This window comes from Vanellus vanellus, assembly GCF_965231255.1.
Source record: "Vanellus vanellus genome assembly, chromosome: 1".
In the NCBI taxonomy this organism is placed as follows: domain Eukaryota; kingdom Metazoa; phylum Chordata; class Aves; order Charadriiformes; family Charadriidae; genus Vanellus; species Vanellus vanellus.
The window spans coordinates 203,373,816-203,495,711 of NC_138905.1; the positions used below are offsets into that span (position 1 = coordinate 203,373,816).

At 44.9% G+C, this 121,896-nt stretch overlaps 1 protein-coding gene across 1 annotated transcript; it reads left to right on the forward strand.

Annotated features, from left to right (window-relative positions):
• Nucleotides 1-54,510: 54,510 nt before the first annotated feature.
• ARHGAP20 (Rho GTPase activating protein 20) lies at nt 54,511-116,549 on the forward strand (the record flags this gene model as incomplete). Its single annotated transcript, XM_082496237.1, has 15 exons — nt 54,511-54,609; nt 64,685-64,770; nt 85,427-85,597; nt 90,883-91,032; nt 92,935-92,976; nt 93,973-94,057; nt 96,940-97,017; nt 100,989-101,055; nt 103,035-103,217; nt 107,684-107,862; nt 110,461-110,622; nt 112,069-112,178; nt 113,115-113,304; nt 113,790-113,901; nt 115,489-116,549. The coding sequence occupies 15 exons, from the start codon at nt 54,511-54,513 to the stop codon at nt 116,547-116,549; spliced, it is 2,775 nt and encodes a 924-aa protein (XP_082352363.1).
• Nucleotides 116,550-121,896: the final 5,347 nt, after the last annotated feature.

Sequence of the window (121,896 nt, forward strand, 5' to 3'; positions counted from 1 at the left end):
TTTCCCCGTGGCTGGTGACTTGGGGCGAGCCCAGAGGTGGACATGCTCTCTACTGCCTCTGAGGATGCCATGGGTGAAAGGCGATGGGGCAGGATATCTTACAGGCACAGAGGTTCATTCTTCACAGGGTGACTCGGACTGTGGAAGATACTTGCACATATGTGTTTTAATTACAGCTGGTAAAGTCTCCTGCCTTTGAGTCACAGTGTTTGTGGCCAGTGCAATGGGGGCGATCCCAGTGTAACACTTCAAATCAGTTTCTACCAGGATTTAGTTCTGCTTTAACACCCAAAAAGGTAAATTTGTTGGTTTTTGTTTTTTTTTTTAATATTGAATCAAAATACGGTTCATAGTTACACAGACAGGTGCAGTTCTCTCGAGGATTAAAGCCATGCTAAAATGGGAGAGAAAGTTGGTGCCGGAAGTGACAGCTATGTCAATGTGAAACTGTGATTACAAAGATTGCTGGAGGTGGACTCAGAGTCTGAGCATAGTCTATCTGCTCCTTAAGAGTAACAATGGACACTCCTTCCCAGAAAGATAGGAACTAAATTCAAGACAGCTGACTTTTTCCCCACAGAAGTTCTCCCCTTGGCAAAGCAGAATGAATTAGAACCAAAATCCCACCATAATGGCCACCCTGCTGCTGTGCTGTGCCGCTGAATATATTGCAGCAGATTTCTCTGATGCCCACTAAGAGCATAAAGACATGATTATTTTCAGCAGAGCTGAATCCTTAATCAGAAAAAGAGAGCACAGTACAGTGGCTGTGGGCTTCATGAGATGGACAGAGCCAGAAACAGACTGGAAAAAGGCAAACATCACTCCCGTCTTCCTGAAGGGCAAGGAGGGGGCTTCAGGGGACTGCAGGCTGGTCAGCCTCGCCGCAGCTCCCAGGAAGGTTATGGAACAAATCCTCCTGGAAGCCATATGCAGCATGTGAAGGAGAAGAAGGTGATGGGGATCCAACCCCACTGGGCTTACCAAGAGTAAAGTGCGCATGACCGAACTGATTGCTTTCTATGGTGAGATCTCTGTGGTCAAGAGGGAGTTGTTGGAGATTTCAGAGAGATCTCAACAGTCCAGAGACATGGAGTGGCAGAACCCTCATAAAATTCAGTAAAGACAAATGCAAAATCCGTAGCTGGGAGGGAATAACCCTCAAATCAGGACGCACAGTGCAGGCTGGGGGTCCCCTGGCTGGAAAGCAGCTTTGCAGAGGAGGACCTGGGGATCTTGTGGACAAAAAGTTGAATGTGAGCCAGCAGTGTGCCCTTGCAGCAAAGAGGTCCAGTGACATCCTGGGCTGCATTAGGCAGAGCCTTGCCAGCAGATCGAGGGAAGTGATCCTTCCCCTCTGTTCAGTCCTGATGAGACACGTCTGGAGTGCTGGATCCTGTTCTGGGCTCCCCAGTACAAGAGAGACATGGACACAAATGAGTGAGTCCAGACGAGGCTACTAAGCTGGCAGGGGACTGGAGCACATGGTTGTGAAGAGATGCTAAGGGAGCTGGGCTTGTTCAGACATCAGAAGAGAAGCTTGAGGACCTAACTGCACCGTTAGCTTCCTAATAGATGTTACAGAGAAGATGGAGCTGGACATTTCTTGAAGGTGAACAGAGAAAGGCAAGAGGCAATGGAGACTAGTTGCTACACAGGTAATTTCTTCTGCATAAGGAGAAAATCTGAGTCAGGATGAAGATGAGAACAGGGGCCTAGAGAGGTAGTGACATCTCCATCCTTGGGGGGTTTAAAAACACATCTGAGCAACCTGCTGTAACTTTGAAGTGGACCTTGCTTTGAGTGGGTGGTGGTGAGCAAAGGTGAGAGTTCTTCCAGCAAAGGGGGAAAAAAAGTTTCCAGATTTTACCAGGAAGATACTATAGCAAATGGTTCCTATAGTTGAATAACTGGAGTGCTAATGATTTCACTGGTAATACTGTTTGTCTCCATCTTCTCAGCAATGCAGAAACTGTTAGGGGTTTGTTGTGATTCACTTGGCTAACATTGCCAGCAGAGTATAATGGTGTGACCATGTTACATGGAGCTTCCTGGTTAGCTGTCAAATCCTGCTTTGTTTTTAAGGCAAACCCCATTTCTTGGAAAACACATTCTTTGAATTACTTTTCTTTCCCCACCTGAGTGGGGTGACACAGATTCCTATGGAGTTTCACATGGTGTCTGTTGCCACTAATGGACAAAAATCAAATCAAAAACAGAAGGAAGGGCCATTTCTGCTTCGTATTTGGCTTCATCTCTGCTTCTCTCAGCCATTAGAATAACTAATGTATGCAGGAAGGATACATGCACCCAGTGCAGTGACTTCACACACGTCTGACACGATGAGGTTGCCAGATTTGCCCTTGCCTTCAGAGAGCGACTTGGCGACGCTGGCTTTGAAACCAGATCTTGAAAACACGGATCTAGCTCTCGTACAGCTTGAAGAATCCCATATTGCAGGGACGTTTTGTACTGATGTCAAGTCTGCTCAACATCAGAGCGGGGGCGTGAACGCAGCCGCGAAGCCTGTCGTTGCGAGCTGGGGATGTGTACCCAGAGCATGACGGAGAGCCGGGGAGCGAACCTCCTCCTCTGCTGCTGCAGCAACATTTCTCCGCCAACATGCGCTCAGCTGTCACCTGCCTGCCTCCTGCCCTCACCTCCAAAATCCAAACTGACAAATCACCAAAACTAAACATGTGCAGCCTGACTTGCTTGTATGGAAATAATTAAGCATCTGGATGAAGGAGTGCATTAACTCTCTGATGTCCGGCGGTGTCTGTAAGTTTGTCTCCTGCAGATGAGACTTTCCTGGGAACCCTTGGGCTGAGCACGGTGGTGCTGGGCTCTAACCCATAGGGCTGAACAGGAGCTCGACTCTGGACCATCAGTTAACCCAATGTATTCTTTTATTCCAGTAACAGCTAAACACAGATTTGTTTCCTATTGCACCCTGGACGAAGCAGGAGGGACAGCTAACTTTCAAGAAGGGCCAACTTAGCAAAGCTGAGAATATTTATGAGAAAAATTGACTGTAAGGAAAACTGACCCAGACAAATGTGAGCACTGTTTGGAAGTTAAGACCATGTTATTATGCGTCCTAAAACTGCCATCCCACAAACACATTAGACACCTGTAGAGGCAGGTTAAAAAAAGCAATGTGGTATAGAAAGGAAGAGAAAGAGAGAATAAATAAGGAATTATGGAAGTCAATCTGCCTAATTTAGACACCTGACTATAGGCAAAGAACACACAAAGCTTCCCTTGGCAAATCCTTGAATCAACCTATTTCTCACTGCTGACCCGGGGAGACACTTAGCCACCTTCTCCAGGAGGGTTTGTTCATTCACTGCGAACTTGGGGCCTCAGCTGGGAACCCAACTGGCTCTCACTGCTGGAAAACCAGTAAATGGTTAAGAGGAAGGTTATAGCAGTGAAGATAGAAGAAGAAAGGAGAATGACAAGAGGAGCAAAAGGAACCAGTGAAGAACTGGTGTCCAGTAAGGACAACAAGGAGGATGCCCTCCTGAGGCCCCTTCCCACCTGAGTGGCCCTGTCATCCTATGACCTTAAACTTAAAAATACTTTGAGGAGGACCTCAGCACAGTGCTAGACAACTGGAACACATGATCAATAACAACGCAGACAGGATGCGTGTGCTTAATAAACACTTCTCTGTTTCATTTAGATGATATTTAGCCTTGTGTAGTGAAAAGGCATTATTTTCTATCCAGCAGTAACTGAAAGACATGTTAAACAGTAACTGCTAGCCCATTAAAAATCCTTGATCACTATAGCTTATATCCAAAAGATTGTCTGAGGTGCACTGGCGCTGGGAGAGCAGATGTTACCCTTTAATAAATCTTGGACACTAGAGGAGGTTCCAGCATATGGCCAGAAGGATGAGGCTGTAGCAGTGTTTAAGAGAGGGAAATAAACACCCGGAATAAGACAGGTTTGCTAATACCACGTACCCCTTGCACGAAATGATGGAATACCTTCTTCCTCCCTGCAGCCTCCAGGCACACAGTAAGGAATACAGAAATAGCAAGGAAAACCACATAGACAAAATAATTCCTGTCCAACATCATTAGTCATATCAGTCACCATTCCGCAGTCCCAGGACTCAAAAAATCAGGAAATGACCTGAGGGGCTGCCTGTATCCCACAGCTGTGCTCCTGGGGCAGCTTCAGGAGCCTCTGCGTTACCGGGAGCCATCCCTTTACTCAGGAAAACAAGGGTGTTTTCTTTTAGGGCTATGTAATGGATCCAAGGGGATTCATAACTATGTCAATCCTTTTCTTCTAGGACACCACTTTAATTGAAGGCCATCACACAATATGACCCTAAAATAATGTTGATGTCGCTCCTGTTTGTTAACATGTATTATTCTGTACCAGTAGTACCACATTAGCTAAAATGGCTGAAGCTCAGTATTTTGGGGCACGTTCTTTCCTGGATGGCCCTGGTACCAAGTTCTTTCCAAATGGATATTTCATCGGTTGTTTCTTGACTGCTTTTGCATGTGTGCATTTTCTGTGTGTTTGTATATTTGGATCCTATTTTGTACTTTGGATCCATTTTTAGAATGTAAATATACTGTTTAATCCAAATATTTCCATATTCTCAACAGAGACATTTTAATAGTGATTTGAGCAATTTTCTCAAGAGAAAGAACAGTGTTGAGGCTGTTTTATGTTAAAGCTTTCAAACACAGTTGTTTAACTTCTTTTAAGTGTCAGAAATTTATTCTTTAAATAAAGGAGAGATACAAAACCCTAATGGGGACTAGACAAGTACTTAAGCGTACTGTTTAAATTTCACCTGTTTCCATTACGCATATTGCAAGGAATCCACACAGGCTCTCCAGTAGCTGTGGTTTATGTCTTGCGGTGCCACATATCGGTATGACACGGGCGCGAAGGCTCCAGATTGCAGAGGAGTTACCGTGATGTTTTCTAGAAGGATGATATGTCTTGTAAATGACGGCATGTACTTAAAGACCGCAACTGTGCATTTCAGATATCCTCAGCAGGCGGCCTGATAGCAGGCTGCTAACAAAATAAGAAGCAGAAAGTGCCTTCAAAGAAAATGTATTTGGGTCTGGCTGACCTCTGCACAGAAACAATTGTTGTTCCCTGCCGTGTTCTCTCTCTCCCAGGGCAGCAGCCTTCTCATGGGTTAGGGTAACTCAATGTCCTCCAGTTTGTAATGGGCCCTCGGATGTGCCTTCATGAGCTGCAGCAAGTAAGACCACAGCTTATGATGGGGACAGACTTTTCTGGACCTCATCAACATGCAATGCTTTCTCTCACGGCTGGGAGCAGTTCACAAGATCATTCTATGCACCATTCAGTCCTGAAAGCGGTGAGGTGTGGGACTGCTCTGGGGAGGCAGAGATACAAGATGAAAAAGCAGGTTTCCGGGGGCCTGCTGGGACACCACTGGGAATGGTTCCCACCCTGGCTGCCCCACCAACAGCAAAGAGAGGTAGGGAGGACATCTACCAAGGAAGTCTAAAGTGATTAAAAACCTAATTTTGGGTGTCCAAATTAAGTGCTTAAATGTAGGTGAGATGACTCTGGGCAACAGTATCCTTATTGCAAAACGCGGGGAGTTATCTATATTTTGCTAGCAGATGTAAAGAATGTTTTGACAATAAACCCCACAAAAAGTAACACTTCCCCGTACCACAGCTGAGGGCCAGAGCAGTGAGTTGGGCTGTCTGTAGGTCTTTGCTGGTCAGGGTTCCCATCTCCAGACTGAAAGGCTTTCACAGTCCTGACGACTTCCAGCTCATTTTGCACAGCACGTTAATTTAAGAGCACTTCTCATGCTTTTATTCTTGTTGAGAAATGTCATCCTTCACATGCAGCCCCATAGAGTTACCTTAAATCATTTTTGTTGTCATCAGCCTCAGCAGGCATATTAGAGATAGAGCTAATTCTCCTGTTTGTATACTACTTCTAGTTTTAATCTAGCCAATCTGCTGACATGATATGACATAGGGTATGGTTTTGTCCTTTTTCCCTTCTAGAAAGTCCCATAACACCAGGTAGCTATGTAGAAACTGCAATGAACGAAAAGGATGTTTATATGTCCTGACTCCGCAGCCACCCTGAGACATGCGTTAGCCTTTGAAGTTCCATGTACCATTTGATTTTGTATTTCCACATTATCAGTGAATTTTTTCTGGCTTTGGAAAAAAAGGTACCAATCCTGATTCCTGCTTGCATCCCACCACTGCCGGGGCCCGTGAGCAGGAGGCATGCAGGTCCCGGAGAAGGGGCCGACAGCTGCATATTCGCTGTACCACCGTCTGCTTGATACAGACCAAAACCTCTTGACTTCTGTAGCATGTTACAAACTCCTTCTCCCCCGTCCTGCCCCTTGAGAAGTCAAGAATGGGAAGCAGTGAGAGACCCTGATTTTTTTTTTCCTGTTTTTGTTTCAATCTGGCCAGTCCTGTCTGTGCTTGATAGGGTAATTTTAAAAACACAGTTCTGGCATTCTGGCAAACAGTAAATTTGCCAGAAGTTATGCATCCTTGTCATCCTGTAATTAAGCATAAAGTTAAACTGAATTCACTAGAGGGTTTCACTTTGAAAAATATTTTTCTGGTTAGGACTTCTGTAATCAGAGGGCAAGATGCCATGCCTCCTTCATCCTACAGCTCATTGCATTCCTCCAAAATACCTGAAGTCTATATTTAGTGCTCAGTGCAGCCTGAGAGATTTGAACCCTGCCCAAAGGCAACTGTCTGCAAAGTTTAAGGTAGGGGGCATTCAGGGGTGTCCCGAGATGGTGTGTTCGCTCTTGGTGTGGACCATATTTGACCAGCACCGGGAGTAGAAGACCAAAAGCCCATCTCTCCTCTGGGCACCCTGCTCCAGCATGGAGTTGTTCGGGAGCTCCGGGTCGGTGGGATGGGACACTCCCCTGACTTGGGTATCCTGTGGCCATGGCTCCTTGTGAGGGGTCGGAGCCCATCACTTCAGGCCGTAGTCTCGACTCCTGAAAGAGGGGCTGCCACGTTCTGCAAGGTGTTCATCTCTTCATCTCTCTGAACATGTTGTTTGCAGAGCTCTACCTTGCCTCTGCCAGCTGGCTGCACTGTAGAGGGGTTTCAGAGTTACCTCCCTGCAACCAAAATGTTACTCTTGAACATTCACTCGTCAGCCCAAACAGGAGAGGCAGAGGTAGGGGAAGATGCATCCCTAACTGGGGGGGGAAGGGCCGTACAAACACAAGCCGTGACGAGTGGAGGAACAGCACTGGTGGCCCTCAACCCCTCCATGATGGACAGGTGGCACCTCACTACTTGGCTTTAAAGACGTTTTCTCCTGCTTACACATGTGTCAGGGCTGCTTTATTTGAGTCCTGATGGCAGCCTGGGGGCAGGCAGTACCTCTGGCTCAGGGTGGGCTCCTGACAGCCTGTTTGGTACCTCCTGTACCTTATTTCTCTGCCCCCTCACCACTGCCCCATGCAGTTGAGCTGCCTGCAGAAAGCTGCACCAGGGGTGCAGAGCAGCCCCCAAGCAGCCACCGCTCGATGCCCTGCTCAACTGGGGTGCACAGGGAAAGCTGGCAGAGCTGTGCTTCGTTAGCACCATTCTCAGAGAAAAACTGCTCTCCATTCACCCGACAAGGTTTAATGGACAAAGCAATGACACCCGCGTGAAAAACAGCCACTGGGACTACAGCGAGGTAACCATGGCTGGCTGCAGCGAGTCACTTCCCACACCTGTGTGACGCCGCTGACTTTAATAGAGAGCCCTCTGATTTCAACTGTGTCCGTGGAACAAGAATCAGAGCTAATATGTCTTTTCGGTCTGCTCTGGGTGCAATCAGCGCTAGCTGCTGAAGTTGCTGCAGCTGAACCTCAGGCTGAGATGAACCTCAGCTTGGTGCTGGTGATGACCAGCAGTATCAGTTGATGTAGCTTTTTCTATGGAAGCTGGTTTTACCCCCTCCACTCCCTACCCTGTTCCAAAAATACTCAAGAAAATATAAAACCTCAGGCGTTGGAATGGCAGAAAAAGCTAGAAGCCAAAAAAAATAATAAATACCAGCTCTTCCGAGAGCTCTGGCTCACCCACAGCTGCCACCACCAAAAGAGCAGGCTTTAAACCAAACATCTTCAGCAAAACCCTCACACAGGACTGACCTAACCAAGTGGCATAAACCCCTAAGGAACCCGCCTAAAAGAAATGAAGCTCCAGCTCCAATAACCACATAAACTTTTCATAAGTAATTTAAAAAATATTCCCTTTCCTTGTTTTGTGAAGACGATGAGCTATAAAGCTGTCTGCTACAGTAATTAGTGAAAGATGGCCTATTATATTTTTGTCTGATATAAAATGACACACAGAAACAGGGTGGAGGTGATGAAGTCACCCACAGTTGGCCACAAACACGTCCCCCGTGTTGAATGAAGGAAGACTTGGGGATCCAGCAGCATCACTTGCCTGGACTCCATAGGGATGGGTGGTTGCCAACATGCCTAACAGTAAAAGAGCTCATTTCTCCCGTGCTATAACATAAACAGGAGTGCGCAGGGCTCTAGGAGCTGAGAAATTGTCCCAGACCACACATTTTCTGTGCGCTGGATGACCCATAAGCCACTTCAAGTGAAAACAAACACCAAGGTAGATGTGTTCTCACCAGAACACAGCCAAAGAAGGACGCACAGAATGCCAAGGAACAGCCCCATTTTGGTTATGATTTTTAGGTTTATTAAATCAGACAAGGTCCTACTACAGGCTCGCTTTGTTCCCGCAGCACCCTCGTCATGGGCATGTCATTAAAACTTCCCAAGCAAAGATAAAGCCTGATGCTGAGGAGCCCTTTTAGCATGTGTTTCATATAACCATATCCCTGGGAATGCCTCTCCCTTTAGATCAAAGTCCTGCCTTGACCCGTCGAGGTGAATAATGAGGGACAGGGAATTATTTTTAACTTTGCATCGGGAGCTGTAGGCGCATCCCAGGAGGGAGATGTGGGGCAGCAGTGGCACTGGTCTATAAAAGGAATGGCCGAAACAGCCTGGCCTTGAGCTCGTGGGGCTGGGGGCAGTGACCTGGCTCTGCAGGACGCCCCTCGCCCACTCCCCGGACAGGGACACCGCTGCGGGGAATGGGAAGGGGATGTTAATTTTTCAATGAGGGGTTGATGCAAGGCCAAAGTCAGAGGGCACTGGGGAGGTGATGTACATTGCACGCCGTGTGGACATGCTTCCCCCAGCGGAGGTGGTGGCATGGGGTCCCGGCTGCCCGGGAGGTCGGGAATCAACCACCCATGCAGCTGGTAGCTAGTGGTGACCTGCTCCTGGCACGGCAAAAACAGGGACCTAAAGCCAAACTTCCAGTTTTATATTTAAACATCTGAATACATGACACAGAAAAGCTCCTTTGGAGCTGCCTGTTACTCAGCATCCCAGAAAACCAGATTTAAGTGCTGTTAGTATGAATTATGAAATTAGTGTGAATTTAAGGGTCTAATTCTTGGCACCCAAGTTATGAAAATCTAAGTTTTCTGATCTAATCCATCATGGACAATTCTCCTTTTCAGCCTTTGCCAGCTTTCTTTCTCAGTGTGGCAACGTCTGAACAATGTCATATAGTTCATTTTAATTTGTGAGACACCTTGGGGGGGCCTAATCTTACTTGCTATTAATATGGAACTGAAATGCTAGGAGCATTTTTTAACCAAATATTATGAATAGGAAAAGAGAAAATGGGGAGTGAGGGAGAGAGCGAGTGGAAACATGGCATTTTTAACAAAGCAAAAGTGGAAAGAGTGGAGTATAAATAGTTTGTACTGTACTTATTATTGATTGGACAAATGAAATGAAATGCAGACCCACTTTCCAGGGACCCCACTGTGTGAGGCTGAGAGCACTTACAAGTACATGCGTTTCTCATCCCCTGACATCCTGGAGATTTGGGGATTGGTTGATTTACGGCCACTGACTCAAGATAATTCTCTTTCATGGGCTTTATTTCAGTAATACGGGTAGCACTAAATTCAGTCTAGTCATAAATTCTGTGCTGGTAATTCAGTTATAAGTGACGATGCTTTGTCAGCGCTGTCTGCACACCCTCCCCGGCGGGGCCGGGGCGGTCCCCACGCACACCCGCACCTCCAGCCTCGGCTGCCCTCTCCACCCTCCCTCCAACGCAAAAACAAGGGTCCTGGGGAGGCACACCGGCCCGCTGGAACAGGGAGGACACCGCTGGGCTCATGACTGAGCTGTGCTTTAATGGAGAAATGTTTAATTAAAATATTTTTCTCACTTAGCATGAGAAACGAGGTGCCTTAAGTGAGAGCGATGTCCTGAGCGTGGCCCTCCAGCTGCTCCTGCTGGAGCGGGAGACAGCAATTTAATTCCAAGGGATCTGGCTGTGGTACACGATGTACAAGGATATTAAGTGAATTAAAAACTGTTCTGCCTTTAGGAAAAGCTGCAACACCTTCCTTACCATACAAAGGGCACTCATCTAGCCCCAGATGGCAATTCTTCCAGTGCCCCATCACAACTATCGCTGTCTAAAATAATGACAAAGCAAGCGGCTATGGCCAAAAGAGGGATCCCAGGCAGAGAGCATATCCTGAAGATATGTCAAGGACTCCTTGAGGTCTGTCCAGCTTTCATGCTTAATTTCACATGGAAGACGCTCAGCTGTGACAGTGGTGGAGGGCAGCGGGAGGCAGGGAGGCAGTGATGCATTCAAGCAGCTTTGAAGGAAACAGCGATGTCAAATGGGACTAAGCAACAGGGGCTCCTTTAGATGCCCAGTCACTGACGAAGGTGTCTCATCTAACGCTGGCCGTCCAGAATGCACATCTCATGCCTTCTGCTCTGCTGTGGTGCTGCAGGGTCCCACACATCCTACCTGCCTGAGGCAGAGGGGAGTTGCTCTCAGGAGATGCCTTACTCCCTCTGGCACCAGATGGTGAGCTTGGAAATTTATCTTTAAATTTGTTGCCTTAACACTAATGAATTAATTAAAGTTACCTTTACTGAAGAGGCAGTTAACTTTTTGACAGTTCACATTAGATGAGAGAAAGCTCTCCCTTGCTGTGTTGAGCTCACATAAGGATACTGCGAACCCTAAAGAGTTAATATTTGCAGTAAGCTGAGAATGAGGAGTTCCAAGAGTACAATCACTGCAAAAGTTTTAAGCACAGTCATACAAAGGAACTGAGCCATAAATAGAGCGGCAGACTTTCCCATTTGTTGTTGGGGATAATCTTTCTTTTTGTCTTAAAAAAAATAAAAAAAGGAAAGACCAACACACAACAAATTTCTTCTCTTTGATGAGATGTGAGATTACATTCCTTTTAACTTCAAATTTTATGATATGCTGTCATGGCAAAGGGGTGATGAATCTTCTGTGTACAAACTATTCCCAGCTGTTGATAAAACCGTGATCACCAGCAGCTCGCCCTGCCTGAATGCTGTACACAGTCTCTGCAGCCACATTTAGACGAAAGGAGCTGCTGCTTTTGTCCAGCTCGCGAGGCCTGTTTTACTGATGGGCTTTGCTCGGGCACACAGAGAACTAGCCGAATTTAACCTAATTAACAGTTTTCTGGAGCTGAGTTGGGGTTCACCTACTTTTTAAGTCTTAATAGCTCACACTTAATAGTTGACACATTTTTTTGAACATTCTTCCTTCAGGTTTTTTCTCTGAAGTTGCACGAGTGCAGCCAAAGTTACGCTCTGCACCCCTCACTCCTGGTGACTGCTGTTTCCTGGGGTCACACAGGAGATGGGTTTTGTAGCCCTTTGTTTTATGCAACTGATGGAGAAGGAAGAGTGGGATGACCTTTTTCATCTCACTCCTCTGTTGTAGGGGCTTGGTGATGGAGCTGTGATGGGTGAAACAGAGCTGTGACACCCCTGGGGACAACGGGCAGTGCTGGCTGGTGGGTTTTCCAGGGTCTCGTGTGGAGAGAAACAGCATATTGCTGATACCCTACCAAAACTTGCACTTCTGTCTGCTCTCACGCAGAGCAGTGCCAAGAAACATCACAATTGCTTTGCATGGAAGAAGCTTCTCAGGCTGAAAGGGCCCCCGTGTCCACAGGGGACAGGACAAGAAGTTCTGAAGGCACCAGGAGCAGTTTGGGCTAGACGTGCAGGATCAGTTTCTAACAGCACAGGCAGTCAGCAGTGGAGAGGCTGCCTGGGGAGGCACTGGCTTGTCCATCGCTGGAAATTTTTAATTAAACAGGTCACCGGAATATATTGGTTGTTCTCCCAGGGCAGTGGGACAGACTAGCAGGGAGCAGAGACCACAGATGCCCAGAAAATCTATCTCCATAAAATACATCATGTGGTCCAGAAAACAATGTTTTTAGGGTTACTAATGCACCTTTGTTCTCCACTAAGACCATTGCAGCTGTGAGTGATAAGTATGTCGAGCTAAGTAAATGAGTGTGTTTGATTTTATTAAGAATTGCAGAACTGGGAGGGCAATGTGAGATGTAAAGGGCTGTAGTGTCTTCATTTTAACTCTTCCCTTAAATTGCACCAGAGCACATTTATGTTGTTAACAGAAAAAAAAAAAAAAAAAGGCCAAATTATTTACTGCTTTTTGAGTCTCTCTGCCAACAGCGACACCACATTTCTTTTCCACCCTTTTGGAGTGATATTGTCTTCACTTTTAGCTCTGAAGTTCTACCGGTCACAGCTATTTTTCCAGACTGTCCAGGTTTTTCACAGACGTCTACATGCAGGACACATGCATTTCAATGACTTGAGGCTTGCCTCCCAAGGAATAACTGCTGGCAATGTTTATTTTAAAGCAATAGAAGGTTGAAACTCTGCAAAACATATTAGGAGCTCAAGAAAGACTAATGCATAGGACTGCCATAAGCTGATTCCCCCATCAGTGAGAAACCAAAGCAGTCTATATGTTGAAATTTCTGCACTCATTTTTAAATACTTTTTGAGCAGCAATCATATTTGAAAAACACCTTTTGTTTGCAGTTCAGTAACAGAAACAAAGGTGCATGTGCTGCAAGTTGTGTATCCTGACCACCCTGTAGTGGACCTGACACCTCCATCGTTGGGTGCTGGAGATCTTTCACTACTCTGTTTTGATAAATGCTTTCTGACAGGGGAAATCTGAAATTGGTGTGTCAGAAATGTGTCCCCTGGGTCTCTTCTGAGGAACAGTGGCAGAGTGGGGAGTCCAAAGTGCATCTAAGTGATTGCTGCCTGCTGAAATTTGTTCAGAGCCTCTTGAGCCTGGAAAAGAGGTTAGACATGTCATGAGAACAAGCTGTTCAGTTCTTACCGAGCTTTTGGCCAGGTCAGTAATAATATAAAAAGTCTGTCATATGGTATGTAACCTTATCTAGTCAACCTGCCAAGGTGTGTGTGCTGTGCTTATCACCATGGTATTCCAGTGCTTTGGCTCAGAAAAGGAATTGTGGTGGTGTCACCAGGACAACCTCAGAGTGCAGGGCAGGATATATATGAAGAGACAATATCTTTTATTAGACCAACAGGCAGAGCTGAGAAAATGTGGACAGCCCATCCCTGGCTCAGAGCTGAAAGGGGGTTGGGGTCTTCCCATCTCTTCTCTTGGTTACATCCTCTGCTCTCATGGATACTTTCTTCTGACTGTCTGACAGATCAATATAGTCAGACTAAACCCAAAACAGTCATTCCGGATCTGCATCAGTTCCTTTTGTTATGGCAATCCTAAAGAAATCTCTGGTTTTCTCAAGGCTTGTTTTCTCCAACTACGTCCATCCGTCTAAAGAAGATATTAGCTCTCCCTTCATTTGCCTCAGTGGGAAAAGCCACTTCAGGCCAAACAGCAAATCAGCGCATAGGGAGGAATAGGAAATTAAAGTCACAATATACAGCAATATTCTATGCAGTGGCCAGACCTGGTACACTGTGATTTCGTCCCTGCCTCTACTTGCAGAGCTCTTGATGTTGGAGATAGCAGCGGGCAGCTCTTTATAACCTGGCAGAGGGTGATCTCACTGGTGTGTAAATTCGGGGTTTACTGGAGCCCTCAGTGCAGCCCAAGCAGAGTCCCACTGGGTTCATCAGCCCACGCTGCAGAAGTGGCTCCAGAGCATGTATGGGTCTGGAGCAAACCCTGCCGCGCACCCACACACTCCCAGGTGGGGAGCAGCCCTGCGTGGGCTCCGGGACGTGCCGGTGGTCTGGTGCCTTCCCGGAGGGTCGGGAAGGACACAGACGTCCCGTCCCGCCTGTCCCCGGGGGAGCTGGCTCCTCCTGTGGGCAGCAGTGACAGCTGAGTGTCTCCATGAGTCATCCCACCAAGCACCCAGATCCGTGGGAGCTTGCACTGGGAGTAATAGCTGGGTTTATTTCAGTAACGAGGTCGTGCAAGTAATTCCTCTAAGAATTCCTCTTCCTTTCTTCTTGTCAGTTTTCAGGGTGTTTATTTTTTCTCTCTCAGCTGTTTTTTAGACTTCACGTGCACAGTTTTTCTTACTGATTTGGACATGGATGCTGGGACGAGCTATTAGGAGATCAGCAGGAGCTTTCATTTTGATACAGCTGTATTCATATAAACGCAGTAACAAAACACAGCAGTGTAGTGCGCTGCAGTTACACCACTATGCAAAGTAGACACCTGTGCTAGTCTCTGCCAGCACAGCCATATCAGAGAGTCTTACCCCAGGCTGACGGAGCTGAGATACTAATGACAATTCATGTACAGCCTGGGCAGGCAGGGTGGTGCTTTCGCAAGGGTAGTTTATTTTATCTGGGCAGAACAGGTAGCAAAGGTGGGAGACAGTATAGATCCAGCATGTACACTGATAGCAGTGCACTAGCAGGGTGCTTTTTACAGCAGAAAGTGATCCCCTATTGAATGAATTAGGGCTACAAAGATGATTAGGGGATTAGAACATCTCTCTTATGAGGAAAGGCTGAGGCACTTGGGTCTTTTTAGTCAAGAGAAAAGAAGATTGAGAGGGGATCTTATTAATGCTTACAAATACTTAAAGGGAGGGTGTCAGGGGGATGGGAACAGTCTTTTTTCAGTGGTGCCCAGTGATAAGACAAGAGGAAACGGGCACAAACTTGAACACAGGAAGTTCCATCTTAACATGAGGAGGAACTTCTTCGCTTTGAGGGTGGCAGAGCACTGGCACAGGCTGCCCAGAGAGGTTGTGGAGTCTCCCACTCTGGAGACATTCAAAACCCACCTGGACACCATCCTGTGCAACCTGCTGTAGGTGACCCTGCTCTGGTGGGGCGGTTGGACTAGATGATCTCCAGAGGTCCCTTCCAACCCTGACCATTCTGTGATTCTGTGAATTTGCTTACAGCACTATGGAATCACAGTTCTTCCAGAAATAATGCCCTGAGCTCACACTCCCCAGGTGACATGATGGAGAAATGCCTGTGGCACTGTGCTAGCACCCATCGCCTGGGCAGCAGCATCCAGCCTAAAGTGTTTGGGAAGACCCAGCATGGCACAGACACCTCTGCAACCAGCAGAAGTTACTGGAAGGACTCTGATTCCTATGTAAATGCACATTAAATTTCGTACATGTGTGTATCTGATGGCAATACCTTTATTTACTGCAGGGGGTATTGCATGCCTTGCTGGTTCCTGTTGTTTCCCTTAGAGGTCTGAGTTCTGTTCATCAGTGTTTTAGGCCAGAAAAATGTTTGGTTTTCTGTTTTTTTTTTTTTTATCCAGTCTGTCTATTTCTTTAAGCATCTGTTTCCCAAATGTAGCCCTCTCATTCTGCACTGGGAACTGGCTCAAAACTGGGTAGGAGGTTTCATAGATAGATTACATCCAGGACTCTAATTTCATCAAATAGAGGTTTGAAGGTGTGAGCTGCCTCTAATCAAAGCAGTGTTTAGAGGAGATACGGCCAAATTCTGGTGGTGCCCTTATCTGGGAGAGGAAGGATGGCTCTGGTGCAGCTGTGGGAGCTGTGCAAGATGGGTTCATTTCCCTCTTGCACATGGGTTTTGCAGCCTTAGCAGAATGCTTTGCCTGTTTCCCCATCCCCACCAAACGCTGCTGGGTGGGTCTTAACATCACAACTCATTGCCCAGATACTGCAAGACTTCATTCATAATTGCTGGCAAAGTACTTGGAGCAGAATGTGCTCCAGGCATGCACGCATGTATCTTGATGTCGGCTGATGTTTTAGGCAGAGAACATAAACTGCACCACTCTTGGTACAACCCCCAGTGTACACGAAGTCCTCCCGCTTCCCCTTCCGTGGCGCTGCAGCCCGGCATGCCAAGACTCAATGCAATTCTTTATGGACTGCCAAAGAAGCAAATTATTATGCACTACAAAATGAAACTGGCATTTTAAATCTAAAACACATGACATCAGCATTACACGTGGAACCAGATACCACCAAATCACATGCCACCTCATAAATATTCAGGCTGGTGGGGCAAAAGAAATGAGAGGTAGATCGCCGGCCAACAATGCTCCCTGGGGTCCATTCCTTTGTAAAAGGCTTTTAAGCACTACAAGGAGTGTTCATACAGTCCACTTTGAATAACCCAGGAGGAGCTGACTCTCTAGTGCTTGCAGGTTTTCTTGGGAGGCTGTCAGAGGGGGCCTTTCTGCATCAGAGCACTGGGGTAGGGGTGTGGAGGAGACAAAGGCCACGAAGCCAGTGGCAGGAACAGAAGTAATATAAAGAGCAAAGTCATTTGAAATCCCGGAGGAGTGTGTTGCTGTTCAGCATCACACCCCTGACCTGCCGGTATGGGTGGAAGTGTGTGAAAGTGCCTCTTTGGTACACCGTCTCTAAAGCATCCTTCAGAGCACAGAGGGGCTGCTCAGCTTGTCCCAAAGAGGAACACCTGTGGTATGCGCTGGAGGAGGATGGGGCTTCACGTTTGCCTCGCCAAGGGCCCAGGAAACTCACGCGCAAGTTGGAAGTCGTGGTTTGGTTTCCTGGAATCAGCCCCCAGTGCAAAGCCTCCCTCCAAACCAACTTCTCGGTATTTGAAAGCTAACCTGAATAAAGTTAGCATTTGATTAAAATAAAGTTCACCGATTTGTCTTTCTTTTTGGTGGCATTGGACAAATTTTCATTTTCAGAGAAATAACTCATCCAGACTCCTAATTAGCTTGGTACATTAGAAATATGATTCTCCCATTATGTCTCTACAAAACCTCTGTGAGAAACTCTATTTAAATCACATTTACATAATTCTAAGAATAGACTATTCTGCTCTTAGTATCCATCCATCCTTAATTTATTGTGGGTTCACCAAATATTTGCCCTTTCTTTCTGAGTGTAAAAAGGATATGAATTCAGACGAGTCTTAAAGCGCTAAGCTTATGGAAGATTTGGAAAGCATACGTATTATAAGGCACTTAAAAACTGCTCCTCAGGGTGGTGTAGGGGGCTCTTCCAGCATTTCTGTAATAACCTGTATGGTGGAAGCAATATGCTGTAGTAATAATAACTGTTTCCTGATATTTATGCTTTACTTGTAGCGGACTGTTCCCCAAACTCAGAGAAGAGAAATAGAAATAGCAAAGCGCTCTGGAGAGAGGGGATGAATTAGGGTTCTCTTTACTCCTGCAAGATCCCTATCGATCCGTGGAAGGGCACGATCCCCCTCTGGCGCTCCTGGTCACCAAAGAGAGGTTACGGACAACGTGTGTGCGCCCACTGGAAAGGGGATGGGATGGGCAGGGTGCTGCAGCTGGGGGACCTCACTGCAGAGACCTGGCAGAGCTGTCACAGCCGTGGCACTCCCACACTGGTTTTGGCTCCAAAGGAGAAGGCAGGAAAGCTCTGAGGGAGCTTTCCAATGAAGGGAGCTGCGTGGCCTTTGCAGCCCAACATCCTCATGCCAGGTAGACAGTGTGTTTCCAACAGCTTGGACGCTCGATGGCGAGTGGAACTGGGCAAAACTGTGGTTCAAGCTAAGATTTAATGCCAGAAAAAATGTTTGATTCCACCTTGAACGACCACTGGCTAGAGGACAAGGAGTGGTGCTACCTGATTCTGTAGTGGTGGGCAGGAGACCCCTGTATGAAGGCAGGCTCTGCTTGGATAGGACCTTTATATGGGTTTGAGGGACATACTTATCCATAGAGTTAAATAAATAGCATACACAGCTGTATTGTGGGGCTGCAGGGGAAGCCAGGGTGGAGACAATCCTCCTGGCATTGTCCACAAACCAAGTTCCCCAGGGGTGTATCACCAGAAAGGGGTGTAGCACACAGCAGAAGAGGCTTCGGCTGGAAACACTGGAAGCATGAAGGGTGGCTGTGGTGGCCAAAAGGGGACTGCTGCTGGCCCTGGGCTCGGACATGCCACGCGTTTGCCGTCTCCGGCAAAGCCGCAGTCGGGAGAAGGTCGGATTTCATTTCACGTCTTAGAAACAGTAAATTTCCAACTGGAACGATTATCTGGAAAACGCGTCCTGCAAAGGGTCAAACACCAGAAGGCGGGGAACAAGAACCCGTTATTCATAATTTTTATGATATTTAGAGCCAGGGGGTGGCTGGGCGGCAGACCCGCTGTGTTTGGACAGCTGGGGCCAGCAGCACCCCGCAGGCGCCCCACACCCCTGGCCCCGGGAGCCTTCTGCCCCACCGCAATAGCCGCCTCTCCCTCTCCCTTGCTAAAAGTGTACACTCATTCATAATTAACAAAAATAAGGTGGTTAAGGTGCACAGCAACAAACGACAGAAAAGCAAGCAATAAACTCACTACTAGAAATCATAGCAAGGCAAAAAATGAAGCTCTTTTCATTTACGTTTTACCTTTCAGTTTACATGTAGTTGGCTTACAAGCACGGGAAGGGTCTCTGTCTTCTTCCCACCTCCTGATATCATTTTTGTAAAGAAAATGTTTTTCCCTCTGCTGCAACTGTGCAACAAACCTCTGAAGAGGGAGAGTGATTGTAAATACAAAGAGGCAATTAGAAGGCTGCCAAGAGATAGAGGGCTGTGTTAATGCAAAAACTGGGGGGGGGGGGGGGGAAATAGCAAAGAATAACAGAGACTTTTGCTTCTGCCTTGTTTTCATTTATACGGAGCTACGGTTTTATTTGCAGCAAGGGACAGTAAGTAATTTCCAGGCAGAGATGCAGTAATTTTTAAATTGACAGTGCCCTTGCGAGTACTCAATTGTATTTCTAATAAATACATTTAGTACAAATCAAGAGAATGGAGGTGAATCTTCTATAAATATGGCTTTTTGCTGTTGCCTCAGACCTCTGGCTTTCATCCTTTTCCCCGCAGAGTGAAGGACAGAGAGTTAGTGTCATATTTTCCCCTCTCCACTGGTAGAACAGACAGAAACTGAAAACGAAATTTTATTTAAACAAAAATACTAAATGGAATGGAATAATATATATTAAATTGCCATCACCTTTAACAACCACAGAGAGGATTACAGAGGTTAATAAGGACATATTTTAGAGTGCCTGCTTACCCTGAGCTCCACTCACAGTCAGACAGTGCAAATGTTGATTAATTTGAGTGGGAAGAGCATGGCATATTATGATTACAGACGATTAGAAGAAGCAACTGGAGAAATGCAAGAAACAACAAAATATATGCTGTGCCACGATGATTCTGTTTGCCCTACTCTTTTATTGCTCCCTCCTGCCAGCACTTTCCAGCTTGTATTTCTTAGGCCACCTCTATAAAGTTGCTTAACCGTGGTTTAGACCCTGGCTTTCTCTTTTTCCCTTCCTGTGGGCACCAGAGGCTGTTCAGTTCAGGTAGGCTGTGATTTATGGGGGCTTCCCAAGTTATCGCCTGCTTGCTCAGGCACCGAAGCTGACGAGATGCAGCTTGCCAGCCCTGGCTGCACCCGTGTTAAATTGCTGTAACCAAACATCGAGCGCATCTCAGCCCATCTCTGCTGAGGGGGAAAGAGGACATTTCATGGAATCACGGAATCACAGAATTTTCAGAGTTGGAAGGGACCTCTAGAGATCATCTAGTCCAACTCCCCTGCCAAAGCAGGATTGCCCAGAGCACATTACTCAGGACTGCATCCAGGCCGGTCTTGAAAATCTCCAGAGAAGGGGACTCCACAACCTCCCTGGGCAGCCTGTGCCAGTGCTCTGTCACCCTCACCGTAAAGAAGTTTTTTCTTGTGTTTGAATGGAACTTCCTGTGTTTTAACTTGTGCCCGTTGCCCCACATGCTGTCACTGGGAACCGCTGAAAAGAGTCTGGCTCCATCCTCCTTCAATCTACCCTTTAGATACTTATAAGCAACAATAAGGTCTCCCCTCAACCTTCTCTTCTCCAGGCTAAAGAGTCCCAGCAAGGACTGGTGAGAGAAGCCATGCCCCATGCTCATTCCTACAGGGGCAGCGTGAAGCCACCTGCAGTGTTCATACCAGGACACATAGCTCGTTGGGGAAGGGAAACACCAACCTGAGCTTGGATGATCCCCACCAGCATCACTGTGCTGAGGAGGCTGTTGGCAGCTCAAGCCAGGACCTGGCTAACCCTGCCCCCGGCTGGCCCAAGGGTGGGGTGAGGGACAAGGACGATGGTCTGGAAAATGTTCTCACTTGCAACAAGGGCAGCAAAGCTTGTGTGGCACTCAGGAAACATCTCTGCATTACCGATGGTGCTCAGGCAGCACACAACTGAAGGCTGGTGCCTGCACACTGTCACTGGGCAGGCTGGTAATTCGTTATCCCGAGTATAAACATCATTATAATGTAAAGGGACATCATCAGTCTACTCCTCCATACACACATACACATGCACACGGTCTCTGTTCAGTGAGGCTGTTTATTTCCAGTGATTTCTGAAACAGAGAGTGTCTCTGTGGAAATTCGATTGCAGGGTGAGGCTGTGGCTTCACACTATGGCTGAGCCAGTGCAACCTGATGATGAGAGGGACAGCCTGGTCCCCTGTCCCCATACCAGTCTGTTCCTTGCTGTGGGAGAGGGGAATGAGGAGGAGCAGAGAAGGAAGAACTGTTAAGCTATTAACAGCTGCCAGGTTTTCTATTTAAGCACATCCACAGCTTGGTAACACGGCATGGTGGGTGCTACTAGAAATAAAGTCCACATCTGTCTGTGGCAAAATTTACTGCAATACTTGTAATATTTCCATTTAGCAGTGGTGACATCACACATACATAGTATGGAAAATGTGCTTTTTTTCCTAAATTATTCCATTGCACATTGGTCCACAGAGTGCCTGATCAATTAACACCAGTGGGAGAAGACTGCAATTTTCACTAAGAACCTCCTTAGTTTTTAAGCTGCTACTAAGTTCTTAATTAAAAAAACACACAAATCTCTAGAAGCACATCTGATGTCAAATTGTCACTGCTCCAAGAGACCCACCTACCTCTGTTGAAGATTTAAATTGCTCAGATCTCCTCCAAGATTTGTTTTTTTTTCATAGGATCATAGAATAGGTCAGGTTGGAAAGGACCTTTAAAGGCCATCTAGTCCAACCCCCTTGCAATGAACAGGACATCCTCACCTAGATCAGGTTGCTCAAAGCCTTGTTCAACCTGACCTTGAATGGGGCATTTACAACCTCTCTGGTCTGTTTTTCATACAAGGTTTTCTTGTAGAGGATGACACAAGCACAGGGCGAGCCCTTCTCTGGACATCTCTGCCTGAAGTACAAGGGACTTCTTGCCTTTTTGTTGTCAGAACAATTGAAAGGAGTCTTAGTTTGAGGACGGGGATCCTAATTAGATCTTGATCTTCAGGATGGGTCACGCCCATTAGCCAGCTCCAGGAACTGGCCTTTCCTGTTCCTGCAGATTAATATACTAACAGGCACAATTCTTCTAAATTAAAGAATGTTTATTAGCTGTTTTTGACTGCTTTCTTTTAATAAAAAGGATTTTAAAAGGATAAGATATTGGTATTGTGGTGCTTTGCTATTGACTCCAGTAGGGAAAATGGAGTACCTGAGGTCTGGCAGTTTCAACAGGTGTTTTCCAGATGTAAATGCTTCTCAGAAGTGACGATGGCAATCGCCTGACTTACAAAATTTTTATCTTTCTTCATCGAGTGATGAGGTTGCTTGTCACCTTCATGTCTCAGTGCACCCGACACTGTCTGGATGAAAGCTTCACATTAGGATGGGCACAAGACAAATCTCAAAATGAACTCTAGAAATGCGTGATTCATCCCAAAATGTCTCATCAGTGAAATGAATGATGAGGAACCTCTGGCACAAAAGAGCTCTTTGAGCAGTGGCACGTTGCCTAGAAAGAGCACAATTTCCAAAACAGTCATGGATCTTAAAACTCCAGAGTGTTGGTGTTCCTCAGAGATGTTAAACTAATTATAAATATGATAGTCCTTGCTTCTTCTCTTGATTTAGCTTCAATGCTGACCTTCCCTTAAGAATAAGAGACCACGTGTACCAAGGGTGAACGTTTTAATTCAGAGTGCACTACCCAGGGAAGAGCCATGATTTTGAAATCCTATCATTTGGTTAATATTGCAGTAAATTATGAGGTAATATCCTTTGTTAATCACCAAAAAAAAAAAAATCAAAAGGAATTTAAACTTTTATGCTAATTTTCAAATCCCAGTTGGGTTGTGCTATTCAAAAAACAGCATGTTGCTTAGCTCCAGGGCTGGATGAAGACACTTGGGGAATGGCATGAGCTTTTTGGAGTTGGCTGCTGTGAGTGCTTTAAAACTTTCAAATTCAATTATCTGTAATTTTGGTAGCCAAGAAGCAGTCACACTTCAAATTATCATCATTTGTCTGAATCTGAAAGCACAACAAGCATCCTAGATATAACATAACTAATTTCCCCAAATTGTCACATTTTTTCTCAGAAAAGCCTTATCAATGACCATACCTGTTATTGAGCCGCAATCCTCAGTTCCAGAAATGAGTTCAAAGCATCATTATTTAGGCCTGTTTTGATAATAATTATTCACATTTTGGCAGTGGAACATTGTACCTTGTCAGGCCAATCACCCAGAGACTGATGCTGGCTGAACAAGTGGCCGTCCCAGACAGATGGGTTTCCCTCCTTGCAGCTTCCACTCCTGTGTCTAATAGTTGTTTCTGCAAATTGCATCCCCTCAAATTTCCATCCATCCCATGTCTCATCCTGGCCTATCAGAGGGTTCCTCATTTTCTGTGGCTTCTATTTTCTTCAATAGCTTCCCACGACCCACATCAAGGTTCATGATATAACTCTTCAAAGTTGCAGAAGAGACTGTGAGTGCTGGAGTAATCCTAATTATCTGTGAAAAAACAGGTCTTGGGCCTGAGGTGCCATGGGGACAAGTCAGACTGTTGGTTTATAGGATTATTTCAACAAATCAATCCACAATATTTAAATTAGGACTACTAAAGTGTCAAAGTATCTATTTTATACATTTGCTGATATGCAAAGCCATCTTTTCCTTAGTGAACCAGACCACCTCCACAGCCCCCAATGGGCATGAACCTGTCAAACAGACTTTGAACCTAAAATATTTTGAGGGAGACTGGTATAGTTGGTCAACTGCTAGAGACATGATGGAGCAAAAAGATCCCAAGAACTAGCCCAAATCAGCTATCTACCCAGTAAATTCATAGCCTTTTCCTTGCTGATTATGTTTGGTGACTGCTTTTGGTAAGTGGCACCCCTCCATGCCCGGCTGCCCAGCACATTGGGTGGCATGGGAAAGAAGGGGACCTGCCAGGTCACGATGGGGTCATTGGAAGAGAGACCTGTGTCTCCTTCTTGCCCAATTTCTTCTCTCCAAAGTAGGTGTCCAGAGACTGCCTTCACCTTGGGCCAGTACAGTACTGTCGGGGCTGCTTACGGCTGCAGAGCTACAATCATACCAATGTAGATGTGGTTTTGCTATCTTGTTCTTATTATACTGGTTTTGGCCGCTGGGTATTTGGGACTGCTGCAGAAGATAAGCGTTATGATCCTTTTTTATCTGAAGTAGCTCGCAATCTCTTAGCTTGTTGGCTGGCAGACTGCAAATCAGTTGAATATTCAGAGCTGAGTGGTCTTCACTCAGGCCAATGGCTGTTCTACGCATCCATGCACAGACGTCAGCTAGGTAGGATCATTTTTTGTATGTCCCATGACATTTATGACATACTTATGTCCTATGGCATTTTTGACATTTTCTTATGTCCCATGACTTGTATTTCTTTTGCTGTGGACAAGGCTGCTTAGCTCTCTCAGTCCGCGTTTCCCTCTGAATTGCCAGAGCACATGCAAGTAGCCTGACTATCAGAAAAGACGGATCACTGCAAAGTTGATGAATACAAGACATGAGTCAGACCAACTGATTTGATTTAGCCTGCTTATCGCAGTGACTCCTACTGTGGGGCTTACTTTAGATGTGACTCATGTTGTACCTGTACTTGCAAAAAGCCTTCCTTGAAAATATTTTGATAGGCCATCTCAAGTAATTGGCAGATTTCTGTTAATGCTGTATCCTGTGAGTGCCAGATGACCTTTCACAGAATCACAGAATCACAGAATTTTCAGAGTTGGAAGGGACCTCTAGAGATCATCTAGTCCAACTCCCCTGGTAAAGCAGGATTGCCTAGAGCACAAACACAGTTCAGAGCAGGTAGAGAGGAAAAAGAGAATTATGATTAATTTTGCCAGAGCTGAAATGCATGACACCGGCTGACACAAAACTACCGCTCTGCCTGACCAGCTCCACGTTGTGCTTCTCCTTATGAGGGCACCTGGAGCTATAGAAACACAGTCTTTCACAGGATGGGCGTTTTGGCAGTTAACAAATGCTTGATTAAGATGAGCTACTACATAATTAATTATAAGCCTCAAATTAAATGACTGGGGAATTGATTCAGGTCAGGAGCTGTGAAGCTAAATGAAAGTTATCAGGGTTATGAGCGCTGATCGACAGAGGAAACTGTTCAGCACAGGAAGCTGGAAATCAGCTTGGCGTGTGAGATCCGAACATAGCACTTCTCAAATCAGAATGGTTTCCAGGTGAACACAACTGAAATTTCAAAATGTGATGATGAAAGTGATCTGCAAACGATTATCACTGGCGTCCAGTGAACTGAGCTGCTGCACTGATGTCCCTGGAGCAATGCTGATCGGTGTTGCATCAAGATCTGATGCCCCGACCTTCAGTAATCTTCATCATCCTATTTCACACTCTCAGTTGGTGTTTCGCAGCTCCTTCAGCCTAATGAAACAATTGTAAGCTGTGAAAGGCTGACTGGAGGCAGCACACCCAAGGGGCACAGTGCAGGGCACGGCCACTGGCCATCCGCTTGCACTCCTTCTGGGCAGGTTCTTCTTTTGCAGGTGTCTGAATTTAATAAAGGAAAGCGGGACAATAGAATATCTGGTCTGATAGTTGGTAATCCGTTGGCCATCCAGAAAATGATGAGGAGTTGAAAGCAGTTCAATAAGCAGATCTTACCACACAGTGTGTCTGCATGGCTGGAAGATTATTTTTATTTTCCATAACCGTTTCCCTCAAGTGTCCCCAGCCTTCCAACATCTCAGTTGTTTAGGAATCATAACATGTGAGTTGCTAGGGTAACCAAAATCCGCCCGACCCCCTATATCCAGCTGCCTGGGAGACTCCATGTTCCAGGATGTGGATCAGTCCTGGAAAGAAACCTTGGCCAGATGTGGCATGGTTTCCCTGTCACAGGCTCCAGCAAGGTGCTCGCAGTGAGCTGAGAGCCGTGCACACAAATGGCTTGTGTCGCTAAGCAAAGAGGACACTTGCATTGTGGTTTCCGGCCAGAGTGAATCCATGGGACAGCAGTATTTAACATTTGTACTCCTCCACACCACAAAAAAGCATGCTGGCTCTTTCCAAACAGTCATGAGCCCACAGCATGAAGGGCTTGCTCTCCTGGGTAGCACTGCCACCTCGTCTTTTGCTTGGGTTGAGGGCTGGGGAGCACCTCTGCTACAGAGAAGACCAAGCAGGACCTGCCCAGCTTTCTGAAAAGCCTCCTGGGGAGCAGCTGATGCGTGCACCCCATCAGCTCAATCCACTGTAATTTCTGCAGGGTGCTGGCTTTGGGCACCGTTTCTTCTTAGTGTTTTTTAATCCCTTCAAATTTTGGAACCCATAAATGTGATTTTCAGTCTGGACTCTGGATGCTGTGCTAAGGACACATGCTCGATGTTGAACCAAACTATTGCAGCACTCATTGATTGGAGGGATTGATACTCTTGACAATATTTGTTAGCATTTCACTGTTTAAAATTACAAAAGTCTCTGCTACAGGCATTAGGAGATGTGTCCTTGGAGACAATGAAGATGAAACCAGGTACACCAACAAGCTGTGTACTACATAAGTAATCATACTCTGGAAGGGGACAGGAGACAACCTAGCAGATTTCCTCCCATGAGGTCACTTTCCTCTGGAAGTTTCATTGCAGCTCAGACAAACCTCACTGCACTGCTGCCTGGACCCTCTGCCTGCAGTGATTTCAATGGATGTGGAGTTTTGCCCATCCTCTTTGAGAGCTCTTCTGGGCCCAGCCTGGACATCCAGCTCTTTGTCCTGCCTCCATCATGGGTCCTGACCTCCATGCTGTCCTCCACATACTTTCCTGTTCCCACCAGGAAGCGTTAGCCTTGTTTGAGAGAAGGGGACAGAGATTCTGCATCATTTGCACAAGACACTGAAAAATCTCTCACGGTTAGGGAACTGAGTGCAGGGAAATCCTCAAGCACAACCTAAATCATTGGGCCCTTCTTCTTCTCTCAGCTTCTGGTCAGTGCTCAGAAGAGAGATTTTTGCAAACTCAGTAGGAAAAGGCATTAATCATCGGCTTCACTGACATCTCTAGAAGCTTTATTTAAGATTTCGTTGGAGCCATGAGCTTATGGAGCAAGATCCATAATAACCAGTACTTCCGCATATAATGGATCCTAAAGCATAGTTAGATGCATCATGTGCAGTCATTGCATAATTTTCTTAATTTATGTTGGATTTCTAAAGCACAGCTGGATTTGTGAAAAGAACATCCTACACAGTCCCTACCTAGGACGGTACAGTGCCAGGTGGCACTGCTGACGCTGCAGGACATCCGTGTAACCTAGTTAACCCAGACACAGATATCCCCCGATACATCACACACCATGTCAGACCCCTGCCTTATTATTCTGCCTCAAAACTATCGCTGTTTCATTACTGGCAGGTTGAATGCTCAAATTTGGCAGACAGTGGCTAGCCTTTTTTCCTGACAGATGCAAAACTAGTTGCACATGTCCTCTCCCCATAAAGCGTGGGCCGTCTTACGAATACAAGAGCAAGTAGATGAATTTTATCCCAGAAACACTTTTTTTTTTATTTTTAATCTCTGCAATCTTTCCTACTATGAACTACTAAACTATAAGGTAGAATGAATAGAAAGTTTAATTTTGGGAGCAGAGGACACGAGCTGCTCCCCTGGTGCTGGACTGGACGCCGGTGGTTTTCAGGACCCCTTTCCTGGTTGTTTTTCATGCATGTTTCGAGCTGTAAATTCTGATTTGGTGTTTGTTTGCTGGAAAGTTTCAGCCTGTCCCCTGAAGATACCGCAGCCAAAACCTTCTCCTCTCTCTGATTTTCAGAACCGATGTCATCCTGGTTCATCTTAATTAATCTGATTGCTTGTGCTGTGCTACTGCTTTCGCAGTTATGCCTATAACCGCTATTAGAAGTGTGATGAATCATTTGTCTTTTCCTGGAAATGTACTCGAATCTTCTGCAGAATTGTCTCCAGTCCATCTTCTCCCTTCCTGTCCAAAAAACGGCATATGTGTCTGCTGTGCTCCGTGGCTGGAAAGTGTTACTGAGTTCAGGACTGAGCTGCTCTGAGCAGAAATTCTCAGAGTTGTTATAACAAGATGTTCTTTTGAAAAATAATTGTTTCCCCCACTTCTTCCAAAAAGACATGCAGTGATAACAGGAAAAACATGAGCTCCTTGCTCTGGGTGTTCGTCCTGCAGGAGCATTTCAGCAAGGCAGGCGGAGGGCCCATTGCAGCAGGTATTGTATAAGCACGGCGCAGATGGTCCTAATCCAAAGTGCTTACAAGCTAATTGCCGTGTCTCTGTACTCATTAGCGTGTGGGCACTTTTCCCAGTCCGTGGCGCAGGGCTGTATGTACGTCTGGCCAGCTGATCCAGCTAACCACACTGGTACTTCTCTGCTCTGCTTTCTCATCGCAGCCGCTAGCAATGCTGGCCTCGAGCTGCCAACCTCCGGAGCTGTGTTCACAGCTCCTCCATCGCCCCAGCATCGCCTCCTGTGATGGAGGGACCCACGAAGCCGATGCACAGATCCTCACCATCCCTGACTTCTGCCGTGACGCTCGTCAAACGAGTCCTCCTGGGATCAGGGGGGCAGGTGGCCACGGGGATGGTCCCTGCTGCACTTGTTCGACCTGTTATCAACAGCAAGAGACACTTGAGAACTTACTAACAGCATGCAGACTGGCCAGGGCAATGGTCTCTCCTGCTACTGCCCCGGAAAACATGCACATTACTGTAAGCGATGGTAGCAGTAGATGATAAATGAGCATGTGTTTACCTAAAAAGACCACTTCTATGCCCATTTGAGATGGACAATAGGTTCCCAAGATTCGCTTTCCTTCCTTTTGTGGCTTCCTCCTGCCACAAGGGCTGCCCTGATTATCTCTTGTTTTTTCATACTTCTGATTTACTTTCTCAGAAAAATATCTGCAAGTAGTTAAATGGTGCTAATATATATCCACCAAGGGATGCTGTAAAGTTTTTAAATGGTGATTGGGTGTTTGGCAGGCAGAAGGCGAATTGCTCTGTCTTTCCATGATCTCACACATCACATAAGGGTGAACAAGGGATTTTCTAAAGTGCAAAGTCCCAGTGCTGCAAATGCTGGAGCCATACACTGAACAGCTCCTATTTTTATTGGAAATATTTCACTACAGTAAAAGAGGGTTGAAAACCAGAATACCATCCAGTTTCTCAGCCCCAGAGGTGGTATTCTCCAGGTCAGGGTTGAGTGGCTCTGAAGGATGCTGCGGTTGGGGAAGTTTGCTCTGCTGCACTGGGTGGATGAAATTCACCCCTGAATACAGGATTTAGATTAGCACCAAGGTCTTATATTTTCCCTTTTCACTGAGCTGTGTTCCACCCCGCAGAGACAGAAGGTATCACTCTTCAGTGCTTTCATTCCGGTACTTTAAGAAAAAAATATATGTAAATAATATATAGAAATAAGTAACCTCTCTGTGTTGCATAGACCAGAAAGATACTGCCACACAGATTGTCGTGTCCTTGCTGTTACCTGTGCTTCTGAGTATCACATGCACTCAAGCATCCCCAGGGGCAATAAGCAGGAAAATGCGATGTATGATGATCTTTCTCATGCTTTCTGGTTTTAGCTGCTTCCATGCAGAGTGATTTCTCTTCCTTTTTAACCTGCACTGAAATACACTAGCAAGGAGTCGGGGCAGAGTGGCTGTATTTCAGTGGTTGTGGCTGGAACAGCTTTATGTTGATGCTGAGCGTATGTTTATGTTAATCATAATGACACATAAGACTCATTCCTACAAGAAATCACATCTAAGTTAGTCCCATACATACAAAGCCAAGGGAATTACTCATCATCGTGCATAGGGTTAATCACAAACATATCTATGCAGAAGCAGGACCTTTGCCTGGCAGACTGCAGGGTGCGTTGCAGTTGCAGGCTGCATGGTGATGCTGCTCCAGGGCACCCCGTCCCTCTGTGGGCCCCACCGGAGCTCCTCCGATGTGGTTTTGCTGCACAGAGAGCAACCCGCTTCAAGAGCCTTTGTGAGGGCTTCACAACCGGCATCGCAGTAGAGTACTGCACCTGGAGAGGAATAACCCTGTGCATCAGTACAGGTTGGGGGCTGACCTCCTGGAGAGCAGCTCTGTGGAGAGGGACCTGGAAGTCCTGGTGGACAACGGGATGACAATGAGCAGGCAACGTGCCCTGGTGGCCAACAAGGCCAATGGCACCCGGGGTGCATCAAGAAGAGTGTGGTCAGCAGGTCGAAGGAAGTTATCCTCCCCCTCTACTCTGCCCTGTGGTGGGGCCACATCTGGAGTATTGTGTCCAGTTCTGGGCTCCCCAGTTCAAGGACAGGGAACTGCTGGAGAGGGTCCAGCAAAGGGCTAAAAAGATGATTGGGGGACTGGAGCATCTTTCTTACGAGGAAAGGCTGAGGGACTTGGGTCTTTTCAGTCGAGAGAAAAGAAGACTGAGGGGGGATCTTATCATTACTTATAAATACTTAAAGGGAGGGTGCCAGGTAGATGGGAACAGTCTTTTTTCAGTGGTGCCCAGTGATAAGACAAGAGGTAACGGGCACAAACTTGAACATAGGAAGTTCCATCTTAACATGAGGAGGAACTTCTTCGCTTTGAGGGTGGCAGAGCACTGGCACAGGCTGCCCAGAGAGATTGTGGAGTCTCCCACTCTGGAGGCATTCAAAACCCGCCTGGACGCCGTCCTGTGCAACCTGCTGTAGGTGACCCTGCTCTGGAAGGGGGGATCGGACTAGATGATCTCCAGAGGTCCCTTCCAACCCTGACCATTCTGTGATTCTGTGAGTGACAGCCCAGCCTGGCTGGTGTCCCACCGGTGAGGGCTCCCTCGCTGCCCAGGCCAAAGAAGAGCTTTCTACTGCTTCCAAAAAGCCCTGTCTCAGGAGCACACCAAGCAGCCCATTTCCTCCATCTTTATTATCCGCATGGAGTTACACCTGCTTCAACAATTGCTGAGCTGGAGCTGTAGAGAGTAGCAGCCTGGGCTGGAGAAGCATGCTGAGAAACCTTTGCTCGCTGCAGAGGGTGAGAAGGGGAAATGTTGGATCAGATGTTAATTTCTGAGGATTGCCTAAAAGTGATTTCTCAGGAGGGGAAAAAAAAAGAACTGGTTTTGTCTCTTCATTTTTTTGGAAGTGTAATCTGGTACATAATGTTCCAAGTTACCAGTGTCTCATATTGTGTGTGGCTTCATCCACTCTAAATATCATCTCTTTCTGCAGTCTGGCTTAACATACTCCTTTTAGATTATCTCATTTTGCTGTGTACAAATGCATCTGTGGCTTTACTCAGCATTACAAAGGAAATATCATGAAAATGGGTTATTCAAGCAAAAGCAACCAGAAACTAAAGTTTTTCTTTAGTGCCTAAACACAAAGTTCCCCGTAAGTACCTTTGGTACTAGAAAGTTGGTTTGTTCAAGTTAGATAATAAATGTGGGTCACGATTCATCAAGAGACATTCTCAACTTTTGGTGCATGGCTGTTCCTATAGATGTCTGGTGAAATACATCAGGCTGTGCCAAAACCCTATTGCAAACATCCAGAATTTGGGGCTAAGTGCCTCTTGTGCCCTTGTTACTTGAGTGTAAAATAAAGGAAACATAGACCACAGCTTTTAGCTTTGAAAATCGGTCACAGCGTAGATACCTTTAGCAGGCAGGATATAGAAAGCCTTGAAAGACTGGCTGCACAGCAGCTATAGTAGTCCCACACTATACAATCTGTAGTATCACCAACACATGCTGCCAAACCCCACGCTGCAGTGTTTCCAAGGAGATGTTACATCACGTTAGTATCTCGTAGGAGTTTGAAACCTGCTCCATCTGACATGTTATTTAATATTTCCATTAATAGGGCTTTGTGAAACTACCGATTTCTGGTCAAACTTCTCTCAGGTCAGAGACCAATAACCACCCTAGCACATAGATGGGAGTTTTGGTGTTTACATGTTAAAGGATGTCAAAAAAACCTGGGAGAAAGTGGAGAAGAGAGTTTCGAAATGCTTTGAGGTCAGAGAGGCAACTTGTAGTGAGAGTCCTGAGCCAACTCCTTGGCTTGTGAGGGGCAGGAATGAGAGCAGAGACTGTCAGAAAAATCAGGGAAACAAATTTGTTCTCTAAGAACTTTCCATCTAAAATGGAAATGCTTTGTGAAGGCAGCGCTTTGCTCATCATCCATTTTGGAGGGAAAATGGATAAAATGTTGGCTTTTGCTGTATGAAGTTCAGGTTTTTTTTTTCTCAACAGTGATATCACATTGAATAGTGATGAGCACAGAATATACAAGGAGTGTGCCCAGGGCAGGTTAGAGAAGCAAACTCCTCTCCTGAGCCCATGGGAGAGAGACGAGTGGAGCAGCAGTGCTCACCTTCACACTCTGAGATGCTTATTCATTTCCCGCTTGTTCTCATCCTCCATAAAATGTGACTGTGTCAGTAACAGTTTCACTAGTAAGGCAGTATTGAAATACTTACTTTGGCCTGGATTTTGACCCTGAACCCCTGTAGAACACCAATGAGCACTCAGAGCTCCTCTTATCCATTGTTACGTTACCCCGCTGGGGACCAGCCTGTCATACAAGAGGTAATCAGCTAAATTTGCAGCCACAGACATTTAATTTTAAAGCTTGTTAATTATAAGGATAATTAACATTTTTTTTTAATACAAGGTCAGGGAAACATCCGTCAGGGAAAGGCTGGATGTCTTACAGCCTGATTTCACACCTTCTGGTTCGGTCAGACAGCTGCAGCTGGCTCAGCTCTGGATGCAGCGCTCTGCCCCACCAGCTGTGCTGTGTGAGGCTGCTTCTGACAAGGAAGGTGGGAGGCTCTCCAGGTGGGAGAACGTAAAAAGCAAATATAATCTCACATTGTAAATGAGAGAGCCGAAACTCTTCCCATCCATGCCAGAACCACCCATGTGTCACCGCATTGAGTTTAATTTTACTCCTACTTCACACTGGAGAGCAGGACCGGGTCACGGACGATGACTGAAGAATTTGACTGCCTTTAGTAAAGCCTTTGGGCTGCACGCTTGTGTCTTCCAACCTCTCGAGAGGGTCTCGTGTGAATTACCATCACTCTCCAACGAGCGATGTAGGTCATACCTGATAAATTTGCTTACTGGATTAATGGACGAGGGGGAAACAGTAGGCACGGTTCATCCAGCTGTCAGGGGGGCATTTAATACCGCACTGCACGACAGATTGGTTTGCAAGGTCAGAAAGAATGGCATAGAATAGGCAGAAAAATACTGAAAGGGATTAAAAAATGGCTTAAGCGCAGAGAAAAGGCAATGTCGTTAACTGGGAAAATTTTAAGTGAGTTATCTTTATTATTGGACTGCTTTTTTTTTGCTGCCAGTCCCCGTGAAGAAGGTACTGGGAAAATAATGAAGGGGGAGAATGGTCTGTCCTGGGAAGACGGCAAAGGATACAAACACAGAGCTGAGGTGCCTTCATGCTGCTCCTCTCTGTGCTAAGGAACTGAGCACCAGTTTACATCAGATGCTTATTTGATCGAGAAAACAGAAGCCGGTGAGCAGAGGAGCCAGTCTGCTTCTGCAGGATCTCGGGGTCCTGCTCGCGCACGGGAACCCACAGAAGAACTGAGGTTTTCCCCTTCACTCACATCTTCTCCCCGGCCTTCCCTACTTTTTGAAAAAGATATTTAAGGCCTTGGTTTCAACTCACCCAATAAATAATTCTTCCTTCTTACTCTGCCCAAGGGTTTGTCTTTGCCACCTGTGTGGCCAGGTGGGCCGGGGCTGAAGTGCAGAACAGTTTGGGAAGACCCTACAGAATGACCCTACACAGCTCCACCTCCTCTGCTTTGTAAGAGTCTGAAAAATTGGTTATCATCTGTCACTTTGAACATACCCAGGCTCTAGCCCTATTCGAGGAGCTCTGAGACCTTCTTGGCTTGAGAAAAACCCCAGGCAAAAAGGTGAAAATGTGGGTTCCCTGCAGTGCCATCTTGCCTCGTTATTACCTTTCCTGACACCACTTTCAGATCAACTTCTGCATGAAATGATTAGGAGGCCTAACGTGGCTGAGACAACATTGCTTCTGGAAACTTAGGGCTTTTTTTCCTCTACTTCTTCCTGATTTTTAGATTTAACACATTTTCTTTTTTCAGCTATACGCAAAGTAACATTAAACTGTAATGAGAGAGAATAATTTAAAAAATAACTTAAAACAGCCAAGAGTTATAAAAATAACAAATCCTGTGGGTAGCATCCAAAAGCCTTTCTATCATGCTGACTGATTAGAAGGCTTATTTAATTGTCTGTATGCAAATTCTGTGTCACCAATTCCTGACGCTCAGAAATCTTGAGACTTTAAAATTAAAAGGTTCACATCACTTTTATTTGACTTTTGGCTGATTTGGGGACCTGTGGGCTCCATTGTTTCAATGTAAGGATTCTTTTGTTTCCTGAAAAGTTGAGGAAAAGATGCATTTTTAATTTTTAAAAGCAAGCTGAGATTCACTCATGTTCACTGGGTTTAAAGAACTGTGGTCTTAAAACATTGCAAGTGTTGGGCATGCCACAAAGGCTATAAGGAACTGTAGGAGTCAATAGTTTTCAAAATAAAGAAAATACATGTTTCGGTTTCAAAACCTCCTTTTTTCAGTATTAACACATTTCCAGCAGAAATTGGACTGACTGGCTCTCACTTGGTCAGCGGTGTAAGTGGACAGAGCCTGGTAGGAACAACAGCCCACACAACATGATTTGTCAAGGGCTGCATCCTGGAGGATTTAAAATCTTGATTTCACAGTCTCTTGAAAGGACTGGAAAGGGTCTCATTGCCCTTCGCTGATTCAGGTACACCCGTCACCACTTGTCATACACTCTGGGAAGTTGCCCCGTTTCTTTACAGTAGACTTTTAGGTATTCAAAGGGTGTTGCCATCTCCATCCCTGTCCACATGTCCCGTGAGCACTTCCTGCAAGCCTGGGCTGGACTCTGTAGGCTGCTATCCAGATGAGGCCAGGAGATGGACCCCAGGGAGAGCTGGGCTCCCCGGGGAAGACAACCCGAGGCACACGGTGCTGGCAAAGCTACAGCATGGGAGCCGATTCCCCACTGCAGCGCTGGCTCCTGGCGCAGAGGACTGAAGCTCTGTGTGGCCATTGCCTTCAGGGAAAGGGATTTCAGGAGCACCAGTGCTGCAGTGCACGCTTCCGGAGACCAGGTCTTCCCAGGGACGATATCTCAGGTATTAAGCAGAATTGGGAGCCGACTAGTTTACCTCCCCATTTTTTCCCCTGTAGCTGAAGACACGTGCGTTAGCCCGTGGTGAAGAGTGGTTTACAGAAGCAGTCCCGGTAGCAGTTAAATTGTCCATAGCCAAACTTTCTTTAAAAGTTCATCATCCCCATTTCAGAGGGTTTACTTAGGGCAGGGTCCTGCTTGACCAGACAGGCAGTGTCTGAAAGCTCAAGAGCTGTGTAAAAGTGACACAAGAGGGACAGAACTGTGTTATCAACTCTGGTATCAAACACGGCTGTGGCCTTAACTGAGTTTTGTGTATACCGGCATTGTTTAAAAACTGCGCGCAGTCCCGGCTCCCTTTCATGAAGAGCAGCCAGATGGACACCATAAATCAGTTGGACAACCCTGGGCCGAACTCTATGCTCACGCTGATTCAAACAGCTCCATTTAATGTCACAAATGGGATTTGTGCAAACGGAGCTCAGAGCAGAATTTGGCCTTTCATGTTTGTTTAGATTAAGAAATTTGGACAGTAAAAGCCCACTTATATTCTGGCTAGCAGGCTGGGTATTACAGCACTCGAATAGTGGGAAGCCCGGACAGATGGTTACATGAATCACAGCGAGGCAGGTCTGATTATCTTGATATTTTCCACATGATAAGGTGGAGGGACATGGTGCCATATGGTGGAATATGGCTGAGGGACCCTCGGCAGCTGGGCGGGATGCGAGTGCTTTCCAAGGCAAGTGGCAGAAGGAAACACCCGCTCCGGCGATGAGGGGGATGGATGGGGAAGGGGTGGCTTTCTGGGACAGCCAGCGATGCTGAGCCACCGGAGCAGGAGCGTCCCGCTGGGAGGATGGGAGAATGAAACGGGGCAGGTTGGTCAGGTCTGCCAGTGCAAAAGCACCTCAGGATGCAGGGAAGCAGGAGGGGGAAGGTAAATGTGTGAGGGTGAAGAAACAAGGAGGAAAGAGGTTTTGCAAAGAAAGAAAAAGAGGGAGAAGGGAAGCCAGCGGCTTCTGCAGGGCTGAGCATCTACAGAAAGTGCAAAGGGAACAGGAGAGCAGCGCTGCCAATGGGGAACCTCTGCTCTCTGTTTCGAAAAGGCTGCTGTTGTTTTGCTGGACGTCACAGTTATTTGTCACAGGTTACCCTGGAATAGAAACAGCCTATGGTTTGCTGCTCTGTGTTATCCCGAGAACGGCAGAAAAAAGGAAATTGCATAAAAGCAGTGGATTTCCACAGACATCTAAGAGCTGTTTTTCAAAGTGAACTCGTGCACAGAGATCACTTAGAGACACTTCAGTTTCATAGTCTGTTGACTGGGGTGGCTGGTCCAAGGCTTTGCATTTTGTGTGTAGAAAATCTATTTGCAGAATATCACATTTTTTTTTAAAAAAAAAGCGCTACTTACGAGCAAGGAAATTTACTCTTCTAAGGTAATCAGAGGATACAATGTGTTTATTCTTTTGAAGCCAAATGATAAGAGCTCTCCAGCAGACACTGCCCAGGGCCAGCGGTGCACCAGGGCACTGGGTACCAGTTGTGTGGAGAGCATCGAAAAGATGCCACAGTGCCAGAGCAGGCCCCAGAAATAGCTCTGCCCTTATAACGGCAGTGAATCCAGAGCACAGCGTTAAAAGACACATTCAGCAGTTAAAAAAGATTTGAGCAGCAACTCCTTGGTTAACCAAGGGAGCAAGGGGCTGGTCTCCAGGGCCTGGGAGACCAAAAGGGGCAGTGGGGGCATGTGGTGCAGAGAGATGTGCAGTGTGCATCGCAGCTTGACCAGCGTTTGCCAGAGAGAATGGTTTGGGTTTGTTTTGGTTTTGGTTTGTTTTTTTTTTTTTTTTTCAGGGGCTGTCAGGAAAATCTCACATGTTTAAATTGGGGAAGTGTTGTAGATGTTGCTTGGGTTTGGTCAGGGAAATGAGGAATGAGTTTTCTTTTGTTTGGGTTCTGTGGTTTGCTTGCTGAAGCCTATGGCTGTCTGCACATTTAGCAGACCTCAAAAACAGGGTTAGATACAACAGCAAGCAAGTGGAAAAGTACCGGGGAGAAAGCATGAGAGGGCTGTCTGGGAGATGCCAGGCGGGCCGGCTGGACGGCAGAGCGGGGGCACTGAAGCTCATGCCCTGCAGCGCTGCATCTGGCCGGGGACACGAACCCCACAGGACAGAGTGTGCGAGCCCCAGCGACGCTGTGTCGGTGGCCCTCCACCTCCAGCCCCTCCGGGAACCGCCGGCAACCAGCCCAACCTGGCAGGACAAATTAGAAAGGCAGCGTTGGAAACCACTTTGAAAGGGCAAAGTATCTATAAGTTGAGCTGTAAGGAAACAGCAGAGTAGGTGACTCCAGCTGGAAGTAATTGGGACCAACAGTTACAAACCAGGTGCCCAACTTCACACACTCATGTGTAACCTGGCATGCAGGTAGCTGCTCTGATTTGTTGTCACTAACTGATGTCCAGCAGCACAATTCCAGAGTGAAGTCATAATTTCCACCTTTATTACAACTGTAGGCCTCTCTGTAAAGGCTGCTGGGAGTACACGTGCAGACAGTGCAGTGACAATTATTAATATTTTCAGAGTGGAGTTACACGTTGCTATTTCATCCTAAGAATGAGAGAGGACTGTATCTTATTGCTGTAAACTCCTTACCCATAACAGGGCTGATTGCCTCCTGCACGCTGAGGAAACAGCAAACGTCTCCTTTTTTTGCCATTAGAAGATCAGATGGACAAATTGCACAACAGAGGAACTGGGCCCTTTGCATGGAGAAGTAGCTGCGTGCAGTGAGTGACGGCCTTTCGAGTCAGCAGATGTCTTTGTCAAGAAATATGGGGTACATTTGCAGGGATGTAAAAGTCCCAGCGCTTGGCTAGCCTCTTACCAGAGGTGGTCAACAAGAGAGGCCCAAGGGAATGGAAACCTTCTTATGCTCCCGAGGTGCGGCTCATGTCACAGCACGTGGCGTGAAAGGTAGGTATGATTAACCTTGGTTGTCAAAAAAGCAGGATTTAGGGTGAGAAAAGGGAATTGATATCAGATTTAGTGTCTGAGGCATTTCACAGAATGACTCTGGCAATTTGTTAGCCAGATCAACATGATTTCTTACTTAGAGAGGAAATGTTCATCTCTGCTCAACATGCCAATGTGAGGATGGATGTTAGCAGAGACAAGCAAAAGGACCGGTTTCCCTCATCTGGCCTCCTTTTGCAAACGTCTTCACTCTTTGTAGCTTATAGCTTCCCTCTTCCCATATAATTCAGAAATATCTCCAGATAAACCCTGAATTCAGAGGCCAAGCCCTGAAATCATGTGCCAGCAGTGACCCGGCACGTGGTAGAGCTGAGAACCGGTGGCTGGTCCTCTGCTGCTGCCATCGCCAGGAAAGGCGCAGTGAGGGGCAGAGGTCTCCTCCCTAATCTCCTCTGAGCTCAGGGACAGGCGTTCGAGGGATTTCAATGCTGTCCCAGCCGATGGGGTCTTCATGCGAACCAGCTACCTGGACGGGCTGCGCAAAGCTGAGCTCTGGGCAGCAGGACTGAAAAGATTCTACGATTCTATGATTCTATGATTTCTTGGAAAACGATGCGGACTTGCTGCTTTGCAGCACAACACCACGTGTGCTGTGAGCAAATGGCAATTACCCAGTTTCAAAGTAGAGGTCACTGTCATTACTGCCCGGGGACCCTCTCTGGCCACGAATGATGCAGTAAATAATAATGTCCATCCAGCCCATGAGTCCACCATGCAAAGCACAGCTTCCAAGGTTTGATTTTTAAGATGGTTACCCTTACCTGGGGACTGCAGTAGCCGTAGTGGGAGGAACATGCGAGGGCTTGCTGGGAGAGCGGGTTGGGAGCTTGCACACCGGGGCCATGCTGCTTCCTGGGCAGCCAGAGCCCTCAGCCCAAAACTGCGGGAGGAAACCGGAGCAGGCGCTGGGCAGGAAAGTAATGAAACCATCGTGGCAGGAGTCTGCACACGAATGTATATATATGTATGTAGATGCAGGGGGTGGAGGAAGGTGCAGAGCCAGAAATGCATACAAGCAAACTCCCCGGGACACACATAAGAGATTACAGTGCCTTTGATTTACCCTAAAGGAGATTTTCCTGCTACGTCACGGGGAAAAGAAACATGTTGTTACTGTTTTATGGCCATCAAGGTAAAACTTTGTCGATTTGCCACTATAGTGATCCAGAAAGCCTGAGCTGATACAGCGTGACACTGTGTTTTGACAGATGAAGAGAGGCGAGACGAGAAATGCATGAACACACGGTGGTAAGGACCAGTCACACCAAGAAAGCACAAGGGAAGTGGTCTCTTCTTTTCTCATGGTGGGAAGTGGGAAGCTCACCATGTACAAGCACACGCAGAGACGTCATGTGCGATCAGCTTGCCTGTGGATGACAACAACCATAAACAACTGGAAAATATGTATTTCTTTAGTCTTCCACACAAATACTGCCTATTTTCTCTTCCGCATTTGCATATTCATCCCATGTTCAATCACAATCCCATGTTCAACTCACAATTTCAACACATAGGAAAGACACTCCCCCTCAAGTATTAGACCCCACTGCCAAAATTCTTGGGTTTTACATATGAAGAGAGTCAATAATAATCACCTTCTCCAAATCAAATTTAAGCAGCAGAAAGCTTGTGGAAGGGGGCTGAATTTACTTTTTTATTTAAGACACAGTCTTTGCTAACAAAGGCAAGTTTCTAGAGTCCCATTTTTATAGAAATAGGTTTTTGTTTGTTACACTGTGAGATTATTTCCCCCAGCAGCGTGGGGGAGGGGCTGACCCACAGCATCCCTTGTCCGGGCTGTTCCTGCCCTGGTCTCTGGGGACGGGGACTGCAGAGTTGCTCGGAAGGGTGCAAAACGATGACTGAGACTCCTGACCATTGCCAACACTTGCGTGATACTTTACCAGAATACTTGACGTTTTGGTTTTTTCCTGATGATTAGCCAAGACAAGCCATCAGAAGGTGCATGGATTTTTGCAACTTTTACCTATGCAGCTGAATTTTATTAATTAAACTGTATTTTAGTAAATTTCTTAACTAAAGTGATCTTCAAAATCCAAAACATTTTAAACCTTGACCTGCTTGGGCAGGGTTTTTTGTTTTTAATAATGGGTTTAGTGAGTTAGATTTCCCTCAGATTTGAGCCTGATTCACCCCAATTACTTGCCCTCCCCTGGACATCGCCCCTTCATTTCCAGCTTGGTACCACTGTTTCCCTTTCTGCTGCTTCTGACTGCAGCACTGTGAGCTGAACTCGCTTATCCGAGTGTTACGGTTTCAGAACAGAAAACAGTTTTGAGATAATTTAGAGGCTGACTCAGCAGTTTTCCACAGGATAACTTAATTTAGAGACAGAATCCAAATTCCCCATCCCCGAGATACTAAAAAGTCTCTCAGAGGTGACTCACTTCACATCCCAGCGAAGCCCAAAGTCTGCCGGTCCAGGCATGTGGGGTGGTGATCAGTGTGAAATTCAGTCTCTCCACAAGTACAGCAAACTCACTTGAAAATATTTCTGGCCAAACTCACAAAAGTGCTGAATTGCAAACAGCTGCCGTCCTTGCCCACAGGATGACTGACGTAAAATATTGGTTCAGCACGGGCTTGTCTGTAGTGAAAATCCCACAATGCGGAAAAGAAACAAACTGTTTCTGTCCCGATGTTTGGTGTGATTATTGCCGCGGTGCTCTACAGCGCGGCGCTCACCTCTCCTTGTCAACCGGATGCCACAAACTCTACATCAAGTAACGTTATCCCTGACATCTTGGCTATTATAGTAGCAGATCAAAAGATTTAAAGCTTGCTCAACGTAAAGTAGTTGCAGCTTGTCTCTGCTGAGGAAAAAGTCACAAGTGGAATTTGATGTCATTAGAAAAAATTCTTTTTCCTTCAATCAAACCCTGTTCACTATGGTGATTTAATTCAACCTATCTTCTGTCCTTACCACCAGCTGCTTAGAGATGCCTACTCAGCTTTCAGCTAGTAAAATAAATATCTCTAGCACGTCCCACCAGTGTTTTCATGTTATCAAGGCAAAAATAGAGACTCTATTTGAAGAAATTCAACTTCAGACATATCAGAAATACAAGCCACCCCCTTCCAAACAACCAGTTCATTTTTATGTTATATACCAAATACACATCTTTCATCTCTTCAGTCAAACATTTGTAGGATTTCCAAGGGCAAAATGTGTATACATTCATACACACACATCCCTTCATAGATATATGAAAATATAATTAATTTACTTGAACCTTGTCGGTTATCTATCATGTATATACGAGTTTGTTTCCAAGCCTGCTCTCCTTGCAGTCAGTAGTAAACCACGCGGAAGTAGCTGAGTACCCCCCAAGTGATCAAAAACTCTGCAGAGGGAAAATTTTTGAGTGGAGATGATACATTTAAACCTCAGAAACTTCCACATATATGCACTCTGCATTTTCAGAAATGCTCATATACCTAAAAAAGGATCAGAGAGGTATAAAGGTTAAGGTTTAAAATATAAATCACAAACTTGGACTAGTCTTTTCCAATTTGTCAATATCCAAATATTTCCCGATTGCCATCCTTTTTCTCCTTGCTGGGAATCTGGGAGAATAATTAAAAAAAAAAAAAAAAAGGAAGTAAATAGAAAAGCTGAAAGAAACCAGTTGCAGCAAATCTCTCCCAAATCTCCCCCTCCCTGTCCCAAGCACGGTGTTTTCAAATTGGCTGAGATTTGGTTTACTGATTGAAAGCTATGGCTCTCTGCTAAATTGTGGTAAGCTGTGGTGTGGTGGTAAACCACAGCTCTGCATATAGAAAGCTCTTGAAACCATTACTGCGTTGGCATCGCTTGTGCATTTTACAAGTATTAGATCTACGATGCAAGTTATGAGAGAGATCTTCTTTGGTTTGCGAAAGTAATAAACATCTGGGGGAAAGGATGACCTTCTCACTGAGAATTAATGACAAAATAAACAAACAGCCTAAACCACATGGAAAATAACATAGCTCCCTTGAAAATGTGCTCTGCATTGTAGGAAATGTGTATATGCATAAAAAATGATTGGTCAGGTATGAAACAAATGTGTCGCTCCCTCTCCCCTTCACATTAACGTAATATTAAGATTGAAAATATAATCACGAAAAATCGAGAAGGCAGTGGAATTATGTGCAATAAGCCACATGTGTTTCTAAATAAAAGATCTTGCCAGACAGTCTTGATTACATTTTATGATGGAGTTTTACCATTACTGGACAAAGGCAATGACGTAAAGGAAATATTCTGGGATTGCAGCGAAGCAAATGATAGGGTATCTCACACCAAAGAATAATAATCAAAGCTGGCCTGGAAATGAACGTTGTCACATGGATTGAACACTGGCTGGAGAGCTACAAACAAAGTGCTATGAAGGATAACAAAACACCTAGTAGAGAAGCCTCATGAGGGACCAGAGAGACCGGCATTTGATTCTTGCTTTCAGAATAACTGGGTTTAACAGTCAAGACCGGGGGTTGCCAACCTGCAGACTGGGGCAATATACTGCCCAGAACGAAGTGTCTGGCCCCCAGCCTGCTTTCTGCTGCCAGCTGTCCTCAAAGTCCTCCAGGCACAAGCAGGACGTGAGCACCACTGAGAACAAATGACTAATGCTAGCAGCTATTCAGCAAGATGAACAAACAATAAATTGGGATGAAACAAAGGAAAATACATTTTTTTTTTATGCCTGGGAAAATATTCCTTGCTGTAGGTAACTGCAGAAAACAAAGAGGAAGAGGTGATTATGCTGAAATAATACTTTAAATCTGAAATAAGTGAAACCAAAGTTCTCAGAGATTCTTGGACACTGCCATCCCTGTCATCTCTCACGCAGGCCAGCTAAGACACCGGTGACTTTATATCAGCCACAATTATTCTACTGAGCTGCGCTTCATTTTTTTTGTTTTATATTTATCACTGTCCTGTGAAATTTTCCAGAGTATTTTGAGAATAAGAGGTTCTACTTCAATAACTCTTTGGTACCAGTCAGAAATGAACATTGCAACTTTACTGGTCGATATGAAAATGCGCACCACAGCTGATATAATACTACAGTCTCAGACCCGTAACTTTGCAATGCTTTATGCAGGGAGCTGAGTGGCATTTGAGCCAAGAAAGCTCCTGGTTGGGATGATTCCCACTTGACAACAGTAACAACTAGTAGACAAAATGATACCCACTCCCCATTGATCAATATATAGGCCAGAAAGAAAATCAGTTTTATAATGGAAATCCTTCTACGATGTCATTTAGGTATTAATATAGCAGCAGGATTTTATTATTCCCTAGCATGGCATTTATTTTACCGCCTTACTTTATAGTATTCAAAGCCCTGAGCAAAAGGAGCTTTCAGTAGTCAGCCTGCTCTGATTGCTAGCCTTTCCGTGCAACACTCTGGAAAGGTAACTCATTGTTATCCCCATTGTTATGCACATTATTCATTAACTAACTCTCATATGCCAATTACACACCAATTCATATACGCCAATTAAGCAATAAAGCAACCAAAGCAGTGGGCTGGCAAGTCAAGCTCACCTTCGTTCCCGCAGTCTCTCAGACATGGAGCTTAAAGAAATACCTTTTTGGGTTGGGTTAGGCAGCAGATGAAGACACTTGTCCGCCTCACCGAGTGCGGTTTGACCTATAGTAAGCAGCGACTGCTCCGAAACCCAGGCTGGCCACCCCAAATTAGAGGGGATGGATGCAAGGGGAGATGGGGATGGGGCGTGCTGGTATTGTGGGGTGGCCAGGGGTGGCTGGGGGGTGAGACACCACCAGCAGCTCTGTTTCCAGAGGGTTTGAAAGGGGGGAGAGACAGGAGGGGGGCTGCAATATCTTGGTTATTCAGCAGGTTAATGAGTCTGCAGGTGACCTTGATCTGCTGGACGGTGTGAGGAGCTGGGGTTTAAGAGATGGGTTTTTATGTTACAACTTGAAGAGTGGACATTAATCCTCCAAGTGAAGACTGACGAGGCGCAGGAGCAGCTCCCGTGCCCTGCAGACCACCACAACACCTAGCCGAGCGCCCACCAAATTTCCCTGCAAAGGCCTGCAAGGCTGCAGCACAGCTTTGCATCTGCCCTCCGGCCTCCTCCCACTCACCCAGAGCTGGGAAGGGGTCTCCAATGAAAGGCATCTTTTCTGTGATATGAAGAGTCTTTCACGCTGCTGGCATGGTGGAAAGGGGTTGGCGGCAGATGGGAAGCAGCACGGCTGCTGTGTTTTGGGACCCACCCAGTGGAGCAGCCAGGGCTCTGGAATTCAAAGTATAAACTATTCACAAGATGCGATGGGGGATTTTTATTATCCTGCCAATAGAAACTTTTGAACTGAAGAGAACGGGAAAGCTCTCGCACTGATGTAATTCAGAGGGTTTCCACTGATAACACTGGAGGTATGCGAACATACATCAACCGCGGTCCTGGCGCCGGTTCCTTCTCAAACGCAGTGCTACCCTAGAGTCTTCATTAACATCAGATTATAAACTCCTGTTGAAGAAATACGATTTACGAGCATCTTGCGTGTGAAGGCAGAGGTGGAGGTTTCCTGGACCATTTTTAATGGGTTTGCATTCAGGTGGAGGAGAAGGAAAGGCAAGCTAGGAAAGGCCTGGGCTGCTGACGACTTCATGTGTGAAATAACCTTCGTCTGGCAGCTTTTTACTTTTCCTCATCGATCCAGTGAGGTAACTGTAAAATTACGGCATCCAAGTAACATTGCAAAGCATTAAATAAAGCACAGGGCCAGAATATATTGCAGAATAAGTGGATAATGTGACAGTGTCAGTTCAACCTTTTGAAACTAGCAGAAAAGTTCTGAGGACATAAAACATGTGCCATTATGTCATACTGCAAAGCATTAAAAATCCTGCAAAACCTAGACTGTGCATTTATACGCATTTTAATTTCAGTTCATTGAAATGGATTTTTTGCTGCCTTGGTTACCGAAATTGGCCTGGTAAGCACATGACTTGGCCAAACCCCATAATTCACTCATTTTTCTTGACAGGCCTCTCAGGATCAACAGTTTCCACTGACCTGTAAGTCTTCGGGCCAACAGCAAACCTCTCTAGTGCAGAATTAAGCTGTGAACCTTGAACAGCGGCAGAACCAACATGATAGTCCTGTGATTACTGTTTCAGCTTTCTTTTTAATAAATGCCCAGAATGCCCAGTGCTCTTCCTGACACTCATTTTAGCCTGTTATTTTTTGGGTTTTTTTAAATTTTTGTGGCCAAGTACACATCCCCGCAGCAAACTGTTTTGACAACTGCAAATACATAAGATGTGAAGTTGGTAGGCTTGGGTGTTGTCCCAAGAAGATGGTCCCAGGGCATCTAATAGTGATTATCTACGCTTCGTGTTTTATTTCTCCTCAGGGCTGCCATTAGTCTATATCCCAATTGCATTAAAAAAATTGTAAGGTGCTCTTGTAGCCAGGTTGTGTGCAAAGTATTGTAATATGTGGTAAGGTTATATTGCTGATGCTACACTTTATGGTGACCAGCTCTCTGACCCCATGCCTGGGGGTCTTCCAGAGGGGAAGCCCCCCTGAGAACTATATCGTTTCAGTGCAATATTTAAAAGCATCTGGGGGGGGAAAAAATAATCATGTTCCTTTAAGAAAAAAAGCCTGGCTTTCAGTGAAGTCATTTGAACATGCCTCACATTAATTAGTTTTTTTCCACACTGTACCCTTGTAACGGTTATAATTAATGCGTAAACAATATTTATGTCGCTATTTTTAGGTTAAGGGAAGATCCAGTTGTTCCTTTGCCAAGCTGACGCCGCTCCCTGCTCGCGGTGGGGGGTGGGAGGGAGGGCAGGCAGGCAAAGTGGTCTGAAGGCATCCCATCCTCCCCGTCCAGGTCACCGACCCACTGTGCATCCGCAACGATCTCCGTGACAGCAACCCAGCCAAGACACGCGGGGCTGTGCCCGCGACGCCCCTGCCACCTCCTTGTCCCCTCTTGCTGCACGTGGCATTTCTTGACTCGGCAGCGCTGTGGCTGCCAGCTCGGTGTCTCCTCTGCCCTCGTATCTCCTTCCCACCCCTTCAGGTCCTCTCCCACTGCTCCTCTGCCCAAATTCCTGAGCATTCATGGCAATGAAGTTTTTCACTCCTCCAGCATCCAGAAGGATTTTTTTTTTTCAAAATAGGTTAACCGTTTTCTTTTTTTTAGGTTATTTTTTCCCTACTTTGTGACGTAAAAATTTTTAATTTTTAACAAAGTTTACAAAACAGTTTTTGTTTTGAAGGGTCTAGGAGTTATTATAGTAACAAACCCTTTATTTTCTTAAGCTTGAGTCCTAAAATAATTGAAGCCCACAATGAGCCTACGGCTTAGGTTTCCATCCAGATGATGTACGCACTTCAGTAGCGATCACCTTTCTGTTAATTTAAAAGCAATAACCATTTAGCTTTGCTTGATAACCAGGGCCCATATCCTGCTGATTCAGAAGCTAAATGCTGGGTCACAGCTTTCATGTTGTGAAATAAGCGTGGTAGGAATACCTGCTGGAATCTTATCTAAACTTACACTATCCAAACATTTTAATAGCTTCACGTATATTTTCTGGCTTCAACAGTTATAAAGACACTTAGGAAATGTGAGACTAATACATTTTTCCTTCCTAAATGGCTTTCTGCGTCATGGGGAATAACAAATGTTTTTGTAAAATATTAAGGAAGGACTGCCAACCTCCCCACACTCCTCCCCACCATACACCTTTCTTCAGTTAATAAAAAAGCAGAGAAACATTTGTTTTGAAGGTGGGGTGTGAAAGGAAGAGAAACATGTGCACATCATCCTTACAAACAAAACATATCCCCCTTTGGAAATGATGATTTAGAAAGGAAATGTATGAAATGGAAAGAATTCAGAGAACAAGACTGATCAGAGGACCAGGAATCATCAACTGCAAGGAAAAGCTGAAGGATTTGGTATTGTTTAGTCTAGAAAAGAGGATTGTGGGGACATAGTGTCCAAACATGTAGAAGGTAGCTCTAAGGAGGAAATAATAAACTCCTTTCATATCCCCTGGGCTTAGGACAAGTTGTCATAGGTTTAACTGCGGAGGAGGCAGTTTCAGTCAGGAATCAGGGAAAATAGTTCCCAGTTGTGGGGACAATGCAGAGACAGGCTCTCAAGGGAGGCCGCACACCCCCATCACCACTCATTTCGAAGAACAAGTTATCCAAGAGGCCTTTGGGAAAGACATAGGTAACGCTGCTTGATGACAAGGTGAGGTGATCTTCTGAGGTCCTTCCTAGATCTGCACCTTACGATTACCATGTTGGAGTTGGGACCAGCTCAGATACACTGCAAAACTGTTGCTTTTTCTCTTCAATCATTAAGATGCTGGAAGTAGCACTTGAGAGGTAGCATGGTGGTGGTGGGACCGTGGGCACTCCTCTGCCCGGCTCTCACTGGCCACCCCTTTCCAGCAATTAAATCCTCTTGCAAAAAGCCAAACTTCATTTGGAGGTCGACAGTCCTCATTGTCCACATCAGCCAGAAGATTCAGGAATTCCAGCCCTCGTATAACAGACCATTTAATCTGTGAACTGTTAGCCATGTGGTTAGAGGCTGAGACAGGCAGGAGAGCCAAGTTCTTGCTCGATGGAGTGCAGTGAAGCTTGGGCTCCCATCTTGTCTTACAGAAGCTGAAGATATGTACATCAGGTTATATTGAGTAATTCAACACTGGGTACAAGAAAAAGAGAGCCGTTTTCTCTCGGAGCCCCAGTCAGCAGGAGGATGTCTAGCTCATATTTTATTAATCTGAGTCAGTTTTGAAAGCATCCCACTCTTGCAGTGGAACATTCTGCAGTGTGTTATGAAAGGACAACTAAAAATCTTGCCCATAATTTTTTTTAATGTCTGTCATTCACAGCTTGACAGACCCATAAGTTGTTAGGAAAAGAGAGTTCTCTATGGTGAATGGAAAATAGTAAATCCAAGGAGGGATCAGAATTGCAATACAATCCATCAGTGTGTTAAAAACACAAACTGACAAAAAATATGGCCCTCTGGGTTCTTAAACACACTCGCAGTAAAATCTGTCTAGGTTGTGAATTAGAGACAGCGAAAGCGATGCCTGAAATGAATCCAGAGCGAGGATGATAATGTGATAACTTTTATGGATGAGTGCATGTTACAGTCGAAAGGGTTCCCTGTTCATGGGAGCTTCCTTCATGTTTCCTCAAGAGCCAACGTCAACAGTCCACTTTCTGCTTGCAATAAATTTAAGTCACATCAGCCATAAAACAAAGATGCTCTATTCTTAATGCAACCCCAATAATTTCCCATTCTAGTTACTGTAAACGTTCCTGTTATGAGTGTATAATTCTCACTGGGCACATATATGCCAACCTGACTCATGTTACCTAATTTATCACTCTGTGTCTCAACTCACTGAAAGGGGACTTTGGCTGTCTACATGGCCAATGCTTTGTGGAGCTCCAGGGAGTCTGTCAGCAACACCTGGCTATAACACAAAAAATAGCACAGGTTATTTATGATCTGTATGTTGACAACCATGCTTCTCAACCGTAATTTTAGAACAAGCATCTGAAAACACCCTCTCATCAAATTTTAGGTGATAGGATGTCTTTTCTCAAGAATATGTTGATGAATAGAAACCAACCCCAGTGCTGAGCATCACTGTGAGGGCTGCGGACCGTGGGTTTTCCAGGAGTCAAGTAGTGTGATGGGCACATGAGATTCAAGAAAGCTCAAGCTTGTACAGAAGAGATGTGTGTCCTGTACATATCTGAACCTTTAGTAGATGATTCTTAAAGTCAGCCTCCCTTCTCTTAGTGGCACCTGCCTTTGGTACTCAGGATTATGCTGCAGATTCAGTTCTGTGTATTTCCATCGCTCCCCACCTAGCTGAGAGCAAAGTTAAACAGCTCCAGGCACAAGTGCTCAGATTTAGTTCTGAAATCTTTCTCACAAAGGGAAGAGATTAGGCCTTATCTTAAATGAAATGCTACCCTTTCATGTCTAATACTTAGCTCCTATGTGAGGTCCCTCAGGATGAATATCCAGTTACTGACTTTTAACTTTGCCTCGCAATTTGCAATTGAAAGACTGAACTCTGGACGATGACCGTAAGAAAATCTGCAGTGCAGAGAAATGAAAAATAAACAATCTTATGAGCGTATTAATGTGAACAAAAGAAATAATGCATAAAAATCAGAAGTAAGAAATAGGAAAAACAGGGAAAAAGTGAATGGTAGAAAAATTCAAATGTCACATGCTTATGGGTGGTGTTGATATCAAGCCATATGCATGTTGAGGTGCTTACACCAGCCATATTTGCTCACAAGCATCATACCGGTTTAACTACACTGATTAGAAAATCAAGCTTAATTAAATCAGAGCAACTTTTGCATGCAGGAAGCATGCAGTCCTTCAAAGGCAAACTTCCCTTTGATGCGCTGGACTGAATTTCACACGGCATATGTAATAAGGCTGGAAGAGACATTAAGAATTGGTAGGCCTGTCGGTAGGTTCCTCTGCAAGGCTGGGTCGTGAAAGTCTTCCCTTATAGCTGGGCAGCAGGTGGGGCCACAGGAGGAAAGCTCGAGCTGGCCGTAGCGGTGATACCGTGTGGAGCACCCACCGCTCAGACCCTCCCAGTACTTGCACCATCCGAGTCGTCAGCTGGGGTCCCCATCCAATGTCACACTCGTCCCTGCTGCTGGAAACATGCCACGTGCTGCAAATTCTGACTTCACATTCACATGGGGCCATCCTGTATTTCTGGGGTAGTGCGAGCGCGTTGATCTACGGGAAGGCACAGAATGGGGTATTTCCTGTTAATGTGAACCTATCTGCGCGAAGCATTAATAATCGCTGTGGCCTGAATCCCAGGACGTTTGCGAATTCCACTTAGCAACTACTCACACAGGGTTTAACAATTTTATTAGCAAGCTGCTATCAAAACAGAAGGGCAGGGCCTGGTACCTGGGCTTTTTTCTGCCCAGATCCTCCGGGACCACAGAGCATGAAGGATGCTCTCAGCTTACCATAGCCTTTTTGGCAAGGAGGAGCAGCAAATACGGTGAAGATGAGCAATGAAGGATTCACCCTGTAGGGTAAACGCCTGCCACGAGAGCTCCTGTGCTGAGTTCCAGCAACCATTCCACCCATCCCGTTCTCCTCCCCCAACCTTTCCTCTCAGCCCAGTTTTTCTCCATCTGAGTAGCTCCAATCTGTCCAGAATAGGGCCCTAATTTTAGCTGCTCGCAATGCGTGAGCAGCATGAGATTCTATGTATTGGGATATTAAAACAGAAAGTTATTGCATCAGGTCTCATTGAAATACAACTGCCTCTGGAGTTTCCAATTCGGATCTACTGCATGGCTTTAATTGCACAAGGCACTTGCGAGGTTCATAAAATTAGTGTTCAGGCAAATGTACCCTTTTGGGGCAGATTTGGTAGAATCAAATTTATTCAGTGCAAGTTAAGTACAGCTCACTCATTTCTAGCCTCGCATAGTTCCTCGGATGTCATGATTTTCTTGGAAGGGAATGTCCGCTAGCGTTAACGTGTTTGGAAAGCTCATAAAAACTGGAGGTAGCTGCAGCCTGTGCATCTCGCATTTGCTAACAGTTCACTGTGGGTTTCCCTAACGTGGCAGATTTACAGGGGTCATATTTCCATCTGGATGGGTTTGCCCATGAATAATTCTCCTCTGCCTTATGCACAAACGTGATTTTCCTACAACACCCATATATTTCTCTGCCCCAATCTCCCCTCTGCCTCCCCAGTATTTTTCTTCACACAACACTGTGGTCAAGGCAACAGAAAGAAAATCTTTCTATGAACGTGCATGTTATTTTCTGGGCCTTGCACATCTTTTTTTTTAGGGCAGGGCTCAAGCAGGATTTTAGCTGGTGGTGATGACAGTTGGTGCAGTTTAAGGACGTTTTGGTGCAATTATATACCTCGGATTTTCATTGTTCAGACTGACATAGGTCGAAAACACCCAGAGCTGATGTCAAAACCCAGACAACGTTGCTGTTGTGTCCGAGCGCGCCTGCTCTGCGCCGCGGGGTGGCGGGGACCGGGGTGCTTTGGGCAGCAGCAGCCCCGTCCCCGGGGCTGGCTCCGCAAAAGCCCACGTGGGAATTTCTGCATCCCTGGACAGGCAGTGAGGGAGAGGTGGTGGTTTTCCCATCGGGAATCTCTGCACAGAGGCAGGTAACAGTTGGGCAGCGGCAGCACTGGGGATGCTGCACAGGCTGCAGTCGCATCCTCTCCCCAGCCTCCATCATACCACCAATTTTCAAGTGTATCTCAAAATCCAAACTAAAATCAATAAACAAAGTCCTGATCTGCCAGAAGGAAACCGTTGGTTAAGCTCTGAACAGTCCTTTGGGAAAACCTATTTTTCCTGTTTCCTATTTTTGGCAGTTCTTAGCGAGCTTGCTTATTTATTTTTACCCTTTGAGCTTAATCACCGTAAGGCGTGGGACACTCTCACTGCCCGCTCCACCCCAGAGGTCTTTTTACAGGCGGGGTGCTCCAGGCTGCCTGCGCATCGCTGCTGTACCCTGCACCGCTCCCCCCCTGCCTCCCTCCTTCCTGCCCCAGCGAGGGGAAGCCCTGCTCCCTCCGAGCCACTCCTGCCAGCTCGCATCTCCAGCTCCAACCTTCCCGTCCACTTTTCTGGCAGAGCAGGTGAAAGAAAGGTCTGGGAAAGTAAGCACCAGAGCAGTACTGCAGCCAACAAAAACTTGATGGCTGTATGGTTGCGTACGCAAATGTATTTGTGCTGGGCAGAGAAGAAAGCTCCTCCGATCTTGCTCACCAAATGGCAAGCTTTTAACCTATTTATCTCAGCGGGTAGGTGAAAGAGTCGGTATTCCATGAAGAGTGTAAGAAATGTGCTCATGGTAGTAGATAAAAGAACACCTTCAAGCACGTGCGAGCATTTCGGAGAGTTTATGTAATGTTTCCTCTGCAAAATAAACATATACTCACAGCCCCATTTCCAAAATGTCACCAAGAATATCATCACTTGCAAATGTTTCTGGGGAGGAGGTTGCCAAATTGCTAAATATACACTAGGCTTCCAATAGACATTTTGTGCCGTTTCCTTTCTACCTTGACAAATCTTTTCTTAGCCCTCTCCCAGGAGCTGGGGGACCTGCCTGGGGATGGCATCCCACTGCGTTGGGTGCCGTGCAGTAGTAATCAGGGACTCACCTCGTGATTTTATAGACGTGGGCGCCGCGCCAGTAGAAGCCTACAACTCTCTTTTTTCTCCACTTGTCACTAACCCCCCCCACCCCCGCAGGACCGGCACTATGATGGAACGAGGGGAAACCTGCGAGAGCACCGAGACAAGGTCTGACAGGTAGCTTGTGCCCAGGCCACCGGGTACAAAAATTAGCTGACATCATGGCTTTTGGAGACTCATGCTTTAAAAATTCAGAAGATTTTTTTTTACACGCTGGTTTGCTTTGGTGATGTATGGCCATCTGTCTGTAAATTACTGCAGACACCAGGAATGCATCATTTAAAGGTTTTTACACTTCAGCTGAAAGACCGTACAAATTCAATGAGGAGAAAACGGTGCAACTCGTGACACGTTAACATACATAATGCATACGAACCTCTGCCCTAACCATCCACTTCTCTTTCTCAAGGACAGCAGGGGCAGCCTGGTGGGCTTTCTGAGATGGGGCACACGGGCACGGTGTTATCCAAGAGCCACGTCCTGGTGGCCTAACGGTCATAGACAAAAAGTTTAAAGGAAAAGAGGAAAAGTTGGATCCAGGAAACCCCAGGGCTTCTGCATGAAGAGGCAGAAACACTCATACTGCATCCCAGGCTTTAATATTTCATCTTTCCTTTACTTACACTTACCTGATTCCACTGACTTGCAGAAATGAGGGTGCAAGGAGAGGGCAGGTGCCCACATCAATCTCAACAAAGAGATCACTGAAGCACTATCACACGGACATGCTGGGCCTAAATAACCTATTAAGATGGAGACAGAGCAGGGAACCAAGTATCATAATTTACTGCCATTTCTGTCATACACAGCAAGAGCAGCTGCCACCAAGTTACAGAAACAGCACATACATTTCTGCATCCAGAAGAACCAGCCTGGGTTCTCCAGATGAAAGGTAACCTTATAAAAGCTGGATCAGTTCCCAATCCAGTTCATCACAGGGACGCAGAAACTCTTCTTCTGGCAGAAGAAAAGCGGTAGATATGAAAAGCTGCACATGAGATGGCAGGATGTCTCTTTTTCTGCTTTTCTTTTGGTGATCAACACGGGAGAAAATGCACATAGAGCCTGTGACAGCTGGAAAGGCTGGAGATGATAAAAATATCCCTCTCAAAGTGTAGAAAGGCAGGATTAGAAAGAACTTCCTGGGTGATCAGGAGTAGCCTTGCTGTTGAAGACCCCGTAATTAATGAGGGTATACGATAATGTACAAACACGACAGCCGTATCAGACCACTGCCGGAGCTCTGCCTTTTTGCTCCTGGCCCACAGGGCTCCTCCACAACGTCCTCTTCCCACCATCAGTACGGTCAGTGCCATCAGTACGCTTTCTTCCCATCACCCAATGAGATTTATTTATAGCCAATTTACACCCATTTGCTCTCGAGCCAACGCCATCCCTTAGCGTAACCAGTGGTTCCTCCTCCTTCTTGCTCATGGCTTTCTGGAGCACAATGGCATCTCCTTGGCCACCCCTGGGCTGCCCCGGCGGACTCGGAGCCTGTGCTGCCATGGTCACCTCATGGTGGGACCCTCGCACCTACACCCGCACCCACACCTGCACCCAACCCGCACTTTGCTCCTCAAGTGGGGACCATCCCTCGGGATGGCTCCGGAGAGGGGCTGTGTCTTGCCTTGACCTGCCTTCTGCAGGGAGATGGGGGGGCGGCAGGATAATTCTGGGGCCCCACAGCAGCGACCCCACTCCTGGGACCCTCCAACACCTCCCCCCACTGCTGACACCCCACAGCACCCACCCCACTCCTGGCACCTCCCAACGCCCTCACCTCCGCGTCTCCCCGCTCCCCGCTGCCACCGCGTGTGTCCCCCCCCCGCGTCCCCCTCCCCCTCCCCGTAGGTCCCACTGAGCGCTGTCCCCCTCCTCTGCAGCGCGCGCAAGCGCAGAGCGAGGGCGCGCGCCCCCTCCCCGGCACGAGCGCACTCCGTTCCCCCCCTCCGCACCCCTCCAACTCCCCACGGCGGCGCATGCGCGTCGCCTTCCTCCCCCGCCCGCTTCCATACCCCCGCGCCACGGAACGGGGCGCGAACCTGTTGGGGGGCGTGGTCTGCTGAGGGGCGTGGGTAGCGGGCGGGGGCGTGGCCGCGGGGGGCGTGGCGCGGCGCGGCGCGCCCTGTCCATGGTGCGGGCGGCGGTGGCGGCGGCGGCGGCGGCGGCGGCGCGGGTGTCCCCGCGGCGGGAGGGCGGCGGCGCGGGGCTGCATGGACGTGATGTCCCCGCAACAGGAGCACCTCGGGCCGGGCCGCTCGTCCTCGGTGAGCGGCGAGAGCAGGGTCTTCGCCGCCGCCGACAACAAGAAGGTGAGGCCACCCCCGGGAGACCCCACGGGAAAGCATTCCCCGGTCCCGGAGCTCACCCGTGGGCCACCGCGTCCCCACTGGGCGCTCCGCGGCCCCATCGCCCCGGGTCCTACCCCGCCGCCGCCAGGGCAGCGCTCTGGGCGGCACGCAGCCATCGGGAGCGGGGCCGGGGGGAGCCGTCGGGGGAGCGGGGGCCGGGGATGTCGGCGGGAAGGGCTTGCTGCACGGGTGCCCCGGGGAGCCGGGGATGCGGCGGTGCCCGGTGGAGCTCTGGGGGCTCTGCCGGGTGGATAACCCCGGGGACTTGAGGGGGATTGCTGCACGGATGTCCCGGGAGCAAAGGGAGGCTGCAGCCTGGATGGCTGTGGGTAGGTGAGGAGCACTGCTGCATGGGGGTCCCGGGGAGCAGGGAAGGGTTTGCTGGGTGGTGGTCGGTGGAGCCAAGAGGCTTTGCTGCATGAATTTCCCGGTGAGCTGGGGAAGGGGGGATGTTGCTGCATGGATGCGCTGGGGAGACCTAAGGGGAGGCTTTGCTGCTGATGGAGGTGTTGCTGGGTGGGTATCGGAGAGAGCTGCGGGGAGGTTTGCAGAATGATTATCCAGGGGAGGTAAGAGCGATCTGGGGGGAGCAAGGGAAGGGTTTGCTGGAGCTCAGGGGGTTGCTGGCTTGCTCTTGCACGTGCTTTCTACAAGAGAAATGTAGGAGCAGCTTCCCAAAGATGCGCCTTGCGCTCGCTAAGCATATCACAATTGATAGCAGAAGAGCATCATCCCGTCTTCAAAACTGGTTGTAAAATCTGTTTGATGGCTCGAATTGGTTTTCAGCGTCTGACATGATCAAGTGCAAAATGCTCACTTCTGCGTACAGACAAGTACCCGTTTCTGCCTTCTATTTTGCTGTAACGAGCGGGCTGTAATAACCACATTTTTCCCACTGTGTAAAACAGGAACTCTTTTTTATCTCCTTGGTTTAGCAAATGCTGTAGTGTTTTTCTACTCAAAGTAGAGCCGGTACCTTCCTGCCTTACCAATTTTGCCTCACAATGATATTTAAATGTATGCACTGCCTTTTCTTTAGAGATGCACAGTACTGCTGACTGCCAAATAGTCTGGCAGGATTAGAATGACTGGCCAGGTTACAGTGTCCTTTACTAAATCTGTCCACCTGGTGACATGAATTTAGGATGCATGGTAGTAGAAGCTGAGCTTGTGTCCAGTTCTGTGGCTGAGCAGTGGTTGGGTCCTTGCTGGCCATGGCATACTGTTGCGGAGAGGAGTCCTGGTCCCTCTCCTCCTGCCAAACCGTCTCTTCAGGCTGGGGAGCGATGCTTTTCTTTTCCATGGGATGTTTCCATGTGTGCCATGTCCCACCAAAGGATGTAGTGCTCCACTGCAGCCCTGGGGACCTCTTCTCATGGCAGCTGCTGCCAATGGTGAGACGGTTACCCAGAGAGTATTTGGCCAAGATTTCTACCACACTTTGCTGCAGTTAATACCTGATCGGTTTCTGGAGTGTGATACACCTACGAAAAGTGGTGGAGTACCTTCTGCTACCCAGCTGGACAAAGTGCTGGAGTAGATACTCACCCTCTCCAAGTACTGCAATCTAATTTGAGATGGCTAAATGTGCAGTTTTGCTTTTTCTTCTATCATTTTTTTCATTCTTGCTGAAGACAGAGTACCACGTACATTCCAGCCTGGCAGAGCCCTGATACCAGGCACCCGCCTGAAATGAGAAGGGATGCTCAAGTACTGTGAAGACGAACATTTTTTTCTTACAAGTTCTACTTCATGATTCAGCATTCTGAGGACAAATATTAATGGTAGCACTTGTGTTTCCTATTCCTCCTCCAAAGAGCCCACAGTCGAAGGAACGCAGACCTTGTTTTTGCCAGCGCTGACAAGGGAGCGGGGATATTACTTTTTACGGATCTTGGCAGACCTTTTGGAATTCCTCAGCATGGAGGCACATGCGACAGGGGTACAGATGGAAATGCTCCTGTGGAGACGCAGCTTGAGACCCTGGCTGGGCCACGCAGCATATGGCAGCTTTGCACACCACGCACAGCCAGCACAGGCAGCCACCAACATCCAGCCAACTGCTCATCTGTTCATCCATGGTTGTGGTGCTCCCTTAGGACTACTGGCACTCCACCTCTTTGTGTCTGTCTGGGGAAGAAGATTCCTACCTTTATGCTTGTGCAGCAGTGGGGTAGTCTTAATTTTGCCTGAAGCTGGATCTCAGTGACAGTTTGAATATTTTTTTACTACTTGGGTCCTATGGACTCTCTATATACCTCTGTTTTGTCTTCCACTCAGTGCCAAAGCATCGTATTTTTTTACAATACAGAAAGTCTTTCTTAGTACTGGGGAGATTACACTGCTTGTGTTGGTTGCATACAGTTAAATAGAAGAATGTGTTGGCAAGAAACCAGTTTTGACACTGGTGACACAGCATGTCAAGTTGAACAATTTGGTTGCAAATATGTATTTAACATCAACTATTTTACTTTCTGGCACAAATAACCCCAAATACGGGATGCTAAGTGACCACTGAACCTTTCTTCCTTTCTGTTATCATGACTATACCTTTCTCAAATTAAATTTATTTAGCTGAGATTTGCTACATTGTTCTGTTGTGCCTGAACTCCTACTTCATCTTCTGCTTGGCTGAAGGATCACATGCGTGATCGCATCATAAGACCAAGAGACAGAAATTGTCTAGGACCTTTTTTTCATGTGTTTTGTGTGACCGTTTAAAGGATTTTCCTGGAAACATTTCCTCTCCTTTTCTTGACACGCAAAGCGGTTTGAACTGCTAACCTGCCTTACAGGCACTGGGAGGTTCTCTCTGTTGAATGCTTACAAGGCATTCGAGACACCCTGCTCAAAGGTGACACTGAAGTGCAGTGTTTTCATTAGTGCTTTGGAAAAATTCTGGACCAGATTCCCTCCTCACTGGACTTACCGGAGTCACTGGACTATGTGTGGTTGACCTACAGAGAAGTTTTGTACTGACTGTTTAGTTTAGTAACCAATACCCGTAAATTGATGCAACTCTGAAGTGGATTGAAGTAACATGAGTAAGAGTGATTATACTGATAGAGCTTATTTCTGCAAATTTATCAAAACAAACTATGCAGCAGAGATGTCTTTTATGCCTGTGTAACTGTGTCAGCAGTAGCAGCTGCGGTCATTTAACCATATTTATAAGTTCCTGGTGTTTCACTTTTTTCTTCGAGGGGGTAGATTCCAACCAACCCTGAATATTTTACACAAGACAATATTTGGTAACATAAGAATTCACTCTTAGGATTTTTTGCTGCCTCCTTGAAGATTTCAAGTGACTACTTATAATTTTTTTGAGGCTCAGCAATTTTTTGTGTTTACTCATACAATGTGCAAAAAATTAACCATTTTACACACTAAGCAAAACAGTATTTATGGTTTGAGATTTAAAATCTGGTATTCCATCACCATAAAAAAATGTGTTTCTTTGTGATTCTGATCACAAATACAGCAACAGTTTACTGTTGGGGAAAGGAGAGTTGTAGTGTTCCTCAACAGTGTACTAAATGGATAAAATTAATGCAAATTAACAGCATTGGAAGAGTAAAGGTAGTCATACATGATCTTCATCCCTTCGTCTTACTTTGCAAAGATGAATCAAGTACGTATTTCCCATTATACCTGATGATCATGTCCTTATATATATAAGTTTTTTAACATAAAGCTCCTTAAGGCAGAGATTTCTTCTTCCTGCGAGTCTCTGTGCTGTTTACTGTGATCCTGGCTGAGGATCTGGGGGGTTGCTGTCAAAATCACACCTGCCGGGAACCTCGACTCTCCAGGAACACATCTGGCACTGTTTAGTGAAGTGATGGACAATTCCTCTCATCCCGCAGACATATCCTGTAGCAACTTTATCTCTGATGAGGACTGAAAAAGCCCCTGTTTTAATGAAGTCATCCACGTAGTTGGTCCTTAGGTTGAAATCACCTTGGCAGGCTGTGCTGTTGTATGGTAACATACTGTAGTGATGTGCCTTTTGATGCTGTTTTAATTATGAGCTAGCATTAGCAATCCTCCCTCTGTCTGTCCATGAGAGAATTGAATATTATGCATAAAACAATGTGTTCTAGTTCTTGAGTTTCCTAGTCTTGGGTTGGTTTTTTCTGTCGCTAATGGTGGCGATAGGAAAGAGAGGAACTTGGAATGCCATGTGGGATCTAATACTCAAGAACTGCATATACCAAATCATTGCCTGTTTACTTAATGCTTGAAGTATCCATGTGGAATGGGGGAATAATCTCCTTCCTCTGTCATCTGTAAACTGCTCCTAAGAGAGCCTTGCGGTACAGACACTGGGGCAGAATCATGTCCGTGTGTTAACCTTCCCGCTTTGTGTCGGGCTTGAAAGGAAACTTTGGGCTTTATCAAAACCACCACCACCTGAGTCGCTGGTCTGAGCACTGTGGGCACAGTGCAGCTGACAGTCGGACCCATAGGCTAAATATTCTATCCTCCCCTCCTCCACATTTTAACTTGTCTTCCTCATCTCCATCTTTTGATGTAGATGGGTGAGATCTTTTGAACACATCCGTACCAGTGCTTCCAAAGATTAGTGTCCTTTGGGAGGCAGTTGGTAGAACATCTTTTGCTTAGAGTTGCTTTCACTAGTTTTTCTTTCTCCTCTGAGGTGGCCTTTGGTCTCCATCTTTGCTGTGCTCTCTTGCAGCTGCCGTTCCATGATGATGTGCTTTTGCTTCCACTGTGTTGATAGCTCTTTCCTCTTGTGCCCCTGCGATTGTTTTCTCCCCGGTTATCCATCCAAAAATGGCTTTCTTTTTAGGAAGGTCCTTGTAAGTAAAAGTATTCTGCCAGCATAAACAAGAGCACATAGTTTTGTCACCTGCTCTGCCTTTATGGTAAATGGGCTCTCTGTGGGACCTGGACATCTCTGCTGCCTGAGCCAGCAGTTCAAACGCAGTCACCTTCTCACCCTGTTTATAAGGGCTCGAGGTCGTTATAGGTCAGTATAGGGCCATTTCTTGCTTTATAAAAGATTCTTGTTATTTCTGGTATTTTTAGACAACCCTATGCTGTAAGTCTAACAAATACTGGATTATGGCATGTGAGAAAAAATGATTTATTGCCTCTCGTAAGCAGCCCAATGATAAAGGGGGAAGACTGATGCCCGATTGTCCTGGAAAATTGACTGCTTGGTGCTGAGGATTGTTTTGATTTTTTGATTGTTGGGCTGTTAGTCGAACTTTGCCGTACAGTTTTTGGTAAATGTTTGTGTTCTGTGCTTCGGTTCGTGTCTCTGGTTCAAATCAGGAATGTATGCCACAGACAGGTTTTGTCGCTCAGACAAGAACAGAGTTTGCATGGGTCAGATCCCTCACTGTTACTAACTTAGATACTTTTAAAGAGTAGGCTTTGTTAGAATCAGACTTCTTTTTATCAGAAAAATAAAGCAGTGAGAGGGAGAGCTTAGCCACTCGAGTGCAATCCGCAGCTCAAGGTATTGGCACATCTGAGTGTTGTCCCTGTCACCCAGTTAAATGACCCAGGCACATGTCCCAGCCTTGACCCACTTCTGGAGCCAGCCTGTAAATCAGGAGCCTGAAATCCTTTCATCTCTGGGGAGGCTTTTACAAGGGTATCTGCACATTGCTGAGGAGGCATTTCTGCTACGTTCACCTGCCAGTCAGGAACCGAATACATTTTTCAACTATTTTGGATATGACTCTCTTAAATAGACATCACGTAATACAGTTTTCTCATCCTAAGCTCAAACCACTCTCTGAGAAATCAATTGTTCCCTGTGTTACTGAGCTCACAAATTTGTCTGTTCCCTGTCCTTTGCTCAGATAGCAAGGAGAGGATTGAGCTGATTAACTCCATTTTCTTGGTCACCTTAGTTTTCTTTTACAGCCAGCGGAGGCAATCAGCACTTCTAGGACAAGATGAACTGTGCGCTAAATGCGTCCTTTTCTGTCTGTTGACTATAAGAGGAGCACAGGGCAAACATCTCAGGTGTGCAATTCTGAGGTTGGGTGACAGGAATCCTCCCGCATGTGTCTGACCGTCGTATCGGGTCCCGGGGAATCACAACTCACAGCCCCCGCGTTAGCCCGGCTGCTCCCACCTCCTCCACCTTTGCCGTAGCTGCAGCGGGGTATCTACTTATCGCGCAGATTTTCACTTCTCTAGATGCTTGTAAAATATTATAAACACTGTGTATCTGTTACTTGTTATTTGTCATCACAAAAGAAATAGTAAATACTGTGAATTTTTTCATGCATTCTTTAATTCATGCTCTGCCATTCTCTTTCTAAGCTTGATATAATTAAGTGATATACACAAAGTACAAGTGAGTGCTTTATCTTCGGTTCCATTTTTTTCTGAGGACAGCAGGCAGATGCTGCTGGATGTTACCCTTTTCACAGATTGGGAATTAATATCATAACTCAGCAATATTAATTTACATAAATTCCACATAATACCATTATCCACTTAAACCGCAAGGCAAAATTAGTTGAATACTGGCAGTCGGGAATAGATTTTTCCTCCAGCCGATGACTTGTGAGATACTTGTGGAAGTTTTACTGTAATCCTGCAATCCGTAGGGGTTGTGATTCCTGAGGAGAGACAGCATATTTTCAGTGATGGTTTGCAAGGTTACTGTCCTCAGCACGGTGGGCTGATCTGCTCATAAACCACCTACCATCGCAGTTTACAAAATAGTGCTTCAGAGTGTAGGTCTGATCATTATCTGGTGTAAATGAATTCTTTTGAAATCCGTAGCCCTACGTCTGTTTATACCAGATGAGAAACTAGCCAAATACTAACGCGTACCACCAGTCCAACAACAGAAAAAAGCACAACTTTTTGTTTCTGTTAAAAAAGTAGTGAAGACAACCACCACCAGAAATGCAGAAAGTATGAAGTTAAACCTGAATAGGAGGGGAGGAGGGCAGGAACTCAAGCTTTTGAACGTGAGGAAGGCAAAAATAACTCTCGTTTGTCCTGACTGATACAAGATTATCATCTTTGCATCTGGCACACTGTAAACATTCATTATGGATACTGATTTTATGATACATTTCACATGGGTGTGACTCAGCCAGTAAGTATGAGGATTTCTCTCTGCGTTGACCTTTCTAATATTTACATGAAAAAATGGGAGGTTATGATGTGGGACACATGTTGAGAAATGCTTCTCTGTGTCCCATGCTTAGATAATTGGTCATTGCATCTCCTTTAGCTCCCAAACATCTGCTCTGACTACAGCTGTCCGGGATGTATCTCCTCTTCTCCACATTGCCAGGGTGACATCTTTGCACATGTAAACACAGTGAAACTGAGGACAGCAGGGATCCGGGGCCAACTTCGCCAAAAATGAATTTGTCCTCTTCCTTCTCAAAGTAAATCAGTTCAAATTATGATGATGGTCACTTATTTTATTTTCTCAAACTCTGTACATAGCAAAAAAGACCCCAAACCTGTCTTTTTGTCTGTAGTCAATGTCTCTGTGTAATGTTTTTGTTTACATACAGCTGACCCGACTCACTTCACTTTTGCTGTGAAAATTTTCCTTTTCCAAATCTCATCAGCCATCTTTTTATGTATTAAGGTTCTTTTTTGTTAAGCTTTGCTTAATAGCCGTATTAAAATGTTGCCCGGAGAGGCTGTGGAATCTCATCCTCGGAGATAACGCAGACCTGGACTGGAGGCGGTCTGGAGCAGCCTGCTCGAAGGGGTCCTGCTCTCAGCAGGTCCCCAGAGGCTGGAGCAGAGACCTCCTGGGATCCCCTCCAACCCGAATTATTCTGTGACTCTCTACCAGTCATTCCAGTTCTTATTAAACTTGCTGTAGTCCTAGTCTTTACCTTGGTCCTCAGATATTTAAGTCGACTGGAATCTCACTGCCACAGGCACTATTCAGTGCTGCTAACCCAGGCATGAAAAAAAATTGCCATCATTGCGAGAGATTTTCAAATGCTGCATTTTTTCAGTGGCTTCCTTTTCAGACCTGAGAAGCCACAGGATTTAAGATAACCAAACCTCTGCTGCATTCGCAGGAGCTGTGATGCTCTAGTTTTAACCACCCCCTGAAAGCCACCTGCCCAATAATCAGACTTGCAGTAAATTTCCAATGGGGAAAAAAAAGCTGGCTGGGGGGAAGAATCTGTGGCTTGTCTTCTGTAGAACTGCAGGACTGCATTGTTACACAGGTTTCTTTTTGCCTTCATATTTGTAGATATGCTACTTTTTAAAATGCTAACAGCTTCTCAGATTTCCTAGCAGTAAGGCAAACTGATTTCATTCACTACAAAAATTTAGCGAAGCATTCTTTCTTTTTTTTTTGCTCAAAACTAGCAAAAATGGGTATCTGTATTGTTGGTAATCCATTAAATTATTATCCAGTTACCTTCTGATCAGATAAAAGACATCTAAATGTTCCCAGGCTTAATTTATCAGTATTGAGAAGGTTATTTTTTGATGAAAGGAAGAGGGAGGCCGGGAAAATTTTTAAAGGTGAATTGAAATTACACATTTGAATTTATAACAATTGCTGCACAATAGCTGTAACTGAGTATCTGACAAAACAAACAAGTTAAAGGGGGAACCTCAAAAAATGACACAATAACTAATGCCCTGGATTGAGTAAAAGAAATACACTTGTCAAAAGCAAGTAAAGCACGTAATACTGTAGAGTTTAATTTCTCCGAGGGGAGCACGCTGCGCACCTGCCCAAACAAAATGTGTGCCACATCCAGCACTTGCATTGGCAGAACAATCAGTTGTTGCCTAACATATCTGTTCCTGGTAGTCAGTGGTTATTTTTAGTGTAAAGAAAGAATGGAAGTCTTGCTTTGCGATTAGCTGAGAACAGAGACTTCGTGACTGTCAAAGGTTCACCTGTTTGTGGGCTCTCAGTGGTGTAAGGGACCGCTCCAGCGTTGGAAACTCTCCTGTCGGGGTCTCAGGAGGAGTTCAACCCCGGTCCTTTTGTTCACCAGTTTATTCTGAAAACTATTTGAGCTAAATAAAGTCACAGCCACCCTTCTGGTGGAGGGTCAACGAGGGAGAGGAGAGGTCATGCACCTTGGCAGCAGGCTGCACAGCCGGTTCTAGAGGGCAGCTCCAAAGTTAGGGCCAGGACCCCTTCGTCCTGCTTCTGGCTGCAGGAGGGAGAGCACAGAGTGGTGAATTCATTCCTGTTCAGGGAAATGTGTGGGTTTGTCTCCTGCGGGTGCTTTTGCAAATTTCTACCTCCGGGCAAAACAATGTTGTTTACTTGTTTAGTATTTTTATTGTAGTATTCAACTGCACTCAATGGGATTCCATGCTCCCTTGATAGCTACTGACATTTTCTGGTCTTCCCTATACTTTGTCTTTTTTTTCCTCCTGTGTTACCTGTCTTGGAGTGTCTCCTTTTTCCCATTCCCTCCCTAGTTCTGTGCTAAGAACTGCCCTGCCTCTCACTTTCCTATCTTGTCCCATACATAATCAGGAATGAAAAATCCATCATTATTGACTACTGAGAGACAAGATGTAATGCTCCAGCTAGATTAGTAGGGAAGGAAAATGCCTTCATCTCTAAAGATTTGGAAAAAAAGATGGCCCAATGCAGCATGTAGGGTTAGGTGGGTAGAATCCAAACCTTAATTTATGGTAAATGTCAGACCTGACACAGAAATGCATCAAGCATTTGAAATTTGAACCACCAGCTAATAATTTGATAAATTTAAAGTACAATAGCTTATGAAGGGACAAAATGTGGTTGAGGACAAGCTCTAGGTGTTTACTTCATGTGTGCAGTGTTCCTCAGGTATCTGTGTATACACACTAATTGTCAGCTTTTCTTTATCACTGGCTTTTTGGTCATGCTCCTGTTTTTCTCAATATGTGGTATTTTACAACCATTTCCCCCCTCCAGGGTCGCAGATGGCAGAAAGTCAGCCTTTTTCCCATGCGGAGTCTGGCTGCAACAACTCTGTATGCATGCAGATACTGTTCCGAATCTCACCTGTGATTTCATTTTGTTTCTCTTTCCAATCAGAAAATGAAGAGTTTGGCCCAAAGACGCCAGTCTGCACCATCTTTGATCTTTGTCAAAGCACTTAACAGATCTCGATCGGTCTCCAGGTGAGTCAGTGAGTTTTGCTGGCTGTCCTGTTTTGCAGTTTCTCAGCCCCAAACTTGAAATGGTTTTGAGCTGCTGTCCACACCAGGTTGTCAACCTCAATCCAGACCGGTGGGGAGCTGCACAAATATAAGCCTGCTGAAGGATGGGATAGACCCAGCCCAGACGCCCGCTGATCTCCTAGAGGGGGTTTCCCCAGAGCTGCCACACTAAGCTGTTTATACCCAAATGGGCAAGCAGAGCTGCTCCCCAATTTGCAACAGGGCTTGCAACATTTGGGCTCCTCAGTTCTAATTAATTGGTGTCTGGCTATGATTGCCTGCTGGGCAGATGGCATGGGCAGAAGATGAATGTTCCCTGCTTTCTGCCTTGTACGCTTACGTAGTGCTGGGCATAACTCAGGACTGGTTATTGCGGCATTGTACAATTTAATTTGAGCTAAGTTTCTGTCATGGACTGCGGCACGGTACAGGCGTTCGGGGCTCTGGAAGCACGTGCAGGTTTAGGACAATGCTGTGGGCCAGGATCTGGTGGTCACGGTCTTCTCCCGTCCAGCATTAGCAGCTCACCGGGCTGTGTATGTGGGTGTGAAGCATTCAGCATTTTTGTCTTCATCTTCTGCCAGGATCAGCGGTTCCTCCTCATCTCCTATGCCAACATAAAGCTACCATAGAAGTGGGAATTTCTATGGAGCTGGTCCCCTGTCCAGCCCCAGCCCTGACCTGCCATTTGAACCACTCTGCATACATAACTTCTGTCTTCCTGCACTGCAGTTCATTAGACTTTAAACTTACAGAACATAAGTGTTTATCGAGAAGTGAACCATCTGGTAGGCTGTTAATGCTTCCAGCTGTGTAAAGCTCTCTCCGAAGAAACATTGTTGAGGGAAATTGAAGTATGGCTTTGTAAGGAATATTTTTTCCTACTCTGCGGTGTGTTAAGTAATCAGTATGTGAGCTTTGGAAAGTTCTTTGTGTTTGATCTAACTAATACCTGGTTTCATATTTGTCATCATGCAGAATTCCACAGTATTTCAGAAACCTGTGAAAGTATTCTGTGAAAACATCAGAGCTGCAAAATAGGAAAGGAAAATGAGTTGAAACTACTTGCAAGTCTTTTTGCTGGCTATGACATAAAAGAGGAAGCTTAGAAATGAATTCCTAAAGGCTTTTGCACCTTTTTGTGTAGTCTAGTGGCCTGAGTTTAGGACTGAGAGCCAGCAACGTGTTCTGGTTCTGTCTGTAAAACTTCTCCTATGGCCTCTCTCTGACTTTGTTTCCAGGTCTTCAAAGTCTGAATGGGTATTTTGTAACCCCTTCATGAGAATACTGAAATTGTGTAGATTGTCTGTACTACCATATTTATTCTTCATTTCCTATTATTTCGTCATTGTATCTGTATCTACTTTCATAATTGTGATACCACCTTTTGGGCATAGATGCTGCATTCATAATGGAGGTTGTGGAATTAGAGATGAACTATTACTACGGGGAGTAGCAATAACCGGAGAGTACAGGCAGCAAGAGATGGGATCTCTCAGCCCTCGGACTTCAGGGTTTCTTGCAGTTTATACACCTGTGTCTCCATAAGGTCTTCCCTTCAAGCTGTCTTAAGATTTGCTCCTGGATATTAAGAGAATGAACTATATTTGACACGTATATTTCAGTCTTCTGTTATTTGCCTGCTGGGGTTCAGACATGAACATTTTTCTTCAGTTCTGCTTTTGGTTTGGTTTGGTTTATTGCCTGCTCTGTAAGTATCAGAAATCGGACGTAGCTGGAGAGCCACTGAGTGGGATACACACTCAGTATGTATGAGTCTGACTCACTCAAAGAATTTTATGCTTTCTTAAGTGTAAATGTGTCTTGCTTGTATAGTCCAGGTCAGAATTATTTCCACATCGGATGTGTGGAAGGATTCTTTTGTAAGGCCAGTTGGCAGAAACTTTGCGGTGGAGAGGACTGAAGAAGGGGAAACGTTGCCGTGTTCTGCAGTAAGGGCAATGCTTTGCCTATCCGACGGACCCTGCCGCTTTCCCAGCCGATGGATGCCGCCGCAGTCACGCCTGTCCTCTGCCTGTGGCATGCAACAGTTTAGCTGCTCCTGTTGTTTTGAACTGAAGTCTGTGGCTGTGGTGAGACGTACTGGGTGAAGTCTGAGGACCCCGGAGCCAGAGCAGGTGATTTTGTAGCTTCGAAGTCTAGCAGTTAGAGGGTAACACTTTGGATGGTGTTTATTATTGTTCACAGGAGCAGTAATTCTCACCTGTGCCTGACTTCCTTGTTTGGCTGTGAAAGACACATTCCTCTTCATCACCAAACTGATGGATGAGTTTGAATGCTCCACTCAGTTTGTTGTATAAATGCTTAACTCTCGTGAAGTGCTTTCTCTTAAGGCGAACTGGAGAGCAACAAAATGACTTCTCATGTTTTCTAATCTCCTCCAAATGTTTTATCTCAGACCTGCCTCAGCTCTTAGTTCCCCTTCTTGTAGACACAGCCAGCCTGCAAAATCCATTATTCTCCTCTGGCAGTGAACCTTAATACTGGGACTCCATAACACTTACTTGTTAATGGTTGATTAATGACTTCTAGATAATAAAGCTCCTATCTGAAGTTAGCAAACATCTGTGAGGGATTTATATGAATCCTCTCACCTCAGCAGCTGGCTCACCTCAATATTTGTTGAAATTAATGAACAAGTGCAAAGTTTAAAAGGGCAGGAAATACTTAAAAGCACAAGTCAGTTTGTGTTTTTATACCACTTTATATGTCAGGTGTCCTTGTTTTATATACAGGGCACTTGCATAAAATGTGGTGGCACACGTTTTGGACAGACTTACTTTGGGGCATTTTAAAGTTTATCGATGGTATTTTTTCAAAGAAACCATTGTGACATCTGGAGATGGTTCTTTAGCATTCAGAGGATTAAGGTTTTTTAATTGTAGTGTTGTTGTAGCTGTGATGGCATGACGACATAAGTGAGGCGAGATGATCTAGCTGGAAAAAGTAGACGCTTGTTTGTGCTGTTGTCCTCTTCTTCAGTCCTGAAAGAAGCAAATCTGAAAATCTTGTGTACTTAAAAGCTTGTGTCTTCTCCTTGCCTAGCTATGTCATTTGGTTTAATGAAAGCTAAGCCTTCCTTGCAAATCTTGCCTTGCCAGGTCAGTCATATAAAACGAGTTACAAGATATCTGGCCTAGAGAAGAATTCTGGGGTGGCTATATGGCGCGGTGTGTAATCTCTGCCTCGCTTGACTGTAACTGCAGACAGAAGAGGAACATAGTAAATAATACAGGTATTATAGTGGAATTTGGGCGCTTACTCCCAAGAGATGAAAATATGCAGACTATTCATTGCCTCCTGTTCTTGCTTCTCTTCCTTTTTTATGCGCAGTTTCTCTTTCCTCACAAAATAGCGATGAGTAGGCATGTAAGGACTGTTTCACATCATCAGATGTCCTCTTTGGAAGCATTTTGAGCAAAGTTATTCTAGAAATACTTTGGAAAAGTAAGCTTTTGATATTTTTCTTGGCTGATGCTCACATGCAGGAGAAATAAGTTTGATTGTTAACTCCATTAATGTGTATGAAAACAGCAAAGGATTCGGGTTAGTTATATTTGGCCCTGGATCTGTTCCACGGTTATAATTTTCCTCTTACTTTTTCTTGGTGTCCTTTAATGAAAACTGCACAACTTACTTAATGATATACTTCAGTGCAACACAAATTATGGGCTTGAAACACAAATGTGTGAAGTCTGGATTTAAGCATCAGGTCTTCTCATCTCAAAATAATTGGTATGGAATAATAAAGACTTGTTTCAAGCCAAATTTTCAGCCTTTGTTCTGCTGCCCCTCAAAACAATTTTCCTATGTGACAAAGCCCAAACTACCAAGTTTCTGCTCTGTGTTGGCGGATTTCTGCCCACATCTCGGATACTTCACAGGGACAGCCAAATTCTGTGTTGCAGTCACTGGCAGCTTCTCCTTTCCTAATGCACGCCTCACCAGATCTTTGAAAGTGATATTTTTACATGCTGAAACTTATTAATATAATTTCACAGTTTCTGAGCCTTCATGACCATTTATAGATATGTGTCTCTACACAGGAAAGGTGTTAAAATATCAGTAATGAAACTACTCTTTATTACAGCATGAAGCGTGTTTATGATGTTATTTTGGTGTAAGCTAGAAGCAGGGACTGCATAATTTTTAAAAGATTTTATGCACAAATCTTTAAAGAACCTGAAAAGGAAGGATCAAAAAAGTTACCCCCACCCAATTTTATTATGTGGCTTTTATGGTTGAAGAAGTTAAAGGTAAAAACTGAGGATTTCACACGTTTCCAAGGTGGCTTTTCCCCTTCTGTAAGTTGAAGCAGTGTTGTGCCATTCACTGGGAGGCTGCTCTTCCTTCTCCCAACACACAGTAAGTGATTCTGGCATGTTATCTTCCAGGGGTCCCGTGCCAAATGCTAAATATCCCAGATAACGAAGATCATATGTGTAATCTAGTAATACATTCCACTTGGCACTAGTCAAATACAGAGTGTTCCCAAAGTCTTGGACATTGTGTTTTCAGGGTTTTAGTCAGAAGGTATGTGGATGATCCAAGCTATGTGACTAGATGAAGACAAAAATAGAGACTTTTAATAAATGTAAATTGCCAGAAGGCCTTAACTGTCTCTTTTTCACAGGGAAGATGAGTATTTGGTGTTTCAGGCAAATCCGATTGCAGGGGGGAAAGGGGATAAAAGTTCATTGCAAGTAACTAACTTGTTAAGTAGGTATTTCGGTTGTAATCGTTTTGCTCATTCTTCACTTGTTTCCATGGTAGCAAATAATTTCACCTAGCAAAATAATCTCCGTGAGGCGCGTTTGGCTGGTGAGGCTCAGCACTTTGGTGCGGTACGGGGGCATCGAGGGGGAGCACCTCCCACCCCATCGTGCCCCGCAGCCATTTTATTTACTGGCTTTAATGGGCAGGTACACCCTGAGCAGCTGCGGTCCCCTCGGCCATCGTGTGCTCCCCAGGCACCATGAAGGCATTTGTTGGAGTGTGGAGCAGGGACAGCACCCACCCGGCTAAGGCCACCCCGCTACCAGGGTGCCTGTCCCCATCGGTCACCACAGCAAAACCTGTCGGGTAGAGGAGTGGGACCCTTGGCCAGGACCACCACAGCCTGGCCAATTGATGGCGCCATTGCTGGTTGGCACATGGGGCATGGCCTGGGGCCACCCCTCTGCCAGGCACAGCCCTGGGGTGGTGTGAGACAGATGGCACCTCGTGGCTAAACCTGAGGGGCTTCGAGAGACAAAGGCCGCCATATTGTGTGTGTGTGTGCGTATGCCCATTTCTGTGTGTGCCGTACACCTATGATCAGTGTGGGGTTTTGCCTCCGGAGCAGTTACGCACCACCAAGGGTGGTGGTGTGGGGAGAGATGGGATCCAGACCAGGACGGGAGGCATCATGGCCAGATACTGCCCCGGGCTCCTTCCATTTCAAATGCAGGTGTCGCAGTTTGGGCAGGAGGGGGTTCCCTTGAGGGCTGCAAAAGGGAGGTGAGGGGAGTGGATAATGGGGTAACAGAGTAACTGTAAGATTTACAGTGTTTGGGGCAGAATTGGCTGTTGGGGAAGCCAAGGCCCTGCCTGGGGGTTGGTCCCTGGTGTGGCTCTCACCCACCACCCCATGGCTTTTGTCTGAGGGACTGCAATACACTCAAGAATACAGAAGAGCCATTTTATGAAAGAAAGGAAGAAAAAAGGCAGAATGCCACAAAACAGTTTCCCGATGTGAGGGATTAAATACAGGCACCACTCTTTTTGTCTTGACTTGTGATATTTCATAGCTTTTTCCATAGAGATCCAGCTCCAGGAGTCATGTGGTTATAAAATTCACAGTTTCAGTAGAAATCACATTTCTAGTCATCAAGATGGAGGGGAAATCCTATTCTTAAAGGACCCAGTCAACAAAGCAAATGAAAAGTTCTCTGCTTCTGGGTTTAATTTTTAGATTTAATTTAGCCTTGACACTTCTGATCAGGATTTTTCTGAGATTTTCCATTTCATGAAAAGTTCTGATGTTTTAACATTTTATGCTTAATCTGAGTGGTGAGAAATTTGAGAGAATTTCCCCAAATTTCTGCCCTCAGTATGTTATGTTTCCCTATGTAAGATAAGGAAACATGAATTTGTAGAAAAATAGTGATTTGATTGAAAAAAAACCCACCACTATTTTGTATCAAATTGCTCTTCCTTTTTAATGGAATTGCACATAATTAAAATAACTTGTGATGATATTGTACAAGTTGTCATTTTTATAGTACTTTCAATTCATGCTTGATTTAAACTAATTATGACACTGGAGTATTGTTTCCTTAAACCATATGCTTGAACGCAAAAGCTATTTTTACATAGTAATAGGTGGGGATAAAAGTTTATTAACTGTTAACAAGGAACAAAGTGAACTTTTTGAGGCCTCAAATGGCCTTTTAACTCAGAGATTGGCATTCCTGTCCCCCCGCTGTGCTTTTTCTGTTTTGTTTTGTGTGTGAGCATGTGTGTGTATGTTTGCATATGTTTGTTTTTGATAAAACCCATCAGTTCTTCATTTATGACATACAAACTGGCTTATAGTGATGTTTGTACATCTGGAGATCGAAATGAGCTGTGGCTCTCAGAGACATGCTGCCTTTTTTATTAAAAGAAAAGGACTAGAGGTAAAAAGAAGGAAGGCTTGGAAGCAGGGTTTTGGAGGGATTGGAGTTTAAACGAGGGATTAATTTTACAATAAATGACTAATAGTTTAACACCAGCGCCTTAAGCCGATTCCTCTTTGGATAGAGTTGTGACAGTTTTAAGACAAGACAGTGAGGGGCACTGCTCGTCGGGATGAGCATAGGGCTCTGCTTGTCCAGATGTCTCACTGCCCACAAGAGCTTTTGGCTGTGGCCCATTTTGGGGGCTTTTTGGATTAGGCCTTGAGGTCTGGCAGAATGCAGCTGTTGTCCAGCCATTCTGTATCCCTGATTTTAGACAATAACATCTCTGCCAAATGACAGTCTGGCCAAGCAGTTTGGGCAGCGGCATACCTGAGGAAATCACAGACCGACTCGCTCAGACTGCTTTGTGATCGTTTATCTTGTGTAAACAAGCAGAAGGCCTCTAATGATGTGCAGGCTGATGTGCAGCCTCTGGTGCTCTCACCTCTGACAAGGGCCAGCATTAAATACGCATTGAACTCTCCTCCTGGCTGATACAGCAATGCTTCTGCTGGTCCAGTTCCTTCCTCGTGGTGCACAAAACTGCCGGTGAGGAGTTTTTAATCACACTACGGGACTAACAGTCTGTCTTTAGATTTCTTCTGTGCCCACATCTTAAGTGTTTGAGTACTGGGGACTCAATCCAATAAAAGATAATAAGCCTCAAGGCGAAGACATGGGAATAATTTAGGTACCTGAACCTAAAATCCTGGCTTAAAAAACATCATCTCCATGGCTGCCTGACCTCGCAAGTGCTTCTGTTCTTTAGGCACTCTCCTACTGACCAAAGAGCTCCCCAAACACCTGGAGTTATGCTTTTGTGCATCCCAGTATGGCATGACTTGACAGCACTGGACAGGTCTGTGTCAAAGAGCTAAACACTGCTTCGTGAGCGGCTCCTGAGAAGCTCCATCCACTGGTCCACAGACCCTATTTAACCTGCCCAGGCAAGAGCAAGGCCCTCACAAAAGCAATTGCAAATGTTGCTTTATTTTAAACGTCTGGTCAAGTCCACTTTTCTGGAGTGTTTTTTGAATGAGTGTTTTTTGAATGACTGTTGAGGGCAGTGGTTTCCAAACATGTAATATCGGGGCTGAAGTAGGAAGAAGTCTGGCTCATCAGGTATTTTGGCAGGGACAGACCATGGTCTGTGTTGCAACCAAGGTTTGTGCCATCCAGCAAGGTCAGTGTAAGCTATACTAGGTGTTTCTAGGCTGCTCCTTAGGCAGGTCACCACAGACCACCACTGCTCTTTGTGAAACTACTGGCCAAAGTTGTGTTTTCAATGTGCTTTCAATGGATCATCCAGGTTCAGCTCTTTGCTTCCTTGGGAAATTCATCTTCTGCTTCCCAGAAGAGGGATGTAACTACTAAAGCAGGGGGTAGTTGGAGTGAGTGGAGACTTTCCTTCTCCCTCCCGCAGTTGAAGGTGGGCCACACAGTGTTCCTGGGACCAAAAATCTTATGTTCACAGGAGCAGGCCTGGCTTTGTAGATGAATGGTAAAAGCACTTACCTGGGAGGGGAAAGGCCTGCTTTTGTTCCCAGGATTATTTTTGCATGTCACCCAGACACATCCATGTTCAGCCCGTCCTGTCCTCTGTCCTAGCTGAAAGTGGTTGTAAGCACTGGGATGAGTGTGCTGGTTTGGGTCTTCACGCGCTCTGTAGGGAGCCTGTGCACTGCACAGACTGCATTCTGTGGGAGCAGATACCTCAGTGCATCTAGGGGCATCCTAGGTCTTCATGGCAGCATTAGTCAGAAAATGCAGAAAGGTAAAGGGCTCCACCTGAATGAATAAGCAGAGCTGAAGCGTTTTCATCCACCTTCCTTCCCTCTGCTTTTTGTTCTGGTAGTAAAACTGTGTCCAGTATTTTGCAAGGCGTCTCATTTGTTAGAGCTCCTCTGGAGACACATTCAGTTGCTGATCCCCTCCGACTAAGCAACCTCACACTCGTTCCTCTCAGTTTTGCTGTCCAAGAGCAGGACAGGTTTCCCGGAGGGTGGTGTGTCAAAAGTGACATGCATTTCTACAAGGAGGTCACTAATCAGACATGGGCAAGCTCTTCAGGTATATCAAAGGCTCAAATAAACATGGGGAAAAATGTCATCATGGGAAAGGCTCTTGTGTTTCCCCCTTCTCCAGACTGCTGTTCTTTGCAGGTAACTGGCCTGTGCCCGCTTCTCCCTTATGTAAAGTAATTACCATCAGGTGCAGAGATGTGGGGAATCCTCTAACAGCTTTTCCCCCCCCACTCAGATCACTGGTGGAATAGAAACCTCTGGCTAACCTGCCGGAGTAGCTTTTTCAAAAACTTGTTGAAGACGTAGGCAGTTACAGGACGGCAAACAGGTGCGTGTGGCTGCAACTAATTTGTCTGCTGGCTGTTCAGAAGGAATCTGGGTCATTGCACTTGCGATAGCTGGCAGCGGCAGGCATATCAAGTAATCTCTTCACTGTAATAGGATAATTCCTGTGCTGTAGTACTAGTATCAAAATATGATTTAAAGCCCTTGAGGCAAACCAAAGCCAGATTTGTTCCTGTTACGGCTGGGACAGGTGCAGTGAAGTGACAATCCCATCTTCCCATGCGGCACCTATATTGGTCGTCCCTCCCAGGGAAGCGGTCCTTAAAAATTTAGGCCAATAATAGGGCTGGGCAGATCCTCCCTTCACATCCGCGGCGGAGCTTTTTGGAGTTCATCCCACAGTGTCCCACAGTTGTGGGGATATGGGCAAGGCTGGGCAGCAGCAGCGGCTTCAATTGAGAGCTGCAGCTTGCAGGAGGATAAAGCGTGGTGAAGGGGCTTATCTTTTAAAGGCAGTACTTGCAGCTATTTATAGGTCACTTTGTACATGATTATTTTGTTTATAATCAGCAAATTTTCCCCTGAAAAGGAGCAATCAGGGGACAGCAGCTGGTGGATTCCAGGTTTGCTTTACCTGGCCACATATTTGAAGTCTTGCACTGTTTTGAATGCATTTCTTTTTCTTAAAGCTCGTTGTTGCCTAATTGCAGGCTCTACCCAGGTGGCATGAACCAAGGGGGGGAAGAGCCTAGCTGAGTTACTTCTTGAAGAATGGAAAAAAGGGAGTCTAAAGGGGAATGACTGTTGAGCGATGAGACTTTGAAAAACTGTGAACAGCCCCCTGGTATTACCTGGTAATTGTGTGAGGTGACTGACAGGCAATAAACCTAGGCAGTCACCTAGAAAATGCTGTTTCCCTGTTAAAAGGACACGGTCACACAAGTACCTTATTCTTGCCCATCTACAGCCTACGTAACTTGTAGCTGCAGACGATGGGGTGGGCAGATACTCATACATGGGCTCACTGACAGCCAAATATGATGGATTTCTAAAGATGCCCACATCAGTCTTTTCTCGTGTGCACCTCAGCTAGAAATTACCTGTTTCTGCAGAGTTCTGCAGCAAGTCCTGGCTATTTTTGGTAGCCCAGAATTCCTGGCTATTACATGACCTGTGCTGAACTCTTGTAATACAGTTTGCAAGGAGATATTTGAAACACCTTTTTGAAGGAAAGGTTAGTTTCATCCATGAGGTAGCTCAAAATCGACGGAGTTGAGCAAGGCTTTTAAACGTCCCAATTGTGATTAAGTGGGATTAAATGTCCCAATTGTGATTGCTGCTTCCCCCAAAAATTAAGGTAGGACAGAAACCTCATCCCTTCAGGCTACTAAAATAATACTGCATCCTTCTAGGGGGACATGGGTGAAACAGAGATGCCAGATTGCTCCCCTGTATGCCTCCTTGGAATGGGTAGGAGGGAGGTGGGGTGGAAGTGGCAGAGGAGGCCTCTGTGGTTCCAGATTTCTTGTAGGCCACAAGAAGCTCCAAAAAGCCCAGACAACCGTGTTGCAGAACCGCAGTGATGGGGTGTTAAGTTTTGGCCTTTTCTTTGCCATCTGTTCATCCTATTTTTTTCCTCCTCTCCACACCTCCACCCTCCCCGTCCCCCGGTCACTTTTTTCTGGCTTTTTTTCATCTGATCAACAAAATCTTTGTCTGGGTAGATAGTGCCTGGAATGGTATTTCCCTGCTGCAACTGGAATGGGAGAGTAACTCAAGGTGGTGGTGCTATGTCACTCAGTAAAAATGAGTGGGAACTGCAGTGGGGAACAGAAGATTGATTCTTTCCCAGGCCAAAAAAGGTTTTACTGACTTCTACATGTGAATATATCCTCCCCCGAACTTCTTCCCTGCGCAGGGGGACTTGGACCAAAAGCCGCTTGGACTTGTTGATTGCTAGCAGAGCTGTATAGCAGGACTGGAGGACACCCACACTGCAAGATCTTTTCAATAGGATTTAAATAACTCGCACTAAATTCTTTTCTGGTGGAAATACGCAAAATATGACTAAAACCTGTGGTGCTAATTTATTCCAATAGTGAATTTTGCCCTTGTGCTAAATTTTCAGAGTAAACACCTTGCAGCTGTTTGTTAAAATAAAACAAAAAAACCTTGGAAGTAAACCAAACCACAAGTGTGTTTCCTGTCTCCAGCCACCACGCTGTAGTACATATTTGCTTTGCAGAGAATATTGTCCTTTTGGCTATGTCAAAATTACTTAAGTGTGGCTTGTTTTCAGTTAAGCTGCCAAGCTTCCATCCTGAGAGGTGTGAGGATTTTTTCTAATGATGCATTTTACCCTACAGCTATGTGATTTTTGACTGCAAGTCTTAATTGTTTACTGACTTTCGGAAGACTACAGAAAAATAATACAGTTACATGCCTTGACACTTTGAACATTTAGTGTAAATCATGTTGATTCATCATAATAATTTTTATTACTTTTAATAAGATTTTGACATCATGCAAAGATCATAGAATCACAGAATGGTTTAGGTTGGAAGGGACCTTAAAGACCATCTAGTTCCAACCCTCCTACCATAGGCAGGGACACCTTCCACTAGACCAGGTTGCTCAAAGCCCCATCCAACCTGGCCTCAAACACTTCCAGGGATGGGGCATCCACAACTTCCCTGGGCAATTTGTTCTAGTGCCTCACTGCCCTCATAGTGAAAAATTTCTTCCTAATGTCTATTCTAAATCTACCCTCTTCCAAGATGATTTCAGATACTTACAAAACAACTTTTAGAATCCTAGAATAATTTAAGTGGGAACATTTTCTCAGTATATTTTGAATGAAAATGTGTACACTGAGTTTTAGAAGCAGAGAAGTGGTACCCGATTTCCTAAATATGAGGTAGCCCTGGTTTCTGCCCCCAAAATGTAAATTCATCTATTTATCTGAGTAGAACTTGCTGCCAACCTCTATTAATATTCATCTTCATTCCATTGTCCAGGCTTGTGCCTGTGCTGGAAGGGAGGCTTGCAGTGCATTTGGATCCAAAGGCTCTGGGATCCTGTTGGGACTCGCTGCTTTATCTTGGGTGCAGTGCTTTCCACTGCAGCTTGCTGAGGTCCAGCCGCTTGCATGGGTGTCCTGGTTTGAGGTAAAACAGAACCAATTTTGTTCAGTAACTTCGCTTCTTAGCTGGGCCTCTTCTAACAACTGAAATTAACTGCATATTGTGCAGACAGTGTTCACTCTCTCAGAGTGATAAGGCCAATGTTTATAGCTGATGCCCAGGCATGGCATGCAGAGAGGCTCCTGCTTACACTTATTGCCATAACAGCCAAGGCCAACCAACTTTGTTATTTGCCATGTTGGAGGGTCGGAAGCGGAAAAGCATAGTGGGGTCCCACCTGCAGGGAGGAGCGGACAGGACAGGTGACCCAAAACTGACCAACAGGGTATTCCATCCCATCTGCCTCATGCTCAGTATAAAAGCTGAGGGACCAAAGGGTCACGGGCTCTTCCTTCAATGGCCGACGTTTGAGGAGGACTCTCTCTGCCTGTGATCCCAATCCTGACTCCAGATCCGGAATCCAGTTCCCGTCCGTCACTGAGTCCAGCCTGGGACTGCCCCAGTGCCAGCCGGTGATGTGATTGTCATCTCGGGAGCTTGATACGGTTTTGTATATATTTTTCATTATTTCCTTTTATTTTATTATTAATATTTCATTAAAGTAGTTTAGTTTCTTCTAAACTCGTAAGTCTCTTTTTCCTCCTCTGCCTCTCTCTTTGTAGAGGGGTAGAGGGGAGCATCTGTCGGTCCCATCTGGGGTCCCTCAGGTCCCCAGTGGTGGATTTGGCCTAAACCACGACAATGGGTGAGTGAGTGAGGATAGCCCTGTGCTAGAGGCTGTGAACTGGGGCCAACGCGTGCTCCAGGACAGAATGCTTTCTGTGAGATCCACGGGCGCAGTCCGTTGGGGAAGATGCAGGGGTGTGAGAGGTGACTGCCTCGGGTTTGTTCAAATACGTTGGTCGTAAAAAAGAAGTTGCAACTAGTAAAGTACACTTATCAAGTAGGAGCAGGCATTTGAATACATAGAAAGCAATTAAAGCTCTTTGAAAAACTGAGCAGATCTCACTTGTTTCATTATACAGAAGCTACTGTACGCGATGGTGATGGCCTAGGGGACTTTAATGGAGGGCTGCAGAAAATAGATGTGCTATTTCTGGAATGCTGCGCTGTTTTCACAAAGTACTGCTTCAACTGTATAAGATTTACCATAGATAACAGCAAGCGAACATGCCCAGCATCCTGAGAAAGAAGCTCCCTTAGCATAGCAGGGATCAAGTTGACAGCAGATTTTCAGAAATGGGTTGGCAGCCCATGTGATTAAGAGAGTTTTATGCTTGTCTCTCCAAGTCCCTTCTATAAATAGTCAGTGTAAGATTACAACAGCATACTAACTTTGTGTTGGCCCGTATCATACCTACCACTTTCCTGGAAAACACTCCTACCCTCCAGGCTGATACATTTTGTGCTTCCTTTCACCCTTCAGGTATAATTATTACAATAAAGCGCTGCATAAATTTAGATGAAAAGCATATTCCGAATCATGTGGAGTCAAAGTGGGAAGAAGCACCAAAGATCCGGAGCACGTGGGTGACTCCCCAAGACCACCGGTCATGACTGGAAGGCAGTGACAGTAGGGAATGGTTACCACCTTTAAAAATGCAGAGGATTTTTTTATATAACCTGCCTGTCTAGATAGGGCTCTGAGCCTGCAGATTGCTCCGTGTGAGTGAGCCTCGTCTGCGTGGAGCCTCGTTCATGGTGAGAGGAGCTGTGAGTGCTCGGCCCTGAAGCCAGCAGGTCTTTGCATGGCCATGCCAAACAGGTAGTGGGGACGGGGCAGGCTGGGCCAAGCAGCTCTTTTCAAACCATGCGCTTTAATAAGCTGTCAGTATGATAGAGGCTAGATTAATCAGGAGCATAAGCAGGACCATCTCTGTTGTCTTGCGTTCAGTCCCAAGCATGGCCATTTGGTTTCAGTGCCCAAAGAAGTTCTTCTTTCACTTCGGTTTTCACTATTCTCTTTTCTCACACAGAACATGATGATCCATTTTCATGATATTGTCAGGCTGGCCAGGATAACGGTACAAGTCACATCCAAACTATCATTTATGATGAAATTAGATATGTGTTGAAGTCCTGAAATGTTAATATTGCACTTGAGTGCACTGTAAGCATCCCTGCAAGGCAGATCAGTACTCATTGCTGTGTTACAGGTTTGGGTTTTTTTCCCACCTTATCTCAGGGGAGACAGGGCTGCACACCAAATTGGAGCTCTATTCTTTTGGTTGGTTAAAGAATTGTTCTCAATACCTTATTAAGTTAATTACGTTGAATGCAAAACACCCTCTAGCCACACAATATGGGTAATATGTCTTATGTGTTAAAGGATTTCCAGCAGTAAACCATCTTTGCTTCCAAGATCCAGTTAGCAGGGCCTGCCTCATTAGCAAAATTATGAAGCAAGCTTCTATTAAGCTGCTATTGAAGTTCCTTCTCACAGGAAGCTTTAGGACCTTAAGGGTCTGAGCAAGAGGCCCAGGAAAAAGGTGCAATTATTGTTAGCTGATTTCCAAAGTAAGCTCTATTAAGAAAATGAAAGAACTTGACTTCTAGATCAGGCTTGCTTTTGGGGGTATCTCTGCCGGTCACAAATCACATGTCGTCCCTGACTGATAAATCCATTTTGGCAAAAATCCGTAATGTGGGCTGGGCTGTAGACGTTTCTTACTGTGCAGATAGCTGCTGTTTTCACTAGCCTTGAAAGGGTGTGAATAGCTCCTGCTTCTCTCAGTGGGTTGCGCTAGCCCAGTGCGGTGACTCAGTGATGATGATAAAGTAAATGCTTTGCTGAGAGAGAATGAAGTTGAAAATTCATTGGCTTTATTTTTCCTAAAAGATAAATTGCTGGTTCCTTACAGCCATCCAAAACTGGCCTTCGAGACACACAAAATAAGTCTGTGGTCTCCAAGCACCATGAGGAGGGTTGGCAGGTGCTCTGCTTGGTGGCCTCCTAAGCCTGTAGCCAAAACAAGGCTGGGTTTATGTCGCAAACTGCAAGCTCTAGGGGTGTAGGTGCAAAACTGGAAAGAGCTACTGGTCCTTACCTGGGCTTCAGCACTGGCACAAGCATGCAGTATTTTTGCTTATCGTACCAGTGTGTGAAATGAGTATAGGCTAAATTCACTGTGAGAGGAATTTGGAAAGATATTGTGTATGTGTAAGTATTGGACAGACCGTCTGCAGCTGCTCACGTGTCTGAGCTGATTCAGATTTCAGCCTTTTGAATAGCTGCCATTTTACTGGTCTGCTAATAAAAAGGTGCATTTCTCACCTGCCTCTTCTGAAGGACTTCAGAGGTTAAAGAGCAAAGAGATATTTTATTTCAATACATATCGGTCATGCAGAGAGAGAAGTTCTGGCAGGGAACAATAGCCAAAATAACAGAGTGAGATTTAGGATGGAGCAAGGGCAGTCTATGAGAGGGATGTCATACAGCTGAGATACCTGCAATAGCTCATTCCAGCTTAGGTACCTTGGAACAGATTGTTCCTCTGAGGCATCTTATAGCTTAATCTAAATCATAGATAGGCTGAAGTCATCATCGACTGAAATCAAGGGAAAGCTTCCCATTGGCATAAATGACATTTGGAGCATAGATTTAGGAACCACTTAACATGGGCTGTTAAACTCTCCTTTCAAAAATATAATTTCTTTCATTGTTTTCACTACAAATAGAGAATAAAGCTGAGATCTCCATTACACCAAGAATAAACATTTTTTGGGTCATGCCATTCAGGTATCAGTTTTACTGAGGAACCCCAGGGAAGCTCAGCTGGGGGAAGAAGTATTTTTTCTGCTATTGTGGTTTCTGGTAAATACAGGATTGATGAAGTGAGCAGTGATGTGTTTGCTTTCACACTGAATACAACAGGGATGTATTTTTCAGTGTTTGGCTGACTACTTTGGATTTCAACTTCATATATTACACATACTAAACCAAAGAGTTCTTTTAAATCATTGTGTCTTTTAAATAGTCACAAAATGCTTACTCTGATTAATTTGAAAAAATAATAGATGTAAAAATTTAGGCACTGGAAATGACAGGAGAAAAATCTTCAATTATCTTTCTAATAATTTCAGCCAGTACTGTGATTTTAGTCTTTTCCTGAGTAACTCAAGAATATCTCTGTAGATATCATAGAATCATAGAGTCATAGAATGGTTTAGGTTGGAAAGGACCTTGAAGATCATTGAGTTCCAACTCCCCTGCCATAGGCAGGGACACCTCCCACTAGACCAGGTTGCCCAAGGCCACGTCCAGCCTGGCCTTGAACACCTCCAGGGATAGGGCCTCAGCAACCTCTCTGGGCGACCTCTTCCAGTGCATTACCACCCTCAAAGTGAAAAACTTCTTCCTAATTTCAATCTGAACCTGCCCTCTTCCAGTTTAAAGCCATTCCCCCTCATCCTATCGCTACATGCCCGAGTAAAAAGTCCTTCCCCAGCTCTCCTGTAGGCCCCCTTTAGGTACTGGAAGGCCGCAATAAGATCTCCCCTGAGCCTTCTCTTCTCCAGGCTGAACAGCCCCAACTCTTTCAGCCTCTCCTCATAGGAGAGGTGCTCCAGCCCTCGGATCATCCTCGTGGCTCTCCTCTGGACACACTCCAGCAGGTCCATGTCCTTCTTCTGTTGGGGACTCCAGAGCTGGATGGAGTACTCCAGGTGGGGTCTCACGAGAGTGGAGTAGAGGGGCAGAATCACCTCCCTTGACCTGCTGGCCACACTTGTGATGCAGCCCAGGATACAGTTGGCCTTCTGGGCTGCGATCGCACCTTGCTGGCTCATGTTGAGCTTCTCGTCAATCATCACCCCCAGGTCCTTCTCCTCAGGGCTGCTCTCTATCCATTCTCTTCCCAGCCTGTATTTGTGCTTGGGATTGCCCCGACCCAGATGTAAGACATTGCACTTGGCTTTGTTGAACTGCATGAGGTTGGCTTGGGCCCACCTCTCCAGCTTGTCCAGGTCCCTCTGGATGGCATCCCTCCCCTCCAGCGTGTCTACCTCGCCAAACAGCTTGGTATCATGGGCAAACTTGCTGAGGGTGCACTCGACCCCACTGTCCATATCCTCAAATTACAGAATTTACTCCTTGGTTAAAACCACACATGGAAATTTCAGACCCCCAAAATAGCAAATTTAGGAAGAAATGTCCACTTGAGTCTAGAGAGTTATAATGACAATGCTGTTTAAACATCAGTATCAGCCTTGCTTTGACACAAGTGGAAGATAGCCGATTGCTGACTCTGCAGGATACCCCCATCTTTTGGAAATCAGTTCACAGTTCCTTCTTAAGAAACTTGGATGGCAGCGCTTTTTTTCTGCCAAACTGGAAAGATGTTACTTTGTGGGATTTTTGCATGTGTTAATCATAGAATGACTTTTAGGGGAACACAGAGAAGACCCTATATTGCTTACTTTTGCTTTTTAAATTATGTCAGAAATCACATTGACTTAAGTACTGATTTTTGCATAATTCTATTAAAAGGAATTTTCAAAGAATCAGTATTTGAGTGCTTAGCATTTTTTAAAAATTAGACCCATTTAATGGCCAGAAAAAATCAGTGAGCCATTAAAAACTGAACTCCGAAAATACCTCTTTTATATAAATCCCTACGCCCGAGGATATAGCTGATCTGCATTTTCTTCCATGTAACAAAACTTGGGTTTCATTGATGTCTTGTAACAATGGAACATTAATTTAGAAGATCAAAAGCATGCTTTCCAAAAGACTTTTTTGTCACTGCTGGTGAATTTCCTCCATGTTCCTTTGTCCTGGGGCTCTAGAAGGTTCTGGTTGAATTAATGGCTTTGATTTTCTCCACTTTGTTTCAAAGGAAGAAAATATTTTCAGGGTTTTTTTTTATAAGGCTTTCAGGTAAACTTTATTACAGTGTTGCAAGCGTGCTTGTTAGAGTTCAGATGACAGAGAAGCTTGAAAGGCATTGGGTCAAAAGGTAGATTTTGTTAAAATAACTGGTTTATGTTATTGTATTTTCCTGTTCTAAAACCAAGTTCAATTTACTTGTCCTCTGCTGGCATTAATAGACCTACTGCACCTTCCTTTACTGCCTGCATGGCAAAGATTTTGCTTAGTTTAACTTGGGAGGTTTCTGGCCTTACAAATCAGGATGTAGAAAATGTACAAACGGGAATAATCAAATAGAGTTGCCTATATGGAGATGTATGAGCCTGAACCTACAGGAAACTCAGTAGGGGCAGGTACTTCAGCACAATTTTATGAATGTTTCTGCTGATTTGGTTACAGCAGTGTAACACGAAAGGGGTTTTTCTAACTATTGTTCTTACTGGGTTCAAATATAAGTGCGTATTTCCCTGACTTAACCTTTGAGGTAAAGGCCATGCATGGCTTTCCTGCAGCTAGACTGGTCATCATTCCTGATTTCTGCTTAAGTTCCTGTGCCAAGTGCTGCTAGGGAGTTTATGAAATTGAGTCCCAGTAACCTATCAGGCACTGATGAACTGGTGAATTGGTGAATTCCCAGTCCCACAGAAGTGACAAGGTAGGAGAGATGCTTGCTGTTCCCCTGACTCCTGTTGCTGGCCACACAGCATGTGTCACTGTTGTATTGGACCAAAACGCCTCTCTCTGCTTTAACTTCCACACTCCTGGACACCTCTTCTGCTGAGGAACGACCAAATAACTTCACGTTTGCATTATTTATTCTGAAAGTCATTCCTCTTCTTTCTCTCTTCCCTGAAGAGGTAGGTAATGAAAGACAAGATTAGGACACAGTTTAAGACAAATTAAGTTGAGGAATTCTTTCAAAAACTCAGGCTCCCAGCCGGAAAGGGGAAACCAAGGCCAAACAGGGCTCACCCCAGCAGGCAGAGATCCTCACCAGCTCCTTACAGATCAGTGAAAGTGTGTCCTGCTAATGTAGGCCAATCTCCAAGCTTATCCTTTCTCTCCCAGCTGTCAGGATTTCCTAAATAATTTCCTGAGTAATCCAGCCACAGGCATCAAGGAGAGTAGGGTCGGGAATCATCCAGGCTCTGAGAGAGGTACAAGAAGTTTTATGACGTTTTTTGAAGGTTTTGTCTGCTCTCTCTTGTTTTCTTTCATATCTCTCCCATTTGTTTTATGACTTTCACTGTATAAGGTCCATTTGTTCTCCCAGCAAAGTTGTTAGGTGTTTATCGTCCATTCCAGCGGGACCAGGAATAAACTATAATTGCAAAGCTGCTCACTTCAGCCTTTCCTTGCCAGGCTGATCCTGCCAACTTTTAGCTCAATTTTTCTTTTCTTTTTTTTTAACACGAAAAAATAAGTAAATACATTTGAATAAAAATTGAACTGGTTCATTCAACCAAAGGTAAATGGTTCCTTTGGAGGCACCTCTAGGGAAAGCAAATACTCGAAAAGTTGCATTTAAAAATCATGAGTAAAGATGCTGATGGGTCCAAATTTTAATCCAGAAATTCATTATTTGAGGTACACCAGAGTGTAGGAGACCCCAGTTCAGTTCTCTCCCCCTCTGGGAGAATTTGAAGCCATGTCTCTGGCTTTCCAAGGGAGATCCAGCTTCTAAAGAGACCTAGAGGAAGAGTGTCCTCCCCTCAGACCCTCACATTCATTCAGTTCGGCAATGCATAAATAGACATTTCTGCTTCAGTAACTATTCAACTCCTTTATGTCACGCAGAACAGTTAGATCAGGAGGGGTTGAGGGAATCATGTCTCCACCATCAGTAACCTTGGGTTCCAACTACTCGATACCTCCTTAGAAAAGATCAGTGTCTTCCAGGAGGGAGCTTGATCTGCCCCCCACAGACATGGGTTTGGATTATCCAGCCACATCTACACACCGCAGGCACATACCAGCCTGCTCCAGTCACATAAGTAAACCCTGCAACGGGAGCTAACTTCAACGTGGGTTGTGTGCTGGGAGAGGGGCTGGGCTGCCTCTTCTCATTTGCATCTAGTACATGGTCTGTCTTTAGCAAGGTTCAGTTGCACCTTATGTTTGTCCTTGATTCTGAATAATGTCTATAAATTGCTCTTGAGCCCAAGTATGAGCCTCCTTCTGACCAAGGTGGGTGTGGAGTCATCCTTTTGTCATGGATATTTCTCCACTCTCTTTATGGAGTGGCTACAGAAGGTGTGGTGTTTTCTCTAAGACTTCAGTACACAGGGAGACAAATACAAATAGACAAAATAGAGAGGGCTGTATTTAAAATTTAAATTTAGCTGAATCCTATCCATGTGCTTGGGCTCTAAAAGAATCAGTGAGGAGAGTCCCTAATAGATTTTGTCTCAGGATCAGACTGCTGGATTATCTTTATTGTCCCTCTCACCTTTCACCAAAACGTGGTCAAATAAATTGCTTTTTGGCAGCGGATGTAGGAAGTCACTGCCTGGTTCTCACTCACAGGAAATCGGCTGATTTGCTTTCCTTTATTCACTTTATTCCCTTTTGCAGGGAAGGCTGCTTCTCCCCCATCAGCCCAGAGGCATGTCCCCTTGTGCAGTCGTTCATGTGCCACAACCGAACGTTCATCCTGGACGGCCACGTGCAGCTGAAGACGGGTCTGCAAACCCAGGAGCGACACCTTTTCCTCTTCACAGACCTTCTGGTTGTTGCCAAGTCCAAGTGAGTATGACACCTCAGGCACTGCTCCTTCAGATCAGCCCTTTTTCTCAGCAGAGCATAACATGAATTTCTATAACGCTTTTTTAGACACAAATCTTCCCTAAATCATAAGGAAGCTTTTTATTTGGTCAGTGGAAGTTAGCTGCCTGACCTCTTCAGGCACCTTTGAAACTCCCATAGCCACAGGGGAATTTCAGGACGCAACATTTTACAGAAGTATTAGATGTTCTTGAATATCTTGCTCGTGTTGTATCATCTTCTCTGCTTTGGGAGCTCATTGTAATAGAAAAGACTCATCGGTGCTCGACTGTGTCCGTTGCGCTGCCTTCAGCTGACTGTTGCGTTTTAGATAGGTCATCTTCAGTCCTATGGGGTGTGCGTAACACTGGGGTTAGAGGTCTTAACACTTACCTGGAAGCTGCTTTGATACACACCAGTGATGAGCAGCTGTACAGAAATATAGATTGCAGGCAGCATCGCAGTGTTCATCTCTGTAGGTTGGGCTGTGCCAGGAGGAGTGTAGGGAAGGGAAAGGAGAAAGGAAGCGATGCTGAGCAGTCTGGGTAGTGTTCATGTGCAATCAGGCTTGCTGCTGAGCTCTGATTATGCACTCTACCATTCACAATTAAATCAGATTTACAAGCTGTGGCTAGCATGCCAGCTTCATGCAGCATTTGTGGTTTAAGGCAATTCTGGAGGGCGCTTTCACTTGTTGTTATGGTTTATGGGGAAATAATAATAAAAAATCGTGATGCAGCTTCGTTCTCTGTTAGGCACTGTGTTTGTGGTTTCACAGGGTGGGTAATCTCGATGTGAATCCTGGGCTTTTGCAATGTGTCTTTTCGCTTAAGCAATTGTTTCAGAGGCTGCTGGGAAAAGCCAGAATAAATCTGTGTTTTCTGTAGAAATCTGAGCTGTGTCCAGTTGAATCACACACAGTAAATGTAAACTCCCCAGCTGAACTCCTTCACTCGATGTAGCACGACAACACACAGGATATTTTCCCAAAACATCTTCCACTACAGTTGAGTGGTGAACGTAAGGATATTTAGGGGAAATCTTGCTATTCTACCAGCAGTAGCAGTAATAGCATTGTTACTGTATTTATGTATGTTTGTGTCACATAATTTAAGCTTTCAAATGTTAAATATTTGCAACTTACCTTGGCTTCTAGGCTCCTTTTATAGTCACAGAGGGAAAACCAGCAGCAAACTCACCTGACCCTGAGAGTGCTGATGGTGGGTTAGGGGAGTCAGACTCTTGGGCGTCTCTTGCTCTGTCCACTGGCTATTCAGTGGGCATAGTCTCACTAGGTCTAAGCTCCTAAATTGTAGAAGACTAAAATCAGGTGAGATGAATCATAGAATCATAGAATGGTTTAGGTTGGAAAGGACCTTGAAGATCATCGAGTTCAACCCCCCTGCCATAGGCAGGGAATCCCTCTCTCCCAGGTCAGCGTGCTGAGCAGAAGCAATGTTACAACCCCAGGCTGAGCTGCGTATTACTGCAGGTTTGGCTGGGTCCCAGTGGGACTATTTGCATAGTAAAGCGCTACTCTGTGTATCCACTGCAAAATCTGGTCCCAGGGAGTAGTAACGGCATGATTTAGTACGGTGAAGAGTCTGCAGCGTTTGAAGACGGTGGAACAGAACAAATTCTGTTCTGTTCACATGCTTCTGCATGTGAAAAAGGGGGAGGGGGATCAAGTCTTTGCTGGAAATGGTAAAAATAGTATTTTGAGTGATATTACTTCATGTATTTTACAGAACTAATTGGGATGTACTCTCTACATCTGCCCTGTCAGCAATTAAAGCATCAGAGCTGTCACTGATGAATACTACTTAAAAATCAGCATTTTTAAAGATATCTCACACTAAAATACCATTGTGGATTCCTAGAGGGAAAACCTGAGTGGTGTGTATTGCTATGCAGACGTGACTATTGATTGTTATTGACTTCTTAATAGCTGATGCAGAGTCAACACAGCAGGTCACCAGGACAGAATTCATGATACGGTTGAATCTGACTTAACTTCAGAATTATTCCATGTGAAGGTGCTAAAAATTTGTAATACTCTTTTGTGTTTAGTTTTTCATCTTGGGGCATATGAACACCTAAGGTATCTTAGGTACAGCTCGGCACTGTACTGGTGTCAGCTCAGCTGCAGGTAGCCAGTCACTGGACAAAGGGAGCTCATGTATAATTAGACTCCTTATGATGAGCAAATGGGTACAAGTTTTTCCTAAAGAGAGAAACAAGTATCTTGTGTTCTCTGAGCTCGCTGAGTAAACTCCTGCACAGCACTGAGCTCCAGGTTCAAGGCAGCGAATTGGCATTGCTCCCATGCAAATTTGTAGGGGGTAAGTCCTCTCTTCGACCGATCTGTGTATGACTTTGGACAAGGTGCCTGTAGGTTTGTTTTCTGCTGCTTTCTAATAATTTTCCTTTAAATGTAGAGTTTTATCTTTTCAGATCATGCATTAGCTCAGGTTATAAAAAATAAGAATAATACTCACATGCTGTGCTTCTCTCTCTGCTGGCCCACCTTTTGCTGCCTTCATGTGAGGAATAAGTCATAAATTTATTGAAAGAGTTTTTCTCACTAAACCACTGTTAAGTGTGTAAAATGTTATATTGTTTTTTATATATTTACTAGATTTCTTACAGAGAGCATGTGTTTTAATTTGCAGAGTAAATATTTCAAGGATCTGTCAGTTCAATGATCAAGGTTTCTTCCAAAAGTTTTTGTGTGGGAGGCAGAGAAATGGCTTCCTCTTTCTCCTTTGTAATACACACATGCATGTATACACATATGTTTTAAGGTTATTTTCCCAACACGGCTGGCCACAGAAATTGGTGGTTGAGTACATACACGGAATTACGGTAGCAATCTCACAGTAGATCCATTAATGCTTTTGTCAGAGGGTCCTATTAAGGAGATTAGCAAATCTAGTGAGAAGTTAATCTTCCATCTGTTAACAGCCTCAAGGTATCCAATTGCCACTTACAGAAAGCAAAAGGAACTGAGTTTACTCTGCAGAGGTGGCACTTTGGGGTGCGTCTGATAGTTACAGTAAAACACTTGCAAGGGGACTTACGCCTTTAAAATATAAATAAAATATTTGTCAGATTGTTACTCTCTCAGTTTTCCACGTGTTCAGTCATGTGGCTTCCTTAGTCAGCGATGACAAATTCCTTTCTAGAGGTAACGCTTTGGCACTTAAATAGAAGACCCACATTTCACAAACACTGAGAACCCATGGATTGCATAAAGGACATGGCAGATAGGGATAAAATTATACCTCGGGCTCTCTAGATGTTAATGGAGGCTACTGTTTCAGCGCCTCTGGAAACCAGGCCGCTTGAATACTGATAATAGCTGAGAGCTGTGACAAGGCATGGCAAACAGGGTAAGAATATACATCAAGCATGACTGGAGAACATCTTTGTCCTTGTGCCAGCACCCTGCCGACACCCGCTACTGGCACTGTAGGGGTCTGCCTCCATGAACAGCACGTAGGGAGTTCACTGTGCTGGGTAATGGGAAAAAGAAACTGAGGAGGAAGGGAGGGTCAACAGATTGATTCAGTGGAGTCAGACCGGGCATCCATTGATTAACATCCACATAAGAACTCACAGCTGTATTTTTTTGTAAATCTACATTTTCACAGTTCATTCTGTGATCGGTCGGTTACAGTTATTTCTGTGTCCTTCACAGATTTTACTTGTTGCATCACAAACTGATTTGCTGACGAGCGTGTTGAAATGTTCTCCTGTACTTAAAGTTTCTTTTTGATGGGGTAACAAAATGTAGTAGAGTAAAGAGAGGTGAAATGCACAGCTGACCAGGAAACACCATGGTACAATTTAAAAAATACATGAATTTGAGATGGTATTTTACAGCAGTCTAATTGAAGTGCACCTTTTTGCCAGGTGCGATATGCACCGGTGGTCCTTTCTTGGCCGCCACCGTAAACGCCGCTGGGTTATTAGTGTTGCTCTGCCCCACTACACCTGTTAGCACAGTGCCAGCTGGAACCTCAGACCAGTCAGGGTGCTGCAAGTTCATCCGCGTCCTCTTTAAAGCCGCAAGGTTCAAGTGCTTTTATGTTTCAGACTGTATTAGTTCAGTCTGTCCTAAATCAAATACCTTGTAAATGAGACTAATCTCAGAGAAGGTATTCCATGTGTATCAAAGCTCCAAGAAACTGCTTACCTGGCATATTTATTTATAGAGCACTAATCACCATGGTGCCTGGCACTGTCCCCATCCACGTTTGCAACACGGTGTTGAGCTGACATGCTCTTGCTTGCAGTCCTTGGATTAGAAGGGCAAATATTTTCAGGGAGGGGACGCTTCTCCTCCAGCCTTTCCCTGCCGGCCCAGGAGAACCATAGCTCAGGTACTTCAGCCTGCAAGGCCTCTGGCGCAAACCTGCCTTGAAGTGAGTGGCTTTTGCATTGCTGCAGAGCTGGACTGACTTTGTGAGATTTTACTTATTTCTCACATAGCACTGGTGCCCACCAATCCTGCAAGAGGAGGCTTGTCATGAGAAACTAAGTAGAAGAAAAGAGCTGAAATAAAAAAATGAAAGTCTGTGACTTTGACCTTTGCTGTACTCTAATGTTGAGTAGGATAAAATACAGGAAGGGCCAAATTTTTAAAAATCGTGGAAATTGTGTATCTTCCTTGTAGATGACTAGGTATTTAGAGAATGTATGGAATCCTGGCTCATCCTCCAAGGGATGTGGGCTTAAAGCTACTGTGCAGCTAGCTCAGGGAGGCTATAGGTGACCTGTGCTGTAGTTAACCCAAATGGCAGTTTTCTGCTTGTTCTTTCTTCAGGATCGGCTAGTTGTCACTACTTAAACTCACCATGGTTGGTTGTTGACTCTGGAACTAAGCAATACAACTATACTGTAAACTTCTCAGTGGCATTAACGTCACTGAAAGGAGTCCAACACAAGTGGCAGCCTTTGCCTCATGGTGAGATTTGGAGCTCTAGACATGGGCAGAAGTTTTCCCCCGGAAGGGGATTGTCCAAGGATACCACAAGCAACCTATTAATCCCACATATATCTGTTGATCCCGTTTAGATGAGAAATCGATATATTTTTCTATGAAACCCAAATAAAACATTCTCTTTAAGTAAAGCAGAAGTGCTTCTTCCATCAGCTCCAATCCAAGCTTCACGTGTGCCTGAAAGAAGAAGCAGCTCTGAGTTATTTAACCTGCCTTGCTATCTTTTCATGTGTGTGACATACCTGTGAATTTCTGCCGGCAGGTCACACTCTCATTTCAAACTAAAGTGCCAAGCGCGTCTCTGTGAGATGTGGACAGCATTTTGTACAGAAGAAGTCTGTGAAGGCAGCACAGACCCAGAGAGGTCCTTTGTTTTGGGCTGGCCCACCACAAACTGCGTGGCAAATTTCAGGTAAGAGCGAGCTATGGTTTTTTTTGCCACGTTACTTAAATGTTTTTATGCTGACAGTTAACAAGACAATCACAGATTCATTTCAGCACCAGTGAAGGTGGGAAGCAGGAACTTACTGATTCTTAAACCAATTTCTTCTACTGCTGTGAGCAATTCACTTACTGTCCACATCTTGTCTTCTGTCTCTCTGCAAATGTGGCAATGATACTCACTTATCACTTAAAAATTTGAGAAAATACGTGATTTGACAAAGCGCTGTCTGTGCTGCAATCTTGCTTAGTGGAAGTTCTCTTTTTTTGGGGTATAATTTGACAAACACCTTGGCTAATTAATTAGATGAACTACAAATAGTAAACAGCCAGGCTAATGAAAGGATCAAAGAGACCCTCGTAGGGCACTTCTGAACAGAAGAGTTTGTATTGGAAGTAGCAAGGAAACATACAGTGAAATACTGACCTTGTCCTGTTTCTCTTTTTAATTTAATTGTGCCAGAGAAAATGTCAAAAGTCCTCTTAAAGCAGAATCTCTGAATTGTAAGAGGGTGAAAGATTTTTGGTCTGTCTTTGCAGCATTGACTGTAGGATGCATAAGGGCTGTAGAGGTAATTTCAGTGATTAGGCTAATTTTAGTCTCAGAGGGAGGGCTCTGTCGTCACTTTGGATAAGGGAGGGCACCATCCCCCTGAAATCCCAGCTGCTTAGCCACAGTAATTTGGCTGAGTCTTGGAAAATGCATTTTCCTCTTTACCAACAGAGAGCAAAAGCTGACGCATGCAGCTTAATTTGTATGTAACATTGTCTGTACCCAAAGAGAATGCTGTGCACAAACTGCTCTCTCTTGAGCTGGTTGTGCTGTTTATGGTTTTTTTCACTTAATAGTTCTGAAACAAAGCTGAAATTTTCTATTGATTTTCAATTGAACTCTTGCCAATAAACACGAGCTTTGATCTAGAGACAGTACGTGATCCTTTACAGCTCTCAGAAAGTAGATGGATAGGAAAGCAATAGCTTGAATCAAAACAGAGTCGGAGATTTTATAGAAGTGAAATTATTTTATTTCTGGAGGTACATGGGAAAATCTGAAATGCCATGCATGGGTCCATAGATGCATATCTGACAGAATTGAAGCAGACAGATTTTTAATGTTCGTAAAGTGCATTCCCCTCACAGCATCATTCACTGGGTTTGTAGTTCCCTAAATGCCTGCTCTGAAAATTTGAAGAACTTGATTTGCAGAAGCAGCAGTGGGAATAGCAGTTACTCCATCTGGGGCAGGATTTAAATGAAGAAAGTTGAAGCAAAATTAGGTTAGATTCCTTGCACTATCCTATTATTAGCTACATTTAACTGGAAAGTTTGTATCCTTGAAAGTGTATAAATGAGATAAAGATAAATGAAATAAGCCTTAAAATGTCCAAAGTTAAACACTACTAAGTACAATGGGACCTTTTTGCATTGTGACTGACGCGTACTTTGTAATGTGGTGATGATAAACCAAGTAATAAATAAGAAGAGAATTAGAATAGTGACAGTGGAAAGAAGTCTATATACCTGAGGAAATATCTCTAAACATTTGAATTAAACTCTTATTTTAAAGTGCCCTCTTCTCCTATTTGGACATTAGTTCAAGAACTCAACCCATTTCCTGCTGGATTCACTGGTAAAGCTTTAACTTCTGTGATAAAAACTGGTAACTTGGGCTTTTGATCTCTGTGGCAGGCTTTTCAGTTGATTTTGCAAGGAAACGGATTTTTCATTCAAATCTGCAAAAACCTTTTAGTTTTTGTAGGTATTTATGGCAATTGCAACCAAGAAGCAGTCCATTCCACTGTGGTTTGTACAAGGGCTATTTTGCTATTAGAATGATGGCTGATTTGTCCCTGTTTTTCTATAATTCTTGCAGGTCTGCAGAACAAAAGGAAACATGGCTGTCTTTTTTGCAAAGGTACTTTATTATGCAGTCTTTGAAGACACTGAAAAGGGTCCCAGTCATCTAGACCAGTGATTCCCAAGCTGTGGTACCTATGCCATCATGATAGATAAGCTCTTTCAAAGTGATATTAAGAAAAAAAACACATCTCATGTCTTCTGCCTGCAGAAGATGGTATGTGCCGTTCATGCAATGATCGCTATGCAAGGAGGGAAACACTTCCCTGTGCCTGAACATGGCTCAGCGCAAAACTGGAACGCTTCCCATCACACGTGGTCCCTTCCCTACGCAGTTGTAGGAGCCTCTGCCACCGTTGCTCTAGTTGAGCCTGAGGCTTTTTCCGTGGTGATGGCATCTAAGCAAGCCCAGCTCAGGAACCTCTGCTCTAACCCGTCTGCTGCTCATGGCTGGCTGTATTTTGGTTTTACAAAATGGAGCCTGAGCTGGAGGGTGTGGTGGGAGGGTTTGCATAAGTAGAGCTGTCTTATTTCAGTCAGCGTTTGGACAGAAAACTACTAGTGGTGGTTTTGTTTTCTGGTCACCTAGTTCTGCTGGTTGAGGTTTGTGTCTTTATCTGATTCTTCAGAGTTCCTGGGGTTGCTTAAACCGTCCTTGCTGGGGGTGATTTCTGATTCCCTTTTCCCCTGTTCAGTCCTTTGAACTGGTCTGTACAATGGGATGTAACTGATTCCAGTAGGAGCCTGTATAGTACAGGCTGAGGCATCACAATGATGGGCAGTTTTAGCTTGATTTTTTAAATCCAGTTTCTCTGCTGCTTACACTGATTTCTACAATGAAAGTTAACACAACAGGGCAATACCGGGCGCCACAGTCAGCATCCCTTCCAGATACTGCTGGATGCTTTCTTGTTCTCAGAGATCTTTCTACTGCAGTACATCTGCAAATAATCTGCTTCTTATCCAGTTATCGCTTGATTGCTATTTAAATTTCCATCTCGCTATTTATGTTTACAATATTAAAAATTTACTTGTTTTGTACTTCTTTTGTCAGTCGAATAAGAGAAGAGAAGGAAAAAGACTATCCTAAAAGCATTCCTCTGAAGATAATTGCAAAGGATGTGGGAACTTGTGCATATGTAAGTGCTCTTGAGCTAAAGGACGGGGTCTAAATCCACATCACCTGCGAGTGCGAGTCACCTGTAAATCCTTTGGATATTGAGAGGGTTCCTTTGGGTTGCAACCTCCTTTAAGGATCCAGCTCCTTTAAAGATTTGGCATATGCAGCCCTGAAATGTTTGTTTCCTGTGTTTAATACATGAGTTCCTTTTTAAAAGCAGTGTGGTGGGTGAGAAATACTGGTTCTGGCATACAAACTAAAGACTGTACAGTGTGAAGTCCCAAAAACCACCTCTAGCGGAACTTATGCATAAGCATCTTCAGAAATGCCAGTACAATGTACCCTTTTTTTTGCTTGTAAAACTGATCTAAACCCACAGCTGCCTTCATTCAATTCTGCAAAGTTGCCATGTGTTTTATTGTTTATAATGATCTTAAGTCAGTAAAGCTATGTATATGGACGCCCTGAAATTGCCTTAGGCATGTTTTTCATCAACTAACTGATGTTGGTAAATTTATATGCACAAGACAAATTGGTAAAGAAAGGTCATCCACAGGGCGATCTGCACCTTTTTTAATAAGTCATTTTTAACCAATTTAAACTAAATTCTTGTATGTAGCCAGTTCCCTAGGGATACCCTAGCATTCAGTGACAATCCATCCGTTCTTCCTCTGCTTCTTATGCATTTATCCTTTCTTTCTAACTGTGCTTTTAAGAGCTGAATGTCATGCTCAGAAGCCTAAAACGCATTTGGAAGGACACGAGAAATTTTTATGGAGGTTAAACTTCATTGGAGGTCTTTGCCCAACGGTGAATCTCTGCTTAGAATTCTGTACTTGCATAGACATAAGCATAAAGGAGTCTGCCTTTTTTCAGAAAAACATTATTAAGGTAAACGATAATAGTTAGAATTGCCAGGTTGCTAGGACAAATTTTAATAAACAGTAACAATAATTGTGATAGTTCGAATGCGGGACTGCAAATGAAGGTGTGCGCAGGTGTAAATGTCTACAAATAATACATGCGCTCAGGTGTTGCTCTCTTGTACCAGGGTTTGTTTGGATTTTTTTTTAAATCTCTTTTTTCCGTAGTTATAATTAGCTTATGTGCCAAATATGGTTTCCTGATCCTGACAGTCCTAGAAACAACACACTGTAGTCTAGCTATTATCAGTAATAAAATAGTGGAGGAGCAGATGGAAACTTTGTGATGCAAATAGTTCTTATGGCACTGTGGTCCTTGTGCTACAGCAGCTGGAGATGCCCAAGAATTATTTCCTTTTTGAAAGGTAAGGAAGGCTGAACACAAGGCACAAACCATTTTATTATATTCTAGCCGAGAGCAAAACTTATGCAAATGTGCTGACCTACTCCTGAGAGCCAGATGTCATTGCTTCAGGCAAATGTTAAATTTTTTATGGTATGAGTGTTCAGATATGTCCTGAAGCGGGATATAACGTATTCTCACTACTTTCCTTTGATTACCATGGCAGCTTGTTACCATCAGGGACTTATACAAATGTACAGCTCAGATCTTTTCTAAATGCAAAACGTCAAGGGGTAGTTTCACCTGAACATCCTATGGCCCATACAAAACCCATATGCTACACAGGGTAGCAGGGTATAGCAAAGTCTCTTGGGGTCAGTCCAAGTAAAGTGAACCTTTACATCCTGCCTCTGCCACCTTCCCTTCTTGGGGCCATTGGATGCGCCTGGGGGGTTTGTTGCAGTGGGTATGTGTTTGTTCTGCCAGGGCTTTAGGGTGGCCATGAACCAGCTGCAATCCAAAAGCCGTGTAGTAGTCTTGTTAGTGGAGCCAAACTATCATGCCTCTAAAGAGGCCTTAATAACTTGTGCTTGATGTGTGGGAGTTGCGTGTCGGCTTGGAAGTGAGGCCAGGGTAGGTGTGCTGGTGCAAGCAAAAACCACTCTGGACACGCTCTCCCCACTTGCTTGTGCCTCTGCAAGGTGATGGCAGCAGTGCTGCCACATCCCAGCCGGGCTGCGGATGGAGTCATTAATCCTGGTGTGTTTGAAAGGCACTGCCCTGCATAAAAGCAGCCCACGGTGCAGAGGTACAGAGCATTGCCCAGTTGTACGGGAGTAACGCTGGTGCCAGGCAGCAGGTGCTGAAAGCCCACACTGGAAAGATTGCCTTATGGAAAGAGGCATTTTGTCCGACACGAAGCCTGGCGCTCCGTCCTGGTCGCCATAGCTATGTAGAAAGCAGTGTTTCTGCTGATCCATGCTTTTCCATACTGCCAGTCAGCAAATTCTGGAGGATGCCGGAGAGGTAGCATTTTAGCTGGATGAAAGATTACCAAGAGGAAGTGCTTCTGGTACTAAGCCAAATCTAATTTTGAAAAATCTATATAGAATGTGGCAAGGGATATAGAGATGAACAGCCTGTGTACAGTATTTTCTTACCAGGAAGATCTTCAGTAGGAAAGGACAGAAATGATTAGCAATTGATAGAAGAACCGCTTATTTCACTGAAAAAACTCACCGAAATGTTTTGGTTTTTTCATAGGAAACTTGCATGCTTTTAAATTAATCAAACCATCACATTTCCCTCATTCAGTCTCTAAAGTGCAGTGTCTTTTTGCATATTTTAATGTGGAGGCCTTATCCCCAGTAATCACGGCACTCTCCCTTCTGCTGAAGCTGTTGGGGAGGCAGGGAGCAAATACAGAAAGTATGTGACAAAACACAAGAATCAAGCCTTGGTCTCAGACAGTTGGATCTTTATCTATGTAGAATAATTTATTTACCAAGTAAAATTTTAACAGGATACTCTCAGCTTTCCCAACAATAAATTATGCAGAGCTTCTGCATTTCAGATACTGTTTGCAAGTCCAAATTTTTAATGCCACTTACCCCTTCTCCTTTTTTCTATTCACAGTCAAAAACCCTAAGTGTAACCAATGTTGATACAGCAAATGATGTAATTCTCATGGCCCTGCAGCAGCTGGGAATTAACGTAAGTCCTTGCACCAGTTTTAATGAGTCTTTTTGTAGTCACTTTTAATAATCAAATCTTCTCTTGCACTTTTTCCAAGTTTTAGGGTATGAACATTAATTAAATCCTTTATCATAGCAATTCAGTGTTGTTGAAATGAAGCACAAGTGCCGTGTTAATATATAGACCTCCAGAGATCATCAAGTGCCTTAAAAGTTTTGAATAAGTCTCTCATCCCTGTAAGGGATCCATCATGCTTGAAGTCGCTTTTAAATCTGGTTTGCTGATGCCTAAGAGGACATACCTTGACACAAGAAGTGAGATATTGATACAGCTCCTTTTGCATGCTTCAGTGTGAACAGGAAACCTACTGACCTGCTTGTTAGTTGGCTTCAAAATGTGCAAACATGCATGCTCAGCTGTGTCCCCAGATTACGAGTACAAGCACTGCTCTCAAGTGTCCAAATCAGACATGCTAAATATCCATGGACCTTTAGTGTTATGTGAGATATGAATGTAACTGAGTGATTGCACAGAATCTGAATGCACCCAATTTAAGCAATGTCCTGAAACCGTTTTGGAAGAAGGCTTTTACAAGACTTACGATAATGCAGGGTAGCGTGCCAAGTAGATGCAGTGATTCCTGGTAGACCAAGTACTGCCTCATCTGGTTCCCTTTGGTCGAAACCAGGCAAGGTGGCGCCTCAGGTGTAGTAACGAATCAGTGCCAGGGACAAGAAGTCTGCCTCCTTTATTCTGTTTCTCTCATTGTTTCACAATGTGGCTCCAACCAACGCCAATGGTCATCGAAGCTCCTGGATAACAGCTTTTTAACTGGCTTGTCAGTCTGCTGTTTGGGTAACAAGATTTTTTTAAATGTCTTACTCTTGATGCGTATGTTGATCTCATTGCATGGAATCTGACAAGTCTTTCCTTACCACAGCTCCGAGTGTGATGAGTCAAATATGACCAAAATGCCACTCTTGTGCTTCCCTGGGGCTTCTGGAGACCCCCAGCAAAAGTTGGAGTAACCTCAGAATTTGCCTTCCCTATCATTCATTATCCCTAATTTATACAGGCTTTTAATGCATCCAGGGGGCTATTCTGCTAGCTTGGTATTTCCCAGGCACAGCAATTTCTGTCTGGCCATCTTTTTATGGCTCGGACATCCCGTTTACACCAGGGCTCTGTCCAGTTAAGGTGGCTCTGGAGTTGGTGGAGGGACTGCAAGGTGAAAGGATAAGATGTGAGTTAAAATTAGGATTTTAATTGCAAATGTCTCCCCCAGTCTACCCCAAAAATCAAGAGACTGCTATATTACAATTGTGAGTCTTTTTTATTATATGCTTCGTTTTTACCCGTTTTAAGGGTGTCATTTGCACTTCCTCATTTTGTGTACAGAAACAACAGGAAAATGGTAGTGTTGGAAGAGAATATTTTGTTTGAGAGCAGGAGGAGGAGCTGGGTAGGTTTCAGCTTTGTGTTCTTTTGTGTGTATTACAATCAACCCTTTCCTCCTCTTTACATTTTTATTTCGAGTGGAAAAAGAATGAAAGCCATTTGAAAGGTGTGAAATCTTGCCTGCAGAATTATTTGCCCAAGTAATACACTACTTTTCTACACTGCATCTTCATAGCATAAAGCCTTTTTCATTAGAAGCATATCATAAGATTAGCAATAAAATCAAACAAGTTAAATAAATTAAGCTGGGGCCTGTGTATGAATCAAACACCCAGCCCCCTCATAGCATTGTTCTGACTGCGAGGACGTTTTTCCTTATGCGCCGTCGTGAGGTTTTTTATTTATGTCCAGAGAGAACCACTTGAAAGGAGCTCTATGACTTTTCAATGGCAATTATAAAAACTACATTTCACATGTTGTGTGATTAATGGGGCTATTACTTTGGCTGAGTTCATTCTGGTTTAACGCACCAGGGTTTTTTCCTCTGTGGTTTGTCTGGTAAAATGACAACTAGTTTGTGCAAAATGGCATTGATCATCTGTTCCGAATTACCAAGTCGGGCAGAAAGAAGGGCCTTGGGTTTCCCGGCTCTGTAAGTGCACTTGCTGACTTTTCTGGGACAGTCACATTTATACTGACAAATGGCCTCATAAAGCCCATAAAGGACAACATTTGCAATCGAGAGATGAGCAGTCTGCCTCCTGAAGCTGCGCCCACTAGCTCTTCCCCTTCCCCTGCTTCCCTTCACAGCAACGAGCCCTTTCATATATAGATTTAAAAGGAAAAGTAAATACCCTTTCTTGTGCTCCTCAGCTGTATTTATTTGCTCCTGGCTGCTTGCCCTGAGGCATCAGAGATGTCTCCAAAGTCTATTTATTTTCCTTCTGCCCCCTGCTAGCTAACTTAACAGCAGTGCTAATATGCGCCAGAAAGCTCTGTCAGTCAGAGCGCAAACTGCGAAGGCTTTATTGAGTATATCAGCATTACACCAGGTGCGTGCGGCAAGTAGAAAGAGTCTCAAGAGCTTTGGGGACACTGAGTGAAGGTCCAAACAATACAGGATAGTAGGCAATTATGTTTAAAAGGAGGTAGGATTTAATTTTAGACCTGAATAAATACTCTCATGAGGTATTTATCACCTTTTGTAGTCAGAAAACTTTGGGAATTTAATTATCCTGATTTAGCAGTGTCACTGAAAAGGGATTTAAGATATAATGGATCACTTTTCATGCAGCATGTTTATCCACTTATCATTACCTTTTTTCCTGAGAGTGTTTTATATTAAATGTCATTATTTTTTTCTCTATTGTCTCACTGTTATATCTGAAATAATGTACTATTCTTCAGTTGAACTGCAACATTGACTTGTATATTTATGCTAAAGGCAATATTTAGAATTTGCTTTCAAATCAGTGGTTTTACACAGCCTTTCCCAAAGACGTTCACATTTTCCAATCCTCTAGAAATTGTCCTCTTTGATGTAAATTTATCCTCTCCACTCCAAATTTTAAAAGAGGGCTCAGCAGTCTTAAAGCACCATGCAGCACTCTCAAGCCCTTCCACACAAAAGGGCTGCAAAAAAAGGGCTGACAGCAGCCCTATGAGGAGATTTTGGGGCAGCATTGAGTGCCGAGAGCCCCTTGGGTGCCATCCCCACCTTGGCGTCATCAGTGTGGGCTCAGGTCTCAGCTGAAGGTGCTGCAGCCCCACGCTCCAGCGCGGGGCACAGGATGCTGTTGGCTGGCAAGCCTGAGCTCCTTCTGCTTGCAGGGAACGTAGAGAAGCTGGGGAGATGGTGGAACAGCGGTCTCAGGTGTGAGGCTGGGGGTGCTCGTGTGCCAGAGCACGTCCTGGAAGATGCAGTTACCCTGGTACTCAGGACAGGGCTGAAGGGTCACCTTAGCTCACACGAACTGCCCGCTGTCTGCCCCATGCTCTGCAGCCAGGCCTCCGCTTCGTGCTGCTTATCTGTAATCCCTCCGGAGGATCAGACCTGTCACTTCTCGGGGCTGTGTGCTGCTCAGCGCTGATGGGGAGAAGTGGGACACAGAGGTGCTGGTGGCCAGGAGCAGCACCTGAGGCCAGAGGTCCCCTCCATGCTGAGGGCTGCCTCATTTCCAGCCTTCTGGCAGCGGGGAGGCCTGCGGGCCAGGGACTGACTCAGCCACATGGCGTGGGGGGGGCTGGCATGGCTAACGTGTTGGTCGGGTCTCAAAAGCGCTCCTGAGTCCCTCCATCTCTCTGCCTCCAGGAGCAGAGAAAGAACTGAGGCAAATCTCACCCTTTTCCCTCAGAAATGGCAGTCTCCAGCCCCTTTCACTGCTCAGAGCTAGACCCTGGTCACATAAACCACGTTGCACATGACAGACACAATTCAGAAGCTTTGCTGGTGGTAAATTTGGGCACTAGAAAAATAAAGGGGGTTCTTTTGACCCTGCTGGGAAGGTGCAGATTATCCTTATATTGTGAGAAACCTAACACGAACCTCTTCTTAATGGCTGGCAAACTTATTCTTAGTTTTGGTTTTAAAGGGCTCTGAAAAAGACTACAAGCTGTGGGTGATTTCAGGAAGAGAAGATGCTCCTTACCCTCTCATTGGTAAGTTCTTGACATGGTTTTGTTTTTCAACATTCACTCCGTTTTTAGTGCTGAAGGAAGCAAGAAATACAGAGAAGATTGAAACGCAGTTTCCTCTTTTGTTTTGGTTTGGTTTGTTTTTCCCGTTTTTTCTCATACTTCCCTGTCACGCAAGTGAGCCTATTTGGGGAGCTAGTCAGATGCCGATCCTTTGTTTTGAAGAGCAATTGTCTGCTTGTGTCACTAAGAGGTTGAAAAAGTTCATTTATTTCTGCCCCAATTTTGCTGCGTGAGCCTCAGTCTTCCTACAAAGTCAGCCCCTCCACTCACTCGCCTCCTGTCCTGGAGCCGGTCCAGCTTTACCATACTTCTTCCTACACTTCCATAGCATTGTTTACTCCCCTCCTCAGCAAAACTCAGCGGAGTTTTGAGAAATGTTCTGTTCTTCCACAATTCGAGTTAACTGATTCAAGAGGTCCTTTCCAGTCCTGTATTTCTCTTACTGGCTGACAGCTCCCCTCTCATTAGGAGAAAATGATTGCTTATTCACTTTCTAAAATGCTTTTTGAAACATTTCCTCCCCAGGAATCAACCCAAAGCTCAGAAGTGATTGGATGGAGTGATTTGATTTTGGCCCATGATTCACTGAGAACATATCCCTTCCTGTTATTAAGAACTTTTCCCTGTAGAAGCCCGGTATTACTTGTGGTATATGAGTTCACAGATGATTAGAACAAGAAAAAAAATGTGGATTTTCTGTTTTTTTTTTCCTGCAAATCTAACCCCATTAAATCTTAGCATTCCTTCTTAAAGCAGCCTTAGCTCCAAATGGTTTGCTGGAGTCAGACAACATTAATATTTATAAAGTATCTAACTTATGCACCTTATAGACAGTGCGAACAGTTTTGTCTTTGAAACATACCAGACTTTGCCTTTCTGACTATTTATTATGTGTGGCTTATTCAGATAAAGTCACAGCTATGGTTTTAAACATAGAACCAGAGAATTCAGAAATGAGAAAGGCCTTTCTTATTGACTGACTCTCTCTCACTGCAAATTCAAGTTACAATCCTTGGAAAAGACGAATCTGATATAAAACTGATGCTGTTTGTGATATTTAGGCAAAGGTTTATGAGACAAGGCCAGCTTTTATCATAGGTAGCCATCAGAAGCAGAGTTTGTGCTTCAGCTTCATACTACCTATAATCTAAAATAACATTTCTATCACTAACATAGAAATAACATTTCTAACACTATCAGTGTTCAAGTCTAACTGCAAGTTAACCAAAACATCTTAACATTGCGCCCATATTTAATATATTTCAACTGCCAGGTCTTTAGACAAGTCCAAAAAAAAATCTTCCTGGTGGCATTTTTAAAAGCTCCTCCAGAAATGAATTGCCTCTGTGTAGTCCCCAAAGATGCTGGTTAATGCCGAGCGTACCTCATTTGCATTAGCCCTATGATTAACGTTTCCTTCCTGTTTCAGCCTCAGACAGGAACCGTAATTGTGTCTCGTTTGACTGAGTTGATGGCCGTTGCATGGGGAGGGAGGGAGGGAAGATCACTTTCACACTGGATTTTTTCTTTTTGCACGCGCAGCAAAAATTTGACAGATGACTGCTCCCACAATCTCATTCCTTGCCAGAACCATATGAGCAACCAGTACCTAAACTTCAGTGTCACAAGTAAAGCAGCGGAAAGAATAAACACTGAATTCAGAAATAGTCACTTGTGTTTTTTCAGATGGGCTTTTGTGTGATACAGCTGTAAGAGGTTTGATTTTACTTTTATGCCTCTTTAACTACACTGAACACTAATTCCGTATCTGCCAGTGTATGATTTATGCCAGTGTAAATTTGCAGAAAAGCGTCAGTTCTGTGATTACTGAGAGAGCGCTGCAGGCCAGCGTGCAAAATCTGCTTTTGCTCCGAGGCAGATGGAGTTTTGCAAGTCTCCAGTCAATCCAACACAGATTATTATGATTTATCTTTGAACAGGACATGAATATCCCTTTGGAATTAAGATGAGCCACATTCGCGACGCTATGCCCCACGGATCAAAGCACTGTGCCTGCCCCAGGCAGCTTCAGGGGTCCTTCTTGACGGAGCAGCTGCCCCAGGAGCTGCAGTGCCAGTTTGTGCTGAAGCCAAGCCGCCTGGCTGTGTGCCAGCAGCTGAACGGTACGTCGCCCCGCTCGCCCCGGCATCGTTCACCCGCAGCCCCGCTGCCTCCCGGGCTCCGCTATAGAAAGCAAACGTGCTGGGATGGGGAGGGGAGGGGGGTTGGTGGCGGAAAGCAAAAGAGGAGCACGCAGATGTACCTTCCAGCTGCACGGGGCGGGTAGGGGGGGGTTGCAACGTAGCCCTCCCTGATTTGAGTGTGCTGTTGTATGTGTGTCGTCTTTGTAAGTTACATTTTGACAAGCTGCCTGTCAAATGGTTGTTCTAAAACCAGCAAAAAAAAAGACAAGATCTCTCCCCTGCAATTTTTTGTCAATCTATTAGCTGAGCTTCTCTCTGCAGCCCTTGCCGTGCTCTGTAGCAAGGCAGAGTGGTTTCACGGTTCAGGAATCAAGGCTTGACTTCGGCACAGAATTCCTATGCAGCGTTTGTCAGCATCCTTTATCTCAACAAGGCACTTAGGACGATGCACCTGCCTCACTGGGACCCTCACGTGGCAAAGCCTGAGCATGTACTTGAGTACCTAGATGAAGTGAACGAATACAACTTCTTTATTTCAGTTCTCTTTGAGTAAAATGAAGATAGTAGTATATTCTTTGGCCTTGATGCTGCAAAAATATGAGCACCTGCTTTCTGTTTTGTGTCAATGACACAATGACTGCTCACTGCTCATGAGTAAAACAAACAAGGAGATCTTTACAGGATTGGGGCACTAGAATAAAAACTCTGTAGGGCAAGGATGCATCACATGGTGTGTTTTTATTGTGCTTAACACACTGGCATGCTCAGCTCAATTAGAAACTCTGCCCTACTTCACCACTAATGACCATATAACAATAAAAATAACATATGCGCACTGTTATCCTGCGCACTCCCCAATAGCTAAGATCTCCCACAATATATGAATAGAATCCATTTGTAATGTTTTTAGAAATTAAACGTAGTGAGGCTATACCCGTGTCTATTACAAATTAGTCCAGAAATTGATTGCATTTTATATAAATCAATTTCCTTTCCACACTCCTTCATCCCCCCTTCCCCAGTAATTTGTATCATATATTACTTCATGGCATATTTTAAGAATGAGGCAATCTAGCAAAGGGGTGTAATTAGGTTTACAGGCCCCGCTTGGCAGCTGACGTTGACTGGCAAGAGAAAATAGAAATGCAAATCAGGCCTGTAAAGTTCTAATGCAGATGTGTTGTCAGCGGTGCCGCGCAAGCCGCAGGAGGGGAGGCGAGGCTGGCGTTGGGGCAGCAGGAGCCTGGGGCAGCCTGCAAGTCATGCGCAGGGACTGCGCTAAGTGGGAGAAAGAGGCTTTTAGTCCGCTCACCGTTCCTACTTTCATCAGACAAAACCTTTTAAAGTGATGTATAGGCCTGACTGCTTGCAAACCTGATTATCTTGCATACAGCGCTGTTCATTGTGCTCTTCCTAACTCTTTCTCACCTATTTCGGTTTTGGAAAGTGGTCAAGGGTACCTATGTGCAAGCCAGGGCTACGATCTGGCTTTGAGCTCATCTTCAGATCAGCAGGCCAAAATCTGTGTTGTTATAAGGTAAGCACTAGGCACACTACTGCATACAGGGCAAATTTACAGGGAGCGGAGTCTGTAACCCCACATTTCACTGCCACACATGCTGTGCTGTCCTCCCTCCCATCACTTCCCTGCACCGATACCACTGTGCCGGACGCGCTGTCCCTTCTGGAAGCAGCAAGGGGTAGCTGCCCGGTTGTACCAGCATGCACCATGGTTAGGCAGCTTCGTAGGTGTTGACAGGCAGACATGACTGACAACTGGCCATCATGTCAAATGAGTAGCTGTGTGGACGCCAGTGGTGGTGGTGTAGTTGCGTCAGCTGTCCTGGCAGGATGGTTAAAAAAAGTACAGAAGAATTTACTGTGTGGAAGAACTGGAGGGTTTCTGTTGCCTGTCCTGCAGCCTTTCAGCACGTAACAGGAACAGTCACTTACCAGTTAAACATAGCCATTAAGTAATGCTCGTGAGCACATGTCTAAAAAGTATTGTAAATACTGATTTGCTTAAGGTTTAACTTGAAAGAACCGACTGCTGTCAGTGGCTAGGCTGTAATCCAAATTATTATTTAATCATCTGTTAAAAGAGAAAGCGAAATTTCAACAAGTTGGTCTCAATACAGAAATGAGGTCTTTGAAAACTGTTTGACAGTTAGGGGGTTGATCAGAAAGGATGCTACGTTGTTAAATAGATCTGAGGCTTTATTTAGAAGTTTCTGATCATTTGCAAGAAGAGGAAATGCCACTTGCATGGCTGGGACACTACCTATGAATAGACATTCCCTGCATGTAAAATATGAGCAAAATAGATGGCTGCTGTGAGCTCCGAGCAAGGTCTGCAACCACAGAAGTATTGCTTTTTTGCTGATTCTGGCCTAGAATAATCCACAGGAGCGAGGCCCCTTTGTTTTTGTATGGAAGTACTTCTGCAGAGCAATAATTGCCATCTGTCTTGGCTGAGAGGAGGCTGGGCTTCTCCTAGTGTTGTAACTTTGCACAGGTTCAAGAAAAGAAAGTGTACCTCCTCCTCTTCTCATCCGCTCTTTACCTTAAGGCTTTTCAACCCCCTTAGAAAAGGGGATATGGAAAGGATGAGTTTTCCTGTTGGTCAGTGAATGTTAGTTTTGTAAGTGACATGGCACGTCGTTGCCGTACATCGGTTGTTGGTTTCTGCTCTGGTATGTTGAAGAACACTTAATAGGATTTCCTTTCTCCAGGACAGAGCTGCAGTTAATCACAATTATTCCTCTCTCACATTGTCAGTTTGGGCCATGGCTTTTAGGAGTGGAGCAAACAGTGCAAGCAGGAGCAAACAAAAGAAAAGTTCATCATTTTAAGACCCATTTTTTCCACTTCTGCTATTCCTTGTTCTCCAAAATAGCATTTCTTCTTTTAAATTTTTACTTCCACTGAGATCTGCAGGGTTGCCAGAAAAGAACACCAATTTGTATTTGCCATTGTGTGAATAGAACTCCAAATGATGCAAACCATATTCATGTGCTAATATCCAGCTCATCTGAAAGAAAAATTGCCATTTTGAAAGTTATAGGTTAGTTATGTTCTCCCAAAACATGATGTGTCGAGTAAAACCTTAGACACTGCCAAGCTTATATTTCATGAAGCTTTGGACTGCTTAAAATGTATATCCTCCTTATTATTTTTTATTAAAAGAATTTTTCATCAGGCTTTCACATTCATATGTTCACATTTTGAATTAAACTGTAACTTTTTATCCTGTAAGCCTCTAATGAAAAGACTTCCACCCATTCCCAAAGGCAGCATGATCTGGAATGGAATGACGTGTAATGAAAATCACTATTTGGGCTAAAATACAAGTGTAGTAAAGTATAGGAGAGAAAAATCTGGTATTATACCACAATCCTTACTTCTGCGAGCCTTGCTTCTACCCTCTGCCCTCTGCAACAGCAGAAAGCGAAATGTTTGACGAGGTGGAAGGACGAGCTAATAGAAAGCTGCACAGGGTAGGTAAGCTACTAAATCAAAGATGGGTGGCTTTGAAAACATCTAGAAATGGAAATATATATCAAAATCAGAATAAGTTTTTTCTGGTTAGCACTTTCATCGTAAACAGTCTCAGCCCACCCTTAACAGTAGCCCGTGCTGTTAAGAAGCATTTACACTGGCGGATGTTTAGAAAGATCAGATGAAAAAAACCCTTTTTGTATCCTAATATCAGTATTTCATTCTCTGTGCACTGCAAATGAGAGCTTCAATTAATGATACTCTTTAGATATCTCATGAAATACATTAAAATCAATGAAGACAAATCGAGCCCATCAGTGTGTTAGCAGCATGCTGAAATGCCATCTGGAAGGCATTGATTAAAGGGCAGGCAGCGTCCCTCGGCCACGATCAGCAAACGCTTGGGTCGAGGGCACTAATGATCTGCTTCCTTTGAGGACAAGAGAGCAAAGGTGGTGACTTTTCTTGGTCTGAAAACACCTCACCCCATTAGTTGATTCTCTGGTGCTCTCCCACATTGCCAGGGGAACCAGGATGCCTCCGGACAGCAAGCCGTGGTGAGGGCAGTGGTGTTTGTATATTATTTTCTTCCAAAGAAGGTCTGTGGTTTTGCACCTGTGGGTGGGAAATGGGTTATTTAGCGCAGCCCAGCTCCGTGTGAAGCCTGAGGTTTGCCATCCCGCATTTAGCGGTAAGTGCTGACACCGTGGTCCAGCAGTGCAGTGCAGATCCCGGTGATCCTCTTGAGAGCGTGGGTAAGGCAGCACATTCTCCACACATACATACACACAGGTATGCGTGTGGTGGATTAGGCTGAGCCGGATGCCAAGGAGTTGGTTGAGTTCATGACATTTTTTCCTTTGAAACCATAGCAACCACCACAAAACAAATACTGGAATTAGAATCGAAATGCATTTCTTCTAATAAACACCTTTCTCTTTTCCCAGACTTAAGCCAGAAGTCATTTAAAAGGAAAAGATCTATCATAAATTGGGCTTTTTGGCGTGGCCCAGGCACTCACTTGGACAACGCACCCCTCTCCTCAACATCTGCTGCTCCTGGGAAGCTCTTTGGCCTCTTGCTAACAGCCATCTGTGAGGATGACAACCTGCCCAAACCCCTCTTGGTGAGTCCTAGGCTCAGGGTTGGCTCTTACAGGGGTAGAATTTCTTTGTGCAGTGAATGAGAACATGGAGACGCTTTGTAAACAGGACACTGGAATTACCAAAGCAGAGAAACCAGAAGGAAACCTCATTTGTGGTTCTCAGCAAGAACTTTGGTTTTTAACATATGCTGTAGTCAGGCCTGGTTAATAACAAACAGCTTGGGAAATGTATGTGATCGGTCTGCCATTCTGGGCTATTTCTTCTTCGTAGCCCACGCTGTAAGGCTGGTTCCCTAATCCTCACTTACGCAGTGTAAATAAATGCCACATTCACACATGCTTTTTAAACCACTCCTGAGATCTCTGTAAAATCCCCAACTCCATAAATGTGGCATCTGCTGTCCCATATAGGCAGCCCACGTGTCTGTACAAACACTACCTCCCTTTAACTAGACAGTTTCGGAGCCTTTCTTGGAGGGATCCCAGGACAGGCAAGCACTCTGGGTCCTCATTTTTGATCTGACAGCACCACTGCAAAACTAGGTGGGGAGGCAGGAGCTGTGGGAGCATCTTTTCATCCCGTCTTGAGGGAGCACTAGTGCTGTGGGTGCTCATTCCTAGGCATAACTAAGGCAGAACGTGTAGCATTTGTGGTCAGGACTGAGGGCTGCCCTGTTGTTGATGCATCAATTGAAACGTTTACAGAGTGGGAGTGAGCTCCACAGCCTGACTTTCGGCTGGAACAACTTGCCAGAACTGAAATCAGTGGGGTTACACTCGTTTACAGGAAGAGAGGGTTTGTCTCCTAAGCTTGTGCTTGATGCGCTGCTTGATCACTGCCTGAGTAGTGAATCATACCAGGACTTTTCAGGTCTTCTAATAGTGTGGGTTTGTTATTTTCTTTTGAGGGGGAAGTCTGCATTTTTATCATTTAGGTTTTTTAAATAAGCCATCCAGAGATGAACTCTGTAAGAACCTGGTCTCTCATTCTCTCTGTCTGAGAGATAAGCCAATACTGCATTTCTGAAATTTCTCCAAAGCATAAATATTAGTAAATTTTTATCTGAAGAAAACCAAACTTACTAAGCATAGAATCACAGCTTGGTAGACTTTGTGCTTTGAATCTTAAGCGCTGTGTTTATGCCACAAAGTATAACTTACTTTTGATTTCATGCAGCATCTCTGGAGAATGGAATCCTGCGTCTGAGGGACTGTGTGGGATTTACCTGTAAGAGAGGGAAAATATCAGGGATGAATGCTGCAGGCATGTTTGATATCTCTGCTTCAGAGCTTCAAACTTGCTTTTACGGCTGAAGGACTCTCTTTTAGCCATTGCCACACTGAATTGTCTTACACCATTAGCTTCATTCGTGTAATTTTATCTGGGTTTACTACTTTAAGAGGGGCTTTCCAGTTTTGTCTTGTGGATATTTTATTCAAAATATATTTTCAAAGCATTTGTTCATGCGCTAAGATCCTGTGCTGTGGGACCCGGTCTGATTTGACAGCAGAGCTCTAAATCCCTGCAAAGAAAATGGAAATGCTGACACAAATCCTGCTGCCATGAAAGGGGCTCCTCCAAAGTGTCTACACTTACATGAATGTTTGGCTTTCAACTTCTGCAAGAGCAAGAAAGAAACATTAAAGAAGAATAGTAAAAATAATAATTTTAGCTTGGAGCAGGCCTGGGGAGAGGTGACCAGCACGTCTGAGAGATGACCCACAGGAGCACATTACCTCAGGAGAGGTCTCTGATTTCAGTATTTCCTTTTCTGCTGTTTTTCCTCTGTTATTTAGCAGAAGAAATCAGGCCCTCCTGTTATTATAAAAGCTAGGCAGGAATCTCCTTGTTTTCCCATTCCTTTTAAATATCTCATGTAGTGAGCTGCCTACCTGTTTACTCCTTTGCAGCCTCGTTGGCTTCAGAGGATCCGTAAGCCAAGCTTTAGATCCAGGCTTTAGACCCCTCTGGGTGACCTTCCAGGTGGGAGCACCTTGCCCCAGAGGTGATCCTGCTAACAGCCCTGAGCTGCTTACAGAGTGCGATGCTACTCACAAGAAGTAAAAAACGGGTAAAAATATGATTCTGGTCTGCTGCAGAAGTGCAGATAGATATCAACAAACAAAGCACTTTCCAGCTCAGATAAAATCTTATTTTTTTCAGACATCAGGCCTGGAACAGAAGTCTTTGTCTCTGATTTGGGATAATATTGAACACACTGATGAGCAGTGAGGGTTTCTTCCTGCAAAGTGGTGTCTGGCTGAGGTCACTGTCAGATGCAGAGCTTTGGATTGGGTAGACCGCTCCCATACCATAGTGTTTATATATTTCAGTGACTTGGCTAAAACTTGCACAGATCCTGGAAGATCGCGCAGGAGACCAGTGCTCAGCAGCGGCGGCACAGTATTTCTGAGGGAACGTTTTCCGAAATCAGTGCCCCAGAGCACAGCTTTGCTGCACAGTTTGGCATGGCTGGGAGGGTGAGCCTTGACTTGTATTTGATTTGTGAGCTTTTTTAGGACTCAAAGAGTTTCACCTGTGGCAAAACTACATTTTAATGGCACTAGACAATAACACATATTTCTGAGAAAGCCTCTCTGCCTTTTACTTTTGTTTAGGACATGCTTTCCCTCCTTTACCAAGAGGGCCCTTCCACGGAGGGTATTTTCAGACGCTCTGGAAGTGCGAAAACCTGCAAAGAGCTCAAGGAGAAGCTTGATTCCGGCGCTGAAGTGGACCTAGCCTGTGAATCCATATTTGTGACAGCATCTTTGTTTAAGGTATGTGAAGAACGTTCCTTTCAACCTTTTTGGGTGAGAGCAGCGCAGACCCTGGGCACAGACAAGTAGGACTTTTCCCCAGGGACAGGCCCCAGGAGGACTTGGTGGGCTGAACTGAGGAGAATGGGCTGGCACGTTAACGTTGTGAGGGTCTCCAAAGGAGGCTGCTACTGAATCAGGAGGGGGAAGAGGACTAGCCAGCTTGTTTTGCTACCGGCTTTCCTGAGGTCTCAGCTACAACCTGATCCTCTTTATCTCTGCTTAAAGTCAATGAAATACTAGAAAGGCAGGTTTGAAGACCTGTTTCTTTATTTGTCAGTAATACCCTAAACTACAGAGCCTAGCGAGTATATAGTGTTGCCCAAAATGTTTGGATTAATTTTCCCATGCATTATCTTTTCTTACTGACTTGTAAGAACAATGTTCCTTGTGCAAAATTCTTCTCAAGCCTTCAGTAAAATTTCAGCTACAAGGAGGATCAGCGTATTTCTTTTCACATTTTGGGACAGTGCATCTGTTTATGTGTAGTTGTTGCTTAAAAGACATAGTAAACTCCATTCTCAAGGAAGCACTGTTTCAGTGGAATATTTTTAATGCAGAAAACCATTCCTCTTGCTGCCATATGAGAGGTTTTCATGGGTGAGACTACACAATTACTTTCCTACTGGTGGATTTAGGACATGTGTTTAGCACTTTGCACCATGCAAAGTGCTGGTGTGCAATACTCATCCCGTGCTAACAGTTTCACTGAGGGGCAATTGCTTAGCATTCGTAACAGTGAAGAGTTACCACATAAGAGCAAATGTGTTATTCAAGTGCATCATTGGGCAAACCGTTGCAATTTGGGAAGAAGCCCAAATCCTAGTTTGTTTGGTAAGCTAGGATTTGGGCTTCTTCCCAAATTGCAACGGTTTGCCCACCAGTGGTTGAGGTATTATGAAACAGGAGCAGCAAGACTATCCATGACTAGTGTAAGTACTCCATTACCAAAGGGGATTGATTAGGGGAAGGAAGGTAGGGGTGCCTCGGAGTGCTTATGGTCTGGTGGTATTGTAGCTTGTCAGCTAAGGAGACGAAATGGGGGCTACAGATGAAGTTAAGCGATAAGTAAAGACAGCCAGTATGCAGCGTCAAAATAACTGGTCACACTGCAAATTTTTTAGTTCAGCAATAGCAGATGAAGCATCCAAATACCTCAATTTTGACAGGAAAGGGTGAGGAAAGGGCAGGAAAATATTCACTTTAATCATAATCCAAAGTACTTCTTTATCTCAGATGATTTTCTGCTGGTTTTGGAACTGCTGGTTCTGCTGTGTGGAATAAGATGCTTGTCAGCTAGTGCTGTCCCACTGATACATACTCTTGTATCTGCATATCTTATTCCTACTCCCTCCCGCGCTCCAGAACAGCTCTTCATGTGTTTTGTTCTTCTTTTCTCTTGATAAGGATTTTCTTCGCAACATCCCAGGCAGCATTTTGTCATCCCAGCTCTGTGATAAGTGGGTCTCTGTGATGGATCAAGGAAATAATGAAGAGAAGATAAAAAGCATCCAAAGGTACGGTTACTTATATTCTCTGTATTTGTTTCCTATAAATTACTGTTGCAGAATGCAGAATTGCAAATATTCAACTTACAACTTAGAAATTTTTTTTTTAAATATCTTTGAATATGACAGTGTTCAAACTTACATATATACTTAAATGATTGCCTGTATGGGACAATTTTCTGACTCTCTTTTGTCTTGCTTTTCTACCTTTTGTGGGTACCAGTAAATAACTGAAATACCCTTTCATGAAAAAAAAATGTTTATAGTATTTATAAATACGCTGCCCAAGACCTAGATTTCTGCCTGGTACCAAACCCAAAATCATCTGCAGGGAACTTCGGGGTCCTGGGTGAAAGGGTAGCTGAAATCAGTTTTTCATATATTCCCTCTCATTCATCTCAAATTTTAGTGACCATTTTGAAGCTAAGATGGAATTGTGAATGAAATACTGGAGCATAGTGACAAGGGAAGTCTCTACCCTTGCAGGTGATAGAAAATAGAAAATAGGCAAAGTTTATGTCATGGGGAACAGCTTTGTACACTAGCTGACCTCATGCATACTTACATACATACATTCTTATGGCAACTAGATGGCATGGAGAGACAACTGAACCGTTTGGTTAAGTCAATAGTGAATTATCAGGCAATTTGGGTGAAATACAGTTTCATGTCACACATTGTACTTGGTTCATTAGTTTGACAGAGTGTAATTTTAATTATGTGTTAGGGTGTTTTCTGTCCTCCCAGAAAACTGTTCAGAGATATGTCACAGTAAGGGAAAGCAGCCGAGCAAGAACACCTCTTTGACACACTCTCTGGTTTAATTAGTGGACCATGTTACCCTGTTTCTGTATTTTCCTTACCTTGACTTGAGTGTATCTATGGTAAATGGTTTTATTTTGTCCAGTCACTAATTTGAAGAATTACATTTATATATGTTTTCAGGTTAATAGAGCAGCTCCCCAGAGCTAATGTTGTTCTCTTACGTTACATCTTTGGAGTACTGCATGGTATAGAAATGCGATCTGAAGAGAACCAGATGAATGCATTTAATCTGGCTATCTGCATTGCACCTAGCCTGCTCTGGCCTCCTGTTTCCTCCACTCCTGATGTAGAAAGTGAATTTACAAAAAAGGTAAGAGACACTGCAATGTAGTAAAAAACCAAACCGACCTTCATCCTGTTCAACCAGGCTGTTGGTTACAAACATCGAAACAGTCAGTACCTCTTCGGATCAGGACTTGTCCTCTTACCAGTGCTCCAGAAATGTTCATCTGTCCATTCTCACAATCTGCCTGGAAGAAGGGGAGGGAGATCATAAAGCAATACCCGCTATATTAGCACAGTGCTTCTCTCATCATAAAGATCTCTGGTTGTGGTGACCTTGGAAAAGGACAGAGTAGAAATGGACAAGATGTATGCAAGGATGTACACTGGGACATTCTAGCCAGGCCTGGCTGTTTTCCTTGGGCCTAGGAGATCAGAAGAGGGGTTCCTGGCTGTTGGGGGGCACATCATGGATACGCAGTTTGCTCCTGTTCCTCATCTGTATGGTGAGCTTGCCTTGAGTGAAATAATGGAAGATCTGACACGAATCTCTTTCTCAATGTTTTGTTGCAGATTTCTAGTCTGGTACAGTTCCTCACTGAGAATTGCTGCAGGATTTTTGGAGAGGAAATTACCTCCCTCTTTGGAGAAATACTGATGACATGCAAGAGAGAGAACAGCTCAGGTAAGACAGGTGATATTTTGATCCTGTTAGACAGTTAAACTCAGCCAGGCAAAAGATTGGTTTATTCAATGGAAGAATGCTGTTCCCTCTTCATGTAGTGTTCCCAGATAACGCTGTTCTCTTTCTTTTGACCAAAGTATTGGTGGTAATCACTGATTCAACTTATCATTGCCCTGAACTATATCACAAAATGCTATTCCAAAGACGCCCTGGCTCCTATTCCAGTCATCTCAGCCACTATGTTAAAAAAAGGGGTGAGGGGAAAAAAGGAAAAGAAAGAAAAAAAAAACTGGAGAAGTTTTCATCTCAAGTCTAGAATTTTTGCCCCAGCCTATGTTTTTGCAGAATATCAGGAAGTCAGTGATCAAAAAGGGTTGTAATAGAGCTGTCACACCATTGTATTAGGGTTGAAAGCATCTATTCTTCATTATCAAAAGAGAGAGATCTCCAGAGTTTCAGTGGGACATACAGATTTTGCTCCTAGCACAGAAAAATCACGGAACTGGGAACTGAAAATGTCTGACAGACTAGTTGGCAGAGCATTCCAGAATATCATTAATGCTCTTTTTCTCTCCAGCCCTCTGATAATGTTGATTTTGACTGGAGTTTTGAGTCTCTCCTTAAAATATTTCTAAATCGGTGTTTCTGTAAAATAAATTTTGGGACAGTTGGCCTATAGTGGAAGTGGGAATGGCACTTGCTGTGGCATGGCAGACTGACTCAGTGTGGCTATCCCAAACTCCTCATGCTCTGCCTTCAGTGACATTTGGTGAAATTCGGTGAAATCCAGTGAAATTTGGCCTGCCTCCTCCCCACCAGTGGAAGCACATGGGATCCGCTGTGCTGGGACCGAGAGCTCAGACCCACGATAGGTTACAGCAGCTGAGCGAGTTTTCAGGCGCGCGCTGAGGCATGCTGACTGCCCATGCGTGAACTCTGTCTGCTGCAAATGTGAGATAAGTCAGCTTAGCATAGCCCAGAGCAAAAGAGATTTAATGTAATTTCAATTATCGCAAATATGGAACAGGGCCCAGGTGTGCGTTGCTCAGTGGAAATGGAGTGATTGTTTAAACTGAGACTAGAACTTTCTTCATAGTGCTGCTCTTAAAGATACTGTAATTTCTGGAAGACCGTAAAAATACAAAGTATGCCCTGTTTTCTTCATTTGTCTAAAAGAAGGAAAGAAAGGTTAAATGTTGCTTTCAATATTCAATAATGAAAAGAAAAAATCAATAAATTACTGATTTAATATGCTGTACGTAAATTATTGTTCAAAGCTGGATTACCTACTACTAAAGTACCCCGCATAAAAAACCACAAAACCAACACAAAAGACCCTAACCCTTATTTGTGCCATTATCCCGTGCTTCTTAACTGAACTACAACTTAGCGTTCATTTCAGTTTTTCCATTTCAAAATTAGACAGTGATTTTTTTCTGAAATTATTGGCATTTATGCTTGAAGAATCTTTAAAGGGCGAATGCTCCTGGAAGTAAAGGATACTTGCCAAAAAAAAATAATAATACAGCTGCTTGTCAGCAGGGTAGCTCAGTCGCTGATGTGTTAACACTTATTTTGTCCTTGCAGATGCTGCCTCACTCCATCTGAATGACTCTTCCTACGACAGCCTGGAAAACGAGGCGAATGATGAAGCTGACTCCTCTTCCAGCGACTGGATTAAGAACCGGGATCAGGATAACAGGAGCAGGGAGTCTGTCTTCACTCTGAGCGACGGTGATTCGGAGCAGACGGAAGTGGATGAAATCCAAAGTAAAACCAAATCGAAACAGTTGACAATTTCTGTTGATGTACACCGTAAGTTTTCATCACAAGAAAACTCGGAGAATGAGTCTCTCTGCTCCAATGCACTGGGCTTCTCTTCAGCAGCTACCTCAGGGGCTCTCAAAACCTTGAGGAGACACCGGCGCTCCTCAGAGCCGGCAATTGGCCTCCTCGCCCCCAGCTTTGCCCGCATTGGTGACAGTCATGAGAAGGCAACACGCAAAGCCAGCTGTGACATTGTCCTGTCTCATGAAGATGAAGACTATCTCCGTCAGCTTCGGTCATTGCAGATGGAAGGGCAAAAGCTTATCAATCAGAGCTTGATTATAGGGATTAACGTTGGTAAAAGTGACAACACAAACCAAAACATTGAAAAGAAAGACTTGTCCCATTGCCTCCTGCCTCCAACGCCAGAGGGATTAAATATTTGCTCAGGATTTAGCTCTTCTAGCCTGTCTTCTCCTGGGACATCTCCGTCTGTGTCATCAATGAGCTCTCTGGACAGTGCTTTCTCTCAGTTTTCAGACCAATCTGTGTTTACCCCAACTGAAACCTCCTCCCCTTTCGATAGCACTTTTCAGTCGCTAAAGAAACACGAAGACACTGCCGCTGAAGCGGCTGATGACTATTTGGTTACACCCACCAAGGTGCGACCATCTCCCCAACCTACCGACGCCTTGGCTGAGGGGGCCTTGGTGGAGCCCAACAGCAGGCCAGCGCCCCTGAAACCTACTGACGGAGTCGACGGCTATTTGATTAAGCCTGACATTCAGCCATTACCTCTGAAAGTCACAGGAAGAGACAGACTTCATGATCCAAGGTCAAAGAGGAGGTCTAGAAGAGCATTACAGCAATCCAAAGTTTGAAGAGACTGACCAAAGCTTTTTTGCGGAGGAATCTTAACACTTAAAATAAACACCATAAAGAAAATGCCTTTGGTGTTAATGTGTGTTCATTTTAAGTTTAATATCCAGGTTGTTCAAATTTGGCTGAGCAGTCCCCAGATTCACAGGTTTTCTTTCTTTTTAGGAAACTGTCTGAGTAATATTCCCACATAAAGCTTTGCAAGAATATTGTAAGAATAATAAAAATTGCTAAAAAGCAAGCAAGCAAACAGAAATCTCCTGGAAAATCTGGAAGGGTCCCAGGAGGTAACTAAGAGCAGTGCCCTGTTCTCTGAGCCTGCCAGGGCAGCGGGGTGCCTGCTGGGCCTCTCCCCTTGACCACTCGTGTGTGTTGAGCCTTGCGGATGTGAGTCCCAGTCCTTTGTGGTTTTGATGTAGCGTGAAAAGTCAGCATAGATTCCATAACTGTGGTATTATACTACTGGTCCGAAACTGATAGGTATTACCTTCATTGTCCTCCGAGGAATAAGTGTATTGTTTTCTGTATGTTTATAAGGTATGTTCGATAGGTGTAGTTATTTCTTTCACACGGCAAAAGAAAGAAAAAAATAAGCTCAAAAATGTGTAAGGAGAAAAGCTGAAGCTTGTAACTAACACCTCGCGACTCTGTGTGTTTCATTTCTTGTGCTTCGTCGGCTGTTCTGTTCGTGTTTAAGTTGTGAATAGTTTCTTAACGTTGCTGTAAATGGCATTATGTGTTATTGCAAGCAGAACACATGTAATTTTATTATGCAGCACCTAAAACATCATATAATATATTAAAAGTAATGCATTATCTAAATGCTTTGAGTTTGTATAATATATCCTGATAAATTTTGCTATTATATATGTTCTGAAAAAAATGTGTATTTTTGTACTTGCAAAAAACTGCTGCTAATTTTACGAGTTCTGTTTTGTTGTTACAGCACTGGTATTGATGTGTATGCATTCAATGCTATATATTAAATATTATTTGTTATGTCATAAATTCGATTTATATTCTGTGTAATTTTTTTAGCTGTCAGATCTACAAGCTATTGCTGAAGGAAAAGTCCCAGTGATGCCACTGCAAAGGGCACCGTGAGGAAGCACCACAGCATTTTTCCTCCTCTTTGGGTGGTGTCACTCATACTGTCTGTCATCATCTTGTTAACTTTTGTAAATTTTATAATATTCACTCAAATTCCTACCCTTTTGCTCATTGTTAGGGAGAGGAGGGTGTTTTCAGCTACTGGGATGGAATTAATATGGAGGTGGGGATACAGTTAGTAATGGAGGTGCCAGGCGATCTTTTCAGGTAATGGGTATTAGGGTCGGGAGCAAGGAAAGGGGGGGAGAAGGCACTGGGTGAGAGAAAAATTCTGTTGTATTGGCAGGGTTGTGGAGAAGGCAAGAAGGAATGGCAGGGCTAAACTGCGCACATCTGGGCGTGTGTGCGTGCACACAACGCTTCTAAAATCGCCTTGATGCATTCATTAGCTTTCCGTTTTCAAAAGCCCTCCTCCACTCCAGTTAATACTGGCTGGTACTGGAGTTTCAGACTCTGTTCTGCGTAACCACGCTCTGGTAAAGGTGCTTATGCTCCGACGTCACTACACGTTTCTGATGAACGTAAATACTTGTCCACTGCACTGAGCCATTCCCAAGTATTATCAGCATAAAAGGTTTTTAGCTCTGTACCAGGCAGAATGGATGCTCTCCAGCAGGTTCGGAACGGGGTAATGTGTGTTAACAAATTTAGAAATATCCTTTCTTGAAAATAGAGAATCCGACAGTTATTATTTTGGGCTCTAATCCGGCAAACGTATCTTTAAGCAGAGCTGCATTTGTAGAGACCCACGTAATGCAATAAACCATCAAGTACTCCACACTGTGCCAGCGCGTATAGTTATGTGCAGGCTCAAAGACTTCATTGAAATTTGTTCTTTCTCATATTTTCCATATTCAGCTATTTTCCTAAAAGTGGTAGTATGCAGAATCTGATCTGTAATAGTCACCTTCCGAAGGTAAAATCCTTTGTATGTATTTTGAGACCTGTCATCTAAAAGCCCTACATGTGCACCTCCTTGAAAACAAAACAACAAAAAAAGGATGCTATTTTGAAATAAAACAGCTACTCTGCGTTTCTTTTTGAAACGGTAAAGAGCATATCGCCATGCTGCCAAGATTACATCAAGTAGCAAATGCTGATTCATTGCAATAATAATAAAGCTTTAGAAAAATCTCTGCTCTCTGCAATATAAATGTTCTGTCCCACAAATGATATCTTCCAGCAAGTCGTTTATCTCTGCTAGTCTGAAGTAAAAGTATATCCAAGAATGCTTCGATGTGAAACAAATTATGTGTCTGCTTTTGAGCTGTAGCTAATGCTACAGCGCTTTCAGCTTTAAACATATGGTGAACAAGCTGGATGCAGAGCCAGTACAATTTAAAATGCATTTCTGTCTTATAAGACATACACCCTGCTGCTGCGCGAGGCATGTTCGGTGACAGTCACAAAAAAATAGCGCTAATGGAGAAGATCACTGTCTGCAGCTCCTCGCTGAAGGACTTAAATGCTGTCTAGATCCAAAATGAATTATATTGAACATTTTCAGAGTGTCAGATGAGACTCTGAAGACTGCCGTAAGCAGCAGCCTTAGGTATGCTGTTGGTGGGAGGCCAACATTTAATGTCCCTGCTGCTCCCTTCCCCTGGGCACCGCCACGGGCTGGGACGGGATCTCTGGTCCAAGGAATATTAAAAAGAAAGTTTTCTAGCTTTTTTTATGGATCTGCTGATGGCCTGTGAGAAGGTGTAGGGGTAATGGTGGCTGAGTCCCTCCTTCTGCTCTGGCTCCAGCTGGGTGCCCCAGAGGCTGAGGTCATTGGCGAGGTCCTGCCCAGGTCCCGGCCACCACAGGCCACCACGTCTTCCCCAGCCATCCGCCTCCCTTGACTGGCAGGGGAGAGTGGTGGCTTTGGAGGAGGTGCCCAAGTTTTAGGGACAAATGGTAGGTGAGATGCTTCCAAAATGTTTTCTTCTTTCCTGAAGCAGCAAAACCTCACAGAAAAATAATAAAAAATGAGTGGCTTAGGGAAGAAACAGTGGCAGTGACTCCTCGTTCACCGTTGTCAAGCACGCAAAATGAAGCAAACTGACAAATTGCCTCTCTCACTTGGACTTTCTGTCCCACAGGGGTTCATGATCTCATCGTTAATGAGCATCCTGCCTCTGCTTCACAAGTACTAACCATCATCCCTTTCAGGTAATTTCAGAGATTAATATAATGTAAATTTAGAGCAATTTGTTCCTAACTTGCATTGAAAGTTTTTGCATTTTTGTAGCCCTGACAAAGGGCATATGTGCCTGAAATTCCATCGTTTGGGTATTTTTAGAGTTTTTATTTTGGTGGGATTTTCCATTTTTCTCCATCAGTCTCATAAATGCTATTGCTTCATCCCTGCAAGCTTTAATGCTCCAGCACAGCCCAATTCAGGAAGTGGGAAGACATGTCCCATCTATTCTCCGCTTAAACCAGTTTGTAGAGTTCAAGCGAAATAGATTATAGGTCCTGGGGCTGAAGCATGACCTTTAAACTGAAGGTGTCCCTCTATCCATGCCTCCAAATCACCAGATTTCTGTTAATAACTGCTGGTCCAGCTCCTTTCTTGTTGTGGGGACATACGCAGCTCCAGGACCCGGTGGTCAACAACTCATTTCCTGCTCTGCTCCTGATCTGCTGTCTGACATTTGGCAAACTTATTTGCCTCCTCTGTTCCCTGTTTCGCATCACTAGTCTTTTCTCTAAACATCCTGTTTCACTGGGACAGGCTGGTGGCTGCTGGTGGCTGCACAGCGCCCGGCACAGGGCAGGGTGCTGCATGTGTGGGACCTGGACAATGGTGCTGCTGCACAAGGAGCGGTGTGGAACCCGCTGGCAGCCCTGAGTTTATTACGAACACAGTGACCTCCACTTTAGGTGGGGAACTTGCTAACCAAGTTACTTGGTAGCATGCAGATGGTATTTAACTTTCTACCACATTCACAGCCCCCTCCATGCCTGTGCCCAAACATGACAGGTTGGAACAGATTGCCCACAGAGATGGTAGATGTCCCATCCCTGGAAACATTCAAGATCAGGTTGGACGGGACTCTGAGCAACCTGATCTAGTTGAAGATGTCCCTGCTCATTGCAGGGGGGTTGGACTAGGTGACCTTTAAAGGTCCCTTCCAACCCAAAACTATTCTGTGATTCTATGATTCTATAACGATTCATCCATGTATAAGCAGACGTGGCAGAAATTGGGAGATCAGGAGGTGTTGAGTGCTTTTGGGAACCACACGTACCTGCGCACTCATGCACGCATGCACACGTTAAAGCTGCCATGACCCAGGCACACAGACTTGCTTCATGTGCCTTGCAGGCTGACCTGTACATCTACGGCACATCCAAGAAAAAATCAGTGAGCTGAACCAATCAACCTCCTCTCATTTTCATCCATAAAACCACAGGAGCACAGGATAATTAACGCTGGAAGAGACCTCAGGGGGTCCCTGGTCCAGCCTCCTGACACAGGCTTGCATGTCCATGTAGCTCATGTCTGGAAAAGAATAGTAGTGCCCCAGCAATTCACTGCTATTCTCCACAGTGGGGGAAATTTAGCAAAAGGTAGCTGGCTCAGACAGCTAAATAAAAGCTTTTGGAACAGGTGATGATAATTATTTTTTAAAGAATGCAGAAAATGTCTAAGAAACCGGCAGAAGCTGTAGTCTTACATCCAATCTTCACGTTGACTTTTATATTAGGAGCAGAGACTATGATACACATTTTCACTCAGTATTTAACATCTCCCCATATCCTGGATCCAAAATACCTGAATACGCACAAGGAGATAGCCTCAGTGACACCCCTGGACGGCCTCATGCCCTCGTGGCATTTTGAGGAATCATCTAGAGGAGGACCCAAGGCACCGGCCGCACTGGGGGCTTTTTCCTCGCCAAGGGCTGATGTGGGAAGAGGCGGAACGAGCGGCAGCATTGAGCCTCGTCTTTGGCATTTGTGCAAGGCCACTTCCCCTTGGAAGAGTCCTCCGCTCCTGCCAAGTGTGAGAGGCGGTGGAGCGTGATGTCTGCTGGCTAAACTGAGCCCTACATAAACTCTGAGGGAAGCAGGCCAGCTCTCTCATTCAGAGAGGCCCTTGCATGATTTCACTTACTCTCAGGATTGGTTACCAGCGTCTCCGTATTGAGGCCACCGCCAAGCTAAACTAATTGGCCTGCTAGTGTCCAAAGGGGAAGGCTCTTTGGTTAAAGGTGTCGAATATTTCTGTTAGGACATGATTGCCAC